Genomic DNA, 115,117 nt, shown 5'->3' on the forward strand with positions numbered 1-115,117 from the left:
TGCATACATGTGTGCACAAATAAATAAACGTAGCAAGAAAACAGATCATCTTGCCCAGTGCAGCTGAGCAGAGCACCCACCCTACAAAATACACTGTGAAAGCAGGTTCTGTAGCCACAGATTATATCTGAAAAACACTGCAAAGCCTACCTCTGTCTCAAAGATATACAGTACTAGTTTGCCTGCTTGCTTTGTGGTACTGAGATGTGAAACCCGGGACCCTGCTCATGCTAGGTAATTACTTTGCCACTAGACCATATCTTTTTCTTCCTTATCTTTCTCATATAGGGCTTCATTAAGTCACTCAGTCTGACCTTGAACTTGCCATCCTCCTGCCTCAGCCTAGGGAGTAGGTGGGATCACAGGTGAGCATCACTGTGTCCAGACACAGCAGCATCGTAAAGGTCTGTGAGGCCCTGTAGTATAGGAGCCCCTGCATGTGTCTGGACATCCCTGACAACTAAATATGAGCTTCTATTTGTAGCAATATAGAAGACTGAGCACCTCCAATAACTTCTGGTGTGGGAACACCACATTACAACCTTGATATAAGATTCATGATGTTTTGCCTGAGTCCCAGCATGGGTTCTTGGAAAAGTCTCAGTTGAAGATAAGACAGTGGGGACAGGACACAGTTGGGGAAGTGGAACTGGAGTACACCCATGAAGAGACCTTGGTTGGTCTCTGAGAGAGCTCTGAGCTAAGAATGCCCCCTCAGATATGTCCAGATTAACCCAAAGGGTCACCACATCTCTGAACCCATGTAGTGTCTGGGGAGTCGCGCAGCCATGAACCTTCCACAGACAACAGTCTCCTAGATGAAGGATTTGATGTTTCAGGCTGAGGGTCAGGGGAGATCTGGACAATGCAACACATCAGTTCCAACCATGCCTTCTGCTCCTGGCATCCACGGCAAGCTCAGCTCGCTTTGGAAACAGGTCTTCCAGGCTTTACATTGAATGCTTTTCCTAGAGAAGGCTGCCAACAAGAGCGGAGGCATGGTGGGTACAGTCTGCACTCCCGCTTAGTCTCTGCACAGTATAGGCATGGGGGGGTCGGACTTCAGGCATGGGGAATCGGACTTCAGGCACGGGGGATCGGACCTCCTGCCGCCCTTGCTCTCACAGGTGTCCCACCCCACTCTACACTTTTGAAAAGATGTGGCGAGCTCAGTGCTCTGGCATGTGTGGGGCTCCCAGCACCCGGCTCACCCTTGGAGGGAGGTCCACCGGGGCACTGCTCAGCATTCACCCTCCATGTGGTGGCCCTCATGATGTCTTGATGTATAGTGTGCTGATGTCTCGGGTGTGCCACTGTCTGCCTGCTGACACTGAACAGAGGGCTGGGACAAGGCATACACAACTGTCTCCCATGAGTACACTTCTAGGTCAGACACCCATTGCTGCTTGGATGGTGGCTCTCTCCCTCCAAACGCCCCCATTTCTGAGCACAGTACCCACACCAACTATTGTAGCGCTGATGCTCCTTGGAAAGTGCTCCCAGGAGAGTGTCTGTAAGGGGTGCTCCTCGGGAAGTGCTCCCAGGAGAGTGTAAGGTGGTGTGGAGAACAGACTGAGCCGGAAAGCAATTTGGAGATAGTTCAGGTTGTTTCAGAACTATGATGGTTCACAGATGTCCTGATCTCAAGCAAGGCGACCAGGCCTTCGTATCCTCATGGGAACCAGTTCTGAGATGCAACCTCCCCCACCTCCCCCACCTTCCCCACCTCCCCAACCCCATGTTTAACTCTCTATGGAGGCAGCTCCCCCTTTTCCCAGGGAAAGTCTAATTCACACCCATGTGAAGAAAAGACACAAGACACCTCCTGCAGCCTTCCAAGGCAAGCTCTCCTCCTAGTCCCCCACGCCCTAGGAAAGCCCTGCCCTGACTCCGCCCACTTAGACTCTAAATTGGAACTGTCTCCTTGGCACTCAGTACGGCTCTTCTTTCACTCACTATTAGGACGCAGGGACTCAGTCATGACACTCACTTGACACCCATTCTGCCTGTATCTGTGCGCTGTTCTATGTGTAAACACAGCATCATTTCTCTGCTCTGGTATTGAAGGACATTTGGTTTATTTGCACTTGGGGACTACTAGAGCTGCTGGGAACATTCTTAACACAGTGTTTGCTAAGCGTATGTAGGCATCTCTATTGGGATGGGATGGAGAAGTGAAGCTGTCTGCTCATCCACTTGGCAGTACTTGGCATTAGTAGATAATGTCTGTTTCCCAAGCCCAGGGTTTTGTTTTTGTTTTTGTTTTTTGTTTTACATTATTTATTTTGTGTGAGTGGCATGCATGCTACAGTGGGTGTGTGAAGGTCAGAGGACAATTTTCAGGAGTTGGTTCTCTTTGTCCACCATGTGGGTCCTGGGGATCGAAGTCAGGTTGTCGAGCTTGGCAGCAAGCTCTTTCACACACTGAGCCATATCACTAGCCCCCAGGCCAAGGTTCAAAAGACCTTTTCAAAGTATATAAATAGTATAGTGCAGGAAAGTTAACCACTGCGCCTAGAAAGACAGCATGCAGTGATTGTCTGTGCATACACATAGATGTAGATATTTTCATAAGAAGTGTTCTGAATACACTATTAGTAACATGACCTTAATTTAGAAAATGATTGTTAACATCTTCCATAATTTAAACAAATATACATAAATGGTTTCATCTTTTAAAATTGTTAGTATATTTACATATCTACAAAGACAAACAAATACACAACAAACTCCTGTGGAACTATCACTCATATCAATAATAATATAACTAAAGCCAATGTGCTTCATTTAAACACACCATCCTTGCCTTAGTGAGGGTTTCTATTGCTGTAAAGTGACACCATGACCAAGGCAACTCTTATAAGGGAAAACATTTCATTGGGGCTGGCCGTTTCAGAGGTTTAATTCATTTTCATCATGGTGGGATATGGTAGCACACCGGCAGACATGGTGCTAAAGAAGGAGCTGATAGTTGATCTACATCTTGATTGACAGGCAGAAGGAGTCTGTGTACTGGGCACAGCTTGAGCATATGTGACCTCAAAGTCCGCCCTGACAGTGATACTCTTCCTCCATCAAGGCCACATCGCCTAATACCACCACTCCCTGTGGGAACCATTTTCTTTCAAACCACCACGTTCCACTCTCAGGCCCCTAAAGGCTTGTAGCCATATCATAATGCAAAAATGCATTCAGTCCAACTTCAAAAGTCCCCATAGTCTATAATAGTCTCCAACTTATTTAAGTCTGAAGTTCAGTCTCTTCTGAGATTCATGCAATCTCTTAACTGTAATCCCCTGTGAAATCAAAATAAAAAAGCAGATCACATACTTCCAACATATAATGGCACAGTATATGCATTACCATTCCAAAATGTAGGTAAGAGAGGATAGTGAGAAAATACTGGACGAAAGCAAGACCAAGCCAGCAGGGCAAACTCCAAACTCTTCATCTCCATGTTTGATGTCAAAATACTCTTCAGATCTCTACCTCCCTTCAGCTTTGTTGACTGCAACACACTTCTTTCTCTTGGGCTAGTTTCACTCCCTATTAGCAGCTTTCCTCAGTAGGTATCCCATGGCTCTGTCATCTCCAACATGTTGGGGTCTCCAAAGCAATTAGGCTTCATCTTCATAGCATCATGATCTTTAGGCCTCCATTGACATCCCTGACATATGCCTGGTCTCAGCAGCTTTCCTTTGTATCTGGGGCAAATTCTTTAACCCCTTTCTTCTATCTTTGTTTCTAAAGTCAGAACCATATGGCCAAAGCTGCCAAGTTCTGCTGCTTGCTGGGGCTGGAACATGGTCCTCATGTTCAATTACATCTCTGCTAGCTTTATGTTTTCAATGGTTAACTTTACTGACTAAGCTTGGCTTTCCTGGAATTTGTTCTCTAGACCAGGCTAGCCTTAAATTCAGAGACCCACCAGGCTCTACCTCCTTAATCTGCTGGGATTAAAGGCATGCACCACCAGCTTTGAGCTTTTCTTTAATACCTTTTCACAAGTTGCAAACTTACCTGGGTGGCTTCTTGCCCTGAGGTCACCACTCCCTTTATTCCATTTCTTAATCTGTTTATCTCCTTGAACACAGGACTTAGCTCCATTCCACTTCCTGGTGTTCCTTTTCTCCTCAAACTGTACATTTTGCATTTTTCCTTATTCAGCTTTCTTCTTTCCATTATAAATCTTCATCAGAGTCAACACTAATAACCATACACCAGAGTCTACCCTAGGCTGTTTTGAGATTTAATTAGTCCAAATCTCTTCACTTTAGCCTCAAGCAAACTTTTTGAACAAGGGCAAAAGCAGCCACATTCTTCACCAACATATCACAAGAATGATCTCTAGGCAACATACTAACATTCTTCTCTGAAACCTCTTGAGCCAGCCCCCCACAGTTCAAATCACCCTCAGCACCACTGTCTTCCATGTTCCTACTAGTATGGCCTGTTAAGCAGCACTTAAAACATTCAACTGATTTTCTAATCCACAGTCCCAAGGTCCATATTCCTTCAAACAAAAGCACAGTTCAGCCTATCACAGTAATGTTCCAGTCCCTGGTTTTATTGCTGTGAAGAGACACTGTGACCCCTCTTATAAAGGAAAATATTATATTGGGGCTGACTTACAGTTTCAGAGGTTTAGTCCATTATCATCATGGCAGTGTACAGACAGACATGGTGCTAGAGAAGGAGCTGAGAGTTCTACATCTTGATCTACTGGCAGCAGAAGAAATCTGTATGTCACACTGGGCATAGCTTGAGCCTATGAGACCTCAAAGCCAGCCCCAACAATAACACACTTCTTCCAACAAGGCCACATGGTGACTGCTGGCCCTTTTCACTTTAGTACCATCACCTTCAACAAACAGCTAGATTGTGAAATCAAAACGAAAGCAGAGAGTATTCATGGAACGAAAAAAAAAAAAAAAAAAAACCTTGAAATTCCCTGGTGATGCCCAGATGAGCCTCAGACAAAGCTAGGTATCCATTTCCACCCCTACCAGCCTTTCCCGAACTCTTTAGCCAAAACCTTACCAATAACACCATGGGCTCAGTATCTCATTTAATGTCAGTGTGTCTGTCCATCATCTTTTGGTTCCTATGCCAGAGGTAGCATTTTTTTTCCATCAAGCTTATCTTGGCCCATGGTCTCAGACGTCTCAAACCATGGTCATTTGGTCTGGTTGCTTTGGAGCCTGTGAGACCATACAGCAGAGACTACCTCTCACCTTATAGCAGCCAGAAAGCACATGGAGCACAGAGCACCTCCCTCAAGGGCACACCCCAGAAGCCTCCCTCTAGGGTCTACTTCTTAAAACTCCCACCACGCATAGTGCCAGCCTGGACACTCAGTGTTTAAAGCATGACAGAGACTGCACATTCTAATCTGCAGCCACCAGCATTTCCAAGCAATTGCTATGGTAGTTTTTGCTCAGGTGGGGCCTCTACCAGTGTCTCTAACCTGTTCATCCTTTCCAAACCAGGTGATCTTTGAGCACATCTTTGCCTCAGTCTTCTCTGTAACATTAACTGGCGTTTCTCTGTCAGTTATGATTTCACATTAAAAATGAATTTAGGGGCTGGAGAGATGGCTCAGCAGTTAAGAGCACCATCTGCTCTTCCAAAGGTCCTGAGTTCAATTCCCAGCAACCATATGGTGGCTCACAACCACCTGAAATGAGATCTGGTGCTCTCTTCTGGTTGGCGGGATACATGCAGACAGAATACTGTATACATGATAAATAAATAAATCTTTGCCGGGCATTGGTGACCTCTGTGAGTTCGAGGCAAGCCTGGTCTACAGGGCAAGATCCAGGAAAGGCAAAAAGCTACACAGAGAAACCTTGTCTCGAAAAAAAAAAAAAAAAAAAAAGAATTTAGGACTGGGGCAGGGGGGATGGCTCAGTCAGTAAAAGGCTTGCTGCACAAACGTGAGCACCTGAGTTCACATCCCCAGGCACAGCAGCACACGCCTGGAATCTCAGCACTGGGAAGGCAGAGACAAGAAAACCTCTGGGACTCACTGACCACAATGGTGAGCAGTCCAGTCCTGGCCGGTCCCACAGACACTTACAAAATAATCACTCAGAGGCTTAATATTATTTACAAACTGTAGAGCCTATGGCAGGCCTCTTGCTAGCGAGCTCTTACATCTTAAATTAACCATTTCTATTAATCTATGTTTAACCACGTGTTCCGTGGCTTTACCTTGGGCAGCAGGCTGGCGTCTCTCCAGACTCCTCCTTTCTCTTTCCTGTCTCTCTCCTTGGATTTTCTGCCTGCCTCTAAGCCTTGACACAGGCCACAGCAGCTTATGTATTAACCAATGGGAGCAACATATATTCACCGTGTAAAGAAAGACCATCCCCCAGCAGTGAGCTATAGGTTCAGTAAGAGTCTCCATCTCAAAAGGTATGGTGGAGAGTGAGGAGGAAGACCCTCAACGCCTGAGCTCTGCACACGTGCAAACACACACACACACACACACACACACACACACACACACACACACACATGTATATACAAAGTAAGATAAAGTTGTATTTAAAAGCCAGACAATGAATAAACCCCCAGGCTAGCCTGAGAACACTGGGACAGTGCTTGGGTACAGAGCTTGGATGTTGGATATGCATTTGTCTCACAGCCAATGGATGCAGAAAGTGATACTCCTGTCATTTATGCAACCCACAACCCACCTGAGTACAGAGTGACAGTCATAAAATAACCTCATTCCACAAGCCATGCTTATAAACCCATTTATTCACCCCTCCAACTTGATCCTCAAAGTGCCCAGCAACCAGCACAGTCTCCAAATTAGCCTCCTAGGCACCCATGTCACTCTTGACCCTGTGATTGCAGGCAGTGTAAGCCCACGGAAACTGGGAGGCAGCCTGACTCTTGGCTCTCCTACCCATTCACCAGCTGTTTGAATATGAGCAGGTCACCCACTGTTTTCATCTACACAATGGGAAGGATAATGATCCAGTGGGGACGTTCTCTTCATTTGTCCCAAGATGTCGCATCCCTGTTTGATTGTGAGCACACAGCTCAGGGGCCCCAGGTGCTGAGTCTTGTAAGAAAATAAGCACGCACTTTGGGGACATCACTTTTAGGACACTAGCTAGTACTCAGAAGGCAACTAGAGCCCCACAGCATGTGCCAGACCCCATTGTTATTAACATTTTTGTTGCTATTACTTTGATTTAGTAATATTACTGTTACCAGAGACAATGGCTTGAATCAGTGTGAATGGTAGAAGGTCACCTTAAAGGTGACCAGACTATTTCCTGCCTCCTTACAACATAGGGCTGTTTCTTTCATAGCATGAACCACAAATACCAATCCACACCTCTTATTTTTCCAGAGAGCTCTATGAGCTGTACATGGATGTCTAGCGTCTCCCTCTAGGAGATTTGCCTTCCCCTCTTGACTTTCTAACAAACAGCTTTTTGGTTGATTTCAACACTCAGCAGGGCGAACAATATTGGCACTACACAGCCCTTGCTCCTCCCAGCCACAAGGTGTTGCTGTAGAGAATACACCACCTTGATCTTAAAGACCATACTGGCCCTTCTTGACCCACATCTTGATGATCCATATCACCATAGCTCTTAAAATTCATCGGTTAGATACCTCACTCCAAGAGAGTCAGGCAGTTGCATAAAGAAGGTGGTCTTGTGGGTTTCCAGAAGGCTCAGCCCTGAGGTTTTCCAGCCCTCTGTTTGCTGAAAATTTTATATGAAGAACACAATTTCCCCCTCTTTTGAGGCACCTAGATAAATCACTCAAAGCATGTCAGTAGTGTGGAAGATGTTTCCCCAAAATCAAAACTCTCTCAAGCTCATCGCAGCCAACCACTCTTACCCCAGCCCTGGATTAAGAGGACATCTTAGAAATAACTGTAAACTTTATTTTCCCTAAACTTCCCACCAAAAAAAAAAAAAAGAACAAAACAAGCCAGAATGCCTGGAGAAGCGTTGCATTGTTTTTTTCTGCCAAGAGCAAAAAAAAAAAAAAAAAAAAAAAAAAACAAGACAGCAAAGTCAAACAACCCAAGAAGCATGGAGACTAGTGGTCCCTCCAGGTCCCCCAGGCTGTATCAGAAGCCGAATTTGAGGGTCAGGAAATTCTGACTGCCGGACTCAGGGGTCCAATTTAAGGAAAGTGTGCAGACAGCCCTGCAGCACATCAAGCTCTTGTGTTTAGCTGCCAAAATAGTTCCTAGTGAAACATGGGAGCAATGTAGATACACCAACTAGAAGGTGTCTTATACAACAGTCTTTAAATAAGAAATGTTTCCCAAGGAGTACTTCAAACAAAGCCAAGTTGTAGCTACACATCAACAAGGAATTTAACTCTTCCTCCTTGTCTCGGGACATCTCAAAATGGGCATTTGCTGCAAAGCAGCCCCAAGACCCCATGAGCTTTGCTTGAAGACCTTACCACGACCCAAGCCCAAGGGCAGAGCAGGGGGACAGCAGCACGTGTGCCGAGACGTCACTCACAGTGACGTCCAGAGCCAACAATACACAGGGCCCAAGAGACCGCACAGTTGAGCATCACTTTACTGGCAGTTATAGAAAGATGAAAATGAGAGCTTACTGAGCTAGGGAGGAGGGATGTGTCACCAGGTACAGCTTGAAAAGGAGGCCTGGGAGGTGGCTCTGTCTGTTGGTTGGCATACCAGCTGCACAAACAGGAGGACCTGGGTTTGGATCCCTAGCATTCGATGTTTAAAAACACCTGCCGTATAGAACTGAATCCAGGTTTGTCAAGGGGGCCAGCCAGATGGATCAAAGCACGAGCTGGCAAGCCTGACGGCCTCGTGATCCCCAGGATCCACAAGGTCCAAGCTGTCTTCTGAACTCCACATGCGATCTGTGGCAGCCAGATGCGCGCGCACACACACACACACACACACACACACACACACACACACACACACACGCAAACACACACATACAAACACACACGCACACACACATGCAAACACACACATACAAACACACGCACACACATGCAAACACACACACATACAAACACACACACACAAACACACACACACACACACACACACGCAAACACACACACACATACAAACACACACACACACACACACACGTGTTTTAGAAGATCAACGTTTAAAGCAAACAAATGAACTACAAAGTGACTGAGGGAGACACCTGACACTGGTCTGATGACTGACGTCTGCCTTCCATACCCACGTGCATCCACGTACATACCACATGCACTCACACAAAGAAGGTACGCATGTACGTGTGCACACTGGCACATGTTTGGGCTCATTTACTTCTTCCCTCAATACTCCTGTAAGTTTTTTGTTTTTTAATTTGCCTTCTGGAAGTTCTAGGACTAGTTAATAATGAGCACTGGCCAAGTAAAGCAGACACGAGGAGGTGTGATTGACATCGCAGGCAGAGACAGCAGCCTCCTCAGGACCCCAGCAGACAGGCCCTGGGAGGCTGGGAGACTCCACTACCTTCCTGCTCCGTGCCAGACTCTGAGGTAGGACTTGATGTATGACAACCTCAGAGGTAACGGGAAGATAAGAAATGGCAGCTTAGTCATCTGGGTCAGGCAATTACAGGAACGCCTTCAGATGGACAGGGATCAGCAGACTCCAGGTGACTAGGGAGAGAGAGCTGTCTGTGGTCCTGGGGAGAGGTGTGGCATTCTTTCAGGTCCTTAGAAATGAACCGTGGTAAGGACAAAGAGTGACAGGTGACCACCTCATGTCCAGGAGGCTTTCTCCTGGAGACAGGCAAAGAGAGATTGTGAATTAACAGAAGCCATCGGCTGTACCCCTCTCCTCAATCCCATCATACCATAGGCCCTTCCCACTTCCCTCATATGAATATTATTTAGGGGAAAGCCACTGCAAATTCCTAAGAATATGGCTGTCTCCAGCCAGCCGTCATACTGTCAATCAGGCAGAACTCAGGCTGGTGGTCCTGTGCCTTGTTCTGTTGTCTGTCCTGAAATTATACACCAGCAGTGCCTTAGACTTTGTGCGCCCTGGGAAAAGCCACTCTCTTCCTACTAATGCACTTTTAAATGCCCATCCCAGTGGGTCCGGGAAGAGCGATCACTCCCATGCCATTCGGTCATTAAGTACTTGTAGCACAATAGGAAATGATGTCTGGAGTGGGGTGGGGTTTGCATCCATATCTGTATGGCTCATATGCAGCACTAGTTCATCTCAGAACTGAAAGCTGATGTCTGGTCTAGTCTGCCCTCACCCACAACACAGCATCTCTGCTTGCCAGTGGCAGGGATCTGACCGGATGCTGACAGGTAGCAGGATGTGCAGGGGTCCAGATCCTATGCTGTACTGAACACTTGAAATGCATTAACCAGTTAGCTCCCAACTGTTCTCACCACCACGGGGAGGGTGGGGTGTGAGATGTGGGATGTGCTAATTACCTTGACAATGGTGATGATTTCATGTGTGCAAATACTGGGCCATGAAGTTGCTCATCTTAAATATATACATTGGGAGGAAGAGAAAGGGGAGTGTGTGGGGAGCCTGGGGGGGGGGGGGGGAGGAAGAGGGAGTCACTCTGGGATTCAGACAAGCCAAAGTCAAAGTCTTGGCATTACCATCTTCCCGCTGCGTGAGGTTAGGCGATGGCTTCACTTCTCCCATCCCTGAAATGATAGCACCTGCATCATGAGGTCACTGTGGGAACCAAATGGATGAACACAAAAGATGTGAGTCCCACGGAGACACGCAGAGCATGCTCCATAACTGATGGCTGTCATCAGGAGGACCTTGCAAGCCTGAGCTCTCTCTCCGCCAGGGCCTCTGCCCTCAAGGGTCCTCAGCTTCATCAACACCCACCTCCCAAAGCCATACTCTGCTTCTGAATGTGATGGGGTACCACAGATAAGACCAGAGGTGGGGAGGGAGGGGAGCCAGGAAGGGGCATGTTATGCTGTTATGCTCATTCCCTCTCCGATAAGGTTCAGAACTTCTAATGGCAGTTGCTTAGAAACCAGAGCCACGCTGGGTTTCAGCTGCCTTCTAGCAATCACCATAATTGGGATGCGTATAGAACTGTCTGTTGACGCTCAGCCGGTTTCCCCTTCTTCTTCCAGAAGAGATCCAAGTCTTCTCGTATAAATGCTGACTCACATTAATTAAAGAGTAGCCCTGAACCTGTTAACCTGGCAGAGAAGTAGCTGGGTGGAAGGAGGGGAGGGAAGAAGTAGAGAGGAGAGGAGAGGAGAGGGGAGGGGAGGGAGGAGAGGGGAGGGAAGAAGTAGAGGAGAGGAGAAGAGAGGGGAGGGAAGGGAGGGGAGGGAAGAAGTAGAGGAGAGGAGAAGAGAGGGGAGGGAAGGGAGGGGAGGGAAGAAGTAGAGGAGAGGAGAGGAGAAGAGAGGGGAGGGAAGGGAGGGGAAGGGAAGAAGTAGAGGAGAGGAGAAGAGAGGGGAGGGAAGAAGTAGAGGAGAGGAGAGGAGAGGAGAGGAGAGGAGAGGGGAGGGGAGGGAGGAGAGGGGAGGGAAGAAGTAGAGGAGAGGAGAGGAGAGGAGAGGAGAGGGGAGGGGAGGGGAGGGAAGAAGTAGAGGAGAGGAGAAGAGAGGGGAGGGAAGGGAGGGGAGGGAAGAAGTAGAGGAGAGGAGAAGAGAGGGGAGGGAAGGAGGGGAGGGAAGAAGTAGAGGAGAGGAGAGGAGAAGAGAGGGGAGGGAAGGGAGGGGAAGGGAAGAAGTAGAGGAGAGGAGAAGAGAGGGGAGGGAAGAAGTAGAGGAGAGGAGAGGAGAGGGGAGGGAAGGGAGGGGAGGGAAGAAGTAGAGGAGAGGAGAAGAGAAGAGAGGGGAGGGAAGGGAGGGGAGGGAAGAAGTAGAGGAGAGGAGAGGAGAAGAGAGGGGAGGGGAGGGAAGAAGTAGAGGAGAGGAGAAGAGAGGGGAGGGAAGAAGTAGAGGAGAGGAGAGGAGAGGGGAGGGAAGGGAGGGGAGAGCAGGTTACAGCCATAGCCAGCATCCTCCTCCTTATGGTGAAACAAGATAACCATAAGTTTCTGCCACTACAATCATTATGGAATGTTTCCAGGGACTATGGTATTCTTGTGGACAGAGAGAGAGAGAGAGAGAGAGAGCGAGAGAGCGAGAGAGCTCAGTAAGGTCGCAAAGCTTGAACACCCATGCGATGCTATAATAAGCGAAATGCACACTGTGTGACCTGATATTAAATACTGGATCTGCAGTTCCTTTGGAGCCTTAGGCACCATGCATAGTCATCTAGCATGGGCTAGTAGATCAGAGACTGGGTCATGGTATAAAGAAATAACTTTCCTCGGTGGCATGTAAATCATTTCTCCCAGCAAATGAAAAAAAATTATATATATAAAAATTACATATATATATATGTGTGTGTATGCTTATATATATATATACATATATATTTGTGTATTTGTTTTTGTATCATATGTGTATATATGTACATATGCATATGTAGGCAGCCATTCGTCTCTCTACTGTTTCCAACATTCTGTTCCCGTACAAACAGCTCTACAGCCTGCTCCACCCAAAGAGAAAGGGAATCTGCCCAGAAATGCCCTCATTATATGCCAGGCAAAGTCATTCGGGGGGCCTTGTGCTTAATTGTTATTACAAATTCAAGAATCCCAAGCAGCCTCATTAGCCATGCAGCAGCATTCTGTGGAGCACTCTCCATGTGGAAATCACCACACCAGCACATGGAGGAGAGTCTAGAAAGCTGCTGGGATAGCCAGTGGCCATGAAGAGCTCCAGAAGATGAGACAAGCCAGGTGGGCTGAACTGCAGACTCTGGAAGACAGGGAGTGTGGAGACAGGAGCAGCTTCAGGGAACAAAGCTTCGTGGTGGCTCACAGTGTAAGAGGCAATGCTGCCCATCATTGCTAGCAGGCACACAGCAAGAGCATGCGGGACATAGTCACATCAGGATGGTCCCTTTATGTCCTCAGTCAGGAGGAGAGACACATGAATGCTGGTGCTCAAACCAGGTCACAGAAAGACAGGAGAGAGGACAGAGGAAGGGGGTGAGAAGGTCCAATAGGAGGGAGCGGCTGTCCAAGAGATAAAAGCTGAGGTTGTGGCACAGAAGCCTGGGTGAGATGCTTTAGAAACTGACCCAGAGGGATCCAGCCAGCATGGAAGGAAACACCGGGAAAGCCACATGATGCATTTTTCACAGCGCACCCATCCTTGTGTTTAGGAGGTATCATTGGTGTAAGGTAGAAAGACAAAATACCAGAGAAACAGAATAAAGACCCAAGACCATTCCGGTTACTCTCTTGCCATTTTAAAACTCTAGGAGGACCACTAGGCAGGTGTGCCATTCTGTACAGTTCCGTGAGCAGCGCCTAAGCTGGCATGTGATGCTGGGAACCCAGGGGCACCCCACTCCCCTCACAACAGTCCAGGTTCTGTCTCTCATTTGCCACAGGATGCCTCTCCTCTCTGCACCTTGGAAACACTCAGTTTGGCTTCTGATTTGGGTCGGATGGAAACAGCAATTCCTGACGTCAAACCAGGAGCACAGGAAGGGAGGAGAGGTGGAGGGAAGGGAGGCTCCCGGCCCAGACATCATCCATCTACAGTGGACAGTTTTTGAAGGGAAGGACCAGTGTTAGTGTTTGCATCTTTCCCGAGTTGTGCAAAGTACCTTGTGTCTACTAAAGTTATCTGGAAGGGATGGAGGGAGGGAGGGAGGTGAGGGGAGGGAGGGAGGGAGAGGGGGAGGGAATGAATTGCACTCAGCACCAGGCAGGCCAGGCAGGATGCATGCACATGGCAAGCAGTTAGGTCATGTTTACTCAGTGACAGCAAATTTGTAAAAGGGGAAAGATGTATGTGATCTGCAGAGAAAGCCGGGTATCTCAAGTAAACCAGTGAATCATGAGACGTGAGGCCAGAGGTGCTGGCCTCTAATTACGGCAATAGATAATAACAGAACTGTCGATACTCAGCCTTGGGGCTACAATCGAATGAAATATAAAACAGACCATAAACAGGAGATGAAATTGCCGACCTAATCTTTCTTTTCTTCACTTAGTAAATTGGTTGTTTTATTCATTGGTGATGGAAATCGTTTGAGGTTCCCACTGCGTGCCAAACAATGAGGGAGAGGGGGTGTGAGAAGTTTAGTGTCTGCCTGCCTCTGAGGTCCCTACTATGCACCAAACAATGAGGGGAAAGGGGGTGTAGGAGTCTAGCATGTGTCCGTCTCCAAGGAGTTTCCAGAGACTGGGGTGCTGTCTTTCATAGACATTCACATTTTTGCGCCTGATTTCACCCATCCCCTCCTCGTCAGTGTTTGCCTCCTGAATGATGAGTGGCTTGCTGTGGACATGGTGACTAGCCGTCATGTGTTTGGGTGGCAAGGACCACCTCTTTCTAAAGCTGTTTGAATGTTCAACTGAGGATTCTGCATTGGGTTCATTTGGAAGTTTTAAGAAATCCTCCCCATGTGTGTTCTATCATCACTTTTCAATCTTTTATGAGTCAGATAAGATAATCTGGTCTTGCAGAGTCCCTCAGAGAAACCAGGCTCGGAGCCAATACTACTCCACCCCGGCTGGTGACCCTGCCACATGTCACTGAACCTCCTTGTGCTTCAGTGTCCCCAAGTGTGTCCTCGCTGTGAGGTGAGAACGCCACCACTACTATCAGCTGCCTTGGAGGCTGTTCTAAGAATTGGAAGAGCTGGTAGCCTTTTCTTCACAGCTACTGATGTGTCACAATTATTCACAGCCTCATGATGATGATGATGATGATGATGATGATGATGATGGTGTGTGTGTGTGTGTGTGTGTGTGTGTGTGATGCTGGCTATGTTGATGGCAGAAATGGTGATGTGTGTGATGATGGTGGTGGTGGTGGTGCTGCTGATGGTGGAAGTGCTGATGTATGTGATGATGATGCTGGTGGTGATGATACAGGTAGTGATGTGTGTGTGTGTGAGAGAGAGAGAGAGAGAGAGAGAGAGACAGAGACAGAGAGAGAGAGAGAGAGAGAGAGAGAGAGAGAGAGAGAGAGAGAGAGAGAGAGAGAGATGAGGATGGATGATGGAGGTGGTGATGTGTGCAATGATGCTGGTGGTGGTGATGATGTATGCAATGGTACAAGTAGTGCTGTTGACAGTGGTGGTGCAGAGATGCTGGTGGTTGTGGTGATGTATGCCCAGTTGACAGAGCAGAGTGATCAGTTCTGTTTTTATCACACAGTTGTTAATAATTATAACTAGAGCCTGGACACCCAGTTTTGCCTCCCCTGGTTTTGGGTGGTGGCTGACCTTCAGGTAAAGTTCACAGGCTCCGGGTGTGCTGTGCAGTGAATATGCATTTTGTGCTGGCACAGAGCAGCAATGAAGACTCAAATCCCCGTTCATTTTTAGGGGTTTTACTTTGTAAAGATTTGTTTGCTTGTGTGTGTGTGTGTGTGTGTGTGTGTGTGTGTGTGTGTGTATGTATGAATGTATGCTACAAGTGTATGCATGCCTGTGGAGGCTAGAAGAGGGTGTCAGATCTCCTGAAATTGGATGCCAGACATGGGTGCTGGGAATTGAACCCGGGTCCAGTGCAAGAGCAGCAGGCACTCTTAACCTCTGAGCCATCTCCCAGACTCTAACTTGCAGTTTTGGTCTGGCTTCGTTTAGAGGACTCCCACAGAGTCTGGTCTGGGCTAAAGACTGCAAACTACTTACAAAACATAATCGTTAACCTCCTTAACTTGGCACCCACATTTGTTTTGTCTTCATTATGTTGACAGTTCTATGTGTGTGTTGGGATCACAGGCACCCGTTAGTCTTTCTTATCCCTGACTCCTATTCATCTCTCCGTCTCTCCTTCCCTGTTTCTTGGTGTGTGTGTGTGTGTGTGTGTGTGTGTGTGTGTGTGTGTGTGTCTGTGTGTGCGTGTCTAGTGTCTGTCTTTGTAAGTGTGTGATGTGTATATGTGTATGTGTATATATGTATATATGTGTGTGTATATCTGTATGTGTATGTGTATATATGTGTGTGTGTATGTGTGTGTACGTGTGTCTGTTCACAAATGTGTGCAGAGAGCCGCAACTGCTGTTTATGTGTTCACAACTGCAATGGCCATGTCATATCCGTAAGGCAGTAATTCACAGGACTCTTCCCCACCCCTAGCTATGACCGTCTCTCCGCCCCCTCTTCTGCAGTGGACCCTGGGCCTTGGGCGTCCATGCCACCCCAGCGAAAGCCCAGGAAACACTTGTAGGGGGCTAAACGCACAGTCAGATATGGCGCATGGCTGGCCATGAACTCCCTTAAATGGGACCCCCAGGTCTAACGGAGTCCCTGACCTGTGAACTCTGCCTGCTCAGGCTACACCAATAGGTTTGACGGATAGTCACTCCTCAGCAGGGCCCCTTGGGGAACAACTACCGGGCACTGGCGTGGGCCTTTCAGGCTTTCTCTCCACACCGTCGCCCTTTATTTTTACTCCTCATCCCTCTCTTTCTTTATTTTCTTTCGTGACAATCAGGGACAGAGATTAAATTAAAACCCAGAAAAGAAAACCACTTAAAATAATTAGACGGCGTCTGCAGGCAGCTTCTTCTTCAGCAGAGCGGAGGTTAATTCCCTGACTCTCTAGTTTAATAAATTTCATTACTACATGAGAACCAAGCATTCATCCCCACCACCACGCTGCACGGCAGATTCACAGACCTTTGTGGATTGCTTCATAAAGCAATTCACCAAATCCCCAAATAATTACGGTCTAATTAGACTGTTCTTTGCCATCACTCCTGGAAGACGACCACCGGAGCTTGCCACTCAGAACAAGTGCCTCTTCCCAGAAGCCTCGTGGGGCTTGCAGCCAAACCACCACCCTGGCTACGAACAAGTCAAGAGTCACAGCCGCGCCCAAGGCATCAAGGGCTTTGTCGGTAGGTGATGAATGATGGCAGTGAAGAAAAAGGCAGTAGCTGGTGCTGAAAATCAGTCTACGCCAGCGTGTTGGTGATTGCCTCTCATACAGAATTTTCAGCAACACCCTAGGATGGTGTGTTGACAATATTTGACCAAAATAGCTTAGAGGAGAGAAGATGTGTGTGTGTGTGTGTGTGTGTGTGTGTGTGTGTGTGTGTATGTGTGTGCATTTGTGGGGTGTCCCATATATATATACACACATGCATGAGGAAGCCAGAGGTCAATGCTAGGTGTCTTCCTTGGTCTCTCTCCACCCTGTTTGTTGATACAGGGTCTTTCTCTCTCTCTCACTGAACTGTAGCCCACCAATTTGGACAGAATTAGCTGACCCAGGAAGCCCCACAGGGATCCCACCTGTCTTTGCTTCCCCAGAGCTGGGGTTAAAGGTGACTGATGCTAACACCTGGCTTTTCACACAGTTAGTTGCCAGGGACCTGAACTCAGATCCTCAGGCTTGCCTGGCAAACATGTGGCTGGTTGAGTCATCGCCCACGCTGGGGAAATGAATTTTGCCCCACGTTCTCCGAGGGTTATGTCCATGGTTTCTTGGCTTCATGTAGTTTGGCAGAATATACTGGAGGCAGGAGTGTGAGCCAGAGCCCATCCTTCACCTCTTGGCTGACAGGAAGCGGAGAGATGGGGGTTCTGATATAACCACCAAAGACTCCTCCAATGACATACTTCCTCCAGCTAGGTCCCGCCTCCCAAGGTCTCCAAAACCTCCCACAAACAGCACAGAGCACAGTAGTTGGGGACTAAGCCTTCACTAAGCCTAGGGGGGCGGGGGGGGGGGCAATTCACACTCAGCCCATAACAAATTGTTATCCATGAGTCTCAGTTTCAGAGTGGGGAAGACGCCCCTCAAGGGGGTGAAATGACTCAGACAGCAGGTGACCGGCAAACATGTCCAAAGCCAACACCGATTCCTTGTGCCGTTCTGCGGAGTCAGGCCGCGGGCTTCGAATTCAATCTCCACTGGTTTCTACCTCCATGCTTCCTCTACTCGACCTCTCTGAGTTTTTGTCTCCTCATGAGCAGCGATAACTGTCATGTCACAGGGTGCTGGGGCAGGCGGGGTCGGGGTTCACTGAGGTAGCTACAGTGCCTGCCTGGTTCAGGCTCTCACATCCATCGTGAGACACCGCCTACCGCTGCTGCAGAAGGTGCCTGATTGTATCCAACAGCAACCGCCTTCCTCCAGCTCAGGCCCTCCAGGTCTCGTGTGCCAACGCCTTGGTTACAACCCTCCCAGACCCGACCCTGACTGCGGAGGTCCTACGCTTCTAAGATTCTATGCCTCTTTAGTGAGCTGAAGACACCGGGGTTCAACATCAGCGTCGCGACGGTCAGGCTGAGGGAAACACGGTTGCTTGGGACTGTGTTCTCCGGCATGATGACAGAGCCCCGAAGTCACCTGGCTGCAGCAAAGAAGAGCACCACACCCCTCAAGCCAGATGTGGTCGCTCAGGTCTGTAGTTCCAGCACTTGGGGAAGCCGAGGCAGGATCATCATGAGTGTGAAGCCAGCCTGAGACTCTGGGAATCACGTGCCTTCCCAGGTGTGAGGCACATGCCTATAACCTGAGCTTTTGGAAGACTGGGTGGGAGGATGATGAGTCTAGATTCAGTGTGGGCTACAAGAAAAACTCCTGTCTCAAATAATGACATCAGTAATAAAGTAATGGCGACAACCTCCTTCAGAGAAAAGCTTACCTCCCAGAGGAAGACAATCCGTTACCGACAGGGTGTCCCAATGGTCACCAGTATCCGGTTTCCAGCTCTGTGCTCACACACTGTCCATATGTGTCCAGCTGCAAGGATTCTCCAAAGGACAAAGTGGATGGTGGGGCTACAGTATCACAGCCAGCCTTCAAGCGATAGAAAAGAAGGAGATAGAATGTCTACCAAGCAGGCACAACAAAACTCATCAAAGATTTTCCCAGAAGCCTCCAAAACACGATTTGTACTTCACTAGTATGTCCAATCTAAAAGGCATGGAAGAGTATGTTGATTTCTTTTCTCTTTTTCATTTTTTCTTGCCTTTTTCCCCACTTTTTTTTTTTGTCTGTCTGTCTGTCTGGCACATTAATGCTCAAGATCATGGTGTGTCCCACTAAGAAAGATGGGGAGTGGGTATTTGGAAACCAAGGAGAAAGGTGAGGCAGACAAGCTGTCCTTTCTGAAGCCCGCAGCTGGGGCTGCAGCGATGGCTCCGTGGTTAAGCGCACCAGCTGGTCTTCCAGAGGTCCTGGGCTTGACTTCTAGCTCCCAAGTGGTGGCTCGCCAGAGTCTGTAACTCCAGTTCCAAGGTGGGGGACTGTCTGACACTCTGGTTCTCTCAAACGCCAGGTACTCATGCAGTACACTGACACACATATACATTTAGAAAACACACACACACACACACACACACACATATATGTATGTATATATGTATATATAAAATGTTTTTAAGTGAAAATAAAATCAAATAGCCCCACATCCTGAAGTAAACAGGCCATGGTCATCCAGTGTGATGGGTGCAGGACTGCAGAGGTAGGAGAATGAGGAACTGGGGGTGCTCTTTACTCAGCATGGTTGTGATGAGCAGAGAAGGAAGGAGAATGTTGAGCAGCTAAGCCAGGAAAGACCCATAAAAATCAGCCAAGTGAAGATGGAGATGGAGACAGAGAGGAGGAGAACACATCTGCTTCCAGAGGAGGGAAAGATGTCCTGGAGAGCCTGAGTGTGTGGCTGGAGGCCAAGTCCCAGAGGACATGCCTAGGAGGAGGAAAGGTCGAATCATCCTGAGAACACCGGGCAGCCCCGGGGTGAACTGGAGCTCTTCGGTCACAGTGGCTAAACCTGTGCCTTGGAAAGAGCTGTGCCAGGCATGCGGCACACACTTGGAACCCCAGCGCTTTTGGAGGCTGAGGCAGAAGAACTGTGACTTTGAGGTCAACCTGGGATACATCGTGAGACCCCGTCTCAAAGGAAAAAGAGCAAAGAACAGATAAAAGAGCCCTGCAGCCCCAGGGAGAGCAGGCCGGGAAGATAAAGAGCACTTGAGCAAATGAGGCTTCCTCTGAAGGTTCCTGGATGGGGTGGCATCAGCAGGTAGCCAGTGCAGTGACATCAGTTGGTGTCACTTGTGGCTGGTGCTCAGATACGAAGTCATGGAGACTCGAAAGCACCTCATCTATACCCTGGGTCTGGCAGGACTGAACAGGACACATCCCTGGGCCAGAGGAATTCTCTGGGCCACGCCTTCCTCTGGAAGCTCAGGGGGAAGTGCATGGGGAGGGAGAGGACTCGCTCTCTCTGCCCCCTGGCAGAAGTCACCCTACAGCTGACAGTGAGGGATTTTGACAGGACTGACAAAATCTGCTGGGAAAATTGCCTGAAGAAAGGCCAAGTTCCTCTTCAAAACAGAGGTGTTCCCAACAAGAACCTCAAAAGAGCTACGCTTAAGGCCTATGTGGTTTTGAAAACTTTAACCTTCCTTCTTGCCAAGCTGTAAACCTGAAACTTTCCCGAGGATCTCACAAACAAGACGGAGAACCCTCCTTATAGTCAGAGGTGAACGGAAACTCCCTACAAGGCTGTGTCTACAGAGCCTGAAGGGGCTGGTCAGATGTTCAGTACGGTGAGGAGGTTGGGATGTTGCAAGTCCAGAGGCAAAGAGAGTTATCAGGCTAATCCTAGCCGAGCCATTCCTTGCCCACCTCTGTGTCGGAACTAATGTTTGTTGGCGAAAACATAAAAGCCTTTGAGAATATGCATTAACTTGGCAGACCACTAGCTTCCACCAACCCAAACGCTAAGACTTCCATCAAACAGCATCTTGGGCCTATGAAAAGCTTCTCTGACGCACTCAGATGTCTGCACCCTTGGAACTGGGTGTAGTAAAGATCCCTTTGACCGCCTGACTGTTTCTATCGGATCAGCCTGCAGTTCTACCCTGTGATCTCACATATAGGGAAGGGACAGTTCCTTAGAGACCATCCCCTTGGACAATGTAACCTCAGACGCCATCAGAACCCTCTATGTGGCCAATGTTGTTACGGTGACTGTCTCGAGAAGCTCAGATCTGCACTTGGGTGTGTACTGTTCCCGCTTCTCTGTCTCTGTCTCTCTCTAACCACCCCCCCATACCCATGCCTGCCTTGCTCCCTCCCCTCCACCCCTCCTTCCCTCCCCCTCCCTTCTTCACTCTCTACCTCTGTTAACTCTACATCAAAACCTTTTTTTAAAAAATAAATAAATAAATTCTAGCTTTCCCTTCACACTGACTATCCTGAAATCCTTTTCTATGGCCAAGTCAAGACTCGCTGCTCAGGATACCACTGAAAACACCACAGGGTGCCACAGGCAGCAGCATGGGGTCACCACAGCCCCTCCCCCCACCATCCCAACCACTGACAGAACCAATGAAGCCAGTGAGGCAGTACCCAGGGTCAGCCCAGACCTAAGAACTTCACAGAGGAGCTGAAGAGAACAACCCTGAAGCCATGATGTGACCAACCCATTCACAGGGTCCCTGCCCATCATTCGGAGTCCTTCGGGAAGGAGATCCACCTTGAATGGGGATATGAGAGGTGAAGTCCTGACTCCAGGAACCCCACCCCCACCCCATGGTTGGATTTGACAATCAGCAAATGACCCAGGGACAGTTCTGCTCTGACTAAGCAAGAAGGGGTTGCAATAAGCACTCAGATCTGCTTTTAGTCAATTTGCTGTTCACACAATACGCTACCAGAGTGACCCTTTGTATATGTAGTTGACCTTTGTCTCGGTAATCTTGTCCTAACAAGAAGAGGAAAATCCTCCCTTGCAAATCATTAGCACTCAGGAGAAGGCTTTAATCTGCATGCTGACAAAGATATTAACTTGGGAGGGGCTTAATACACATGGTCCTTTTGTCTGGAAGGCAGTTCAAACTCTGTTGTGATTACAGTTGAGTGAGGTTCAATTACTGTAATAAATATATCCCAAATTTCATCTCAATTGCATTTGCATTTTAATGAATGATTCTCACCTTCTTGTCAATTTGGCAGCCAGACTAGATATATTAAGTTATTGTATAAACAGGGCATTCTAATGCAAGGAATTTCAATGCAAAATATATGTTCTGATGCATCCAGACCAGGGCTGTTTTTATTAATTTGCCCCATCCAGCTGGCCTGCATAGTCTAGGACCGGAGGATGGTATTTTAGATCCTTCCCATTCTCCATCACACTTGCTCTACCCTCCTCAGAAAATCAATATGTCTGGGTGGGCTGACAGAGTCAGGCGTAAGCCGCCCGATGAAGTGGGCTCTCGAAGCTTCCAGCCTCCACACGCTGGGAATACACTGATTTATCTGCTATTATTTGAAAACAGTAAAATTTGTTAAGTGAAAATTTCCCATGTAGGCAATAACCCGCTGTCAGAGCAGGACACCCCTGAAATCCGATTGCCAGGAGTGTTTGTCCATCTTAATGTCACTCAGCCTTCCCCAGTGAAGCATGCTTGGCTTTATAGCCTCATATTTCTCGTAGGCAGAGACAGAAAATATAAGTGAAAACCAGCTGGATGTGGAACCATAACACCATTAAAAGTTGGGTGTTCGTTTTTTTTTTCTTTTGAGGTACATTTAGGCTGTTAGTCCTCAACAAAGCGACACAGTTAGTCGACCTCCCTCCTGAACAGAAAGGCTGAGCACATGTGCATCCCCATCACACGCCACTCTCAGCCCTCCAGCACTCTGCAGCTGCTTTCGAGAACCACATGCATGTTGGGTGCAGCCCAGCCCTGGTTTCTTTCGGTCCCAGAGGGCACTTGTGTGAAGTGACTAAGTCAGACACAAAAAAAAGAAAACAATCTTGCATCACACCGTCTCTCTGCAGACTCTAAAGGGAAACGGGTGGGGGGGGGGTGCAGGGGCAGAATGGGGGGTTGTAGCACGAATCTTAAAAATTCTTATTAATAAAATCAAACCCTGGGCCAGGTATTAGGGTGAATGCTGGAAGATCAGAGAAGCAGAACAAGCCACAGCCAACCTCACCTTGCCAGTTCCTCAGCTGATCCTGTTTCCTCAGACTGGAAGCCTCTGTGTCCTCATCCAGAATGGGTCTCAGCTGAACTGTGCTGCTCAAAAGCCTAAAAGCTTAACTAGCTCTAGTTCCTCGTCCTCATGCCTTAAATACCTTTCTGCTTTCTGGGATTAAAGGCGTGAGTCACCATGTCTGGCTGTTTTTAGTGTGGCTTTAAACTCACAGAGATGCAGGTGGATCTCTGCCTCCCAAGTGATAGGATTAAAGGCGTATGCGCCACCATTTTCTGACCTCTATATCTAGTGGCTGTTCTGTTCTCTGACCCCAAATAAGTTTACTAGGGTACACAATATTTTGGGGAACACAATACCACCACAATGGGTTGTGAGGGGTGAGTAGAGAGAGGAAATACAGAGAAGCACATAAGAGGGCACGCATCTGCAAACAGATGGGCGGGTGAGTCTAGAGAGGTAATGTGCAGGATGAGGACTGTAGTTAATTCGCAGGAGGAAGAGCTTCCCACAGCAGGAACTGGAAAAAAGTCAGTGTTCCCAGGGCTGGGGGCGGATTCAGGTCACAGGAGGCTTATTACAGGCAGAGTACCCTCACAGGGTGGGACTGGCCAATCCAGGGACCCGGGAAGAACTTCCAAGATGACCTGATGGCCAGCACATGCCAAAATCTCACTTTTCAAACTTGAGCAAGGAGAGCAGGTGTTGATGAGTCAGACCATTACCTTTTGGAGAGGTCTTTTATAAGAAGCAAAAGAAGGCAGCTAGACCAGGATTCCTAAAACTGTTCACTGATCACCCAGGGATGTGTCTAAAATCTAAGAGTTACTGCTGTGTTGCCTGGCACCTGACAAAGATCACTCACAGGAAGACAAAAAGGGTTATCTCGGTCCATTGTCTCAGAAGGTCCCAGGCCATTGTGGCAGGAGGGCTTGGTGGACTGACTGGATCCTGGCAGCGGGCATGTGTGGCAGAGGCTGTCCCCACCACAGCAGGTCAGGAAGCAGGATGTGTCTAACCTTCAGGGGCCCATCTCTAGTGACCTACTCCTGCCAGCTGGGCCTCCTCACCTCACAAGTTTTCTAGAACCTTCCAAAATAGTGCTACTAGCTCAGGATCAAGCATTCAAACCATCAGCCCAAGGGAAACAATACTGATTCAAACCATAATGAGGAGGCCTTCAATCCTAGCTAGCTCCTGGGAGATGAGGATGCTTCCGGAACACTGCATGGACCAAGAAACCAAACAGCAGCATTTCTGGTGGGTAGAGCTGCTTAAAACCAAGCAGCCCCGAGCAAGTATGCAGCGTAGTTGGTAATGTGTGGCCCTAAGTGGACAAAGCCTTGGGCCATGCCCAGCACAGCATAAAACAAGGCATGGCAGTGTGTGCACTAGTCCAGCATTCAAGAGGTGGAAGAAGGAGAGTCAGAAGTTCCAGGCCATCCTCAGCTACATAGCAAGTTCAAGACCAGCCTGGGGTACCTGAGGCTCTGTCTCAAGAAAAAAAAAAAAGCAACCAACAGAAATTAATAGCCTTGCTATATCCAACCCAGCTGTTTTATAAACATAACACCATGGGGTGGGGGGACCTTAGCCTACAGAGAAGAGCAGATGTTTCACCGAATAGCCCCACGCTTCTTAGAAAAAGACGGTTAATTACTTTGTGTTCCACATTTTACTGCAGGCCCCCTTTTCTATAGTCTGGGTCAACTGCTTTCTTCCTGACATGTCTTATCATGTCTACAAAGCATACTTTCCCACATTTTAACACCCTGAACATGGAGTCAACACATATGGAGTCAAATATGACTATATTTGATTTAATTGAAATGTTTTCCTTTTTCTCTTTCTTTTTTTTTTTTTCTTTTTTCTCAATAAGACTATTTCATTTTTACAGTGGATGATGTATGAATCAGCAGTTTTTGCCCTGGAGCCGTGTAACAAGCTGCCTCCCCAAAATTCAGTGACTTTAATACATGTTTTTGTAAGATGTAGGTTGTCTGGGGTCGGGTGATCTAGGCTGGTGTTTCCGGGCTCCTGTATGCATGCCCCCTCCCTTCTCACTCGTCCTGGTCTAGTGAGCTAATTGTAGCCATCATTCTTCTTATGGACCCAGGGGAGAAAACTCACTTCACACACCTGCACAGCATCATGTTAACGGCTAGTCAACCAAGGAGCCCCCACTGGGAAACACACCCCACCCCTGAATACACCGGATGGAGAAGGGAAGGAGCCTGGCCAGCCACAGATGGAGTCTGAGACAGGCAGAACATGACCCCAAGAGAGGAAGGCTTCCTGCAGACCTGGGGGTGAGCTGGGCATACTGCAGACATAGAAGTAACCCGGGCATACTGCAGACATAGAAGTAACCCGGGCATACTGCAGACCTAGGGGTGACCTGGGCATACTGCAGACCTGGGGGTGACCTGGGCATACTGCAGACCTGGGGGTGACCTGGGCATACTGCAGACCTGGGGGTGACCTGGGCATACTGCAGACCTAGGGGTGACCTGAACATACCAAGCAACAGGAGGTACAGAAACCCAAGGCTTCCTACTGGATGTGTGAGCTTGGAGCCTGGAGGTGGCATTTAGGAAGCAACCCTATTGTTTTCTTTGTAGGTTATAGCATTGGAGAGGGGATGAGGAGAGAAGAAGAGGGGAGGGGAAGGGAGGGGAGAGGGGAGGAGAGGAAATGAGAGGAGAGAAGAAGGGGAGAGAAGGAGGAGAGGAGAGGAGAGAGAGGACTCATCCTTTTAGGCGCAGGGTCTTTAATAGCAATGACCACAGAAGAGATCTCAAGAGACACAGGGAGTGTTTATTCTTCAAGGCTCCCAGAGGAAGCAGGGGTCCTGCACCCGAGAAGCAGGCTGGTTCACGTGTGGCCTGTGCTACATGACAGTTACGAGCATAACTTTAGACTAAGTAACAGGCATCACAGAGACCCTGGGTAGGGGTGTGGGTCTTGGATACTATGTATCCAAAGTCATTCTCTTATACTTTGCACCTGCCATGACACTCCTCACATATTTACCTCCCCCACCCCACCCCACCTCTGTTTTCTCATCTGTCAATCACACTGGCCTCTCTGAACCATTAAGCAGGTTGACCATACTAAGCATCGCTCCCCATAACTGGGTTCTACGCCATAGGTGTTAAAGTAAACTCACTACATCCAGGGGCTCACTGAATCCTCCCAACAGCCCTCTGGGGCATGAACTAATGAATGCCTATCCTATTTGAAGCTCACCTGCTTCATTAGCCCGCTGTGGTGGCCAAGCCTGTAATCCTACCACTTGGGAGATGGATGCAGTAGGCTCCCAAGATGGAGGGGCCATCCCGGATCACACTGTGAACACTTTAAATTAATATGTATACAAGGGTCTCGTACTGGCTTCCCGTTTCTGTGATGAACAACTCTGAGCAAAGTACCGTAATGGAAAAGGGGTTGATTCCAGCTCACAGCTCCGGGGTACAGGTCTTGCTATAGGGAAGTTCAGTGACAGACAGGACTTCAGCTGGCCACACCACACCCTCAGCCAGGAAGAAGACAGGAAGACAGCTCGGCTGCTTGCACCATGCATGCTCATACGGAGCTAGATTTCTCCACGTTCACAGTGTACAGGGTGCAGCCCACAACATGATCTCACCCATCATCAAGATGGCTCTTCACCCCTCAGTTATCATAATCAAGATAATTCCCCACAGGCATGCCCAGAGGGCCAGCTCCCAGGCGATTCTGCAATGTCAAGCTGACAATTAATGCTAAGCATGACACTTAATATTGATAATTATCCAGGGAAGCTGGAGGGGATTGGGTTGGGTGAGGTGGATCAGGCGCAGAAGAGCAAACGTCGCGTGCTCTAAAATAAGCAAAAGCTAAAAAATGTCGCTGGCATAGAAGCAGGGAGCGGGATGGTGGTGACTTGAGGCTGGGAAGGAGAAAGGGAGATGGAGAAGGGGTGGCTGGTAGGCTAAGGGTGCAGTGGGACTTTGGGTGGTCCACAGCACTGAGGGCTGTAGCTGATTGACCACCATTAACTGAGTGTTTGCAAACAGCTAATAGAGGAGGCTTAGCATGTTCCCAGCACAAAAACTAACCAGTGTGTGGGGTGATGGTCATGCCACTTACCCCAAACGGTCATTACCCATTCACACCTGTACAGAGATACCACACTGCACCCCGAAAAACATGCGTGATCATTATGTCAATTAAAAATAAAAAAACAAACGCTATTTTGAAACCCAACCAAGGGACAGGGAGATAGCTCAGCAGGTTAGATTCCCTCGCTGCACAAGCATGTTAAAGGCCCAAGTTAAAATCCTGGAACCCACGTAAGAAGCCAGAGTAGTCTCCTGCCTGTGACACCAGTACTGTCATGGGTGGAGGCAGGAAGATCACTGGGACTTCCTGGTTAGCAGCCTAGCTCCAGGATCAGTAAGAGAATCTACACCAAAGAAATAAGATGGGAAGTGACAGAGAGCAGGACACATGGCATCCTCCCTCGGCCTCTGCACACAGGCACCTGCGTGCACACGTGCATCAACTACACACACACACACACACACACACACACACACACACACACACACACACCACCCAAAAAAGTAACAAAGCAAAAATCCCACTTAAACCTGCCCTTCCTCTACCTTCTCCTGGCCCACTTCTGTTCCCCTGCCCTAACCCACTGAGCCATGTAGAGTCTGCCCATTGGCACAGCAAGCCATCCTCCCAACCGCTTACAATGGTCCTAGACTCCCCTACAGAGAACATATGTCCCTTGAAAACGCCAACCCTGCCCCATGCAATGTCGAGGAAGTTGTGTCTGGCAGAGGAAACTTGACATTGTGTAACCCACCTCTGCTTCTACTCCCTGGTGCCGGCAATTACCTCCCTCCACACCATCCCTCTTTGATGTCAGCTAAGGGAGCTCTACACCCCATGAAGTAGTGAGCAAAAGCACCCCCCCTACCCCGTGAGCGGATTTAAAGCCCAAAACGGCTCTTCCCTGCAAATAGCTCTCATCCTACAAATAGCCTAGTAATCAGCAATCAGCAATAATGATGAGGAGGATGTAGGAAACATACAGAGAATTAAATGAGAATCTGCAAAATAAAATTAAGCATTTTTAAATGGGCCTCTGCAGTGTCTGGGGAACACCTCCGAGCTCATTTCCGTGATCCAGCCGCCGTCTGAAGTTCCCGGAATAGACTGGGGTGTCTGGTGTCAGACTCTCCCCTGCACCAACCCTGATCACCTGTCACTGGGGCCCTTCCAGAAGGCGCAGCAGCTGGGATTCAGGTTGCCTTGGCTGGAGAAGGGCTGGAAACTCAGTAGTTTCCTCAGGTTTTCCAACCCCTGCCTGTCTGTGGAACTCACTAGCTAAGAAAGCCACCCATATAAACACTCGGGAAACGTTCGCAGCTCCCCAAAGCATCTTTGGAAGGCACAGTCCCTGAAGCCCCCAAATCCAGGTTCACTTCAGGATGCAAGGCTCCTGGGCTCTGCCATACACAATCTGGGCTTCAGTTCCCCCTCAGCAGGCGCATGGCAGACTCAGCTCTGCATTTATGCTGACCAGTTCATCCATCAGCATTGACTCCCACTTCCTCGCGGTGAGCTCCTCCTTAGTAACCTCCTCCAGGAAGGCCCTCCTCCCTAGGTAGCCCGGACCCCTCACACACCCCTCCCCCACTGCCTTTTGGCAGTTGTGAAGAGGGTGTTTGTCTGAGTGCGCTTCTTCCCGCCTACTGTGAACCTTACTTGGCAAACTTGCAGTATCCTTGATGGTTGGTGCAGTCCATCCCCAACACTGATGTCTGGAATAGGTTTTCAGCCAAGGCCAGCCAGAGACACGGACATGATAACAGTTATCAGCTGGCTGCCACCTGAGATACTCTGTCTACAGAGCGAGTTCCAGGGTAGTCAAAGCCACACAGAGAAACCCTGTCTCAAAGAACCAAATAATAAGAAATAATTGCTTTTGCCCAGACTTCGCCACAGCAAAAAAGTAACACAATGCTTGAGATTTCCATCCAAAATTAAGCAATGCCAGGGAATGGTGGTATACTCTTGTAATCCCAGAGCTCAGAGGCTGAGGCAAGAGAATTTTGAGTCCAGGACCAGTTTGATCTGCACAGTGAGAAACCAGGAGAAAGGGGCCACTTCAAAAGAGGGAAATCAAATATCACTTTCTCCTAAACGAGGTTTCCAAAGACCCTCTAGCCTGAATTAGATGCTCCTCCCTCAGAGCCCAGAATCTTCTCTCCCTATCACTCTGTGTTATTGTTGACCTTTTGTATGTGTGTGTGTCTCTCTCTCTCCTCTAAGAGGTGATGAGCACCAGAGACCCCAGAGTTTTGTTCACGCTGTATCCCCAAGTTACCTCACACAGACAGGCTGCTTATCAAGAATTTGAAGAGCAAATTCAATTTCAGACCCAAAATGTCTATGTAGGGAACACAGTGGTAGTTTACTGTGTTGCCTCAGTACAGAGAAGTTGACAAAACGCACACGCCCATCATCCTTGGCTCTGCAGCTCACTGCTGTCAAATCCCACCTCTGCTAAAGATGGTAAGAGGAAGGAGACGTGGCCATATGCATCAGGGCTGATCAAGGGGCCGTGGTTGGGTTGGCAAAGAAAGGTCAAATCCCAACACAGGTCACATGGTACAGCAGCCATCTACACAGAACAACTCAGATGTCTAAGCCAAGTTCACAAATGTGAGTACGTATGTAAGTTGAAAGCCTTGGTCAGACCCCAGCCCCTCAGTGCTACCTGTTCTGCCATCAGTGATCATGGACACATCCCTCTCAAGTTCTGGTACCTGCCAGTTCTTCCTATGCATGATGTCTCTAATCCTGTTGGTTGTGAAGTGTGTGTGTGTGTGTGTGTGTGTGTGTGTGTGTGTGTATGTGTGTTACTGTGGGTTGTGCAAATTTGCTGGTGTGTGTACATGTGAGGTCCATTCATGTGGAGACACTGGATGTCTTCTTTGATCATTCCTCATCTGCAATTTTTGAGACAAGGTCTGTTGTTCTAATCTTAGATGGTCTTTTAATAAAAACAAACAAACAAAAAACCCAGAGCCAGATATCGGGGGAAAGCTGAAAGATCAGAGAAGCAGAACAGCCAGCCACTAGTTCTTACCTCTACAAAATCCTCAGTCTAAAGAGAGTGAGTTCCTGTTTCCTCACGCCTTATGTACCTTTCTCTGCCCTGCCATATTACTTCCTGGGATTAAAGGCGTGTGTGCTTCCCAAGCAAAGGCATGAGATCTCAATTGCTGGGATTAAAGGTGTGTGTCATCACTGCCTGGCTCTATTTCTCTCCTAGACTGGATCAGTCTCTTGTAGCCCAGTGTGGCCTTGAACTCAGAGATTCAGATGGATCTCTGCCTCCCGAGTACTAGGATTAAAGGTTTGTGCCATGAATGCTTGACCTCTGTGTCTCATCTAGTGGCTGGCTCTGTCCTCTGATCTTCAGGCAAGTTGATTAGGGTACATAGTAGATCACCACAAGGTCTCTCACCACAGCTATAGTGCATCAATCCAGCTTGATTGGCTGGCCAGTAACCTTCAGGGATGTGCCTGTCTCTGGTATGCCCAAGAGCATACTGCCATCTCTGCCCTTTTTACATGGTTCTGGAGACCTGAACTCAGGTCCTCATACTTGTTGGAAGGCACTTTACCAACAGAGGCATCTGCCTGGCCTGGACTCTGGCTCTTCGTGTCTCCTCATAGCATCCTTTAGCAGGCTCACTGTAGGAAACATACTCTGTAAACACCAGTTAGGAGGTAGAACATAGCTTTCTAGGGATGAAACAGCCTGTCCCAGGTCTTAGTAAAAAGACAGATGCAGCACTCAAGCCGAGGGCTATCTGGCTATGGAAATGCAGAGACGGGAGGGGATCTTCCTTACATCCATGTGACCGTGACAAACAGCTGATACAGACCATCTGAGGAAGGAAAGTCTATCATGGCAGGGATGGCTGGACACAGGGCAGCTTGGTCGCTGGTGGCCGGTGACAGAGGCCACTCACATCTCAGGTGACCAAAAAGCATAGTGAGAGGAACCGGAACCAGGACCTTCAAAGGTCCCCCATGACCCACATCTGCCAGCTGCTCCCCTCATCTGCCAGCTGCTCCCCCACATCTCAAAAGCCCCACAGACTCCCAAAGGAGGGCCACCAGCTGAAGAGCCAAGCACTCAGAAAAAGAGCCTGTGGGGGACATGTCATGTTCAAGCTATGATATGAGGGTCCTGTTCTGTGGGCGTGAGATAGTTGATCCTCAGACTGAAGGATATTGTCCTAATATACTTACGAGCTTGTCTTTGATATCTCCTCTCCCCCCCCACCCTATCTATGCATATACTATCTGTCCATCTATATTTATCCATCCACCTGTCACTGTCCCTCATCTCTCTCCCCCTCACTTTATTTCCGTCTCCCTACCCACCTATCTGTGTGTCTGTCTGCCTCTATCTCCCTCCCCCACCTCCCGCCCCTGCTTTTGCCTCCAGCTTCCTGATCCAGTGTGTGAAGATAGGCCGTGGATATTTTACCATACTGCGAGAGGAAAATGCCATGAAAAAGAGGGAACAGCAACTCCAGAAGCTGAAGGAGGAAGAATTAAATAAATTCCAACCGGCCAAGAAGTACTCAGATATCCAGTGCAGGGGCACCCTGATGTCGTAAGTGGGCAGCATCCTCGGGGATGCTGGGCAGCCATGGCTCGCTCAGGGCAGCTCCCCCTTCCCTAGGCTGGTCCCCAGTCCTTTCCTCCGCCTTGTCCAACCTTCCTGGTCATCCTCACTCTCTGGCGTTATGTGGAAAATCTTCTACTGCACATTCCACCCTCCTATCTGACAATGCCAAGAGGGACAGAAGACACCTCGCTTGTTCGCAAATGCACTTCCCCCATGTTTTCCAAATCTTCTCCTACCCCGACCCCTCCCCACATCCTCTTCCAACCAAAGCTCAGCTCAGTACTCGGTTTTCAGTGCCTGCCTCCTCCTGGTACTTCCTAGCTTTCTGCCAACCGCCTCCTGTACCATCTGTTCCCCAGGTCCTCGTACCATGTGCCTGCATTTATCACGTTATCCCATGTCAGCGTCTCCGCTCTACACCCCCAGCTACAGCCCCTGGCCTTACACAAAGCAAGCACACAGAAGAATGTCTGTGTTCTGAGCAAAGCCCCTTCCCTCTCGGGATGCCTTTCTCCCAGCTAAGGGAGGACCATCCACAGACCACTCCGTTAGGAGATGCTCACATAGATAAAAACAGCAAGAGGAGCCATAGCAGCGAGCACAGCAGTAGTGACGGATGTTCGCTGTGCAGCGTCCCCCCAAAACAGGAGTTTATTAGCCCTGTTTGAGAGCTGTAGAAGCACGGACTAAAAGATATCTGTTGGCTTTCCCAACATCACTAGTTAGAAGCATCCTCAGTCGCAAACCCGGGGGTACCAAAACCTATGGGCCTTCACAATCATCACGGACAAGGTCCCAGGACACTTGGCTTGTGTGGGTGGAGCACAGCACACACACACACACACACACACACACACACACACACACACCCTGGGATGAGAGGAGAAGGCTATCGATGACAGGGAGGAGGCATGTGATAGAAACCGGCTGCAGCTGCAACCAGGTAGCAAAGCTCACCCCAGCAACCCATCAGAATCGCCTGGTAGCCGCTGGTAATTCGCAGCTGCCAAGGAAGCTGAGGCAGGAGGTCAAAAGACCCCAATCAAAAAATAATAACAAGAATGGCCTGGAGAGATTTTTTAAACCACTGACTACTAGTGTCCAAGATACAGCCAAGCTAGTTACGGCAGGCTCTGTCACGGGCTGGGGAGACTTACATGTTTGTAGCATTTTTAAGTTCCCCTGTTTCCAACAATATGTTGGGCTACACAATATATCACCACACTCTAGTCCCTCCTACAATGCCCCACTTCCTCCAGCAAGGCTCCGCCTCCTTGAACAACCTTCCCCAACAGCACCACCTGCTGGGGGCTACGTGTTCTCACATGTAGGCCTGTGGGGGACATTTCACATTAAAATTACAACAATCTGACACATTCTTACCCAACAACTAATGGTGATATATTGAAAGATGCCAACACACAGAACCCAGAACTCCACTCCACCTATCCCTTTCAGTTGAAAGAATAAACAGGAATCAAGAAGAAGAAGAAAAAAACACCCCAGGAAGTAGATCATTGATCAGGACCAGGATGGTGATGGGAAATGGTGTATGACACACCAGTAACAGTCCATCAGAAAGTCTTGGCATCCAGCATACATGATTAGGGCAGTACTGTATTTTCTTTCTTAAAAGTACCTTTAAACATTTAACTGGCACAGAAATGATTGTATGTGTTCATAGGGTACAGCATTTTGGCATCTCAATAAACACATGCAACACACAATGGTCAGATTAGGATCCTTACTAACTCAAACATGTTAGTTTGAGTAGAAAACATTCGAAGCCATCTCCTTTCACTATGAGGGAGTACGCAATCCACTGTGATCAATCACAGTTTCCCAGCTGCTGTATGAGGTTAGAGGTTACCCTCCCCAAGAGGGTGTGTCGGTCAGTGAGAGAGTACTTCCCAGCATTCACAGGAACTGGAGTTCAATCCCCAACACCGCAGAAAACATAAACCACATCGTTCCTCATAGCAAGCTCTCCATGCATTGTCTCTGGCCAAAAGTCATGCACAGTATGTTCAGGGTCACAACCATTTAAATTTTCTCATTGGACACAGAGAGAGACGGTCAGTGACCCTGGGGTCTTTCCTTTTCTATGATAGTCCCAAGACCTTGGTGCTAACTCTGCCTTCTACCCAGAGCCCATCACTCTCCCCAAGCCCAGGACCCCCAGTGCTGCCTCTCAGCTGGCAGCCTCACTGTAGGATAACAGGAGTAAAGCCCTGGCTCCTTTTTGCAGAAACTGTATTCTAATGAGCAAGCTGCCCAAGCTGCACCACATAAGGAGAGGAGAATGTTGAAGAGGCCACATAGAACATCCCACTTATGTGGATGTGGCTTTAATCCACAGTCAGAGGACCCCTTCTCTCTCCTTTGGTCCATGTTGGGGTATGCGAGACATGATTTAAAGTTTAATAAGTTCAAATATGCACGCAGTCACTCCTTTCATTGGTCTGTTTATGTTTCATCTGGTAGGCTTCTGAGCTGCACAAAATAAAATATATGGCTCCCCACTCCATGAGTGCAGCATCAAACGCAAGAGTGGGCCTTGCTTTCTAAGTTAGCAGGAAGAGACTGTCTACACAGGGACATAGTCAAGAGCACAGTTAGGACCTAGATTCAAGTTCTGACTCCACCTATACAACTGCTGGACTTTGAATAATTTACTGTACCTCTCCAGGCCTTCCTTTATTTTACCCAGATGGATGGTACCAGACCCCCTTGCTTACTGTGGGGATTACATGAAATGATGCTCCGCTGAGCACAGACCACAGCATATAAAACATGTTCAGTGGCCGCCAGGGACTGTAATACAACAAAATGATTTTGATCTCTCTGGGCTTCCGTTAACTAAACTCCTCATATTTTTGCATAGAAATCTTATTTTCTATGAAGGCAGCCCACATCTAAGAGCCTACCTTCTACAAATACAGTTCTAACACAGAGGTCTCAAGAATGCAAACGCTCTTTCACAAATGTCTTCTAACCAAGTATTTGATCTTTTGTTTTTAAAATGCAAAAGGGCATTTTTTGCCACACACACACACCTACATATCTCAGCATCTAAGTGATTCCAGGAGGAAGTTTTAAGTCTGACAAACTAGACAAGGAAAAGGGGAAATCAAGCCGGTCCCACAAGGTCCCCACCAGCAAGCGCTCCTCCCCACTGGCTCCATGACCTTGTCTTTTAGCTGTCCATCCAGCTGGAAGAGGTGGAGGGGGAGTAGAATTTGTCTTACTATTGGAGTCAAGAGAAGACATCAAACCGGAGATTAAGGAGTATGAGGGCTGGGTTAATTTCTGTTTACTCTGGGAGACTCGGTTAGGCCAGCAAGACAGAACACGGCCATGTGTTTGCCGGTGAGATTTTTCTTCTCTAGTTTGTTTTCCAGCTCTGGTGTCAAGTAAGGAGTCCATGGACACGGGAACTGGGGCACCTAGATTCTGGGGCTATCTTTTAATTAGCTCCATGACCCCAAGACTGTCCTCAAATTCCCTAGAGGAAGGTGTTTGGTCCTCACGTGTGTACCAGCGTGACCTGAGGCAATCTTTGCATGAGAAACTGCTCCCCACAGCACCCTCTCGAGGGCTTCCTTTCCTCGGTGGACAAAGACAGAGGCAGGCCCAGGCAGTCTTGTTCATGGACTCCTGTTTCTGCCTTGGCGCCCAGCCTCCTCTGCCACGCTGACCACACGCCTCCCACTACTGCCTCCCACTACTGCCTCCCAGGACGAGCCCGTCCTCACTTCTAGTTGCCTAGTTAATGCCATCCAACCTTCAGATTTCAGATCAGTGTTTCTTTCTGATCCCGTCACTGCAGCCATGAAGTGCCAACTCCAAAACTAACGAACACTGAGATCAAAGGATAGTCACTGTTCCCTTTGGTATCAGCTAGGGTGGCTCACACTGGCCTGCTGCCCTTCCCTGTGAGCCTCTTCACAGGCCAAGGGATTCCTCACAGAGCAGGTACTGACAACATCCCAGGATGCAGGGAGGAGAGGAGAGGCCGCTCCCTCTCGAACCCTGACATGGCATCACTTTTTGGCCAATTCTATTGAGTCCACCCACCACAGAGCCACCACCTAAGGACATGGGGGAAGTATGGGGACCCACCTCTCATCTGGAGGTTTATGGGTGAATCTGGGTGATGTTCTTTGTAACTGTCATGGCTCCCTCAGGGGATTACAGCCCACGTTATGCTGTCAAACTCTGTACTCTCCCTGTACACACTGAGCCCCATTGTGTGCTTGGTCACACCCACCCCCAGCCCCCACAAGACTCTAAGCCTCAGGAGGGAAAGGGGAGGCTCAGTCTCCTTGGATGCTACATCTGCTGCTCCTGCACAGAGAATATATTCAATAGTTATTGCTGGAAGTGGGTGATCCCAGTGTGGAAGCCACCCTGTATGGAAAGTGCTTACATGGGACTCCTGAACAATTAGCCCTTCAAGGGAAACAGTGAGTGGGGAACCAGCAGTGCTCAAGCCTGGGGGGCATGAGCCCACCCAAACAAGCAGTGACCCCAATCTTCAGGTGCTCAGCAGTGACATGGTCGAAAGGCCTTGGGTTCTGTCCTCAGCTCCGAAAAAGGGAAAAAACAAACGAACAAACAAAGCTTTACAATTTTTACATGAAGTTTCCCAAATTTAAAATATGGGTGGTTGATTAAGTTGCATGTGCAGGCACACACACACACACACACACACACACACACACACACTCGCACACACATGTGCACACACACAATAGTCTGATTAAAACACACCTACAGGCCGAATTCAGTTATAAGGGGGGAAATGCCTGTGATGCAGGGATATTTGAAAGGAAACAATTTTCTATAACTCAGATAACCTGCTCTGTGAGGACTGAAGAAAAAAAAAAAACAACACTGAAATATGGTTTCAAAACACCATTCCTAGAACCCAGCCAGAGAGGGAGAGGGTGCCAGGCAATCTTGGTTGCCAACATGACTGAGTTGAGAAACGCCTAGGAGATTTGCAGTGCCCACCTCTGGGTGTGTCTGGGAGAGGGTTTCCCGAGAGGATCGGCTAATAAAGGGAGATCTGCCCTGAGTGTGGGCCACACAATCTCACAGGCTGGGAGCCCAGATGGAATAAAAGGGGGAGACTGAGAAAGCAAGTCACCACAGGTTTCTCTCTGTCTCCCTCTCCTCCTCCTTCCCTCTCCTCCTCCACCCCTCTCCCCTTCTCCCCCTCTATTGCTTCCTCCCTCTCCTCTCTCCTCCTCAACCTTTTCTTTCTTCCCCTCTCCTCCCTTGCTCTGCAGGGTAAGCTGACCCACCATCCCCTCCCTGCCACGATAGACTGAAACTCTGAGGCAAAGCAAATCCTTTCTCTCAATCTATTTCACTTGAGTATCTTGTCACAACAATGAAAAATGAACACAAAAGTATTTCTTGTCTTATTCTTGAGGAAGCATTTCCAACACCTGGTACGGTGTCTCTGAAACAAAGGATTTACCTCCTTGCTTATTTTCTTGGCTCCTCTGATGGGGCAAGTGTTGTTTTCTTCTAATATGCTCTGTTCATAGGCTTCTAGAAGTCTCACCCAGCAAGCTGGCATGATCTCCAGGCACACTGTAGGTGCCCAGTAATGAGTGTTAAATAAACTCTGTCATAGGTAAGGTCTAAAGCTGCTATGTATGACTCACTCTGTTCCTGTGTTCTTCCCTCAGTACCTATGATGATGAAAAGTTAAAGAAGATGGAGGCTGGCATCATTATGCGCCCATTCACACCAGTCCACAGCTGCCTCATGGCTCCCTCCTTGCCCGACTCTCACGTGTAAGCACAGATTACGTGTCAGGAGCCATTCAGTTGCTCCTTTGTCCTCTTGAAAGGGATGAGGAGCTTGGAGCCGGCAAAACTGGCTCATAAAAAAAATAATAATAATAACAGAGAACAGACACCATAGATGTGGTGGATTAGACCCCAGCAGCAAATCAGATGAGCCCGGAGTCATCCCTTCCCTCACCAAGCCAGACGCTCAAATGTAAAATAGCTTGCAAAGCTTGATAGAATCTGTCTTGAGTTCTCTCTGCAGGGCTTGTACAAAAACATCTCAGCTCATGGGACATGGTTTTTCCCCCAAAAGGCTCAGAGAGCTATTTCCCAGGGAAGTCTCTGTGGTCCGATGCCTAAAGGCCTGGCCTGCTCTCTCTCATGGCTTGCACAGACGAGTCAACCTTCCAAAGTGCACGCTTGCTTTCTGAAACCTTGACATCCAGTTCTTCTCCTGTCTTTTCCGAGAGGTCTAAGTCCACAGCTTTCTACCTGGAAAGTTCAGGCAGAGACATAACCTCTGACCTCAGCCCTGTTGGCATCTGGAGACTGAGAGTTCATTGCCATGGAGAGCTCTCCTGTGTAGGACTAGATGTTTAAAAGCAGCATCCTGGGCTTTCTGCCCAGCAGATGTTAATAGCACCCTCACCGTGCAAGCTGTGACAACCACAGATGTCTGCAGACATGAACAGATGTCCCCTCCAACCTCAGTGTTGGAAACCTCTACCTTAGGATAAGGCATCCGCAGCGCTGCACAGAACATTCTGCATACTATGTCCCCACCGTCTCTGCAGTAGTGACTGCCACTCTGCACACACCGCACACACCGCTCACACCGCTCACACCGCTCACACCGCTCACACCGCTCACACCGCTCACACCGCTCACACCGCACACACCGCTCACACCGCGCACACACCGCACACACCGCTCACACCGCACACACCGCTCACACCGCTCACACCGCACACACCGCTCACACCGCACACACCGCACACACCGCTCACACCGCACACACCGCTCACACCGCACACACCGCTCACACCGCTCACACCGCTCACACCGCACACACTCAGCCCTCCCTGGAACCCTACTGCAAGTCCTCATCCCTCTCTGCAAAAAAAAGGAAGTGGAAGCTCAAAGATGTGGACCCAGCTCTTCCTGGTCACAGAGCACACACAGCATGCCACCCTCCCAGGCTCTCAGCCAGCTCTGTCTGATGTCACACCCCAGGGTCCCCTCACGTGCACTTGAGAAAGTCGATCTCAAGGCCCTGCCTCTGGGGAGTCGTGGTGTATTTTGAAAGTCAAGTCTCCTGCACACAAAGAGTAACTCAGTAGTGAAATTACAGGGATAGATAGTAAAGATTATTAATAAGAGCACTTAGTTCATGGTGGAAGATGCAGGCAGCCATTACCCACTCCACCACCACCACGAACCACCACCACCACCATCATCATTCTCCATCATTCATTATCACCCATCGACACTGTCATCGGCAGCACACACTGAACACGTCCGAATCCCTTCTTAATAGTCCATGTTAATCCCACCTTATCCCACTGGCCTCCCGCCTACATTTGATTGACATTATCTGGGTTTCTCGGTAGACCTATTCATCATGAGCATCCCAAGTGGCAGTCTAAGTCAGATACCCTTAAAGTATCCCCTCAGGAAAACGGGCCTTGTGATTGCTCAGTGTCTCTTGGAAGCACTCTCCTGTCTCCCCGCCGTTCCCATGGATACGCCCTCTGGAAGCATGAGATTCACATACATCACGAGATGGGAAGAGATGCCTTGAAAAGTGGGTCCTATTCCCCATTCATTTGATCTGAACAATGAGGCTTAAACACAATCAGCCTTAAGGGTAGTGAACAGAAATTGTTTCCATCAATGCCAAATGGGGAAAGTGAACTCCGGTAGTAGATGAACCCTGCTAGAGGTCTTGCAATGGGACCCTTAATTGCCTGGCTCTGGCTCCAAGCTCAGGTATATTGGCTAGGTTATCATTATGGTTGTCAGCTCACAGTGCATGTTATAGGAATGTGTTTATTGTTACTCTATGGGTTACCTAGTAAATGTCTTGGGTTTTGCACATCCTCTGGCCTCTCTTGCAACTGCTTTACAGTTGTAGTAGGAAAGAGACAAGGATGGGTCGTATTGTTTGTGTTCCAATAAGGCTTTCTTTATAGAAACAAATGAGAAACCCACTCACTGGCTATAGTGTGCCAACCCTTGCCATAAACTACTGATGGCCATTTCTTCTCCTTGGCTAGTGAAAGGTTCTGGCCATGTTGAATAGCTAGAACATTGACGTATTCCTCAACTTGGAGTGACTTAGAGCTCTCTCTCATTGCTTCCAAGCCTACAGATTGCTGGGTGAAGCCCCCTTAGCTGCTTCTGGCTGGGTCTGCTTCTGTGTCTGTATCCAGCTGTTGGGTAAATTGGAGGTTGGCTGGTCTTGGCAGGACCAGCCTTTGGTTTGATTGGTTGCTTGGTGACTAGAATGACAGGTGCATCTCTCAACATCTAGTGCAGGCTGCTAGGGGCTTGTTCACACCATATCCAAGAGGAATTCTAAGAGCAAGGGCCTGAACACAAGGCTTCCTAAGCTCACAAGAGGCACAGTGGCCCTCTACCATTCTGTTGACCAAGCCCGTCAAAAGACCAGACCAGACACAAGGAGTGAGGGAGACTCCACTTGTTAATAAGATGAAGTAGCAAGTCAAAGTGCAGAGGATGTAAACTGAAGAGTGTGGTGGGGGGGAGGTGGAATCAGGGTATTTCAGAGATTTATTTTATTACTCTTTAACTGCGAACATGTTTCTGGGTGCGCACACAGTACCCTCAGAGTCCAGAAGAGGGCAGCAGATCCCCTGGAGCTGGAGTTACAGGTAGTTGTGGGCCCCATGTGGGTGCTGAGAACTGAACCTGGGTCCTCTGGAAGAGCATCCAGTGCTCTTAACCACTGAGCCATCTGTCCATGAATTAGAGCATCTTTGTAATCAGTTGTATTAGTCATTTTTTTTTCTTTCTACTGTGACAGATATTTAACAAAAAGTAACATGGGGCCCGACAAGTAAAGGCCCTTGCTGCCATGTCTGGTGGCCTGAGTTTGATCCCTACAGCCTGCGAGGTGGAAAGAGAGAACTGATTATTACAGTTTGTCCTCTGATGGACACAGGTGCAGCACAACACACCCCCTATCCCCAGCACATCAAAAATTTTAATAGTTACTTAATTAGTTACTTGGTGTCATTAACTATTTAATTAATTATCTAATGTAATAATTAAAAAACTATAAAGAGACAAAAGAAAAAAGAAGCAATGTAAGGGAAGAAGAAATTATTCTGGCTTGAGTTTGAGGGGATTCAGCCCACCGTAGAGGGGAAGGTGAGGCAGTAGGTGCATCAGGAAACTTGCTTCTGCCTAAGCTGATCACAAAGCAAAGAACTCAGGCCAAACCAAGCCAAGACACAGCTCCCAGGGCCCTGATCTGCCATCTAGTCATCACGTCCCAGAGGTTTCACAGTCTCCCAACACAGCACCATTGTCAGGGGACCACCTCAAACACTGAGCCTATGGGGAACACCTCACATTCTAACCATAACATTAGTCTACCGAAAGGCATGAGGACAGGCTCTGCGTGTCGTCTCTTAAGCTGGAAGCCACAGTATCAGCCAGGGTAGACCAGAGAGAGCCTGGTTAGCCCCTCAGTCCCAGTGCAATTGATCCCAGAGCTGGTTGATAATCCTGAATTAACTCTGGGGGGATCGATCCCATCATCCCCAGGAGAGACTTGGCTTTTACCTTTCAAAAATGGGAGGGGCGATCTAGAGGACTGAGACACAGATTCCTACCATCTCTTTACAATGACAAGGCTGTCCCTAGCAGCCTTTTCTAAATATCCGTTCAATAAAGGCATGCCCACACCCTGTGTCCAGATCTGCCATTGAACACTGGCGTAGATGGCTGTAACAGCATTGTACACACGGTCTGGCGGCTGTGAGAGGAAACTACTGTCGCCCCCACTCACCCACCCAGGATGTTCACCCCTACCCCTTGGGTTCCTAATGTATTTGCTGAGGTGTGTGGCTGCTGGTTCTCAGGTTCTGAGCCCAGGCATTGCGGACATGAGCTTTGTGCAACCTCATGCGGAGATTTTATCAACTGTGCTTTACAGTCAAGTGTTTTTCTCTTTAAATCTGAGCGTTTGTTCTGTGACCTGGAGAGAAAAGGCAGATCTCTAGCAAGCATGCTTCCAGGTTTTGTTTTGCCTATTTCCAAGTTTGTTCACTACAGATGAGGTGAGAGAGTGTCGAGTTTCCGACTCCTTGTAAGTGATCTAGACCCATCAGATGAAACCATTTCCTGTTGAAAAATGGCTCTCCCCTACGGCAAGAAACATCAGCAGGGATTCGGGAGGCTGGACTCAGATTCCAGCTCTGCCATTCGCTGGCCTTTTGACCTTCGATGAGTTCTGTGGTCCTTTATAACTCAGTTTCTTTTATCTACGAAATAGTGATGCCAATGGTACCCCGCCCAGACTCAAGGATGACAGTAATCAATGGAAAGTGAACCATTAAAACAGCGCTGCTCTTGGGGGTGTTCACGGTTTCTATTGGGGTGGTGCTGTCACTACACATTATATCTCAGTGGCCCTGAGCGTGAGAGTTGCACCCAAGCTATCGGTCAGGGAAAATGTCAGATCTAAAGAAACTGGTTCCCACCACCTTCCATTCAGTAACCAAAAAGATGCTGAGCCCATCTGTGTCCATGCAGCAAACCATGCGCTGGCCATGACCATGTGGCCTGCAGGTTCTTGAGAGCAAGGACAATAAAGAGTATGGAGCTGTACTAAAGCAGGGACCTGAGGGGTAGAGACAGGGGGACATATTGTAGGGATACCCTTGAACAGATCCCAACCTAGACCTGGAGGGAACAAGGAAGGCTTCCCAATGACCTTAATACAAATAGAGTTTATTGTCTCCCAGTTCTGGGGACTGGACGTCTAAGAGGCTGGTCTCTCCTTGGCCACACAGCGGTCCTCTCTCTGTTTCTTCACAGCCTTTCTCTGTGTTGTAGTCACAGAGACTCTTTGTGTACATATTCCCTCTTCCCACTAAGAACATCAGTCAGACTGGATTAGAGCCTTCCAAAATGGCTCCATTTTAAGTGAAGTGCCCCTTCAAGGGCCGAATCTCCAAATACACTCACTTGGAGGGATTGGGTTTGCAGTTTTAACAGAAGAATTTCGAGCTCCACAATTAAGCCCAGGACAGGTGGTTTAGGGAGTTTGGAGACGTCAAGCAAGGGTGGAGAGGGTCCGCTTTGACTTGTTTGGGGCACTTTCCGAAATCACTAGGATGGAGGTGATGGGAATAAAAGAGGGATGGGTTGAGAGATCCTAGGTGGAAAGGAAAAGGGAGGAGAAGATAAGAAGGGAGGAGAAGGGAAGGGAGGGAAGAACAGAGAAGAATGGAAGGAGAGAGTGAATGGATTTGACATTCACAGGTCCCATGACTCCATCTACAAGCTGATTTCATCCCCAGCACAAACCTCCTTGTTTACCCCACCTCCACCCTACACATCCACAGCCTAGGCCTGCAGGGTCCCTTGTCCCAACCTTTCACAGCTTGTTGACATTACAGTGAGGGAGAATCAAGGGGCTTATAGCCCAGGAACAGGCACACAACACTTTGAATTCATTGTCTAAATGCAGAGCTACCAAACCATGCTGTCACCTGCAGTGGGACCCAAGATGGTGCTAAAGGAAGGAAGAGTTGTACGTGGTAAATTGCTTATAGAAGGAAAATACTTTTCCTCATCCAGATGGGTGTGTGTGGAAGACACACACACACACACACACACACACACACACACACACACACACGGGTTGGGGTGGCTAGTTGTCCTTAGACATGATAATCACACCCTCCCTAGCAAGAAAGGCTGGGGTGGGGGCAGCTCTGCTGGATGAATGGAGGGCTGGCTCTCAGGGGGAAACTCTAAGAGAGGAGAGATCTTACTGGAAACTGAGAAAACATCCCTTCCTGCTCCTGGGATCAGTGGTCTGGGCATAGTGCAGTTTCAGGAAAGAGCTATCACGAAGCTGGGTAATGGAGGCCTCCTTTCCATTAGTGCGGGATGAGAAATCTTGCAGGATGGGGGCGGCTTCCAGGACTACACCTTGTTTCCAAGAAAACCACAAGCAGCAGGTTAACCCTCTCCTGACCTCACTCACCAGCAGAGTGACCGCCAGACACTGGCTTCATCAGTACCTAGTCAGAGCTCAGCTCCCTAAGGCACAGTCTCTAGGGCCGATCACTCTCCAGTTCAAATCCTCGACACCACCCATGCTAGCTGTGTGACCTCAGGTAACTCACTGGCCCTCTTTGAGCCTCAGGTCTCTCCCAGGTACAACAGTCTATCATGTTGCCATGGGCATTAAATCGAACATTTAAATGCCATCTCTGCCTAACATGATGAGTAGCATGATCCTGAGCAAAACTCGCTGTGCTCTCTGGGCCTCAGTTTCCCCTTCTCTAGAATGGAGACAATAATTCATTCCCCATCAGGTTGTTGGGAATTTTAAATAATATGGAAAAAAGCACACCAGTGAATGTCTGGTTTGCTGTGGATAGCATAAGGTCTCCAAACGATCAGAAATGCCCATTAGACGGATTGTCAAGGCGTGTTTTTCGTTCATTTTCAAATAAGGTGCTCAGTGTGTTTTTCAACCCAGTTAATGTTGTTTCCCGTCTCCAGGCTTTCCTATACCCCCAGGCTATTTATTGCATTTTTTAAAATAAAATAAATGACTGGACATCGGTGGGATATTAACTGCCTCCAATTCTCATTTTTATTTGCCTGAGTCATGACCTCCAGCTAGGGGAAAAATCTACCCACCACACACAAATTCAGAGGAACAAATTCAGAGGATGCACTAGCTTGATGGCATGACTGGGTGGCTTCCCTAACCCCTCTGAACTCCAGTGCCCTGGTGTGCAATGTGTGCAAAACACTCACCATGTGCCAGCGCACTCACTGAAGCCAGCGCAGCCTGGCTGTGATCTCCATGCACGTTGTTCTAAAAGGATCCTCTGTCTCTGCAGGGATGCCCTCTACCGGCAGCTGTGTGCGCTCCACTGGCTCTTAGAGGCCCTGACTATCGACTACACCCACCATACCATGAGGCCCTTGATTGCCTGCTGGAACCCCAAGTAAGGCCCGCAGCCCTGCAGCCTACCCTAAACCAGCACTCACCTGGGTGGTAAGGGGTGGGGATCTCATCCTTCCCACTCACCCCCCCTTTGGTGTTTTTGCTGGGTGACTTGCTTTAGGAGTTGACATGCTCTATGGATCCAAACCCAGGTAAGCTGGAGCCAGCTCCTACACTCTCTCCAGAGTCCATTGCACACAAGCATCTCTTTCTGGTGCCATGTGGCAACACACTGGTAGCTTTAAATGGGGCACAGTGGGGGAACATTTACTCTACAGAATAGAATTGGGCCACAACCAGATTTATTTCCAGGCCTCCTCCTCATGATCTTACTGTGTCTCCTCAGCATTTCTGAATGCTTCTCTATCTCTGTCACTCCCCCACCACACACACACACACACACACACACACACACACACACAGCACACGCACACACAGCACACGCACACGCACACGCACACGCACACACACACACTTTTGCTCTTTGTTCTTATTTTTCTCTTTTGGCCCAGGGAATTGTGCTTGCTTGCTTGCTTGCTTGCTTGCTTGCTTGCTTGCTTGGGTTGGTTCATGGGTTCACTGGTTCATTGGTAAGTGAGTTGGCTGGTTGGGTTGGTTCATTGGTTGGTGGATGGGTAAGTTGTTGGGATGGCTTATCAGTTCCTTGGTGGGCAAGTTGGTTGGTTGGGTAGGTTTGTTGGTTGGTTGGTGGGCAAGCTGGTTAGGTTGGTTCATTGGTTGGTTAATGAGTAAGTTGGTTGAGTTGGTTTATTGGTTTGTTGGTGGGTTGGTTGATTGGTTGGGTCATTGTTTGGCTGATTGGTTTCATTTTTGCTCTGTTGGTTTTTTAAATATATATTAAAGGTTATTTCCCCACTTACATCTAAGGTACTTACTTGTTCCTGGTTCTAGAGCAGTTGGGTACATATACCCAGATGGGAACTCTAGAGAATGTTGAATAAGCCATGAAAATGTAAGCCATGTCACCACCACAGGGATGACTTATGCCAGAGCTCTGAGGTCACTGTTTCAAGAGCTGAAGAGACAGTTTTCAGCCTGTAGACAGTTTTCAGCTGGTAGAGACACCATCTTTGGGAAGTCCCAGAATGTTGTTTGCCAGAATGAAACAACAGCAACATAAGATGGTAAAGAACCCCAACTTGAGGGATTGGATCTGTACTGTGGAAACCCAGGCTGAGTCAAACAGACCGGCTCCCCGTGTCCCATGTCACCAGTAGCCCTCATCTGCATGCCCAGGCCTTGTAGTCCCAGCACTGAGGAGCAGAGACAGGGACTCAATGGCCAGCTGGTCCAGCTGAAATGTTGAACTTCGAGCTCAGGAAGAGATCCTGTCTCAAAAAATCAGGTGGAGAGCAATAGAAGAAGACATCCAGTATTAGCCTCTGGCGTCTGCGTGCACCCACACAGATGAGTGCACTCCACACACACCCACATACACACAGACACGCAGGCATCCGTCACACACACCAAAAATTAATTCATGAAAATTACTTTCCATGCATCATCTGTAGTTCTTTAAAACACAACTGCCCAAGTTATAAAAGTGGATGCAGTTTTCTCTTGCAAAAGCCTCCCCCAAACCTCATAAGTACATACATAAGGCATGGAAGCTTTTACACCGCCTCGGAAATCCCTGCCTTAGAGTGTAAATCCCTTGCTGAGGGTGTAAGGTGCCTCTTGCCCTTGTGACGACACACAAATACAGCTGCAGCAGCGGTGACTCACAGCCATCTCTCCACAGTGCTCCACACAAAGCTTATAGTCTTTCACCATGGTAAAGAATAACCAGCAGGGGATTCTCTCCCGTCAAGCCCTGTGGACAGCTGCTGTTCTCACATGCTTGGCATGGCACGTCACGCTTCATAGAACTCTCTGCTGCATCTCCTTCATGCCCACTTGCAAAGATTTCTTGGGACTGGGTTCTGAGAAACATGACTTACTAGGTCAAAGCAACATGTAATTTTTTTCCCCACAGCTGATTGCTTGTACTTCCTAAAGACAAAAGGTCCCAAGCCCATGGATGCCTGATAGGGCTTTATCTCCCAGCTAGTCACCCGCCCCAGTGTTTTCCTTTGACATATGGATGCCCTTTCTCACACATGGAAGAAAGCCCATCAAGCAGGTCTTGGGTTGGGATGATAGGAAGGTCTATCTACAATGCCTTCGGTTGTTCTCAAAAACGTGCTCACAATGGGAGCCAGTGTTTTACCAAGACTCATCAGGCAGAATCCACTGAGAATCTAAGCAGGCCTGGCTCCTGACAGACAGAACCAGGACCAGACCCAGCCACCAGAGGAGGAGAGGCCACCCAGAAAGATATCCACAAGGAGTCAGGGTATTTGGTGGAGTTCGATTATTCTAATATAACCTTCTCTCCATATGGGGATTTTTTTTAACCGGTGGTGGCAGACAAGCTGGTAAAGGTTTAAGTTACCTGTTCTCAGGGCCCAGAGAGCCATGACTTATAACAATGCCCATCGCCATAGTATAAATATGTGAAAACCCCACCATGGCTGATTTCCACCCCATGTGTGGTGTGGTTGAACTTGGAGCTGAGAAGCTGTAGTGGCTATTCTTAGTTGTCAATGTGACAACATCTGAAATTAACGAAAATCCCAACAGAGGGTCACACCTGTGAGGGATGTACTACTTCTAATCTGATCTACGAGGTGGGAAGACACACCTTTAATTCAGATCTTTTGAGCTGGGAAAACACATCTCCGTGGGCCACACCATTTGCTGGAAGCCTACATAAGGACGTGAAAGAAAGCTTTTGCTCTGTGCCTGCTTGCCCTCACTCTCGGTAGCAAGTCCATCCCTTCACTGACATTAGAGCCAGATTCTTCAGGATTCTGGCATAGACTGAAGACCAGTTGATACACCCAGCCTTGTGGAGTGAACAGCTACTAGATTCTTGGACCTTCCTGCTCATACCAAGCCATTGTTGGATTAGCTACAGTGCAGCCCTAAGTCATTCTAATAAATAATTTCTATATACATAGAGAGCGGTTCATTCTATAAGTTCTGTTACTCTAGAGAACCTTGACTAATACACAATCCATGTGTATGAGCTCTTAAGAGCCAATGAGAACCAATGTGAACTGGCCCCAGCATACCACCATATAGGATTCAAAAATATATGTTATTATTGCTGTTAATTATGGGGTTGAGTTCCCTAGAAAGTACATGAAAACATCTTTTCAGTGAGCCAGAAAGCAGGACACCTTCTCCTGGATGCCTAGTCCATCTTTGAGGTCTCACCCCATGCCATCACATCAACTTCCCAGGTCTGGAATGTATTTTCCTAAAACCCAGGTGACTTTGAATGACCAGGATCAAGAGTTGGGGCATCAGTTCAGCCTGGTATCCCAGACCCATAACCACAGCTAAGTAGACTGGTTAGGCAGGGGGATTTCAAGTTTAAGGACTGTCTGGGCAACTTAGCATGACTGCATCTCAAAACAGAAGGCTAGACAGAGCCCTGGAGTATACATCTTTGCCAGTGCCTGTGTCAATCGTGTGCAAGACAAAAGCCCTCGCTTCAGTCCCCAATACTGAAGGAGAAGGTGGAGTTTGGACATCAGCCTAGATGAGTCCACACCCTGCCACTTGCTATCTGTGTGATCACAGGCAAGTCACGTAACCTCTTAGCTTCCATTTCATCGCCTATCAAATGGACTGCTGACCCCAAAGAGTTGTTCCTAAGACTGGGCAAGCTCATGTCTAGAAACACAGTGAATGTTCATTCTGTGACAGTCATTGAAGATAAAAATCTCTACTTGAAAGAGCTGATAGAGGTGTGCTCATCAGCATCGCTGAGACCTCAAGCTAGTAAAGAAAGTAAGGGGGCTGGAGAGATGGCTCAGCGGTTAAGAGCACTGGCTGCTCTTCCAGAAGTCCTGAGTTCAATTCTCAGCAACCACATGGTGGCTCACAACTATCTGTAATGGGATCAGACGCCCTCTTCTCTCTGATGCTCTATTCTGTCATGCAGGCACCACATGCAAGTAGAGTACTCATATACCTAAGTAAATAAATCTTAGGGAGGGAGGGAGAGAGGGAGAGAGGGAGAGAGAGAGAGAGAGAGAGAGAGAGAGAGAGAGAGAGAGAGAAAGAAAGAAAGAAAGAAAGAAAGAAAGAAAGAAAGAAAGAGAGTTCTACTACCAACAGATGATATCCATGGTGACTGGGCAAACATGCAGGCCGGGGAGAAAAGCCACACCAGCTCTCACTAGTGGCAAGCCTCAAGGAGCAGAGAGGGGAGTCAGCTGTCACTGGTTTACCATGCAGCGTTGGTTATCTAAGCCTTGTTACCTCAGGCTGTCCCAGAGAGTCGACATGGGCCTTGTCAGAAAGCCAGGTGGGACGAAGACTGGCTAACGGTCACGCAGATGCTGCTTGTTTTACACTTTGTAGAACATTCCCATGAGTGCAAGGCTTCTCAACCTACGGATATAGTGAAGTAACTGAAGACCGTGGTGCCGTGAGGCTGTGGGTTTGGGTGGGGCCTGAGAATATGCATTCTAGCAAGCTCCCACTAAACCTAACTTTCATGGAGAGTCTAGACACTCAGGGTTAGTGACCTCCTGCTACCAATAGCGCCACCTCCTCCTAAGGGCTCCGAAGCCACAGCAGCACCACCCGCTTGGGACAGGCTTCCAGAACATGACCCTGCAGAGTCTGAGCCAACCTGAAATACAGAGTAAGTTTTCTCTTATAAAATAGTTTGGGGAAGCCATTCTGAATGTGCAATTTTGCAGATGCAGAATGTGTGCAAACGTGGGCTCTTTGACCTAACAGAAGAAGAACCCTTCCCCATTTGAACCTCTGCCTCGGAGGTTATCAGCAACTACACTTCCAGGATCTAAGTTTTCGTCATTGTGAAAAAGGCAGCAGGATTCTGAACAGCACACAAAATAAGCAACTTTCTAATTTGACTATTTTTATCTTTAAATGGGGTTCCCTCTTTGTCATGTGGGACCATTCCCAACCACTGCTGGGAATATCACAGTAAAGGAAGTGGGCCGTACCACTGCCCGCTGGAGCTTCCATCCCAGGGAAGGGGCTGGAGGATGCAATCCATAGCAAACATGCAAAGATCAAGATAATCTTCAAGACTACAGAGATGGCAGAGAGGAAGAGCCCTTATTGCTCTTACAGAGGACCAGAGTTGGGTTCCCAGCAACCCCATGGTGGTTCAAAGCCATCTCTAACTCCAGTTCCAGGGGATCCAACGCCCTCTCCTGACTTCTGTAGGAACCAGGCATGCATGTGGTGCACAGGCATATATGCAAGCAAAACCCTCATACTCATAAAAATAAATGGAAGTTTTAAAAACCTCCAATAGCAACAAGCACAATTGCGAGGCATCTGATGGGAGCTATGACAGTAGTGGGCGGGGCTTGCTTTTCAGTATGATCGCCAAGGAAGACGCTCTTAGGATGGGCATTCTGGGTGAAATACCTGATTTACCCCCCACTCTGCTCTTCCCAGCCAACACAGTGGCATCCCTCCCCGCTCTGGTGCTCAAGCCAACACCTCAGGAGCAGAAGAACACAGCACAATCATCAGTCACCTTATTTCTGAAGGAGCAGGACAGGGCTACCTGGCTTGGACCACGGCAGCCTCCTTGGTGTGGAATCAGCATCTCTTCGCCCTCAGCCGCAGAGCCCAGTGCACATCCTAAAGGAGCCCACACGATGCTCATCTTGAGAAGCGCACACTTTACCCCGAACTGGAGTTGGGAAAGTGAGAGTGTTTGAGAAATTTGCTCTGATTGCCCTGACGGATAGACATTGTCAAGTGACCGCCAAGAACAAAATCTGCTCGGAGGATACAGTTTAAAGAGATGAGCCTGTGCCCAGCGCTCTCTCCCCTTGATTTCTGAGAAACGGGTGCCCCAGAAAGCATCAGCAGGGGGAAAATTACGGTCTGAAAATCATAGCTTTCTCCCCTTGAGAGCTGCCGGCCCTACCTCCCTTGCCACCAGAGCCAGCCCCTTCTCAAACCACACCAAGATCCCCATGGATGAAAGCGTGTTATTCTTTTTAACAGCTGACCCAGATTCACCCATTTGAGACCCATTTCTTTTCACATCCACAGCAATCTAGTGGCTCGGCTCATTTCCTTAGCCCCATCTTACAGACGGTACAGACGGGGACTGAGGTTAGGAGAAGCTAAATAACTCTGTACAAATCACACACATAGAAGGCGGGGTCAGGCAGACTCCAGCAGAACAACAGGTTCTGATACAAAAGGACGATCACCTGAGGTCCCGGGACCGCAGTCAGATCAGCTAAATGAGCTAAATTTACTTCCTCCTCCCCACCTCTGAAACGGCCTTTGGCTCAGCCTCCACACCCAACACCGGAGCCTTGCTCATTATAGCAATGCAGGGAGCCAGGAGGACGGAGGTTCTGTGTAACCCAAACTCCCATTATCAGCAGAGCATAGAACCTGCTGCCTTCAAGACTGGCTGGCAAAGCATCCATCCACCCAACGAGCCACCTGCCACTCTATGGTTCATGCATTTTTTTTTTTAAATAACAAAGCAAATCACAGAGACACACCCGACTTCGGGGGGGTGGGGCGGGGAAGTGGGGTTCCACTTGGTGAACAGCGCTAATAGGGAAGGTTCGCCAACTGGCTTTTAGCCTCTGCAGCGAGGTGGGTGCAGCGAGTGGACTTCCCTGCTCCGGCTGCTTTTGATCCTTCCTCCCCGCCTATTGATCTCCCTTTTGGGTTTATTTGCTACTGAGAAGGAAACATCAGAGAGACCGGTTCTGCCTAACCTGGCCTCTCCTTTATCAATAGCTTTGCAGAGGGAGTGCGGAGGGATTCGCCAGGTCTGCAGGGATCTGGATGCGTCTTTAGTTCATTTAGCCTGCCGCTTGAAGTTGCAATAGACTTCAGGTCGCCTTGGAAGTCGGCATTAGCGGAAGGCTTCTATCTTCCTGATTGGACCTGAATATTTAAGATTTCGAAAGCTCGCCTGGGCCCAGATTTAATTCTGAAAGGGGATGGAGGTTGCTTTTGAACTTCAAGAAGGCACTGGCAGCTCAGCAGGGGCTGCCTTAGCAAAGGAGGAAGCCAAAAGCCCCGTGGTCATGAAAGACACCGCGGAACACCAAAGCCCACCAAAGCCGCCCACTGCTCAGCCTGAAATCAGGCTTCGGAAGAAGCCGCTGTTTAAACACTGGAGGCTGGAGCTCTGCTCCTTCCTCTGGCTGGATTTTAAATATTCCCTAATTTGATTCCTCGGGGGACAAGCAAGCAGAACCGTCTCAAATGAACTTCTCTGTTAATTATTCAGAGCTTTTTACTGTGTAATCAACATAAAGCCTTACAAAAAGCTTGGCGGCACATCCCACCCTACCCCAGCTCGGCTCCCACCCTGGGGTCTGTTTCTTGGGTTATGGTTGTGAACTACTACACACCCAACAGGCCCTGCCTCAGGGGCAGAAGAGCCCGGCTCCTTACTGGTGATAGCCTGTGGATCTGCTACTCTGAACCTCACATCATGAGAAGCCAGCCAGTTCATCTGACCATTTCCGTCCCCTTTCTGAATACTTTGATCCACAGCCATAACGTGGACATACCCTGACAAGCCTAGACACTGTGAGTGCCCGGCCTCCACCTATCAAAGTTGCCTTGATCACTTTATCTCCTCAAATCCTTGATCTGTCCAGCCAAGTAATTCACAGGTCTCACACACCCAAACTCATCTTTCAGAGAAAAGGGGATTGATTAAAAAGGAAATGGATGTGTGGAGGTATGGATGGCTGGATAATGAAATTTATGAATGGATGGGAATGTGGATGGGTGGGTCTGTGAATGGATAACTGTGGCTGGAGGGAAGGGTGAATGGGTGTGTGGTTGGGTAGATAGTTGAGTGGATGGTTGGATGGATGGATGGATGGATGGATGGATGGATGGATGGAAAGGTAAATAGACAGTAGATAGATAGGTAGATAGATAGATATATAGATAGACAGATGGATAGAGAATGAAAGGATAGAGGGATTTGATAAGCCAATTGATTGATCATATAAGAAGTTATATCACACAGTAAGATTCCTCATTTGTGTATCAATAAGGACCCAAGGTCCCATAACCATGAAATTCAAAATCTAACGGCTCTAAAAACTCAGCTTGTTCATAACTCATTTGGCCACAAAAATCGGACTTAAACTAAAATGAAACAAACTGAGACTTAACATAGAATCCCAATCCTTCACTGAGTATAAGTATCTACCTACTTTGTTCCAGAAGTGTTATGAGTCTGCTTGGGTCCATTGGAGGGGTTATAGTGATAAACAGTGCCTGTAACATATCTCATTCAAAAATGCCAGCATGGCAAATTTGGTAACATGTCTGTTGTTGGGGTGCAGGAAATCACCCACAGAGCCTGTTGGGACTTTGGTCTCTTATCCAGAAGGTTTCCAGGCCACGAGGGAAGGGTATGATGTTGTAAGTCCTGAAACTTAGTTACATGGAGGAGGAGGAGGAGGGCACTCTAATAAAAATTGTTCAAGCTTACAGCGTAAGCGACGGGCAGGGACCCATTCGAGGGAGAGGCCCGGGGAATTCTGGTCCTCTCCTCAGCTGCAGAGGGAGGTGATAATGACTCTGGCTCAAGGTGACCTGTGATGGAGAGCGATTTCCTGAGAGCCCAGAGGCATCTGGCACAGAAGATCTCAGTATCTCTGGTCAGTAAGCTGAAAACGAGTGATTTCACTCTCCCCACCCACTCCCACCCTGGCGGGGGTTGGGGGGGGGGGGTGATTGGGATGGGAGAAAATCCAGTCTCACTGCCTCTGAGATACTCAGAAGTGCTCCCCCTGGTGGTGGCGGTGATCAAGGGACAAGGCACAGGTGCAGAAAGGAAGACACTTTTTTCGCCCACCCCCAGCGTAACTGCAACCTCACCCTGGACTCTATAAAAGTGTCCAAGTCCAGAATGCAAATAAATCCAGAATATATGCAAATATTCCCCCATCCCACACAGTCCTCAGCCAGGAAAGGGTGGTATCTCTTAGCCTCAGGTAGTTTTCTCCAGCCTCACCTATGGTGAACTCCCTCCCCCTAAAAAAAATTAAAATAAAAAAATAAAAATAAAAATAAATTAAAAAAAAAACAGTAGGGAGAGAAAAATCATGCTAGAGCCCATTCAGCCTGAATTTATTGTGTTTCTTTAAGATGGGGCGGGGGTTTGTAATAAACCAAGAGTCTGCAAACCGAAAACTCATTAAGCTGTTGCTCACACAGGGACCCAGGAGGCAGCAAGAGCACAATTAAGAAGGTCAACAAGGACAAGTCCATGGGGCAGAGGTGGGATCACTTCGTCACAGCGCCCAAGGTAACCAGGAGCCCACCCTACCCTGAGAGCCCAGGCCCCAGCCAGGGAAAGGAACATGCACCCCACAGCCAGTCTCTGATGGGGAAAGGGTTATTTCTATACGTCTAGATGGTTTCCCAAGCAAAGGAAAGACCACATGCCATTGATTTTTTTTTTTTTTTTTGGTAAATTTTAATTAAAATGGTTATCTGGGGATTATAGGAAAAATGACATTTGGCCAGACACACTGGGAAGAGGAGAGAGGGAAAGGGGGGATGGGCGCCTGCTTAGTAAGATGTGACTAGAAGGAAATGGACTCACCTCACTCTATCTTTTAATCAATAGCCCCCATGTCTTTCCTCCCTCCCTCCCTCCCTCCCTCCCTCCCTCCCTCTCTCCACTCACTAGACAGGCTATTCTTCCAAGCCACATGTATATTCACTATTAAGAAGGCATTCTGAAGTCTGTTATATCTTCAACCCAAAGCTATGCCTATCCCCAAAGCCTAAGTCCATCTACTCAACAAACAGGCACCCAAATAATAGTGACAATAAGGAACAAAGCTGCTCTTCGATGGAGTATTCAGCTATGCAGCTGGGGTGTAGACAGCTCCTTGCCCTCACCCACAGAACCAATACAGTACCATGCAGTGCCCACCCCACCTACCACAGTGCCCACCCCACCTACCACATGGTTAGTGAGAAGCTCAGAGAAAGGATGTGCAAACTCACTGAAAAGTATAAAAATGGGAGCAGGCAAGAAGGCTTACAGCCAAAATGTATGCCCTGAATTTGATCTCTGGGACCTACATGGCACTTTTCGTACACACACACACACACACACACACACACACACACTCACACACCATGTGCAAGCCCTTCCCAGCACACTGACCAAAGGGCCAATCTCTCTCAGTCTTACTCCATGAAACCTTCTGGATGTCCCATAGGGCACTGTTCTTACACGGAGGGGAGGCGTTGTTGGAGCTTAGAGAGGTGAAGTGACCTGCAGGGGTCACACAGCTGGGCTAGCATTCACCTTGGGCCTGTGCTAAACACAAGGTTCTTCAGAGTCACACTCCCATTCCGAAGACCCCAAGAGCAAGAGCCTTTGTTTTCTCACACAAAGTTGCTATGGAGACACTGTGTGCCTCCTTCTCTGGAGACACACAACGCAGCAGGAGCGATGAGCCTCAGGATTTAAAAAAAAAAAAAAAAAAGGTGTCCTCCAGAATGTTCAGCACAGCCTGCTGTGGAATCCTCACACTGAATGTCCCGCAGAGCACTCGGGTCACACCCTGGTGCCAGTGTGTGGACGGTCCACTCTGGGGGTGCCAGCAGCCACTTTGGCTCCTTCCATTTTGTGACTCTGGACAAGCCCTTTCTTCTCACCTGGCCTCAGTTTACCCCTCTGTAGAGTGGAGATCTGGAAAAGATACCCTAGCCAACAGTCCCCACTGGGTTTTTGGTAGGTGTGGAACACAGCAGGGAGCAGAGAGCGGTGAAGTCTGTGGCAAAATGAAGCCCAGCCAAAGGGAAGGCTGAGAGACTCACATCACCACATGCAAACAGGAGCCCAGACAGGGTTTATTATTTTGAATGAAAGCCAAACACTTAGGTTTTGTTTTGTTTTGTTTTGTTTTTCCTATAGAAGTCTTTCAATTTGTAAAACGAAAAACAAAACAAAACAAAAAAACACCATGGGTGGCTAAATATGTCTTCCCATGGCATCTAACCCCTGCTTCTTAGAAAGCATAAGGATTCACTCATGGGAAACTTCTCCTATTAAAAAAAAAAAAAAAAAGCTAGTCCCTCCAGAGGCAGAACATGGCAGCTGGGTCACATCACTCCTGAGCAAACTGTGAAAGCCAGAAAAGGCACCTGGGGATTTCAGTCAGGGAAAGTCAGTTCGATAAAGGGCAAATGACATGCTGAAGCCCATCACATCTCCCCCAACATTTTCTTTCCAACCCGCTCAATTAATCAGAAGTGTCAGCCCTTCACTTGGGTCCCCTGGCTGGGGTGGTTAATTGAATGTTAATTAATGACAGCTTTAGGAGCACAAGATGAAATCCCAGCTCAGAGAAAATGCACCGTGGATGGCAGTTACAAAGGTCCTTTTTGTGGACACCTCAGTCCATCCCCTCCGTTCTATAAATGAGGAAGCTGAGACAGGGTGATCCAGTCCCTTGGCTCTGAGTCCAGGGCTCCTTGCAAGACCCCAGGTCGCCCCGAGACACACTCTGTTAAACCTTCAACAATGGCGTTGGTCTGAAGAGTCTTGTCTCCAGCACCAGGGACTCAGAAGGGGCTCCTGAAGCAGGAAGGGTGACCTCTGCATGTAGGTGCTGTCCCTGAGCTCTGACATCCTCTGTTCACAGGGTGGCAGGGGGGCCTGAAGTGTCCTGTCAGGCTAACAAGCTCCTGGCCCAGCTGCAAAGTCAGGACAAGGGACGCCTCCTGACGTCAGCTCTCGCTGTTGAATCCTCCCATCACCTCCATTTTGTAACCTAGGCACTGCCTTAGAGAACTGGACAAACCCAGTCCAAACTCCAGTTCCCCAGCCTCTTGCATGCCGAAGCCACCTTCTGTTTGTGCAAAATGTTGCCAGAAAACTTGGGGAAGGGAGCAAAGCAAAGGAAGAAATGGGAAGGCAAAGCCTTACCCCTCTCCTCTTCTGTGATCGCCTTTTCCCTTCCTCTGTGCAACCAAGAAATCCCTCCCCACTTGTAATGCAGAACAGTTCCGCCTATATTCAAGGTCCTAAAACATTCGGGAGGCAGAGGCAGGCCGATCTCTGAGTTCGAGGCCAGCCTGGTCTACAAAGTGAGATCCAGGAAAGGTGCAAAGCTACACAGAGAAACCCTGTCTCAAAAAAATAAATAAATAAATAAATAAATAGAAATTAGTAACACTTCTGCTTCCGTAAAGTTGGCTCCCGGAAGCAAGCCCGCTGAGTGTAAGTCTCCCCACCTGGTGTCATGGTCTCAAATCTTGGTGTGGCCTTCAGGATCCCCTCTGCTCCCTGCCGCCTTCCTTCCTAGGGCATTAAACATTAGGAGTGCCACACAAACATGACACCAATGTGAATCTCTGCAGCACTTTCATTCTGAAAGCACTCAAGAAAAATTATGTCTGGAGTGGGGAGACGGCTCCATGAGTAAGAAGGCAGGCCACACAAGCATAAGGACCCGAGTTCAAATCCCCACCACCTACTTGTGGCCCCAGCACTGTGGGGAGAGCGGTGGAGACAGGAGGATCAGTGAGAGACCCTGCCTCAAGGGAATGAGGTGGAGAATGATGGAGCACGCTCGCACGCACATGCACACACGCACACGCACGCACATGCACGCATGCACGCACGCACAAGTACCATATACATTCACACACATGAAATTTCAAATATAATCATCTCTGTTGGGTTATCGAATTGCAGCCGGGCCTGCACTGAGCTTTCCCGCGTCTCTACCATCGGCATGGCATTTTAGGTGGCATGAAGAATCACCCGTACAGGGCCAAGGGCACTTCCAGTGACACACAGAGAAAGGCATGTCTTCTGATCATCTTGGTTGGTGACGGTCAGCCGGCCGCTCCAGGTCCAGCATGTGTCCGTGATGTTTACAAGGAGCCAGGAGGAACTGAGTGTCCTTTGACCCTTCACGTGGATCTCCACGGGGATTAGAAATGCCACTTCCTCCTCCTTTCCTTCCTTCTTTGCTCCCCCCTGCTCCCTCCTTCCTCCTCTCTCCCCCTCTCCCTTCCTTTCTTCATCCACCCTTTCTGACGTCCCTCTTTTCCCTCTCTTCCCTTCAGACCAAGAAATTCAAAATCCCGGCCCTCCGCGCCAGCCGCAAACCCAGCCGGCGGGGCTCTACCCTCAGTCTGACTCGGACCAGTGGGGGTTCTTCTCCCCAGAGCAGCATGATTTCTGTGAACCCCGGCTCTGATGAGCCCCCCAGTGTAGCCACCGGCAGCAAAGACATTGAGGACACCGAGTCATGGTCCACTAAGCATGATGAGGAGACCCTCCTTAACCTCCACACCAGTAAGTCCTACCCAAGATCCCACCACTGTCCGTCTTTAGATTTACAGTCTTTGAGTCTCTCCTGCCTTACCTCCAGCCCTTCCAGCAAAGACTTGAGGTCCAAGTTCTCCACCACCTGCTTAGTTCAATGTCTGTAGGTCCTTTTCCTTGAGAGCTCTCCCCTCCCCAAAGAGGCTGGAAATAGCCCCTCACTCTGAGACATCCCCCACAGGGAAACAGCCATGATCACCATGTACCTTCTTAACACTTTAAAATGTTTTTATGTATCTCCTTTTTCCATAGAATTTTATCCTTTCCACATTTCATAAGTACAGAAATTATGATTGAGATATTTCTACCTTATTTTCCCACATTCTTCAAATTCAGTGCTTGGTTTTTCCTTAGATTTATAGATGTGGGGTTTTTTGTTTGTTTTTTGTTTTGTTTTGCTTGTTTGGGGCTATTTTTGTGTATGTGAGAGATACAACACACTCTTTATAGCCCAAGATGTCCTGTGAGCCACAATCCTCCTGCCTCAGTCTCCTGGAGGCTGGATTAAAGGTGTATTACACCACCACACACACTCGTCTTAACCATACATCGTAAAATGTACGAGCCAAGAATTTTATGCAGTTGACAGAGCACATATCTGTGTATCCATCGTCACAATCTGACTTTAAAATGTTTCCATCAACCCATCAGAAGACATGGCCATCCATTACCCCTGTCCCTCCCCAGTCTGAACCTGAGGGGCCACAAACCTACTTTTCTACACAGAGACTTGTGTTTTCACCTAGCTGTCACCTTTAGTAATTCATAATTCAATTTAGACTCCTTAGGAGTCCACTGAAAGCTATTTGGTCTTCATTTAAGCAAGAAATCCAAAACCATGAATAACATCCAAGGATAGGGAGCCCTCCGACCTCAGGAAGAGAAACTTATAACTGGATTCCGCAATTCATATCAAATATTCTCTCAGAATTTCCTGCATTGAGCAAGTATAATAAAATCAGATGTGTAGCTGGGCCTCAGTGGATAAAAGTACCATCCCTGCAAGTGCTAGGATCTGAGTTCAAATCCCCAGAACCACACAAAAGCCAGATGCTGCAATCCCAGCATCCACACAGAGAGACAAGAGACCAAGACAAGAATTCCTAGAAGCTCCTGGGCCAGCTAGCCTCACACACACAGTAGGAAACTGACAGCCATCCTGTCTCAAACCTGTGCAAGGTGAAGTCCAACATCTGAACCAGGGTCGGCCTCGGAAGAACTGGCAAAGAGTGGGTGCTGCTAAGATTCAAGGAGGTCAGAGTGGACCTGGGGTCTTGGCTTATCAGAGCCGAAAGTGTGCAAACCTCCAGAAGTGCAAGAGGGAGTCAGGACCTGTCAACAAGGGCCCAAGGAAGACCCGGAGCTCTCAAAGCCACTCTGGACAGAAAGAGAGTCAGAGATGGATTCCTCTGAATTTCTGGAAGCTTCTTCCTTCAATGCCTGTGTGTTGCACACCCGGGATGTGGAAGGAACGAGGGGATAGTGCATTGAAGGAGGAAAACAAGGAAGGTAGCAAACAAGGATGCTATGAGTAGCAAGATGACTAAGGTCAAAGGTAAAAAGGGGGCAATAGCTGTGGGTGCTGAGCTCAGTCACAGGGCTCAATCTTCCCATCACGTTGGAGTGGTATCAGCTTGGCCAGGATGGTCCACAGAGGCCTCTCTCGCCTCTGACCATTGAGCTGAGACCTGAAGACATGGGCTAGGAAGGGGTCAACATTGGACACCTTCCTAACAGTCTCTCTGCTCCTTGCCCTGCCCCCACATGTTGATCCAGAGGAAACTTTCTAGGTTAAACACTGGATACAGTGACCCCCACCACCCACCAGTTCAGCTTCTTTTCAGTGACGCCCGTGGCCTCTAAGACATCCTCTTATTCAGGATGCTTTCTTCTGGCTTAGCATTGGCTGCGACACATCTTCAGCAGCTCGACCTCTCCAGCAGACTTTCCTCTGTTCAAAGCACCATCCTACAGACTTCCTTTATCCCCTGACATCTGGGGCCCATAGAAGCTTCCTTGATCTTCAAGCCCCAATTCAAATGCATCCTCCCTTGCGAAGCCTTACCTGCCCCACCTGGGTTCTCTCTTTTCAAGTCTCTCAGTACTTTGTATCAGGTCTTACCAAGAACTTGGTTTTCGTTTACTGTTTTCATCTCATGGTTGCAAAGAGGTACTTCTTTCAGGTGACACAGAGGCCTGAAAACAGTGACTGTACAAAGATCAAAGTGTACATTTTCCTACAGATTGAGGAGACTCCTCGGGGATGGGTAAAATGACTTTCAAAAGTTCATCACGCATCTGCTTTATCCTGTCCTTTTAGTTGGCCAACCTCAATATCATTTCGTGGTCCAGAATGGCTGACAGAGCGTTAGCCATCACCCATGTTCTAGGCTTGAAGCAGAAGGCAGTAGACAAGGAAGGAAAGGGTCCACCCCCGGGTGTGCATAAGCAACCTTCTCATCAGGTCCACCACACTTCTAAAATCCCACCGTCAGGCAGGTAAATGGGCGAGCAGGTGACAGTGCCTGACACCTGTAGCTGGAGAGCTTTGCTCCAGGTCCCACTAAGCCCCAGCAGTCCGGTAGCCCACCTTACATCTCGCTCGTCATGGCTGGGGCTGGCCGGTCTCTTTCCTCTAGCCTTCACTTCCCAGAATTCTTCTCCTTTTTGTTCCACCTTCCCTATCCTTCCTGCCTGGCTACTGGCCAATCAGCACTTTATTTATTTTACCAAATCAGAGCAACACATTTGACATACAGAACATTCCACAGCAGATACCAAGTCTGATGACCTGAGTCGGATGCCCAGGGCCCGAAGGGTGGAAGGAGAGCTGATTACCCAAGATTTTCCTCTGACTTCCACATATATACACACAAGGAGAGAGAGGGAGGAGGGAGAGAGATAGGGAGGAAGAGAGAGAGAGGGGGAGAGAGAGAGAGAATTAAAACCTCTAGAACTCAGTCATAGGGCTACACTCAACTGCAAAGGATGCTGGGAAAATGATCTAGAAAATGTTACCCTTCCAGATGGAAAAAGAATAAAAGCCCCTAAGACTAAAGAGTGAAGGGGAAGGGAGATGAGACTCCTGCCCGCCTGGGTGTATTGGTCCACACCTTCAGCCTGGCACACACTGGTGTTCAGCCATGGCTGAGAAATATCTCCACCAGAGATCAGTGTCTGACGGGGGAGCCCTTCTTCAGCTGCTCCACTCTTTCCTCTCGTTAGCATCATCACCTCCACCCTGTCTGTCACAGCCTTGACAAAGGCCGACGTCAGCCCAGTGGGCAATTGATCTCAGTGCCCAGCAGAGAGAGACAGGAGGATCCCTAGGACTTTGGTGGCCAGGCAGTCTAGTCAGTCAGTGAACTCCAGGTTCAGCAACTGACTCTTGTCTCAAAAACATGGGGTAGAGATCAAAGACACCCCATATTGACCTCTGGCCCCATGCATGCCCACACATGAGTATGTACACACACACACACACACACACACACACACACACAGAGAGAGAGAGAGAGAGAGAGAGAGAGAGAGAGAGAGAGAGAACAGGTATACCACATGAAAAAATAAATCAATTTTAAAGGAGTAACACAGTTGGATGTGTAACCTGCCAGACCCTATGAACTGCCCCATCTGCCCCCCACCCCAACTCCCCGGGGCCGGGCATAGGGTTCATGCACTGTCCTGTCTCCTGTTTCCATCAGACCTGCAGAAGCTCCTGGAGATGGTCCGGGAAGACGCCCGAAGAACCATCATGAGCATGGTGGAGAATACGCAGAAGACAGCTCCCAGGTGTGTTTCTTCAATTCCTTGGGCAGTTGAAGGATGTCAGTCAAATGGCCACGACAGCCACAATAGCAACCACCCACTATCGACCCAAACAGTGAGCTGTGCGCTTTGCATGTGGGTAACTACCCTGGATTCCCACAGCAACCCCTAGAGGTGGACACTACCACTTTAATATTTACAAACAAGGGGCAAGAGGCCACATGACTTGCTAACGGCTACACAGCTGGTGGACAGTGACTCAAATTACTTAAATCTAGATCTTTGTAATTCCTTGACATGCCACCACTCTGTCTGTCCGGGACCCTGCGGGCTGTTATAAACGATGTGCTCAAGGGAGAACTTGGAAACCTAAGATTTGGGGTCTTTATATAAAATAATGCTGCTGTCAATGTTGGCCAGAGAAGCAGGGGGCAGTAGCTAATACCGAGGCTCAGAGCTGGTCAAAGTGATGAGCACAAGTGACTGTACTTTGGCTTGCTCGAGGCTAAGCGGGATGTGTCTATCAACACCCCACAAGGCTCGTGGAAGATTGCAAAAGAGGGGTTGGAAGGAGTGTAAGAGCTGGAGGGTGGTGAGGGGCGCCCTGGGATGCCGTCCTCAGGATATGGCATGGCTATTGCTTTCACAAACATACTGCAGCTATGGTGACATGCATAAGATCTGAACAAGATCAAGTCATTGCGCCGGGCGGTGGCAGCATTCGCCTTTAATCCCAGCACTTGTGAGGCAGAGGCAGGCGGATCTCTGTGAGTTCGAGGCCAGCCTGGTCTACAGAGTGAGTTCCAGGACAGGCACCAAAACTACACAGAGAAACCCTGTCTGGGGTGGGGGGGAAGGATTAGTAATATTCTAACAGGCAGCAAGAATTGGACTCAGTGTGTTAGAGTGGGGGAAGGCCTGCCTATCAAAGGTGATGGACACATGGGGGTGGAGGGGGGGGGGGAGAATATTCAGGCAGTCACATGCAGTCACAGTCAGAAGTAGAGCACAGCACCATCAGGGAGCAGGACACAGCCAAAATGGGATAGAGAAAACCATACATTGGTGAGGGATTTCAAAGCCCTCACCTGGAGGATTGGTAGTCTTGCCCTAAAAGTGTGGGCATCCTTGGATGCTCCAAGCAGCAACCAGAACAACTGGCTCATAAGAGGGTAGTGTTGAACTTAAACCTGTCTTCTGGTGAGACGCCCTGCCCATGGACTTGTGGCCTCTACAAATGTTCCAAAGAGCACGCAGGACAGAGTAGAGTTCCCCCTCTCCAGTGTAAATTCCTCCGAGCAAGGAAATTACTTACAGAAAATAAATGAAGCCCACGAAGAGGTTTATCATGAGCCTCGGCCTACTGGGACACCAGCTGTGACTTATTGGTCATTGTTAGTGCTGTGATTACCCTTCTCCCAACGTGTTCGGATCCATCACACCCCACCTCTGTCTGCTAATGATGAATCTGTCCACTGCAGCCTCGACTCAGACCCACCACCTAAGGTGGCACTTGGAGGCATTCTGAGACCTTGTTGGCCCAGAAGGCGCTTGCCCGGTCAGCGTCCGTGACAGATAAAGGCGACAAACTTAAAGGCTTGAGCTTGAGTCAAGTTGACAGAGATGCAAAGCCTGATACTCTGAGGACAGAGACATCTGTCCAAATGAGATCGTGGAGCACCGTGGCACGGCACTGGAATCTCCAACCCATCACTCGATTCCTGTGTGATACTGGGCACATTGCTTCACCCAGTCTGTTGCAACACTGTAAAAACGAAGCACCTTAGCAACTTACCCAAAATGGTTATAACGAGAATTAAGTCATACTGTTCTGGTAAAGTCCTAGGAATGTTCTGCAAGTTATGGCTCTCTCAGTGAGTCGGTAGAGCATTTCAGGATATATAGCACATTTACTTACATACCAGCTCCTTCCCCCGCACACAGTCAGCAACCAATCGATGCAGTGGTAGTGGTGGGGGTAGTCGTGACTTCTGTCCTTTGTAAGGAGCCACAGGTCCTACTTCACTTTCCATTGCTGTGGTGACACGTTGACCAAAATCAAGTTGGGGAGGAAAGGGGGTCATCTCAGCTTACAACCCCAGCCCACACAGCCCCACACTGAGAGAAGTCAGGGCAGGAGCCTGGAGGCAGAAACTGAAGAAGAGGCCAAGGAAGAATGCTACTTACTGGCTTGCTCCCCATGGATTACCTGCTTCGCTTTCTTATAGAACCCAGGACCATCCGCCTAGGGGATGGCACCACCCACAGTGGGCTTGCTCTCTCCCACATCAGTCGTTAATCAATAAAATTCCCTTCAGACACGCCTACAGGACAATCTTATGGAGGCATTTTCTTCCCAAATGCTCTAAGCTCTTAAAAAAAAACAACAACAACAAAAAAAAAAACCTACTGAGCAAGCACAGCCCACCTCACAGATGGAGAACATCCATGTTGACTTCCATATGGTTTCTAAACCCTTGGCTCTGGGGAACCTTGTCATGTGTGAGCTCTGCATTCAGTTCAGAGATAAGTCTCCCTTCCTCGTTAATTCTTTCTAGGAAAAAATGAAATCTCCCCAGTTCGGTAGAGCATCGGATACTGAAGCTTATGTGAGACCAATGGGGATAGGAAAGAGCTAACTTCCCTCATTCCACACACCACACCAGCTCACACTGAGGTCAACTGACAGGCTGAGAGGTTGATGGAGGCCTCTGAAACCCAACCCCAGCCAACCCTCAGCCTCAAGGCTGCAGGAAGAAGGCTCCTCTGTGAAATGTAGTAATGCTTCAGACAGGATGCTGGGGATGAGAACTGGTGTGTTTGTGAAGATGCCAGTGTCTAGACCTCACCTCAGACCCACCAAGGCAGAACCTCCAGAGCAGCCCTGGCATCTAGTAAGCACCTCAAGTGGGCACTGTCTCAGAGTCTGAGAAACAACTGCTGTGTGTAGACTTCCATGGAGCATGAAGTTCCGGGTTTCTGTGTGGAACCTGATGGGGGAGGGGGTAATTCTAGGAGTACTGTAATTCTAGAGGTGTGAAATTGTAGATGAATCTGAAGCCCTAGATAAGGATGTCTTTCTAGGTGAGTGTGGAATTCCTAATTCCCCATTTTTCTGTATACGTATGTAATCATTGTTGTATAGGTGAAATTCTAGGTGTATTTTTTTTCTTTTTCTTTTGCTTTTTTTCTTTTTCCTTTTCTTTCAAGACAGGGTTTCTCCATGTAGTCTTGGTGCCTGTCCTGGAACTCACTCTGTAGACCAGGCTGGCCTCAAACTCACAGAGATCTGCCTAGCTCTGCCTCACGAGTGCTGGAATTAAAGGCATGCACCACCACCGCCCGGCTCTAGGTGTATTTTTAATTCCAAAAATGTGTATATAATTGTGGTGTGTGTGTGTGTGTGTGTGTGTGTGTGTGTGTGTGTGTGTAATTAAATTGTGAGTTTCTGAGTTAGGTGCAATCCTATAGTATCTACAGTGATTCTGGGGTTCTGCAGTTCTCCAGAGGAGGTAGATCATCCTGGCGTTTGTCCGTGTGTGTGATTCTGAAAAAGTGGGGAGTTCTAAATGCAGTTTCTGAGCACAACTTAGCCCAGCACAGCCAAGTCTCTGAACATGTGGCCAGAATCAGTGTACTCAGCAGACTTCCCAGCTGTTCCCTACTGCGGCTCTGTAGCTCACTCTGTGGGGAGGCAACTGGTCCCAGCATAGACACCCACTGCCGGAGGGGCACCTGGCATCTGACACTTTGTTACAAAACTCCCTTGCTTTGCAGCCTCATGTCTGTAGTCAAGCAAGCCAAGAGCGATTCTGCTGTTAAGGAGTGGCAGACCACCCACAAATCCAGGTAGGAAATTCTGAAGCCTATAGCAGGTGGATGCAGGGTGGAGAGGCAGGGAACCTGGCCCTGGCCCAGGGCCACCACACAGATGCTAAGGAGAGAAGGTCTGGGAAGGGCATCTCTCCTGTCTTTTGACAACACTGCAAACAAGCTCCATTTGCTGCTGGGCTGGCAGCCAGTACCCAGATACTTCTCCTCGACATGTATATTACATGCTTTTCACTAAACTCTCCCCTCCGTGAAGAAACACAGTCAGGAGAGCATGGCCCAGGACCCCCTTCTCTTCTATTGTGAAATCCAATTCCATTTGGCCTGTTTGAGATCTGCCGGGTGATACTGTGGGGCACATATGCCCGAGCCTGGAGGACTTTACTCTGAATTAACTTCACTCCTTCCCTTTGAGTAGTCTGTCTCATGGCATGGAGTTGGTCCCCTGATTCTTCCAAGGTCCCCTCTGAGGGCCAGGAGCTGTGCCAGGCCCGGAAGCATCAATAAGCAAATGAAACAAATACACTGTGCATTCATACATCTGACTGGAACATCTTGTGCTTTGGGCCCTTAGATAGTCCAAGGAAGCACATGGATGCCTTTCAGAAGGATGTTATAAATGCATGTGATAAATTACGAGGATTCTGAAGGCATCTACGGTAATAAGTTACTGGATTACTTCCCAATTTGAAGTATAATCTTCTAGAAGCTTAATGATGCATTACAGAGTAAGACCTCACGGTAGGGCTAACAAACACTGTGACTTTGGATTAGCACTGAGTGTCAATGATTCTTGAGACTCTCTCCCATACCTGTCATGTGATATGTAAATGCCCACTGTTTCCATCTCAGTTAAAGACTAGTTAAAATAGAGATAGTTTTTTTCTCTATATGCCTCCATGGGCCTCCTGAATTCTCCCCATTTTCGATAACTGATAATGTAGTAAGCGTTCCTCGGTTAACCCCATGGTTGGCTGTACAACTGTGGCTATGAAAAGTCCTCTGGAGAAAACGGATGGAAGGATGGGCGTATGCTTGCCAGCGAGGCTCTAACCTGGGCAGGGTACAGTATTTCACCTGAGACCTGCTGAACAAAGACAAGCCAGCCAGCCTCCCTGTGGGGAGCAAAATCTAAGAACGGGGGTCAAGCAGAGGGAACAAGCCATGCCAAGGGTCTGAGCTTGGAGGCCCTGAGCAAAGACCTCTGTGAGGACCAGGGCAGCGAGGCCGAGGAAGACAAAGGGGGCTTTGTAGCCCACCAACTGATGACACAGCATCCCTCACCTCCCACCTCCTCTCTGAGGAGACAGCAGCCTACAGGAGAAAGGCTGAACCAGCATGGTCTCCTCATGATTCATCTGTAGCGGTCAGGGCAGCTGGTTGGAATCTGGTCCTGTCTGTCTGCCTATATATTATTACTGGGACCCTGCACCCTCTCCAGGTGATAACACTCTTCCCCTCACCTCCAAGGCCCCAAACCTCCAGGTCCAATCCCAGACGTTTCTAGAAAACAGCAGCAAATGCCAGGGCCTGAGAAACGGCCAAGTCACCAAAGCTGTGAAGCTGGAAAGGAAGTAAGCCAACCATCCTAGGAACAGCGGCCTTACCCCCAGACCCCACAGAGAAAGTGGCCAAGTCCGCTGTTGGGTTATTCGGGAGAAACGGGGGAGACAGGGATGTCAAGCAGCACTAATGAAGGAAGCGTCTCAGTGTGCCAGGTGTGGTTGACCCACACCTTTGATCCCAATACTCAGGAAGTAGAGGTGGGCAAGTATCTGTGAGCTCAAGGCTAGCCCGGTCTACACAGGGAGTTCCAAGCCAGCCAGAGCAACATAGTAAGATTCCGTCTCAAAAATGGAGCTCAGGGATAGGGACATGGTTCAGGTGGTAAAAAGTGCTTGCCATGCAAGCATGAAGACCTGAGTCTGGATCCCCAGGACCCACATTAAAAGCGGGGTGTGGCAGCATGTATCTGTAACACACACACACACACACACACACACACACACACACACACACACAGTGATATTCAGGTGTCCTGGGAGGAAGGCAGAAAGGCATCAGGGAGTGTTGGATCTGATCTGGAGTGATAATCTACTCGTGGAAGCTGGCCTAGCTAGAACCACGGGGTGGAACAGCCGTACAAAGGATCTAATTGGTCTGGCACCTAGAAAGAGTCCAAGGATGTGATAAGTTGAGTGGTCCAGAGGAGGCGTGACAACCAGGCTGGACTCTGAATCTAGACTCTGGACTCTCAACTGAGGCACCCGGGTCTTTAGTTCAGGGGTAGATTGGTCAGAGTTCTCTAGGAACGGAACTGACGGGAAGAATCTATAGATACTGAAGGGGAGTTCATTAGAACGGCTTAAGATTGGGGCAGTCCAGGAACGGCTGTCTCCCTAAGGGAAGGCCAAGAACCCTAGCACTTGTTCAATCTAGGGGGCTGGATGTCTCAGCTGGCCTTCAGTCTGTGCTGGAATCCTGGAGGAGTGGGTCCTGACAGCAGTGAAGGAATGCCTCAGCGGCAGGACAGACAGACAGACAGACGTGCCAGCGAGAGTGAGGGCAAGCGTCCTCCTTCCATTTCCTTCCACGTGCAACGGCACCAGAAGGTGTGGCCCGCCTCAGATGATGAAGACGTAGCGTGGGTCTTCCCACCTTAAGTGACCTCACAAGTGTGCCCAGCCGCTGGATTTTAGTCCTGTCCAGGTGTAGTCAAGTTGACAGCCGAGGTTAGCCATCGCAGGGACCCGGCTTAGGAAATGGCAGTCACAGCACCAAACGTCACTTGGAGAGGAAGACTCCGCCATCCCCTTTCCAGCATGCACCTGTCCCTATTGAAGCACGTGATCCCGACACTACGCTGAGGTCAAAGTTGAAGAGTCTGAGGATGCAGTACTCACTGCGGACCATGAGACCAAAGAACAGTAGAGATGGCAGGAGAGGGACAAGGGGGGACACTCCGGGCAGAAAGCAGGGCAGGAGAAAGGCCCAGGCTTGGAGATGATGTGCACTGAGCCCTGGTGCCGGAATCCTGGGGGACTAGCACATGCCAGGGGAGGGAGGGGCTCAGAGCGACCTCGTATGAAAAACAACCAGAAGTTGTCCCTTGGTGTTACAGTGAGAGATCCAGCACTACAAGCGGAGAAAGCCACACCCTGGTGACCCAGAAGAAGTCAAAGGGGTAAGCCAGGTGGGGAAGCTGACATCGTGGGCAAGAGGCGGGCCTCACCATGGTAACCGCATCCTTTGTCTCCCAGGGGTAGGGGAAAAGCTCAGTGCAGACCAGACTCCCCGAAGCCAAACACAGGAAAGAGGGACGAGGAGGGTCCCACACACCAGATAGTGGGCAGCCCTGCGGAATACAACACGAAATCCCTCTGCAGCACCAAGCACCATGGGCCGCACCCTACATTCCTGGCCTTGTTTATCCCCCAAGTCCAACCCTGCCAGGCAGGAGCGTTGTCTCATTTTACAGAGTCACGGGCTGAGAGTCGGCCGCAAGCCGTGTCCCAATCAGAGCCACACAGCTGAGAAGGGGTGAAGCTGGAGTTGGAGGCCCACTGTCCTCGACATTTGCTGGGATCCAGTGGAAGTCCCCTCACTGGGGCTCATGGATAAGGCCTGAGCTACCACCTATTCTTCCAGCCTCCAGAGAGGATGCCGGGGGAGGCTCCTCCTGAAAACAGGGAGCCCAGTTAGACACTAGCAGTTCCCACTGCGCGGCATCCTGGGCTCAGGGAGGCCAGTGGGACCCATGAGGCTACCAGCAGTGTCCACTGGCCCCCACCCCCCAGTGGTTTCTCTTGTCCACAGCCGTGCCAACCGTGACATCGTCCATTGCAAGAGTGGGGTGTGTAGCATTCTGCGGGCCAAGTTTTACAGCGTAGCCCAGGAGGCCGGCTTCTGCCTACAAGACAAGCTGGAGATCCTCATGAAGTAAGGGCACACACATGCCTGGCTCGCTGCCAGGACATGGACCTGGTTACCTACTGCATGTTCAGCATGTGTGTCCAGTGCTGGGGCTGGAGTAGTAACAAAGGGAGACGTCTTCCCTGACCTTTGTGGGGGGGGGGGGGGGGGGAGGGGGGCTCACTCTGCCCCCCTGAGAAACAGAAATGAAACCACTGCATCTACAGAGACACACAATTTAGAATCATCTCATTTGGGAAGAAAACGGGTGTTTATGTCAGAGGAGGATGGAAGGAAGGGAGGAGAAAAACAGCGAAGGAGAAAGAGGGAGGGAGAATCCAGAGGGGGTGAGGAGGAAGATGAGGAGGAGGAGGAAGAGGAAGAGGAGGAGAGAGAGGAGAAGCAGGAGATGAAGAGGAGGGTGAAGTGAAGGGGGTGGGTCCCGATTCAGGTTGGGCAATCAGGAAGTCCTCTCTAAGGAGGTGGCTTTAGCATGACCACGAAGGGAGCAGAGGAACCCAGAAGAGAAGAAACTAGGAAGAGAAGTGTTTCCGGTGGAGGTACCTGGGCACTCGGATAGGAGCAAGGGGCAGCGACACCCATATGACCCACAGTCAGGATGTGTCTGTGTGGTTCAACAGGAAGAGGCCCCCAGGAGCCGCCTCCTCCATACTACAGCCCATCCCCTAAGGTGACCACGTGCCCCAGGGAACTCACCCATCCCATCAGGTGACCCTTTACACTCCCTTTCCTGCTCAGAGCTCACCATCTAGAGGGACAGGCGAGTACACAAGAATCTGCCACACAGGGCAGTGAGGGCCAGCAATGATGGGGAAGAGCAGAGGGCTAAGGGAACACAGGGAGCTGGTGTCCCTCCTGACCTGGGAAAGCCACCTGAACATCTGCATGAAGGAGACATTCTCGGGTTAATGAAAGGCAGTGCCAACTTCAGGGTACCGTGTTAGACTCCACCGCTGAGCTAAGAGCTTTGCAGTTATACACCATTTATGGTGCCCAACAACCCCACAGGTGAGGGCTTTATTTAGACCCCCTACAGATGCCCCAAGTACTCTCAGAGAGGTCTCGTACCAAAGGCCTTGAACACGACAATACCAATAAAGGTGGAATCCAAACCCAGAGAATCTGGCTAGGAAATTAAGAGGGGTAGGCACTCCAAGAAAAAGCAAAGTCCCAGAGGGTCAAAAAGGAATTGCCAGGTGTCCTCTGTGGCTGGCTCTCGTGATGCTTGCGAGGAGATCAGGATGCTAGACAGATCACAAAGCCTACCACCTCCTAGTATAGGGATAACACTTTGTCCCAAAGACTCTGATTGTGAGGAAGAGGCATACAATTCTAGGCGTGATGATGCAGTTGGAAAGCGTAGAAACTGGGCAATCTGGGACCTTAAGGAATGAATTATTCTAAGTTCTTTATTCTAAGTGAGATGCAAAGCATTGGGCGCTGGGCATGGGACATTAGGCGTGGGCATAATCACAACATGAACTCTCTTTGGAGAGAGGGTGTGTGTGCAAAATGATGAGACTGAGGAAGAGAACATGAGTTTAGCACCCACCGTGTGCCCAGCAGTACGCTCAGTGCTCTGCACACAGAATTTAATTGTCATCACTGAGAGGAGGCAAGATCACTTTCGGCACATTGGAGAGAGCGACGGTCCGGAGAGCCTAGTAATAATTTACAACTTACGAGCTCCATAGAAGAAAAAGTGGTGGGTGGCATCTGTAAGAGCTCACCCATAGCCAGAGGAGGGGTAGCGTTCTGTGCCTCTGATTTCTCTCCCCCTCCTTCACACCACATCACAGGCGCCAAGAAGAACGGGGTATCCAGAAGTTCCACTCCTTTATTCTTACGTCGACTTTCCAAAAGGATTTATCAAAGATGAGGCACCGGGTCTCGATGGTGAAGGGGGACGCAGAAGAGATTGCGGACCACTGGTAAGACCCCGAGGACCAGGCACGATGGTCCCTTAGCGTTACCTCATGGTCCGTTCCAGGGTTCTTCAGTCGCCTGGAGGCACTAACTCACAACTACCATCAGCCTCCACTCAGGTCCCCCAGGTCAAACTGCAATCAGGGAAGAACCTCCTAGTTTCAGAACCATGTGTCATGAAACCTGTCCTGGTCTTCATAGTTACCTCATTTGGGGGCCAGACTTAGTAATAAGGAGAGCTCACTTGCCACCACCCTCACCCACCCCCCCCCCCCCCCCCCCCCCCACCCCACACTGAAGAGTGATACCAAACCTGTCAATCAAATGGCTGCAGAGTCTGAGTTCTCTGAGGTTATCACTGTATACTCCTGGGAACATTGTGCCCCAGCATGTAGAAGAGGGTGGATAGCAACATGGTGAGGGCTGGGGTCTGCTGCCTGGCAGGGTGATGGCACTGGGTATTTTAAAATGGACGGAAGGGGGGTACTGAGCCTCTATGGAGAAGTGATGAATGCTTGGTGGATGTACTGACACTATATTGCACACGAGTGCATCCTCATTGGGACATTACACACTGCATACATGTGCTGACACTTGCTGGGTGTGGAGCCACACTGCTTTAATCCCAGCACTCAGAAGGCAGAGGCAAGGGGACCTCTACGAGTTCCAGGCCAGTCTGGTCTCCACGGTAAGTTCCAGGCTAACCAAGGCTACACAGTGAGACTCTATGACTCAAGACTCACAGTGAGACAAAAGAATAAATAAAAAAGTCCCGATGTGTGACACAAGTACCCTAGAAATAGGTTCAGTGATTATGTCAATTAAAACAAGATTTTTAAAACTTTAAAGGAAATGCTGGCCTACCTAAAGGGAGAGGTGGTTTATAACCCAGCCTCTTTGGGAAGGAAAGTGGAAGGGTAATAAGCTAACTCACACGATGATATTAGAGTGGGAATTTAGTGTTGAGCCTCTCCCGGTGGGACTCAGCCAGCGTCTCTAATGATGGAGCTTTCGGTGTCCTCATGGAGAAACAAGGGCCCTCCATAGCATCACTAAAATCAAGTCAAATGAACCACAGCCTGCCAGCAAAGGTGCTCAGCTGGGCCCTTCCTTCAGCCGGTTTCTCATCCACTCTTTCCGATAATAACTAATGAACACCTACTATTTGTTGGACCCAGGTAGTTCAGCATCATGTGCTGAGTAACTCAGGCAAAGTTTATGTTTGCATGGGATTCATGCTATGCAAAGACACAGGAACAAATATATAAATGCATGCCGTAAGTACAAGGTGAGTGAGTGCCCAGGAATGTTTGGTGGGTGAAGCTATTCTTCAAGATCTTCTACAAGGGTACAAGCACTTTTCATCACCACCATACATTATGTCATAATTCTATAATTGAATTGTTATCTTATTACTACTAATTAGTACATATGTATGGTGATATTGTGTCCCCAATATATTGTGCACCTTAATAAACTTATCTGGGGTCAGAGAACAGAACAGCCGCTAGGTAGACATAGAGGCCAGAAAATGGTGGCACACACACCTTTAACCTTAGCATTCTAAAGACAGAGATCCATCCAGATCTCTGTGAGTTCAAAGCCACACTGGAAACAGCCAGGCATGGTGACACACACCTTTAATCCCAGGAAGTGATGGCAGGAAGCAGAAAGGTATATAAGGTATGAAAACCAGGAACTAGAGCCTGGTTGGTTAAGCTTTTAGGCCTTTGAGCAACAGTTCAGCTGAGATCCATTTGGATGAGGACACAGAGGCTTCCAGTCTGAGGAAACTGGATCAGCTGAGGAACTGGCAAGGTGAGGTTAGCTGTGGCTGGTCCTGTTTCTCTGATCTTTTGGTGTTCACCCCAATACCTGGCTCTGGGTTTGTTTTTACTAATAAGACATTTTAAGATTCATGCTATACATATGAGAAAGAGGAGAAAGAGAAAGAGGGGGGCACATACAGAGTTAAGGGAACAACTTCACGGATTCTGTTCTCTCCTTCCATCTTTTTATTGGGCTCCAGGGTTCGAACTCGGGTTGTCAGGCATGTGTGACAAGCACTCTGCCCGAGAGCACTTTCTAAGCACATGCCACCATTTGTCTTAAGTAAACCCTGACCACATTTGAAGCATGCTCTAGATCTAAGGTAGGTTAGCAGGTTAGACAGAGATAGGTTAGAACCCAACTAAGATGGGTTAGTCTCCAACCCCATCATTCAACCATGCAGTCCCAGCGGTAACAAGAGACACACAGCCTTTCAACTGAGCTTATTATCATGGAGATAGAAAACGCGCAGCCCATCATCTCTATCTTCATCAATGCCACCATCATCATTGATTGCCCCAGCCACTGTCATCTAGAAAACACCCACAGATGTGTCCACATCCACCCTGGCATGGTTAAAAGTCAGAAGAGAATCTCAAATACCCACCCACCCCCCATTTTGTTTTCTGGATTTTCATGCTATCTGCTTTACAAAACGTTGTTCTGTGAATGCAGCCTTTTAAAGAATGACCTTTCTTTGTTTGCCAGTGAAACAGAAGCTGGCCACCTTTAAAAACAAATACCTCGTGTATGACCCTACAAAAACTGGGTATTGAGGACAGGGTCCCCACATAGAGGCTCGTGATGTCCTCAAGACATCCCAAGAGTAGAAAGGGTCAAGATCCCCATCCCAGGGCTTCCCTAACTGGCTCTCTCCTCTTGGACTTGAAGGTATTTTGATCTGTTGTCCAAACTCCCTGAGGATCTGAAGAACTTCCGGCCTGCAAAAAAGATCCTGGCAAAACTGCAGAAATTTGGAGAGAACCTAGACCTGAGGATCCGGCCGCATGTCCTCCTGAAGGTGCTCCAGGACCTGCGGATCTGGGAGCTGTGCTCCCCAGACATTGCGGTAGCCATTGAGGTAATGACCATTCCCCACGCCCCTCACAGTGCCCCAGGTGCCCTCATCCAGGCATCTGTCAACATCCAGGCGTTGCTGAGGTGCAGTGGTCCCAACCGCCACAAAACACAAAAACCCTGCCGCCCTCTGAAGCTCTTACTCTAATTGCAGAGAGTGTCATGTGGCCTTGGTCACTGGAGTCCATGTAAGCCTACTCCCTGGAGACTAGGAGGCTTGGAGGGGACATAAGTGGGTTAATCTTCTAAATGAATATCTCAAAGCGTGCTCCTGAAACTGCAGTTGGTTCCTGGGCCAGCGGTGTGGCCCTCACTGCCTGCTTGTGGGGAATGCGAAACCTGAGGCACCAAATTTGCCAATACAGAGTTGACATCTTAATGAGGTCCCAGGTGTGTCAGATGCATGGTGACACTGAGGAGCTCTGGTTTAAATTCTGGAGGACTTAGCTAACCAGGGCACATGGGAAAGGTAAGGTTTAATCTTGGGCTTGAATGGTGAGAAGTCAGCATCACGAAAAGAAGGCAAAAGCGCAGAGTGAGGAGATAACACAGCCTGACTTGTTGCAGGGACATATTGCAAGTCATTGGGTGTGGCAGAGAGTGGTCAAGCAGGTGCACAGGGCGAGATCAGAAGTGGTGGAGGAGGTGGCCCTGTGGACCAGCTCGGATGCCCAGACTCGACTCTGGTCACCAAAGGGAAACCTCTGACAGACCAGACAGAACTAGTTTGAGGGTGGCCGTCCATCTCCACACCTGCCCCCGCCCACCAGTTACTGAGGTGCGTGGAAGGGTGCTCTTCCTGAGTGCTGAAGAGGGGGAGCCATGTAAACTCCCCCCTGCCCAACAGTGAGCCCCCAGACTTGGGGACCGACGCTTAGCACGCTCCTCATGAGGAGAACGTCACAGATGGCCTGACAGCAGGAGCCCACATGAAACACTGGGTTCTGTGTGTCGCCCACCCTTTCCTGGAGCTCGAAGTCAAACATTTTAAGGACACGTGACATTATAAGAGCTCCTCATGCCACTTGTAGGGAAGTGGACATGACATTGTTATACTAAGCTTGAAAGGCCAGACTACCAGACTTCCTCTTTACACACACACACACACACACACACACACACACACACACACACACGACACGAAAACCTAAGGGGACTAGTAAGAATGGGGACAGGAGAGCGTACCTGGGGATGGATATTGTCAATGAACTTGATCTTCTTGAACGGTTAGGAACTCATTACAATTTTAAGCTCATCTTGTTGCCAAGTCCCCCAAGAAAGTTTGAAGAGAGGAAGAAAACCCAGCTGGATACATTTCTATTCCTGCTCTTTTGACTTCTTAATATCTTAAGGGCCAGAGAGATTGCTCAGTAGTTGTCCTGTCCTGTCCGATCCAATTGAGGAATGAATGCTGTTGCTGGGCACGATAAAGGAAATCAATGGTCCAGACAGGAACCTGCTCGATGGTTGGTGAAAGGTCCCCGTCAATGACTGCCCCCAACTACCCGTTGCCTTGTCCCCACTCCTGCACTGGACATTCACTAGAAGGTCCTGGGCCAAATGCATCGTCTCCGCTGCTTTAAGACCTGTTTGGAATTCAAATAAGAACATCACTCAAAGGGCTGGAGAGGTGGCTCAGTTAAGATCACTGGCTGCTCTTGCCAAGGGCCTGGGTTCAGTTTCCAGGCCCCATATGGCCATCCACAACCACTTATCACTCTAGATCCAGGGAATTTGATGCCCTCTTCTGGCCTCCACAGGCACATACATATACTCATACATATAAAATAAAATAATAATTTTTTTAAAAAAGAATTTTTCTTCTAAAAATATCATTTCCATAGTATAAAATAAACATCAAGTGATTAGTCATCATCAAGCATGCAAATCAAGAAATGTGCATCAAAAATGGTATATAACAGAACCACATTTATTTATGAATGTATTCCAATGTCCAATGATAAATGTCAACAATGCAAAAATCTCAATTATTTTTGCACCAACTTAAATATGAATGTCCGAATCATCGGGGCACCCTGGATATCAATCACAAAGTCTTCTGGAATGCCAAGAGAGGTTGGCAGAGGGGCAGGCTAGTTCAGCTTTCAAACCAGACTCTGAGAGTAACACTGTGTTTACCCCACAGTTCGTGAGAGAACACATCATCCATATGCCACAAGAAGATTACATCAACTGGCTCCAGACCCGGGTCAACATGCCCATCCGGCAGTACATCACCCCAACATGTACCTGAGTCCAGCCTGTGCTATCACATGGACACACATCGTGGAGCAGTGAGGTCACCTGAAGACACTTCTAAAAATATGTTAGTCTGAGATGATGGTTCCATGTGTCTCTCCCCCTCCTCCCCCACCAGGTTCCCTGTCTCTGCTCACTGTTCAACCTTGACTCTGCCAACTCTTCCAGACTCCCTCACCATACCCCTTTCCTAAAAATCCTATATAATAAAATTGAGTTGGATGTTTAACAACTGCCCAAGGAAGAGTTCAAGCTATGGCATTTGGGGGTGGCAGTCATATCTTAGGAGAACAAGTTATCACTTGCTGAGTTTTTGCATCGACAGCCCAGGGCTATATCATATAAGTATTTATATTAGCATATAATATGAGTTTCTTGAGTAGATACTAATGGTGTACCTATTCCATACCAGTGGAGCTAGAATGTAATTTTCAATATACATATATGGTTTGGGATGGATGGACAAATGGATGAATAAATGAATGGATAGAGAGCTGGATGAATAAATGAATGAATGGCTGGATGGATAAATGGATAGGTAGATTATAGATGGGTGGATGGATGGATGGATGGATTGATGTGTAGAATATGTATGTATGTATGTATGTATGTATATGTGTATGTGTATGTGTATGTATAGCTTGATGAATTACAGATGGATGGATGAATAGATGGATGGATAACTGCAATGTACATGAAGCGGCATGTATGCGTGCACATGTATATACAGCTGTGCACCGACACGTTTTAGAATCACAAGAGCCACAGTGCAGCATTTACCAATGAACCGCTTCCATTATTCAGTGTGCAAATACTTGACGTGGATCATCTGACTGTCTCCACAGCCCTGCAGGCTGGCTCTTTCATCCTTCCTGCTCTGCATACAGTGAGACCCAGGCGCGAAAGAATTCTTGCACTCTTTTTTTAATTTAAATTAAATTTACTTTTGCTTGTTTACGTCTGTGTGTGTGTGCATGCGCGCGCGTGCGCACACACGTGTGCATTGTTCACACACATGTGTATATACACATAGGCCCGAGGTCAGTGTTACATGAGTTTTTCCAACACTCTCTCTCTTAGTTTGTTTGTGTTGCTGAGATAAAACACTCTGCCAGGCCAAGAATGGTGGTGCACACCTTCAGTTCCAGGCCAAAAAATAAAATAAGATAAAAATAAAAATCTAATAATAAATAAAACACTCTGCCAGGCCAAGGATGGTGGTGCACACCTTTAGTTCCAGGCAAATAAATAAATAAATAAATAAATAAATAAATAAATAAATAAATAAATAAATAAATAAATATAAAAATCTAATAATAAATAAAACACTGACCAAAAGCAACTTGGAAAGAATTCTTTTGACTTACAAGGAAGAGTCCATCATCATAAAAATCCAAGACATTAACTCAAGGCGGGAGCTGAAGCAAGGGCCATGAGAACACACTGCTTACCGACCTGCTCTTAATGAATTGCTCAGCTAGCCTGGGGAGGGTACCACTCACAGTGGACTGGATTCTCCCACACCAATTAGCAATCAAGAAAATCCCCCCACAGACACGCCCACGAGTTATAGCGGTGAGGGAAGTTCCTCAACCCAGTCTCTCTCTTCCCAGGAGTGTCCAGGTTTGCGTCAACTTGACAAACACTATGGTATTCTTCAGGTCTCTATTTTCGAGACAGGGCCTCTCACTGAACCTGGGGTTTGCTGATTCCGCTAGGCTGACTGGCTAGCAAGCTTCTGAGATTCACCTGTTTCTGCCTCCCAACACTGGGATTCTAAGTACATGCTTCCCTGCCTGGCTTTTTGACATGAGTTACTGAGGGTCTGGAGTCAGATCCTCATGCTTGCCGAGCAAGCACTTTAGGTTTATTTGTAGCTGATACAGAATTCCATAAAAACCACATTTTTGTTGTTGTTTTGTTTTGTTTTGAGACAGGGTTTCTCTGTGTAGCTTTGCACCTTTCCTGGAACTCACTCTGTAGCCCAGGCTGGCCTTGAACTCACAGAGATCTGTCTGCCTCTGCCTCCCCAGTGCTGGGATTAAAGGCGTGTGCCACCACCGCCCAATGATTTTTTTTTTTTTTATAATATGTATCATGTTCAAACAGGGTAAACATAGCTCGCTCCTTAAACGATTATCATTTATACTAAGAATGTCCCAAATCCTTCCCTGTGGTCTTTTGAAACAAACTGCAGCATGTGTAGCTACAGCTGTCCTGGGTGTGCCATGGCACCCTAGAGCTTCTTGCCTTTATCTAGCCGTGGCTCAGAACCCCTTTGGTCAACCTCGCCCATGACTACTTCTCCCATGCCCAATTGCGTTTCCCCACTGCTGCCTCCGTACCAGGTTCTCATTGTTGCCATACAAGGAGGTCACAAAAGTTGCTATATCTTAAGAAGTACATGTGTGCACTGTGACAGGTGGTGTTGCAAGTCTGGTCTCCCAGGTGTTCACAGAAACTCTTCAAGGGGGAAGAGGATATTATTACAATATCCATTTTTATAATTAAGCATACGCAGACAGACATATAGCAGATTTGTGCCAGAGTGGAGTCTAGAATGAGGTCTATCCAGGACAGGAAATAGCCTAAAATCACAAGACTTCCTGCTTCTTCCTCCACGCCGGGCACCTTCTCAGCCTATTTCTCAGAACTATAGCGCCATCTAGTGGCAGCTGTTTGGCCGTTAGTATTGCTTTCACTATGCCCTTGAGCAAAATCTAACTGTCCTGCCAAAAAGGAAGGCAGAGACTGTTAACAGCCGTAACAAGACCTACCAGCTCAGACAAGGAGTGACAGGCTCACACAGGGGCCAGAGGCAGGTACTAAAACATAACCAGGAACAAGGGACAGCAACCCATGCATCATATTCCAGGCTCCTGGGCTCAAATGGAGCCCCAGGGAGAAATATTTTTGGAATGAACAGCTTCATCAGAATCTGAGAGAGCAGCGACGTCTAGTCCCCAAAGTCACCGTCCCCCTAGATTGCCCAAGCCATCTGAGTCTCTGCTACGATGGCTTCTAAAACTGCATCTTTTGGTTGGATTTTCTGTCTATGCATATAGTTCTTTCATTGTTTATTTGATTTGGAGACAGGGTCTCATGAAGCCCACGAGGATCTTGAGTTTGCTTGTGTATCTGAGGCTGACTTTGAACTCCTGACTCTCCTGCCTCTACAGCCCAAGCACTGGGATCACAAATGTGATTAAAACATGAAAACAAAAACAAATCAAAGCAAACCACAGGGCACATTTAGGCTAAGAAGCTACAGTCTGTGGACTCCTGCTTCAGGGTAAGTTTTAAAGAAGACACATTTTTCTATTTTTTTTTTTCAAAAGAACACACCAGCAGGACTAGCAAAATGCAGTGATTTCAGTATCTGTTTAGATATTTAGATGACACTGACTGTCTTTTCGTGGGGAGAGAACACACGCACAGGGTAAACCTTCACAGTGTAAACTAGGTAAACCTCTCCAGCTCTCAGACTGCCACACTTTACCCAGTAGCTCTCGGTGGTCTTCCCAGAGATGTTCACACACACACACACACACACACACACACACACACACACACAGAGAGAGAGAGAGAGAGAGAGAGAGAGAGAGAGTTAAATAAAATGTAATAAAAAAAGTTATGTGTAGAAAGGAAGCAAAAATGGTTCATGGTGAACAGACAGCAAATTCTCAAGATAACAGGACGGAGCTACAGAACAGAGGGCTGAAATGAGGTGTGTGGGAAGCAGGAAAGTCCTGAGCCTGGGGAGATGTAGCTAGCCCATTCCACCCATGTGAGAGATGCAGAGACGCAAAGATAGCCCCTCTCTGCAGGAATCCGAGAACTAAACAGCAGGGCTGCTGTGTGATCAAGTTCAGACCTCAGCCGTGCTTCCACCCCCTGCACGGCCTTGAAGGGCATCACATCTGTCAAGGGCAGACACCACTAAAGAGCCCACAAGGACGCCTGTGTGCCGCATCCAGCTCACAGTATGAACTCAGCGCACATTAGAGACGGCAACAGTGGCAGTGGGGGCAGGGAGTGGGGTGTGGACAGAGCACTCAGTCCCACATCCGCAGTCTTGCATGTCAGTGACAGAACAAGTCACTGTTCACACGTGCATGCGTTAGTGTCTGATCCTGGCTAATTGACCCCTGTGTCCTTCCATCACTGCCTCTGAGAATGTAAAGACTGATTGGAAAGCCCGAGTCACATGATCCCAACCCAGGGACAAGAAAGACTTATCTGGCCTTTGCAACTTAAAAAAAAAAATTTTTTTTCTTGAGAATTTCACACACAAGAACTGGATTTACACTATTTTCACCTATCTCTCCGCTCCCTCCAATGTGGTGCCCATTCCCTCTAAATCCATGGCCTCCGATAGATAGATAGATAGATAGATAGATAGATAGATAGATGATAGATAGATGGATAGATGGATAGATAGATAGATGATTGATAGATAGATAGGTAGATAGATAGATAGATAGATAGATGGATGGATAGATAGATGATAGATAGATAGATGGATAGATAGATAGATGGATAAATAGATAGATGATAGATAGATAGATAGATAGATAGATGATAGATAGATGGATAGATAGATAGATAGATAGATGATAGATAGATGGATAGATAGATAGATAGATAGATAGTAGATGATAGATGACAGATAGACAGATAGGTAGATGTAGATGATAGATAGACAGACAGACAATCTGTAGAGTCCAGTTGGTATTGCTCATAGGTGTGTGTAAGGCTGACATCTGGAGACTGGATAACCTATCAGGTTTCTCATCCCTGGAGAACACTGATTCTCCCTCTGTCAGAAGCCATTGATTGCCTGTACATCTTCACCTAGAGCTGGGGCCTTGTGAAATTTCCCCCATCCACGTTGGCATACTGGTTATACTGGTCTTGTCCAGGGGACCACAAGGTTGAGATTTCATGTGTCCAGCTTCTGTGACTGGAACAGCATCAAGCCTGCAGAGTAAAGGATTTCCAAGGAAAGGAAGAGATGAGAATTCCAGTTACAAATGCCCACATGCACCCTCCAGAGATGGCATCCTAGACAAAGAACCATCTTAGTTGGGCTAAAAGTATCCCATACTCCATAGTTCACCAATGAAAAAACTGAGGCACACAGAGAGAATGTGTCCAAGGTCACCGGCTTTGGGGAGAAACAAGGCTAGTGTTCAGGAGGCTACCTCAGAGGAGGTGATGGGGCGTGTGAAGAGGATGAAAGCCCCCACCAGAGTTGGATCTGGACACAGAGGCATGAATGGATAAAGTGAGCAGGGCTCAGGAGTTGACCTCCAGGCCTGGGGAGAAGTTGGGATACAGCATAGAAGAGAGTAAGGAATAAATAATCTATCTCATCTTTATTCCAAGTTCCTGAGATGAACATCTCAGCTTTCAAGTTCCTCAAGTGCTAGAAGTTTCTTAGTTCCTCACGTGGGATGCTGAAATCACCCTTAAGTTTATGCAGATCAGTGTGACACATGCTGGACTCCTACTTTGTATTGGGGGCTGGTCATTCAAGAAAGATCAGCTACGTAATTAAGGTGGGAACTTCTAGCCATTGAATAGTTAATTCATTTTGTCCTGTAAGGCCAAGTTCAATCACAGACTCAATGATTCAGTCAATCGTGTCCAGCCAGGGAGAGAACTATTCTATTCATGCTGATGATGACAATGAGTGTGGTGGTGGTGATGGTTGGTAGTGGTGGTGGTGATGGTTGGTAGTGGTGGTGATGGTGATGATGGTGGTGATTGTGGTGGTGGTGGTGGTAATGATGATAATGGTGGTAATGATGATAATGATGGTAATAATGATAATTACATTAAACTATAAACATGGGTGTGGTGATATTTTGTTTGTGCTCTAACAAATAAAGCTTGCCTGAAGATCAGAGTGCAGAACTAGCCACTAGTTAACCACAGAAACTAGGCAGTGGTGGTACACACCTTTGATCCCAGCACTTAGGAGACACACACCACTAATCCTAGCCCTAGGGAGGTGGAGACAAGAAGTTCTATGGCGGAGAAGAGAGGGGAATATAAGGTGGGTGGAGATAGGAGCTTGGCCCCTTTCAGAATGAGGAGCTGGTGAGCTAAGAGGTGGCTGTGGCTTGTTCCTTTGTCTCTCTGATCTTTCAACATTTACCACAATGTCTGGCTCTGGGTTTTTATTATTAAGACCAATTAGAATTCACTCTACACATAGGTATCATGCTTCATTGAGTGTTCTGAGTTTTCTAATAAGAGTTTTTGGACCTGGGAGTGACTAGTGGGAATCCCCAAAACGTAGTCAGTTGGGCAAAAGTGTCTGTGGCCTAGGGACTCCTGAAGCCGTGGCTTGTGTCTCGAAGGCAATCCTGTGAAGTGCAACCTCACCCCAAGTACTTAGTAACACAGTTGGATGGCAAGGAGAAAGCTAGAATTTGAAGGATCATGCCCTTCCAACTCTTGTAGGTGAGCCTCTGGCAAGAACACTAGGCCAAAGGAAAAAGTACAATTTGCACCCCCCTAGCACATCTTCTTTAGGTCATATTAGTCTGGGTTCTCTGGAGGAACAGAACTGATAACATGAAAATGTATTTAAGGGGGATTTATCAGACTGGTTGACATGATACAGCCTGGGTAGTCCAGCGATGTCTGACTTACAATGGAGAGGTTGAGAGACCAGTAGTTCTTCAGTCCAGAAGACTGGATGTGTCAGTCTCAATTTGATACCAATGGCCTCCTGGAGGATTCCTGGAGAGCCACTGGTCTATATTAGAAGCCTGAAGAAGCATCTAATATCGTATAGGAGTGTGGCGGTCACAGCAACGGGACAGATGGACTTGCCAGCAAGAGTGAAGGCAAGCAGGCAAAACGTAGAGCTTCCTCCTTCCATCTCCCTGTTGCCTGGGTTGTCACTGGAAGGTGTCACCCACACTTAGGGTGGGTTTTTCCACTTCAAATAATCTGATTGAGAAAACCCCTCAAAGGGGTGTCCAGCAGCTTGTCAAATCCAGCTCCAGCCAAATTAACAAATAAGATTAGCCATCACAGATATTGATCCTTCCACCTCTGGACTCTCCTTCACTGTGGATCAGGAAGTGTTTCCAGCTCAGAGATAGGTGTGGTCATGTGACCCAGACCTGGTCAGTCCAAGTATTACATTTCCTTGGCCATAATAAGTGCTTCTGAGATGGTCACTTAAAGGAACAGTGCAAGTCAGTCCCTAGACTTCCGATGAATCTAGAAGGCTGGTTGCTCTCTCTTCTGCAACTACTGACCGTACACAAAGCAAGCCAGGTGTGTTGTCCTCAATACCAGGAGGCAGAGACTGGAGAATCTCTTATTCAAAATGGTCCTGGGCTACAGAGCAAGACTCTGTCCCAACAAAACAAAAAATAAAACTATCCTATGGTTTCTGGGAGCTACCACACTGGGACACCCAAAACAAAAAAAAAAAGTCAAGGGCTGTTCAAATCTAGGCTGCCCCCTTTGAACACCCTTGAACTGTTCAGTTACAGAAGCTACCAATTCTTCTCTGCTTAAAATAGATCCAACTTGTTGAGTGCAATAGGAGAGAGAGACATACAGACATACAGACAGATAGACACCACACACACACACACAGAGAGAGAGAGAGAGAGAGAGAGAGAGAGAGAGAGAGAGATGTGTATATGAATGCAGCTGAATTCTAGGACTCTCCCCTGAGGAAGGCCCTTCCTCTAACAGGTCTAGTGAGGCAGCAGGGAGGAGTCTGCCATCATCAGATCATGTGAGCAAAGCTGAGAGAAAATCCTGAGTTAAATCCACCACATCGATCCAGAGAGAAGAAAAAGAGGGGGAATGCCGATGTTCTATTGCTCACTTTTGCAGCAGGTGTGACGGTGCCAATTTGTATTTAAAAGAGCATGAAACCCACAGAAGGTAGGGATCGCCATCCTGTGTATCTGCCGCTGTGCAAAGAGGTGCTTTAGTGTATGTGTTTTTCCTAGCTGAATGGTCTCTGGAGTGGAAGAGATGCCCGGGATGGCCCATTAGGAAGCAGAAGAGAATGTCAGCCGCATCTTCGTTGCTGTCTTGGTGAGATGGTGTTTTAAGCTTCCCTGGCTCGGATGTGAATTGACTCTGTGCGTTCGTTACTTTTCCCTGCTGTGACAAAATACCGAGAAAAGCAACATCAGGAAGGGTGTTTCGTCCTGCCACGGTTTGAGAGGGCACAGTCCATCGCGGTTGGGAAGGCCTTGGTGGCAGGAGTCTGAGCGGTTGGTCACATTGCTTGGGCAGTCAGGAAACTGAATAGACGAAGTGGAACTGGCGAGAACACTTCAAGACCCACCCCCAGGAATGTACTTCCTCCAGCAAGGCTCAACCTTTTCAAGATTCCACAGTCTTCCCAAACAGTGCCACCATCCGGAGACCAGGAGCTTAAACACATGAGCCTGTGGGGGAGCATTTCCACACAAACCCCTGCATTCATTCTACACTTAGACCAGCACCACTTGGCTGGTATCAATCCAAGCAGGAAACCCGAGGGTGGATGTGCATGCCAGTGTGAAGGAGATAGGGCCATCTTGTCTGCTTATCCTCGGTCCAGGAAGTAGGTCTTACTTTGCAAGTCTGCAATCCCTCTAAGATCCCTGCCCCGTTTATCCCAAAGTATAAAGTGTGCCCATGACATCAGCACTGCTCCCCCTGTACCCCAGCAGCGCAGCCAGATGGGGGATCCTATTTGCTCGTCCTTCACTCAATGGCTTCTAATTACATTCCTCCTTTGTCTCCTCCTGGGCACTCCAGCTTATCTCCGAACAGAAGTCGTGTTGCCAAGGAAAACGGTGTACCAGAGACTGGAAATTCTCCAGCAGCAGCCAATCGGGTGCAATTTACCCCAAGCTGCCTGAATTCTTTGTTCCTAGTGATAAGGGAGACAGTATCTCCCTCCTGAAGACTCTCACCTGTATTCACACCTGCCCTGTTCACTTCTCACGCTGGAGAAACACTGAGAGAGTCGCCAATCCAAGGCTCAACAATTCTCCAGCCTAATGAGAGAGAGAGAGACAGAGGGAAAGACAGAGACAGAGAGATAGACAAACAGAGACAGACAGACAGAGAGACAGAGAGAGAGACAGAGGGATAGACAGAGGCAGACAGACAGAACAGAGACAGAGAGATAGACAGAGGCAGACAGACAGAACAGAGACAGAGAGATAGACAAACAGAGAGACAGAGAGAGAGACAGAGGGATAGACAGAGGCAGACAGACAGAGACAGAGAGATAGACAAACAGAGACAGAGAGAGACAGAGACAGAGAGATAGACAGAGATGGACAGAGAGAGAGATAGACAGACAGATAGACAGAGACAGACAGTCACAGAGAGAGACAGAGATAGACACAGACAGAGAAAGACAGACAGAAAAGGCAGAGGGACAGAGGCAGAAAGAGACAGATTCCTTAATGCCCTTGCACTCCCACAGGCCTCAGACTCCGACGATGCTAGCCCTTGGATCAGACAGACTGATTCAAACTACAGCTCTGACATGTAACATCTGTGTGACCTTGGGCGAGTCACTGTAAGTTTCCACACCTGTGCAGTGTGGGTGGCGAACACCTGGCTAATGAACTCACAGTGAGGATTAAAAATGTTCTTGCACATGACTTCACATTTGAATCCCTCGGGGAGTTTTAAAAAGTGCCCCAAGTCCTGAGATTCTGATTCCAGTGGTGCCGAGCATTGTCTGAGCATCAAGACTCGTTTTCACAGCTCAGGGGAGTCTGACACACAGTGAAGTCTGCAAACCGTTTAGTTAGTAATAAGTAGACTGTTCAGAGCACACAGCATCTGCCATCAACCATAATGTGTTTGCTATTCTTTGACTCTTAATGTTATGAAAACTTCACAGTATATTTAAAATGGGTGCCACTAAATACCGTGGCAGGGACAAGACCTCTTCCAAGTGAACTCCCAGAGCGCCTACCAAACATGTCAACATACCTTCTCCAAAGAGCATAGGTGGGCCGACTGGAGGTCAGGTTCAAGGCTGGCAGCTCATTCGGTACTTTCAAGTTCTTGAAACTTTGCTTGATGAAATAACATAGCCCATTTCCCCCAAACACTCCATTCCAACTAGGTTTCGGTATTTGGCAACAAAGAAGCCGGATTCAATTAAGCCTTGGAGATGCACACTGGGAGCCTAGCAGCTAGAGTAGCGGGATTGTGGCCAAAGGGACAGACCCATCTGTGTCTCAGTCCCCACAGTGGAGACACTGAACGAGAAGTGACTAAAAATGGGGAGGGGTCTTCAGAACCCAAATTGTCATCAACTCAACAGGCACATATGGGCCCAACAGAAACACCGGCAAAAAGACACATAAATGGTGTTTCTCCTTTTAACTCCACTGGCAGAAGCAAACCCATCTCTTCCTTCACTATCGTCTCCCAGTGTGGAGACATGGTCTTAAGCACTATGGGCATTGATTCAGGGAGCAATTATTATCAAGATACTATCCAAATGGCAATGTTTTTTTAAAAAAGCCGGTGTAGGAATGATTGTGGAGAAAAACAGATCTCTGCAAAGTAAGCCAGGATGCAAACTGGTATAATAAGCCAATACAGAAAACAGACAGTATGGATGCTCCTCAAAAAAACTAAAAATCATCATTTTGTATGAGGTCCCAGCTCAGAGACCAGGAACAGAGGACGGTGATGGAAGGCACACACAGCCATCCAGGCACTCGCTGACACACATGGGCCACACAGAGACACACCAGCAGGCACACAGGCCATAAAAGTGAAGGCACTCACCTCTGACCTCAGGACCATATTATATAAAACCCACACAACAGTGGGATTTGGTCATTGTGACTGGAGCCACCAAAGCTTACATTGACAGAGCATCACTAACAAAAGCAATACCCAGAGGCACTGAGGCAGCTACCTGAAATCACAGGGGGCTCACGTAAGGATGTTACAGCCCTTGTGATGAATGGCTCTGCGTCCATAAAATTAATGATGCAGATGAATAAATCATGAAACAGAAAGATGCTCACACTGTATTAAGTGAAAAAAAATAAGGTTACAACACAAGTCGTACATCACAATCACATCCTAAGATAGATGACACATAATTAGATGGGAATGGAAGAGGAGGACAGCTTGGAGAAGTAGAGGACCTTGAAAAACAGCCCGCCCTGAGATGTGAAGAATGGCTGTGTCCCGCTAAACTCACCTCCCATCAAGCTACTCATGAGCTCTATTTTATTTTCTTTATCAGCACTGTTGAAAACATCCGACTCATTGAATCCATGCTGCATTCTCTCTGCATTCTCAGGACCCATCACCAAGCAGGAGATATTTCATGGATATATCTAATGGCTCTCTCAGTGGGGCGGGGGGGGGGGGGGGGGGAGGGGCGGGGGACAGAACTCTGTTTCCTTGTCTATATTTTTAAGTGTGCACATGCATTATGAGTTTTGTCACAAGAAAAAATAGTACAGAAGAGAGACAGTGATTATTGCCACCACCACCTCCACCAACACTAATGGGGTTCTTTGGTTGTTCTCTTGGGACCCCCAAAGAACCTCAAGGCCACAGGCCACCATCAGAAACCACTAGTAAAATTTCAAAGAGATGTTCTCCTTCCATGAGCCCTCCCAATGTGGCCTTCCTCCAGCTCCCCATGTTTCTTCTTCCTCTATGCAGAGTCAGCACAAGAAGAACCTGTTGATGCCCACATGGACCTGGGCTCCCAGATAACCTACCCTCCACTACATCTGCACCTGGGAGAAGTGGCTGATGCCACATAGACCTGGCTCCCAGATAACCTACCCACTGCTAGAGCTGCACCTGGGAGACTTCTCCAGAAAGAAGTCATTAATCAATATCCATGGTTGTTCCCTACCTTCATTTCCTATCCTCCTTGCCCCAGTCCTGGGACCTGTAGACGTTATCCTTAAACACCACAGTTGGCTAATTCCAGGCTGTGGCTATAGAAAAAGCAGAATGGAACCAACAAGTAGAATGCTCTAAAAGCCACTTACAGTCTAGGGTGTTAGTACCTAGCACTGGAGCCCAGCACTCCTAAACCAAAGATGAATCACCCTGGAGTCAGAAGTCCTATGAGGTTACTCGGGCAAAAAGCCCCAATGATTTTAAATCACTCAAGATCCTACAGTGAGTTAGCACATAAATGACTATATAGTAAATACATTTTGCCTCATGGTGAGCTATGTAGAGAAAAGTACATGTATACATCTATAAGACATACAATCACACCGATTATTAAGCCTTACACATGTGTAGGTATATATAGAATATGAACATTCCATCCTTCATGTATTATTCTGTGATGTAAAATGTGGGCCCTGATATTTCATTCCACTTCATAGGCTAAAGGAAGAGGTACAATTAGATTTTCATCATGGGGATACAAAAAGATTTTCACCATGGGATGCAAGTAGGTTTTTCAAGCCATCAAAGTATTTCTCAGCTGCTCTTTGGAGAAAGGTTGGGTTCTTTACAGGAAATTTGAGGAGTTAGGAGATGAGGGGGGTGTTTGGACCTGGGAGAATTAGAAAGCTTTGAACTAAGCAAAGGTGTAGACGGTCCTCTTCTGAGAAAGTCTCCATTGAGAGCAGAAGTACATCTCTCTAAAGAATACTTTCACAGCCGGGGAGATGGCTCAGGGGTCAAGAGTACTTACTGCACTTGCAGGATTGGTTCCCAGGATCTGCATCAGGCAGCTCAGACCACCTGTAATTCCAGCTCCAAGGCATGAGATGTTCTGGACCCTGCAGGCACCTACACATTTGTGATACCATACTTACACACACACACACACACACACACACACACACACACACACACACACAGGAAAGGAGAGAGGGAGGGAGGGAGAAATGAAGGAAGGAAAGGAAAGGAAGGGAAAGGAAAGGAAAGGAAAGGAAAGGAAAGGAAAGGAAAGGAAAGGAAAGGAAGGGAAGGGAAGGGAAGGGAAGGGAAGGGAAGGGAAGGGAAGGGAAGGAAGGGAAGGAAGGGAAGGGAAGGGAAGGGAAGGGAAGGGAAGGAAAGGAAAGGAAAGGAAAGGAAAGGAAAGGAAAGGAAAGGAAAGGAAAGGAAAGGAAAGGAAAGGAAGAATATCTCCTGCATTTACAGCTGTACCACTCTATCATGCCCAATCTAGTCTCATCCCAGAAGCTAAGCAGAGTCAGGCTTGATTGGTACTCAGATGGGAGACTATGTGAGTGTGACTGGATACAAAGAATTCTCTCTCTAGAACAAAATGGGAGTCCAGGGCTTTAAGTCTGATGGGGGGAGGGGTTCAAAGGCTGGGAAACTGGTTGACTCAGTTTCACAACATAGGCAGGAGAGGAAGGTCCCACTTCAGGGTTCCCACGATCATGACATATGAACTCTGACATGTTTGAAGGGCAGGATTAAGGATTTGTACTTCCCATATATTTTTACGAATTCACCATTAGGCTTCCAGTAGATGGCTAAGTTCTAAGGTTACCAGAGATGCTGAGTTAAAAAAATAAATAAATAAAAATTTAAAAAACTTAAGAACAGGAGTCCAGAAAAGCACAAAAAAAGATATGGGAACCACAGAAGAATTCCTCAGTTATCCCATCCCCGGCCCCAACTACCTGAGGATGGCCTGGTTCAAGACTGTAATCTTGGAAGAGATCTCCAACAGTAGTAAGGCAATGATTACAGGAAAGCTGAAGACTCCCATACACCTGGGTTACAAGGGAGGAACTTGACAAAATTCTGTACCTAGAACCAATGGTGAGCAAAACAGACTTAGTCCTGGGGAGGGAGAGGTGGCTCAGTGGTTAGGAGCATTTGTTACTCTTGCAGAGAACCTGGGTTTGATTCCTAGCACCCATATCTAGTGAACATTTTGGCAAGTTCTTCCTATAAGGAGCCAGATAAACAGTTGAGACTTACAAGTCATTTTGTCTCTGTACAGGTACTCAGTTGTTTGAGCACAAAAAAAGTAATCACAAAGTGCAAAAATTAGGCATTGTGTGTTCTGGTAAAGCCTTATTTAATATTTGCATTTCATACATTTCAGCAACTTCAAAATGCAAACACCATTCTTGGTTCACACAGGTCATAGGAAAACAGGTGGAGGCTGGATTTAGACCATGAAGTGTAGTTTGGCTACTCTGGTTAAAGGTTAAGCCTAAAACATAAATAATAATTAAAAATAGCTTATGATTTTGAGTGTTGCTAAGTACCTGGTGACACACTGTTTATTTCACTATAATAACATTACAGGTATAATTCGGCCCTCTACTGCACTTTCTCAAGCGAGAGAAAAATAAGGGGCGTTTGTGGCTACATTTCCAAGAACTCACAGTAACCACGGGTGCGGTCAGCCTTGTGAATACCATCCATTACATCCATTTCTTTTAAAAGGCAATTCTAAGGGATGGGGAGGTGGCTCTGTCAGTAAAACGTTGGCCTTGCCAGCAAGAGGGCCTGAGTTTGATCCCCAGGACACTTTTATTTTAAAGCTAGACATGGTAACAGGCATTTGTAACCCCAGTGCTGGGGAGGCAGAGGCAGGCAGATCCCTCACCTAGTTGTTAAGTTCAAGATCAAAGAGAAACTCTAAGATACTAGAGTAACAATCCTGAAGGTCATCTTCTGGCATCTACATACACGTGCGCACACACAATAATGACGATATTTACAATAACAATAACCTGCTTTTAAAAGTTTCCCTGGTTACCATACTTCAGACTACCCCAGTGCAGAGTAGGAAGGAATTGAATCCTACCTCACCACTAGAAATGAAAAGTGTCAGAGGGGATACAGAAAACACACTTAATACAAAGTCCACAGCCCGTCGCCTCTCTTGACCCCACTGACCACCACTTCCCCTCACCTCTACAAATCAGCAAAAGGGACCACAGGAGACCAGGAGTGATCAGGAGAGGCATCCTTCTTAATGAGGCAACACTTGGCCAAGAGAAGAGGCAAATTTAACAGGCTTCTGGGCAAGGCACTTGGCCCTGTTTATTGATGGGAAATGATTTACCAAAGTAAGGGCTCTTTGGGGACCTCTGAAGATTTTGGCAAGCCCCAGTTCCAACAACTGCTGTGTGCTAAGAGGAATTGTGGAGCTCTGGAAGCCCAGCAGCTGAAAAGTCAGCTCCCCAGAAACCTACCAGACATTCTCCAAGCAAGCAGGGGGCATGTCGAGAGCTACCATTCATTTGTTGGGGAGATGCCCTTCCCCTGTGTTATAGTTTAAATCTAGAATGTTCCCCCAAAGGTTCATGGGGAACCCTTCACCCCCATATGGTAGTACTATTGTAAGTGGAATTTTGTTGGATGACGTAATCAACAGGGTATGTGTTGAAAGGATATATCGGCGCCCTGGCTCTTTTCTCTCCTGCCTGTCTGTCACTGACATGCTCTAACCTATGCTCCTCACCATGTCATCACACATTCAGAGACAGCAGAACCAAGCGACCCTGGACTGAGGCCTTTTCAACTGTGGGGCAAAACCAACTTCTCCTGCCTTAACTTGACTGCCTCTGGCATTTCATCAGAGTAGCAGGAAGCTAAGCAGCACACTCGGGAAGAAAGTCAAGGTTTTGATGCCAGGCCTATAACACCTGCTTGGAAGGAAGTGTGGTTGCAATCAGTCCTCTGGGTGTATTCTCTCCCTCCTGTCTCCAAGCTCTGTGTTTGTTTGGCTGTGCTAGCACTGTCCATGAGAATAAGAACTTCTTATCCTCCTCCCTCTTTCTCCCCCTCTCCCCCTCTCCCCCTCTTTCCCTCTCCCCCTCTCCCCCTGTCTCCTCTCTCCCTCTTTCCCTCCCTGCCTCCTTTTAGCATGTGGATGTCTACAGAGGCCAGAAGATGTGGATGTCTCCAGAGGAGCCAGATCCCCTGGGACTATAGTTACAAGCGGCTCTGAGTCACACAACTTGAGTGCTGGGGATGGAACCCAGGCCCTCTGTGAGAGCAGCAAGTGCTCTTACCTACTGAACCATCTCTCCAGCCTTCAGAACTGATTCTTTTAAATGTTCTTCATTGGTGATTCCATATATGCACAAAATGTGTTTTGATCAAATCCACCCTCCATTCTCCCCTCTTCCAATTCCTTCCCTATCTCCCATGACTCTTCCCTCCCAACTTTTTTTTTTAACCCACTGTGTCCACTTAATGCTGCCTGTATGTGTATGGCTGATGGTAGGACCATTTATTTATTGGAGCTTAGGTAGCCTCTGAGGAGCCTTGTCCCTGAAGAAAACGGACTCTCCCTTCTCAGCGGCTATAAACTGCTGGTACTTTTCAGCTAGGGGCAGGACCTCATAAACCCCTCCCCTGGCCATAATGGGATTTCAGCTGACTTTATTTTGCACGGAACATGTTTTAAAATGCTTGGGTTAGGGGGCTCGACTAACCATGTAAGAAAGACAAAAAGGGGAAGTATGAATATGTTATATATAATAAAATTACAAAGAGCAAACCAAGTATCTTCAAGGCAGCCCGAAAGAAAACAGAGATCATTTATAAAGAAGTGCTCAATCAACAGACAGTACACATCGTGCCAGCAACACTGAAAGCCTGCTTCGTGCAAGTGAAATAGTATTATAAAATATGAAGGAAAAATAATCTGTCACGCCAGTATTGTGTGCTCAGAAAAAAAAAAAATCTCTCAGAAATATGAGCTACATAAGGCATTTTCAAAAAGGCAGACACTGGAATCATGACTACCAACAGAGCTCTCTAATACAGCTCCTTGAAGAGATTTCAAAAAGAAGAAAAATGATGCCCCCAAGAAAATCTGAAATATAAGAGCAGCGGCGAAGACATTAGCAAACCAGTAGATGTGAACAAATTCTATCTATAAAAGAATGTTTCACTCGTGAGCTATAAAACTAGACTTAAAATATGGGAAAGTAAAAACACGTTCAATGAAGACATGTGGAACATGCCTGTGGTTTCTGCATAGGGAGGCTGAGGCAGGAGGATCTTGAATTCAAAGCTAGCCTGGGCTACACACTGAGACCCTGTCTCAAAACAGCTCTGGCTTCGGGAGCCTTTCTGTACACCATGGCTGCCGTGTATATTACGTTCTTGGAAACTGATGAGAATTCTTTTGCTTCCTCTTTGAAAAAGCTTTATTTTCACTTGGCCCAAGGCTTGGAGGGGGCTGGTGGGCAGTTACAAACTGCCTAGTGGCTGGAGAGGTTCATGGGGAGGTCCTGAGACAGGCTGGTACAGAGCACAGTGGGCCAGAGGGGTACCTCTTGGAAGTGGCACCTAGTCATGCTTGAGGAAGGGAGGCTAGCCCAGCAACATGCCAGTCTGCCATGGAGGCAGCCCAGCCAGCCTACAGAGGTTGGCCAAATGGTCGCCTAACTCCTTTGTTATTTTTAATTATCTTTTTGAGGTTATAATATAACTAAATCATGTCCGCCTTCCCTTTCCTCCCTCCAAACTTTCCCATATACGCCCCCTCTTGCTCTCTTTCAGATAAGTTGCCTCTTTTTTCTTTAATTGTTGTTGTGTGTGTGTAAATGAGTGTGTGTGTGTGTGTGTGTGTGTGTGAGTGTGTGTGTGTGTGTGTTCTTGATGCCCTTCACCTTCTCATCCAAAAAGTGGTCCTCCAGAAAGTCACAGAAATGTGGGTCTGTGTGGGCAGAAGCTATCTAATAAAGATTCAGATCCGAAGAGATGGAAGGACCCAGGTCCAGGACACACACTTGGACTGACGGAACTGAGCCACTCTCTTCTGCAGGGTCCTCCCCACCCCAAACACCCTGCTCCGGGGTGGACTCTCCAGTGCCTGGGAATGAGTGTGAGGAAGTGGTCTTTGAGAGGTGTAGGGTCTGGACCACTGAGGTCTGCGAGAGGGTCAGCATGTGGGTCTCAAGCCTGCTGCTGGCTCTGACTAACTGGAGAGAATGCCAAGGTTAAAGAACCTCTAGAGATGCCCCTCCTGCACCCTCACCCCCCTGCCCCTCACCCTGCCCCGTCTGTGTCAAGCCAGCTGCCAGCCACCTTCTCTCTCCTCAGGGATGCATTCTGGTGAAAGAATCAAGGTATCATTAGAAAAAGCAAACAAGCCAGACGGTGGTGGCACACACCTTTAATCCCAGCACTCGGGAGGCAGAGGCAGGCTGATCTCTGTGAGGCACACAGAAAAACCCTGTCTCAAAAAACAAACAAACAAACAAACAAACCAAAGAAAGGAAGGAAGGAAGGAAGGAAGGAAGGAAGGAAGGAAGGAAGGAGGGAGGGAGGGAGGGAATGAGGGAGGGAGGGAGAGAGAGAGAGGGAAAGAGAGAAAGGAAGGAAGGAAGGAAGGAAGGAAGGAAGGAAGGAAGGAAGGAAGGAAGGAAGGAAGGAAAGAAGGAAGGAAGGAAGAAAAAAACAAAAGAGAAAAATTTATGGGAAGAAAATGCTTTCATCTAAGATAGCAAAAATATGGAAGAGGCACGGTAAATGTGAAACCAATATAAAGATGGAAATAGAAATTAGTTTAATTATAGAGGCAATAAAACATATAAATTCGGGCTGGGAAGATTGCTCAGTGGTTAAGAGGCCTGGCTGCTCTTCCAGAGGACCCAGGTTCAATTCCCACACCCACATGGCAGCTCACAACTGTCTGTGACTCCAGTTCCAGGGGATCTGACGTCCTCTTCTGGCCTCTGCAGGTACTGCATGCACATGGTGCACAGATACATGCAGGCAAAATGCTCATACACATAAAATAAAAATAAATCTTTGTAAAAGTAGATTATTTAACCAATAAAAAGATAGATGCTGTAACTTACTATAGTCTGGTTTAAAGCAACCAGTGTGGTGACTCACCTGCAATCCCAGCTTTTGAGAGGTTTGGGCAAGAGGACCAGAAGTTCAAGACCAGTCTCCGCCATATAGCAAAATTAAGACCATTCTGGGCTAAATGAGAACCAAGCTCAAAAACTAAAACAAGAGGCTAGAAATATGGCTCAGTGGTTAAGAACACTGGCTGCTCTTCTAGGAGATGTGGGTTCAGTTTTCAGCACCCACATGGTGGCTCACAACCATGTGTAACTCCAGTTCCAGGGGATCTGATGCCATCTTCTGGCTTCCTTGGGCACTGAATACACCTGGTGCACAGATATACATTCAGACAAGATACCCATACATAGAAAAATAAAAATAAATAAATCTTATTTGTTTAAAAAAAAAAAAAGTAAAACAAAATATAAAAATAAAATAACATAAGGGTAGGAAACAAGAGGTCAGAGAAAGATGGAGATAATTCTAGTGACCAACCACAACAGAGCCTAAACTACTATCTCACAGAATACCCACAAAACAAAACAACAAGAAAAAAAAGTTATTTGTGTCTGCTAGAACAATACAGGAACAATATTTAATGATAAAGCATTCATCAAAAATCTGTAACTGCTACAATCTTATAGGCCACTAATAAAATAGCATTGGCACATGTGAGCAAAAATTGAGCTAACAGGAGAAGAAATGGAGGAGCCCATACCCAGAGTGGAGGATTCCATCTCCCACTTCAGAGTATTGGACAACACATTTAAAAGCTCGATTTAATGGGCATAGCATATAGAGCCAGTATCTGACAATTAGATTCCTCTCAATTACACATAAAACATTTATTTTAAAAATGGACCACATTCCAGGCAGTAAAGCATATTCTAACAATTTTCAAAGAATCAATATCATATAGACTGCAATCTCAGATCATAATGCAATTAAGTCGACAGCCTTGAGGAAACAAAAAGACTGGACATTTAAGACCTAGCTTCTGTATAATTCATAAGCCAAAGGAAAATAACAACAGAGATTTTAAAATACTATTGAAAATGATTAAAAAATACTGTAGATTAAACTTTATGAGAAAAAAATAATGGAATACTTTGAGCAAAATATATATTCTTAAATTCTTGTGTTTAAAAAAAATTAGTTGACATGATCAAAGTGCATTGTATACATGCATGAAATTCTCAAAGAAAACATTGACAATATTACATTACATTTTGTTGGTTTTGGTTTTGGTTTTTCTAAGGGTCTCGCTCTGTAGACTAGGCTGGCCTCGAACTCACAGAGATCCACCTGCCTCTACCTCCTAAGTGCTGGGATTAACAGCATGTACCAGCACATCCAGCAACAAAAATACTACATTTTTAAAGGACTAAAGTTTCAGGACCCAGCCTAAAAATTACAAATCCAGCAGAGTCGCTCAAGGAAGGAGGAAATCATCAAAGGTACATAAAGTCACAGGAAACAGGATTAGAAGAGAGACAGCCAGACCAAGTCACAGACTGGGTCTACAATAAAAACTCATCTATATTCTCCTCTAGAAAAATTCATCTGTAGTAAAGGGGATACATCAGAAATAGAGAATATAACTAAAACCTACAGGAGAGATTTTTTCTAAATAATAGAATAACATTAAATTTTATGCCAATAAAAAGATATTTTAGCTAATATGAAATTATGTATTTTACCAAAACTGGCTCCAAAACAAGTATAAAATGTGGATAATCCTATAGTGTCTAAAGAAAATTAGAAACTTAAAATACTTCCTCAAAGGAAGAAGAGATAGGATCCAGAGAGAATTACACAGGCATCTTACACCAAACTTGTGCGAAAGGGGTGACTCCAATTTTATACAAACTCTTCCAAAGAACAAAACAAGAGGAAATGTATCCCAAATATTTTTTAAGCTACAATACTGCTGAGGCCAAAACCAGACAAAATAACAACAAAAGGGATCCTTAGAGTATATGATGCAGTGGCGGAATCTTGCTCTGTTGTCTAGGCCAGCCTCAAGCTCTTCACCCTCTCTCCCTCAGCCTCCAGAGCAGCTGGGATTCTAGACATGTGCCTTCATACCCAGCTAACTTTGCAACTCTACACTCTAGGTTTATTTAAACCTTTTATTTATTTGTTTGTTTATTTACTCACTTACTTACTTATTTTTGGTTTTTCAAAACAGGGTTTCTCTGTAGACCAGGCTGGCCTCGAACTCACAGAGATCCATCTGCCTCTACCTCCCAAGTGTTGAGATTAAAGGCGTGTGCCACCACAGCCCTAAATGTATTTTAAATTTGTGATACTTTCAGCCAACTATGGGTTTAGCAGAACATGACTAAGCCATCATAAGCCAACAAGTGTGTGTGTGTGGTAAATACACAGAGCAGCAATGAAATAACTAGACAGAACAGATTTTAAAACATGGAAAGTAAACCAATATGGAATCTTAAAAAGTATTCAAGCACTCGCTGACAAAGTGCCAGACTTAAATTCTAACATAGCAATAGCTACTTTAAATTTTCCAAATATTTTAATTAAAATAAATTAATACATTGAAACGTGAATAGCAAAGCAAAAGTCAGCTACATGCAGTACAAGAAACTTCACACTTAAGATATAAACAATTTGGTGTTTCAAGGATGATAAATAATATATGACACAAACAGTTTTTATTTGTATATATTATTTATGTATCTACTTTACGTGTGTGGGTGTTTGGCCTCCTTGTATGTCTGTGGACCATGAACTGCCTGGTGCTCAGAGAGCCAGAGGAGGGCACCGGATTCCCTGGAACTGGAATTGCAAGTGGTTTGTGAGCCACTATGTGGGTGCTGGGAATCGAACTCAGGTCCTCTGCAAGAGCAATCAGTACTCTTAAGTGCTGAGTGAGCGATGTCTCCAGCCCGAGGAAGAGTTCTCACTTAAGAAAAATGTCCGACAGAGAGCTTAGGTCTGATAAGGCAGCTCCGGCTCACTCATCATGACAAGGTCACACAGACACACCGGATACAGCAAGAAGGATGTTGACGAACCGCTGGTGTGAAATGAGAGAGGCTGGGACTCTGACAAAGGAAGAAACGGTTGCTCTTTTCTAAGTTTGAAATTATTTCAAAATAAATTCATTGTAAACAAGAAAGGTGAGACAGTCATACATCAGACAAGCACACCCTGAGGGATTCGTCTCGGGAGACTCAATATACTAAAGGAAAGATGAAGGGACTGTGGATTTTTAGAAATGAAGACTGGAGATTCTGCAAGGAAAGAAGAAGATATGAACACGTTATTGATGGCATTAATGCCAGCGTTAGGTTCCACTGAATTTCCCCAGGGTGTGTCGACTTTATGCCTGACCCGGGCAGATCTCGTCTGCTAAACCTGGGACCTGAGGACCTGAAAGAAGGGGGCAGACTACAGTCTAATGCTGTAGATAGCCTTACATCCATTTCGGTGGACTTTTTATATAGGAATGTAACAAAGAAAGCAATGATCCAAGAAAGGTTGTTCGAGTTCAGAAAAACATGTAAATATACATCAATAATCGCATACTAAATATCAACAGAGCAGCCCTTTCCCAGAACTTTCTCAGGACAGACCTATTTAAACACAATTGTTGGGCATGTACTATAGATTGTATCTGGGGAAGCATGAAAGCCAGGCAGAGGCCATATTCAGATCCAGGACGCACTGACCAGATTGCTGTGTTCTGACATCCAACAAGAATAAACGTCTTATAAATTAAATGTAAATGTTTGTACAGGAGGCACGAAATGACATCCAAGAACAATCCAGGGAACAAAATGCACCTGAGGTAAAAGGCCCTCTGCCTTTTCTCCTGGAGCCTCTCTCGCGGTCCAGTTCCCCAAGGCATTGTTCCCCATGCATCATTCTTTCGACCCTGTTCCAACAATGGGAGTCAGGGGTCCCATACTGCAACCTCAGACCGTAATTTAAAAGTCCTGTTTTTACAAAGGACCCCGAGACTTAGATTCATGATTGATGCAACCTCCCACCTCACAGAGCAGTGGATGCCTCTGATGAACTTCAGCATTGGCAAGAGTGGGAAAGTGTGTCTTTCCCACAGAAATCAGAGTTGCAGGCTCAGAGCCAATAACAATGAGGTGTTCTAAAACAGCTACAAGAGACAACAGCACTGCCAGCCAGTGCAGGACACAAACATGGGACCTGACATGCTGACTACAGCTGACCACCTGTTAAGTATATGTGACGTATGGCCAGGCTCTGCCTTCCCCTGAAGGACTCTGGAGGTGTGGGTGAGCCTACGGAGAGAGAGGACCATCCAGCCGATGCAGCTAAACTCAGAGAAATATCAAGTTATGTGCTTCTCAGTGATATAAATTAGGTCTTAGCTACCCCTGCACCCTCAAAGATAGGGCAGGCATATTTGTTTGCTAGATCATCCACAACAAAATGCCACTCTCTGTGTGCCTTAAATGACAGAAATTCCTTTTTACTTTTTCCACGATGCTAGAAGTCTGAGGTCTCGGTGTCAGGGTTGGTTTCTTCTGAGGCACATACAGTACCTGCCCAATGGTTCTGTTCTCACATGATCCTCCCTATGTGTGTTTGTGTCCTGATGTGCTCATCTCATGAGGACATTGGTCATACTGGATTAGTGTCTGCCTCAATGGCCTTATTTTAGCTTCATTGTCCCTTTAAAGGGCCCGCCTTCCCTCCAAATGTGGTCATGTGGAATTAAGGCTTCATTCAACGTGTGAATTGTGAGGGGACACAATTAGCCTATAAGCATAGGCATATGATATCTGTAAGCCAATAGGTATTACGGAATATATATATATATATATTCCTCTATTATAGCATGCCTTGTGTGACAGATTTCAATCCCAGATGCCTGAGCTGAGGCATGCAGCAGCCATGAATGACCTGAACTCTCTTTCAGCCAGTGATTAAAGTGTCCTAACGCCATCCCAGTGGAACATCAGGCACCAACCCAGGTGGAATACAATCTACTTGCTAATTGCTACTGCTCTGATGTCCTCAATTTTCCAGCACTAAGCACGAAGGTCACCATCCAGGAGGGCTCAGTGACAGTCAGCTTTCTATCACTGTGACTAAATACCAGGGGGGGCGGGGACTCAAAAGGAGGAAAGATTCATGTTGGCGCATGGTTTCATAGGTTTGGATTCAAGGTCACTTGGCTTGGTTGTTTCCGAGCCTGTGATAAGATAGAACATCCTCTCAGGGAGCACGGGGTGGATAAAGCAAGGCTCAACTCAAGGAGCAGAGGGATGGAGAGAGAGAAGATGGGCAGACAGGGAATGGGCCAGGAAACAAGAGGAAAGGTCCTGGTGGTGAAATACCCTACAAAGCACACCTCTAATGACCTTCTTCCTCTATGCAGACCCCTCCCCTGAAGTGCCCACTGGACTCATCAATGGATTAACCTATGGGTAAAGTTAGATCTCTCATAAGTCCCACCTCTCAACACAGCCATATTGCAGGCCAAGCCTTCAACACGTGAGTCTTGGGAGGTGTCTTAGAGTTTCTGTCGCTGTGATATAACACCACAACCGGAAGCAACCTGGGGAGGAAAGGGTTTGCTTGGCTTGCATATTCTAAAACATAGTCCATTGAGGGAAGTAAAGGGAAGAAATTCAAGGCAAGATCTGGAGCAGAGGTCATGGAGGAGTGCTGCTCACTGGTTTGCTCTCCATGGCTTGCTCAGCCCGCTTTCCTGTACACACAACCACCTTGCTAGGGATGACATCACCCACCAGGGACTGAGCCCTCCCCCGTTAATCACCAACCAATCTATGGGCTTGCCTACAAGCTACTCTGGAAGGTGTATTTTCTCAATTGAGGTTCCTTCTTTCCAAATACCTCTAACTTGTGTGAAGTTGAAAAAAAAAAATGAGAGGGAATGTTTCAGATCTAAATCACAGTAGGTTCCTTGAATCAATTTATCTTTTGAAATTAACTCATACAGATGCCCAAATGCCATACAAAGCATTTAAGCACATACAATGCCATCCCAAGGAAGGATTTCATCATTAGTATACATGGTAGGACAGTACTGGCTGGTGCAAGGTCCCTGACCATTTATCCTGGGTTTTCTAGATCAGCACCCCTAATACCCTCAAAAATCACAAACATACAATTCCAGGTCCTAATCTCTAGATATATCATCACCTTAAAAAATACTGAATGTTTTAGGCTGGGTGTGTTGGTGCACACCTTTAATCCCAGCACTGGGGAGAGAGAGCCAGGTGGGTCTCTTTGGGTCTGAGCTAGCCGGGGCTACATAGTGAGGTCCTAACTCAGAAAACTAATAAACAAAATATGTGGTTTGAAGTTAATCTCTCCAATGGTTTCTTCAAATCCTAAAATTATTTGTCTTTAGACATGGTGGATTCTTAATCAAAAATAATTATGTCACTTTATCCATTTATTCATTTTTTCAATATTTAATGAGCATTGCTACACGACAAGTCCCAGTCTAAGACCTAGAACATAATTATCAAGAAAAGCTTCTAATCCCATTAATCTTCCATATAAATGAAGGAGACAGATACTATGAAGATGATGATGATGATGATGATGATGGAGATGATGGAGATGCAGAGGATCCAAAGCACTGAGGATGTGAAAGCAGATAGGGATTGGGGGGGGGGGGACTAGATTAGCTCATGTGCCAAGAGGGGGCCCATTGAAGAAGTCTGAATGTCAAGAGAGACAGTCATGTAAAGTTCAGAAGGTTCCTCTTCAAGAAGGAGAAAACAGCATGTGCTAAAGCCCTGGGGTGGGAAAGGATATTTAAAAGCATGTTCTTTAAAGGCTCCCAGTATCAAAGGGTCAGTAAGGATCTAGAATTCAACATTCTTTCAGTTGAGACTGAGTCTCCTGAATTGGGCACTAGGAGTTTCATCCTGTAAACAAGCAGCAGCCCCACCCCTTATCCATCTGATGCATTTAGTTTTTGACCATAACTAACCTCAACTTACCGTCCTCTGGCTTGAAGCACCCTGATGGTTAGAGCTGATCTCAGGCCACATTGGGTCCTCCTGATGAATATGACTTTGTCCTTTTGGAGCCCCAGCACCTAGGACCTAGCACTTTTCACACACCAGGCACCCTGCTAAGCACTCCATATGCACCGTCTCCTTTAACCCCACAATGGCTCCATTGCAGTTATCACTTTTCATTCCTATTTTATAGGCAAGAAGATGAGGGTTCCTAGAGCACGCGATTCATTTCAGTCTCCCAAGCAAGAAATGGGAGAGCAGGATTTCAACTCACCCACATGCATGCCCTGCCATTGTGGGCAGCCTGTACCACTATCCCTCCTGTTATTTGCAAGACTTGACCTAAACCAGTTGCTGAAAGACTGGGGGAAGAGTCCTCAGGCTTCTTTACCACCCCCAAAGCCTTTTTGGCACCAGATGCAGGTGGACTCCATCTGTGTCTCTAGGGAGGATCTTACTAACCAGAGATGCCAAGACTTGAGCACAAGACAAAAAGTATATCCACTGCTCAGAAAAGTTCCCCCTGGGAACTCCGGTGAGGAGCCAGGAGGGTGAGTATCCCACGTGCCTGATGCAGGAAAACTCCAGGGGTTCATAACATTCCACTTTGATCTTAATGGTTGAAAATTCCGTTCTCTTTTGCCTGAATTTCTGTTTTTCCCAAACTTCTGCTGCCTGCAGATACAGAAGTCATCAGTGCTGGGTGGGACAGCCTGACAATTGGTGATTTTACACCTTCCCTGGAGCTGCTTGATGCCTCATTTGGGGTTTTATAGCAAAACAAACAAGTGCCATGAGGAATCGGTGGTACAAACCTGCCATCCCAGAACTCCAGAACTGAGGCAGGAGATCAGGAGTTCAAGGCCAGCCATTATTGAATTCCAGGCCAGGCTGGGATACATAAAAAGACTATGTCAAAGGAGGAGAAGGGAGGGAGGGAGGGAGGGAGGAAGGAAGGAAGGGAGGGAGGGAGGAATAGAGGGAGGGAGAGAGGGAGGGAGGGAGGAAGAGAGGGACGGAAGAAGGAAGGAAGGATGGAAGGAAGGAAGGAAGGAAGGAAGGAAGGAAGGAAGGATGGATGGAAGGAAGGAAGGAAGGAAGGAAGGAAGGAAGGAAGCAGACTCACTTCAGAGTGAGATGATAAGATAGGAAAAAGTGTGTATCAATCCTCATTATACTTACCTCACAGGATAAAAACAAAGCAATCCGGTGGGTGGACAGAAGGGAGCATGTGAAAGGAGGGAAGACGGGGAGGAGGCCACTGATGGAAACAGGAAGGAGAGAGGAAACAGAAGAGGTCAAATACGGCTCTGCTCACTATAGTGCTGACTTTGGGGGAAGAAGAAAAAAAAAAAAAAAACACTTGATAACACTCAAATGGACAAAAGAAAATCTTCCTTTAGTGAGTGCATGGTGTACTTTGATTGGCCAGAAAAGATGCAAGAAAGTTTAAATCCTTAATGCACAAAATTCCCCAGGAGCCCCCCAAAGAGCGTCCAAGCTCACTTTATCATGTATAATTGATTACATTTCGGACAGCCGACAACCTTTCCTGTTTCCACACAGATTAGCTTGGGAGCCATCACCAGCAGCTAATGTGCCTCTCCCTCACGGAGCTCTCCACAGCAATTAAGACAGTTCATTCTGAGTGTCAGCCCATCCCAGCCTCTGTGTGGATTGCAGTGGCACTGAGTTACTCACTTCAGCTGTGTCTCTCATCCAGCAGCATTTCTTCAGGGAGCACCCCCTCACTGTGGAGGGGAGGTGCGTTAAATTTTTTCCTCAAAAAAAAAAAGATTGTTTTGGATAAGCCTTTCCTATTCCTTATCCAACTGGTTTCTAAATTGTCGGGTGTAGGCAAAGAAACTGCGTTATGTGTGGTCCTGACCCTTTGGGAACAATTTACTTCTGAGAGATTAATGGTGGGACCCATCTTCCGCACACAAAACCTAACTTGGTCCATAAATGGCATGCTGACTTTACATCATAACTGTGACACCGAGTCTCCGAAAGCAGAGAGGGAAGACCAGAGTTATTCCAGGTCCAAGTCCACAGACCAGTGGTAGCTGGGGTGTTCTAGGCGTGCAAAACACTATTCTAGCATAGTGATACTAACTGAGGTGACCGCCTCCCAGAGGACACTGGACATGTTTGATTGCCACAGCTCCTGGCAAGCAGGAGGTAGGGACTCCTCCAAAACACAGGACACCCCCAATGAGAGAACCACCCTGCCCTAAAATATCAACAGAGCCAAGCTGAGAAACCCCTGCTGGAGAGGACAGAAAGTTGCAAACTCGTAGGGTGAGAGCAGGGAGAAGGAATTGTTTTTTCAAGCTGGTAACAAAAGAGGCCAAAAGTCGGGGTGGTGGCACACGCCTTTAATCCCAGCACTCGGGAGGCAGAGGCAGGCAGATCTCTGTGAGTTCGAGGCCAGCCTGGTCTCCAAAGCGAGTTCCAGGAAAGGTGCAAAGCTACACAGAAGAACCCTGTCTCAGGAAAAAAAAAAAAAAAAAAAAAAAAAAAAAAAAAAAAAAAAGAGGCCAAAAGAAGGGCTGATTGGATGGCTCAGAAGATGTGCAAACATCATCTGAATTCCATCCCTTTAACCCATGTAAAGAGCTGGACATGGTGGAACAAGGGTATAACCCCACATTCCTGCAGAGGGATGGACGGTAGGGAGAGACAAGAGAATTACCTAGAAACTCATGTCCCAGCTGGTCTGGATGGAGAACACAACTCTGCAGAAACAAGAGGCCTGCCTCAACCAAGCAAGAGGAGAGAACCAACTCTAAAAGCTCTCCTCTGACTGCCACATGTGCCTTGTGACACACACAAACACACACACACACACACACACACACACACACACACACACACACACACACACACACATATACACACAGAGGCATACACACACACACATATACACACACACAAGCATATACACACATACATATACACACACAGGCATATACACACACACAGAGGCATATACACACATGCACACACTACACACACATGTATATACACATACATGTGGACACACTAGCAATTATTGTTATTATTATTCACCATTATGTGATCTTTCCAAGATGTTGAACCAAAGGTCGTTCTGAGTTAGATGGTTGGTTAGTGAGGTTTGGATGGTTAAAGGTGCCTTAGCACCGATCTGAGACTGTGACTGTTTAAATGACCTTATACCCTCCTGGCAGGATGCATGAACACTTGGAGGATGGTGGTGTAGAGACAGGGTGGGCAAGCTTGGCCATAAACTCCTTTGAGTCCAGACCCAATCCCATGCTTCATTAACGGTAGGATGTTGGGCAGGCAACTTGAGCTTTGCGAGTCTGAGTTGCTGTGGAAGTCAGTAATAAGAGCTAAAGCGCATGTCAGTGTCTCCGACCTCAAGACCCCCAACCAAGTCTTGTCCCCTCTCTGTCCCTCCACTTCAGCCTGTGACGGACCTGATGACTTGCTCATAAGCAACAGGATACTGCAACAGTGATGGAGTCACTTCTGAGACTAAGTTGTAGAAACGCTCTCCCTGTCCCCCACTTCCCTTCCCTTCTCTGCCCTTGTTCTGAGAAACTAGGCTGTTGTGACTAAACATCTATAATGCAAGAACTAATGTCTCCCCTCAACAGTTAGCAAAGACGTGGGAACCAAAGAGTAAAAACAGCCAGACAGGGGGAATGGGCACGCTCTTTGCCGTGACTACAGGGGTCTGGTCCTAGAGGGCTCCAAGTCTGGGCAACGTTGCTTTGATGTGTTTCAGAAACAAGCTTGAGTGGGCGCAGGAGGGAAACATCCCACTTTGTTTAACTTTGAGACACTAGAGTCTATTGTACAAGTCCCATTTTAGGGTAATTGTGACCATTTAGTCATTCATAAGCCAACTCGGACACTTTATAGTTGGTTACATTGAGACCTACTTGCATCTGGGGCTGCCCCAGAGGCTTCTAACCTGAGTGCTAGGTCTCATTATTGACTCCCATAGCAACTCAGGCTTGCGAAGCTTAAGTCCAGTTTGCTTTTCTCATATGTGTGTGTGTGCACATGTGTGTGTATGTGCACATGTGTGTGTGCACATGTACATGTGAGCCAAGTCCTTTCTCACATCCGTACCTCTACCCTGCTCACTTCCATCTCTCCTGCCTAGTGAGCTGATATCCTGATCTTTACACACCTACTTCTTCTCCTGCCACGTGTCTCAGCTTAAATGTCCAGCTAACATCTGAGTGAGACCTTCCCAGTTCCTTGTTTTCTTGCCACACTTGGGGATGGACCCTGAGACCCAGTGAATGTGAGGTGAAGCCTTCTACCACTGAGCTACATCTCCTGCCCTTAATAAGCCCCCGTTACTAATCGGATGTTTCCCATTTGGACCGCCTGTTCCCAAATACCCAGCAGCCACTTCCCCAATTGGCCACCTGGTCCCAAATAACTGACTCAGGGGCTGAATATGAATTATAAATGTTCGGCCAATAGCTCAGGCTTGTTATTTACTAACTCTTATACTTCATTTAGCCCATATTTCTATTTATGCTTTGCCATGTGGCTCATGGCTTGTTACTTCATTTTCTCCACACCTTACTTGCTCAGAGGCTGACTGGCAGCTCTCCTGACTCAGCCCCTCTTCATCCCTGCATCCTTAGTTTGGTCATCCTACCTATACTTCCTGTCTGGCTATTGGTCAATCAGTATTTTATTAAACCCATTTGAGTGACAAATCTTTACAGTGTACAAGAGGATTACTCCACAGTGCTATGATTTGTCTCAGGATGTTCTGTTGCTATGATAAAACACATACCAAAAGTCATGTTGGGAGAAACAAGTTTGTTTTAGCTTACATCTTACAGCCCATCCTCCAGGGAAGGCTCTAGGGTCTCAAGGGAGGAGCCTGGGGACAGGAACTGAAGCCGAGACCATGAAGGAATGCCGCTTACTGGTTTCTTTTCCCTAGTGTCCTCAGCTGCCTCTCTTACACAGCCCTGCCCGTCTGCCCAGGGATGGTACCACCCAAAGTGGGCTGGCCCTCCAAGATCAATCATATCTTAGTCACTCTTCTACTGCTGTGGAGAGACACCGTGACCAAGGCAACACTTATAAAAGAAACCATTTAATTGGGGACTGCTTATAGTTTCAGAGGCTTAGTCCATTATCATCATGGCAAGGAGCATGGCAGTACACATGGTACTGGAGCAGCAGCAGAGAGCTGCAATCCTGATCTAAAGGCTGAGATGGAGACACTGGACTTGGCATGGGCTTCTGAAATCTCAAAGCCCACCCCCAATAACACACTTCCCCCAACAACTTCCTCCAACACACTTTCTAATCCTTCTAATCTTTTCAAATAGTGCCACTCCCTGGTGACTAAGCATTCAAATATACGAGCCTATGGGAAACATTCTTATTCAAACTACCACAATTAGTAATCAAGAAAATGTCCCATAGATATGCTCACAGTCCAATCTGATGGAGGTGATTTTTCAGCTGAGGTCCCCCCTCCCCAAGTGTGTCAAGTCCATGACTGTAGTGGATAGCTGTTCTGTCTATGACCTTGAAGCACCACCCCTTAGAGATATAGCAGGTAACTGCCCTAAGTACCTGCCCCTGGGGTGTGGCTCGGGGTTACCCTTAAGAAATGAGATGCATGTATGCCAGGTATCTTTGCTCCCTTATGGGACTTGGAATTCTCAGGCAGTCTGCTGTTTGATCATGCCAGGATTTAAAAAAAAAAAAGGGGGGGAGGGTGCTGGAGAGATGACTCAGAGGTTAAGAGCCACTGGCTGCTTGCTCTTCCAGAGGTCCTGAGTTCAATTCCCAGCATCCAAGTCATAGACAGAACAGCTATCCACTGCAGATGACTGAAGGTAACTAAGATAGGTTGTCAGCTTACTAAACCTCATCAGATATTTACTGTATGCTGGGCATGGTTTAGGCTCTGAACATACAGCCGTGACCCGATCAAAGCTCAGAACTGAGGCGTATTTTAAAGTGATTTGTTCACACATTTTGAAATAATTTTGATGGTTGGTTTTTTTTTTTAAGAAAGGAGCTCACTTACCCCCCAAAATATAACTTATTTTATCATGATATACATCCCTAGCTCCTAACATAGCTCAAGGCATTTGCAGTGCTTGCAAACAACTCAAGGAAGAGGTGACTCTTTACTTCCTTGGGCTTCTCACCTGCTCTTTAGTAGATTCAAGACCATGGCCCTGAGTTGAGGCAAACTCTCTCCCAAGGGGTTGGAGTTTGATCCATAGACACAGGCTAATCTAAGTGAGGGCGGGGGACGAAGTCCTCTGGTGGATCCCTAGCTTTGTCTGCTTAACCACTAGTCTGCCATCTTGGGATCTGCTTGTCTATCTCTCCTTAGAGCCTGTGGAATAAATCTTCCTCTCCATAAATTTCCCCCACGTCAACTTTAATCACTCTCCAGATCTGACAGCTGACTAATACAACTAATTAGCACAAAGGAACATTAATTAACTCATCTCCAGATATAGTTTCAAACTCTTTAAGGATATCCTGATGTTCTTGGAATAAAATCCAGACTACACCAGGCCTGGAGAGGTCTGACCAGATGCAGCAACCCTATCTCTTCTCCTGCCTTACCTCCTTCCCTCAGAGGTCTTCTTGCTGGTGTTGGGACATCTAGAGTGCCCCCCCCCAACACACACACACTTTTTAAACACGTTGAGTTCCTTTCCATCTTTGTATGCACCATGTGCATTGCCTGGAATATTCCTTGTGCAGTTCTCCAGGTGCCTGGCTTTTCTCAGTCACCAGATTTCTACTCAAATTGATGTCACTCTTCTACGATAGAGGAACAGCTCAGTAGGTAAAGCACCGCAGTGCAAATATGAGGGTCTGATTTTAGACCACAGCAGTCAGTAGTTCTGTAATCCCAGCATGCTTATAGAAGATTGGAGGCAGAAACAAGAGAATCCATGGAAGTTCCCGGGCCAGCTAGCCTGGCATACACAGAACAAGAGATTGCCTCAAATCTTTACACGTATGCCAGGCATGGTATGCGTGCACTACACACACACACACACACACACACACACACACAATATCACCTCTACAGAGAAACACTCTAAGTCAGCCATGGGTCCAGCAGGTCTCAACTGGCACATTCACATTTTGAACATCAGAAGATGATTTGCAAGGATGCGGAGGGCCAGCATGGATAACGCACAAGACTAGGAACACCAAAAGGGCTGGTGTCATCCTATGGCTAGAGAGAGGAGGGCAGGGCCCCTGGGGTCCAAAGGGAGAGCTCCATGGAGAAAACTGCTTTGGAGGATCTGTAGTCTTGAACTTGGTGATTCACCCAGGTCTGAAAACACCCCAGCATCTCCTCCTCCTCCTTTCATTCCCCTGCTAGCACTTCCTGCTGCCCAAATCCATGTGAGACCAGAAGTCAGGGAAGCCTGCTGTTACAGACTAGAAACTGACCAATATTTCCCACTAAATATTTTCCATATTTCGAGTGTCACTATCCCAACTACTAGACTCTGTTTTTGTGGCTTGAGGAAAGCCAGGGAGAATGTATACATGTATGAGTGTGACTGTGTCCCAGGAAATCTTTACTTGCTGGTTGCCCACCAGAGCTTGATGATAAGACTCTACTGTGCTAAAGGAATCACACACTCTAGTCATAGGACATGGAGAAATCAAGTTGGTGCTGACCAAGAGCATCCTTCCTGATAGCCAACTTTCAGAGTACCAGAAGGTGTCATGGAAGATGCTGGGGGAAAATACCATCAACAGTCAACCATGCAACAGTAGTATGAATGTTATGGGGGTAACAAACCACTTCCTAATTGGATTTAAGGCTCACTCCATAAGAGGATGTATGTCCAGTATTGTAAATCTAGCTAGCAACCTGCAGTTGAGGCGTTCACAAGTCCCAGGGATAACCTACTACTATTATTCCCTAAAGTTAAAAAAATATCAAACTGCCCTCTAAATTAATCTCTCTACCTATAGATTAGTACAACTCAGGCCTCATCAGAGAAGTTTCTTTGTGCACTGGGTTGGGGTTAATGCAGAAACTCATGACTCAAAATGCAAAGGATTGAGTTCTATGGAGTGCTCGGCATCTATCTTACCCTTCCAAGGATCAAGGACTATCACAGAAGAGGGGGCAGAAATATTATAAGAGGCAGAGGTCTGGAAGAGCTGGACAAAAACCTTCCAGCCATGATAGGACCTCTGCACTCAAGTGATTACCCACACAAGATCAAGCCAGTCACCATTCTGTGTGGAGGAAAGAGGGAATCATGAGCCCCCATCCTGAGAAGTTATTTACAGAAGTTAGTAGCTTTTGGAAAGGAGAAAGTCAGATCTCTCTAAGGGTGGGGTCCCTGGTAGTCAACCAATTCCAGTAGACAGCCCCATACCCATGACTAAATGGGCATCACAAATTGAACTCAATGGATTAACTTTAAAGAGGACACAAGGGGAGGTAGGGGTGGATCTGGGAAGAGTTACAGGAAAGAGCAGAGTGATGACAATCAAAATACACTGAATGGAATTATCAAAGATTAATAAAAATATGCAGAAGAGAGGTAGGAAGACTGTAAGAGCCAGAGGTGGTAGGTGACTTCAAGGAAATGGTGTTTTCTGGATCAAATAGAATAAATATGCAAACTCGGAGATTGTGACAGCATGCACAGGACCTATAAAGCGCAAGCCAGACAAAACTGTGCTCCACCACACACCCCCATGAGCCGATAAACCATGGACTGAAACCTCCAAATCTGTGAGCCAAAGACAACCTTTCTACTTACAGGTCAATTATCTTGGTTGGTTGTTACTATAATAAAAATCTGTCTAACACTGGGTTGTAGCTTTAAGTTTTCTCCTGTCCTGCTGGCCCCTGCCAATCCTGCAACCACTTATAAAATAATCATTCAGAGGCTTAATATTATTTACAAACTGTATGGCCTATGGCCGGCTTCTTGAGAGCTAGCTCTTATAACTTAAACCATTTTTATTCATCTATAAGTTGCCACATGACTGTGGCATTATTGGTCTGTTGGCATCTTGTTGCTCCTTATGGCTTCACTGGGTTTCAGTTTTCTCTCTGTTGATGTGATAAACCATCTGAGCAGATACAACTTAGGGAAGGGTTTGTTTTACCCTACACTTCCACCCCACACTCCATAGTTGGGAAAGGTCAGGGCAGGAACCTAAAGGTAGGCTGCTCGCTACCCCATGCAGTGTTACCTCTGCCCAGGGACTCACTCACAGCCCAGGACAGTGCAGCAGGAGCCATGGAAGATCCTGCATGCTGGCTTGCTCCCAGACACACACTTAGTTTTATTATACAGCCAAGGACAACCTGCCAAGGGAACGGTGCCACCCACAGTGGTATGGATCCCCCTATGTTGATTAATAATCAAGACAATCCCCCACAGATATGCCTATAGGCCAATCTGATCTTGGTAATCACTCAATCAAGACTCCCTTCTCAGGGGACTCCAGGCTGTGTCAAGTTGATAGTTAAGCAAGGATACACAGTACTCCATTCTATCAATACACCCTATTTCATAAGTTATAAGTATCTTGTCTATCTAAAGGTACAGGAATCACAAGTCTCTTCCTCTCCACTCTATGACTGGCACCCAAAATAGTGCCTGGTAGATGGTAGGCAAATAAACACCTTTGGATGAGTAAGTAATTAATATAATGACACAGGATGACAAAAAATCCAGACTATCTGGTCAACCTCGAGTTATATGCACTAAGTAATACGTTCCAAATGCAGAAACCTAGCTCTCCCCTTTCCTGGGCCACACTTAAATACAGTTCTTGTTGATTCCATTTCTATCTTCCCAACACCTTCTCTGAGCCAAGCCCGCCCATCCTAACTCCCGTGCCTCCACTGTCCATTAATGCAGGTTGCAATTCCCCATGTCAGCATTCATCCTTTTAGGCTGTGAGTGGTTGGGAGTGCAAATGTTTTTTAAATAAGTCTGCTTCGTGGGACCTCTCCCCATCCTCCTGATGTGGCTAGCCAGAGCACACCTGCTCTTATGTTGCCATTTCATCCAGGGAAGGCAAGGCAGCATCCTGGGTAGGGCAGTAGGTGAAGAAGGAAAAAGAATGGACTGATGAGAGTCTCTGAAATTCCCCACACCCTCTAACACAAAAGGCAGCACTCTCCAACATGGTTCAAGATGAAAGGAACAGTCAGAGCATCGTAAAATATCAAAGTCCTTAAAAATGATTAAGCAGAAAACAGGAGGGAGATAGGCCTGAGTTGTAAAGACTCAAGACACAGAATTGTGCATGCAGTTTCATGGCAAGGATGCAGAAAGCTGTTCCTGTAAACAAGGGTGATGGGGAGCATGGGAAACATCAGTGGCTGGAGTTGTGAAGTATGAGTGATTTCCATCTGTCCGTTTCTCCCACCTAAACAAGTATCTTAGCCCTAGTGCCAACCCTGACACTTCTGACCTCTAGGACCTTACTTAAGTCTTCTCTAGTTGACCATAGATGTCTCAGCTGTAAGAGGGACATCTAGCTTACAGAAGCTGCTGTGGAAACCAAGGGTGTGCATGTTGAGAACACAGAGTGCACAGAGTAGGTACTTAATAGATGTGAGGTGATTCTTGAGTGTTGAACTAGCGCTGAGCACTTGAACAGTCCCTCACCACTGTCCTAATTATCATAAGGGCTGTAGAGTGGGGTCCAAGGTGCAGGGTTTTAGATCACCCAATCAGCAGGAAGAGCATAATGGATAGGCACTTTATTATTGAATACAGTGCAGGGTGAATTAAGAAGAATTACAGTTTAAGCTTTAGTGGGTTTGGTTTTTATGTTCCACTGTCCTGAACTGGTTTCACTAAATTACTCAGTTTAAGAAATTAACTTCCAGAAGACTTTCATAGCTCCTTTCTCTCGGTTTTGCCTTTTTTCTCCCTCGTGAAAAGTTGCTGGAAACTGGGAAGGTGTTCTAATAATATTAGCCAAAAAGCCATTGTTCTCTTGCAGCAACCCCCTGAGACCACAGCAGTTACTTTACGACTACTAAAGGCTGGTGCTTGAGACTAATGTGAAATTTGGCAACAAATACACTCGACCTCTTATACCATTTCCTAAAGATCTGGACTCTGGCATTTCATAGATCAGCAGATTCACAGGGCACGCTCTCCCTCCCTCTCCACACTCCCCCCTGCACCCTGTTTTCAGTCTCACTAGCTAGCATGCACACTTCCTCATGTTTTCTGGCATCCTGTGCACATCTACTGCCTGATACCCTGAGTTCCAGCATATACCTACAGTTTCAGCTCTGACCCGGTGCATATCAGGGGTCCACTAAGAACTGTGAAATCAGTCTCTGCATCCTTCTCTTCCTCTCATCTCATTTCCATAGTACACTGAATCCAGGATCATTTTACTTAACCTGATTTTTTTTCCAGCTCATGTCTTACCACCTCTCCTCTGTCAACCAACCTGTTTTCCTTGTCCTTACAAAAGTGCCCAAGCTCACGGAAGCCACCCTGATGGAAACTCAGAGACCCAAAAGGAGAAAGACGTGGGAAAGGAGGGGACTGGTGGGGAGGAGGGGGATTCGGAGAGAAGGCAGTGCGAGAGAGGTGTTGGGGGTCAAATAGATGGAAACACACTGTGCGTGTGTGAGAAGCTGTCAATAAACAAACAAAAACAAGTTAAGAGCGCTTGCTGCTCTTCCAAAGGATCAAAATTCAGTTATCAGCACCCATGTTGGGTGGCCCATAACAGCCTGCTCCTTCAGCTTCAGTGGATCCTCCACGTGGGCCCCTGCAATCCCGTGTACAAATACACAGACACGCATACTACAGAATAAAATACACATTTTCCAAGACTGGCATTTGTCCTGTAGGATCACGAGTCCCAAAGCAATTGTCACAAATGCAAACACATGGGTCTCAACCACGCTCACTGTAGTGTTTTTCAAAACTGCAACAACAACAATATTAAAACAACCAAACCCCAGTGACCAGGTCATGGCGGCAATAATAAGAAATAACCCATGTAGTCAGTGGGAAATCCCAGGGACAATGACATCTGCAAAGAGTGTTAGCAGCCAGAGTCCAGGGAAAACAAGAGTGGAAATTCCATTTTCATGAAGAAAAGCGTGTCCATATTAGAAGGCAAATTAGAAGCGAACAGGACCATGTCTTTGTGGCAGTCACCATTGTAATCCTTCTTCTTTATGCCACTCTTCGTTCCTTGGTTCTCTAGGATGAACTCAATTCGCATGCGGATACAAAACTCTCAGCAAACATCAGGAAGACTTTTTGCTTCCCCAGGCTCCAGGCACTTCCTTCTCCACCATGCTAGGAATTGCTTTCTCTCCATCACCCCTTAAAAGGGAAGGCAGCGCCACATCACTCAGCAACCAGCCAGGAGGGTTCCTCCAAGAGCAACAAGCTGACCTCTCAAAAGAAAATTAGTGAGTCTAGAACCTGGACCTGGAAACGTACATCCCTCAAGAATCTGCACCATGTACATTATACTTTCTGGT

At 47.5% G+C, this 115,117-nt stretch overlaps 1 protein-coding gene across 1 annotated transcript; it reads left to right on the forward strand.

Moving 5' to 3' along the window:
* Window positions 1–16,649: 16,649 nt before the first annotated feature.
* On the forward strand, window positions 16,650–76,781 carry Ccdc60 (coiled-coil domain containing 60). Its single transcript, XM_036171662.1, has 16 exons — window positions 16,650–16,923; window positions 18,105–18,186; window positions 18,272–18,434; window positions 28,177–28,292; window positions 31,516–31,686; window positions 37,404–37,511; window positions 44,624–44,731; window positions 54,019–54,109; window positions 57,901–58,132; window positions 61,867–61,954; window positions 65,708–65,779; window positions 68,883–68,945; window positions 69,578–69,700; window positions 71,494–71,625; window positions 74,342–74,531; window positions 76,674–76,781. The coding sequence occupies exons 1-16, from the start codon at window positions 16,650–16,652 to the stop codon at window positions 76,779–76,781; spliced, it is 2,121 nt and encodes a 706-aa protein (XP_036027555.1).
* The last annotated feature ends 38,336 nt before the right edge of the window (window positions 76,782–115,117 follow it).

The sequence above is a fragment of the Onychomys torridus genome, chromosome 22 (genome assembly GCF_903995425.1).
Source record: "Onychomys torridus chromosome 22, mOncTor1.1, whole genome shotgun sequence".
Lineage (NCBI taxonomy): Eukaryota > Metazoa > Chordata > Mammalia > Rodentia > Cricetidae > Onychomys > Onychomys torridus.

Coding starts and splice junctions, on each gene's coding strand:
- Ccdc60 (XM_036171662.1), top strand. CDS start 16,650: ATGAGAACCAAGCATTCATCCCCACCACCACGCTGCACGGCAGATTCA. Junction 68,946..69,577: donor ACCCAGAAGAAGTCAAAGGG/GTAAGCCAGGTG, acceptor TCTTGTCCACAG/CCGTGCCAACCGTGACATCG. Junction 74,532..76,673: donor ACATTGCGGTAGCCATTGAG/GTAATGACCATT, acceptor TTTACCCCACAG/TTCGTGAGAGAACACATCAT.